We start from the raw sequence: 142,081 nt of genomic DNA, 5'->3' as shown, positions 1-142,081 counted from the left end.
AAGAAACTGAAACTGAAACTCTGCCGCACGGTCCCCTCGTTCCTTGGAAGAGGCGGAGAGGTGGGTGTTTGTCATCTGCTGGTGGACTAACCGGAGAGAATTACAGTGCTTGCCTCGACGGGGAGGGATTGCATTGAATTAAAGCAGCGGGAGCAAACGCTTGCCTCGGGGAGGGAGAAAAAAAGCCACAGCGGAGAATAAACAGAAGGGTAACCATGGTAACTAAGGGCGGGAAGTCTTCTTTGCTGCTTTTGTGGCAGACTACAGCGCCACTTACAGGCCTGGCATATGTACTACAGCGTCTCCAGCGCTTTCGAGCGGCAATGGCCGGCCGTGGCCCAACCCCACATTCCCCTGATAGGTGGAGAGTTGGCCCAATAGCCGTAGCGCCACTGTCCTGACGTCAGGACAGTGTTCAAATCTGGATCAGTTTTTATCAGATCCGTTGCAGCCCCTTTTTTTAGAGATTTGGGTATGGAGGAAAATAGAGGGTTGTGTTTTCTGACACTTGGTGAGTTCCCTGGAACACTGGGGACACATATTCATGTATAAAAGACGTACAAAAGTGCATTTTGCATGATAGGTCCCCTTTAAGTTGCAAAATGGTTAATTCAAAACCATCCTAATGGACACAAAGTCACAACAAGTAATAAAGGCTTAGTACATACTGTCATTATGACTGCATTTCCCACTTAACCCCAATGCAACAGACATACAGTAGAATAACTGGATGTCTGTACATGTGTTGGTTAAACTACTGTATTTATGCAAACACTAAATAAATAAAATGATAAAGGAAAGAATGGAGTTAATGAGAGATGGAGGAGAAAAGAAAAGAGGAGATGAAGGAGGAGAAGGGAAGGAATGATGAGGATAAAAAAGGGGAGATAAAAAAGCAGAGGAGAAAAGAAAAGAGAGTTTGGTATGGAGAGAAAAATAAAAAAATTTAGAAAAGGTGAGGAAGGAGGAACGGAGGGAGAGGAGGATGGCTGTTTGCGAAATCTATTGTTTCTCAAACTGGAAGGGGAAGCTGGTTTTGTTTTGCTCCGGGGCACGAGGAGTGTTGAGAAACAGGAAGCCAGGGGACGGGCCCATCCTCACGGACAGCTGGTGCCCTCCGATAGCTGTTCTCTACTTCCTGTTAGCCACATACAATGGTTCCCACCCTCATCCAGGCCACATGGAGACCAAACTGACTGATATATAGCCCGTAAACAGACTCTATTACACATGATACTATAATGTAAGAGCCACTGATATTCAATTAACTCTACATGTCTCTCCTGACGTCCAAAAATCCCACACATATGATATGCTACATTACATTAAAGACTGTCTTTAGATATACAGATTCAATTTGAGACATATTAGCACTGGCCTGGTGATGACCCTACAAGTTGTATTTCAATATTTCATTTCTTCCCAGTCCCATGCTTTTTTTTGGTAACTGAAGAGCTAATTTGTTTTCAAATTCTGAACTCACTGTGAAGAAAGTTTTGAGCCATTAGTCATGTATTGTTGAAAGTCCAGGACACTTAATAGGACATATTTTATGGTAAATTATGGGCCCTCCTGCCAGCAGCTAAACGTCATAGCTAACTGCTTCGCTGTCATGCCCATAATCCCAATAAGGAAAGGACCTCTCGGATATTATTGCTATAAAAACTGGGTCGGGTTCAAGTCCCCTCTAGATAAATGTAGAACTTGAAAAACTTAACATGCAAAATGACACTCTCTTATTCTCATACTTTTTTGCACACACATGATTTGAAACTCAGGCGCTACTGCTAAAGAAAAAGTCTGTTCTTTTAATGTTTTGTTTGTCATTCCTGTCCTTTGTTGACAGCACTCAATAAACTAAAGTGCGAGTAGTAAAGTAATGGCACACAAGAAAATAACAACGGCAAACAATAATCATTTTCAAGCAGAGTCCTCTGTGTTGTTTTGTCAAAAATGAATTGCAGGTACCTCCTAATGTGCTTTACTTTCATGCCAGCAGGCTTTTTTGTGCATGAGTAGGCGTCAATTATTTCAGATATTGCTGGATATTGTTTTAGAACGAAAAGGCTACGATTGCCGGCCGCCTCAGAAGAACCACATTATGTCTTTAAAAGGACTATCTCTTTCTTCTCTGGTCAAACAGTGCAACGAAGCCACTGCTCACACCCGCTGCTGTATATTTCCATCAGACTCTCAGATAAAACACAGAGTCTACACCCACAGATTCACACATGCTGCGTTAACAGCTCGCCTGGAGAATAACAGAAATCCAAACTTGGATTCAAATCAATTTTGGCTTCTATTATTGACTGACATGACGGCAAAATGTTGATTTGGAGAAGAGAATAATAAGGTCGTAAAGTTTAACTTATGTCTCATGCCTTCTTCAGCTCTTTGATGGTGATTCCTTCTTATTTTAATTGCATCGTTTATTCAGTTTCATCCCTGATTTGAGGCTTAAAGTTACAGCACATCATATATTAAAAAGTATTTTCCACATAGCAGAGTCAGAATGATTTCATAAATGCTGCATGCTTAACCCTCCTGTTGTCTTCGGGTCAAATCTGACCGATTTACTACTTTCATCAATCATAACTTTTTTGTTTTACATTCGATTGCATTAAAGGTGGGGTAGGTAAGTTTGAGAAACCGGCTCGAGATACACTTTTTGTTATATTCCATGGAATGCTCTTAACATCCCGATAGCAATGAATATCTTAAGTGCTTGAACAAAAAATCCCACAAAAAATTCATCTGTGGAAGCCGTAGTACTGTAAAAAGCACGACCAATCATCTGAACCGGCCCGGCTAAAATAACTGGATGGCCTACCTGCCTGTCAGCCTTCCATCTGTGCACAAACTTATCTCGTGCCCTCATTGGTCATAGCGCACTCAAGCTGGTTTCTCCAAAATTACCTACCCCACCATTAAGGCTTTATGATATCCTTCACAGTAGACATTTGAACATATAAAATTGCTGATCACCACTTTCATTGAATTTTGGATGATTTAGTCAACTTTGTAACACCCATGGTGTTCCCGGTCAAAAATGACCGCCATAAAGAAAAGGAATTAGTAACCATCCGGATCAGATAAAACACACACACACACACACACACACACACACACACACACACACACACACACACACACACACACACACACACACACACACACACACACACACACACACACACACACACACACACACACACACACACATATATACTCTAGATGTGTTCCCCCCCAGATGTGCCCAATTCCCCCATGTGAATCACACCTGGCACACACAAACACACACACACACAAACACACACACAGAACAATTTGACACATTTCCCGCTCTTATGTGCCCATCCCCCCACATGGATCACACCTGGCTCACGCAATACATGTTCAGTGTCTATTCTTTGTATATTTACTGCAGTTGTTCATGTATACCAGTAGTCTGATACAATATTTACAGTTTGAAAGGGTGTTAAATGAAATTTGGTGATGATTAATGTTTTTTGTGTTAATGTAATAGCAGTTAAAACAGGACCGGTCAAATTTGACCGCAAACACCAAAGTAAGGGGGGGGAACGAAGACAATAGGAGGGTTTTAAAGGAATGTGATTCATTTTAAATATTCATATTCATAAAATGTTTAATGTACTCGTATTACACAGCAAAATACATTTAATTATTGATAATGAACGCACTTATGGTTGAGATAATACTATACAACTGTGCTTATGTAATTTCATGGTTAAGCCCTCATGATAACTATTTAATAGTTTACAAGCAGTAAATGTTACGAGCAAGAAGGAACAAGATGGGAGAGTAAACCAAAGGGAGGAAATCATGTGTCTCCTTTATTTTGTTTTCCAAATTCATTTATAACAACTTGATAAAGAGTTGTCAGCGACGGCCTCTTGTCATGGGAATCAGGCCATTTCTTCTGATAATTGTTGGTGCCACACTCACAAATTGCCAGGACACAGTAAGAGATCGATTACTTATTTTCAACCCTGGATATCTGGCGTCTGTAATGAAAAAAAACATTATTTTCTCGACTGTTTTCTAGGTTCTGTGAGGTAGCCAACACTATGATGACCTAACTGAACTCTGACTCAGTTTGGTGGCGTCCGATCTGATAGGTTGCACAAACCTCACACAGAGAGGAGAGGAGGCCAGTTGCACAGAGGCAACGATAACGGGCTTATCGCCGGGTGAAAAATAGACAGAAATAGTAAAAGTCTAAACGTTCTGGCACTGACCGAACAATCAACTGGCAAAACTCAATGTCTTATTTGCCAACACACAGACGAGGCAGTCAAACATGTAATAAAATGACAAAAACACAACAAGCAATTTGAACTGATTACCGTAATATGTTTTAGTAACACTTAATACTGTACTTTTTTTTGTTTAATGGCTACATTTCAGGACCAAAGAACTGCAAACAAAACGCAAACTGCTCTTAAAAGTTCAAATTGAGGATACAGGATTTGGATGTATGTGGTCGGTGGAATATGTTTTTACTGTAAGCAAGATACAGGAAATAGTATATATATGATAAATAGGGCGGTGTTGGCGAAGTCCATAGGGACTTGGCTTGGCAACTGGAAGGTCACCAGTTCAAGTCCCGGAAAGACCAAGTGCTACGGAGGTGTCCCCGAGCAAGGCACCGTTCCCAACAATTGGCAACTCATCCCAAAGCACACTGACCTTCAAGTTGAGTCACACCCAACTCAAGACTGAGGTGTTATTTTTAAATGTCTTCAAACCCAACTCAAGACTGAGGTTTTTTGAGACTGTCTTCAGGTTGGGTGTGATTTCCAAATATCACTTGATTCTTGTAAATATAATGGCAGTGGTGGGATTTGAACCCACGCCTCCTGAGAGACTGGAGCCTAAATCCAGCGCCTTAGACCGCTCGGCCACACTACCTGTTTTCAAGCAGAAAATGCACCTAATAAAAAAAAGAAGAAGAATGAGCTTGATAGCAACCAAAATGACATAAATCAAATTAGCCTACACTGCTCCCCGGTCGCCGTACATAATGGCAGCCCACTTCTTCTAACACTAGGATGGGTCAAATGCAGAGTAACTGTTTTGTTACTAGTACATGTACTACGTAATGACAATAAGTTCAATCTTCAATCTTCTTCATATATTAAAGAATGAAGTAAAGTCTTACAGTAAACCCAGAAAAATGTATTTTATGTCTTAAAGTTGGCTTGTTTATTCATTTTTACTTGACTTTCTCTTGCTGGTTAACGTTGTTATAATAATGTTGTATATGTGAACGTCTCAAAATCTATATATGTTAGTTAAGTTAATATAATGTCAACGTGTTCAAATAAGAACTGTATTCTCCATTTGGATTATATTGACTTGTGGTATCTTGTAAATCTATCAAAGCGGGGCATAGTTGTCATCATAACAGAATAATAAAATCATTATTTACATTCATATTTTCAAAAGAGTCAATTGAAAATAGTTTTAGTTTGCCTACTAATGTAGATTCATTTGTACTTGGTTACCGTGAAATGTCTTTAAACATCAATATCATTAAATGAACTTGCAATCTCTGATTTAAATCACATCTGTAAATAGAAACGCTGCTGCTCTGACCTTCCAGCATCTTGTTTGTGTTTGTTGCTTTTGGAAAAACAACATTTAACTATCAGAGACACAGAGACAAGATCCATCATTTTTCAATCCACTTTTATGTCTTAACGTGTCAAACTGAAGCTTTTTGAGTTTGTTTTTTAAGATTTAAAGGCATGTAATCAGGCTTATTTTTAGCCCATGTCTTCTAAATGGAGTTTTTTAATTAGTTGTGAGCTGTAATGGCATTTAATCAGTTTTAGAAAGCATATATTAGGGCTCCATGCATTTTGTTTTTTTGCTGAAGGGTGGTGCAGAAGAAGAAAAGCATTGTTGCAAGCAGGACTGGGATTGTGGATCAGCGGGAGAAGGCAGTAATGGTTAGAAATCCTAAAGGAGCAGACAGACTGTGGTTGGAAAAACATGTGTGGACTTTCAGGTCAAAAAGACGGAGACAGACAAAGACTTTTTTTGTGTTACCACAGAATCAAATGAGAACACAGCCTAATCATCAAATCCTGGGTGCTGCGAGAGTGAGCTTCACAAAGATGTGTTTACAGATCGGCAGACATTCACAAACCCAGGCCACAAAGCACAAAGTGTCATAACACAAGGGTTAGAGACATAAAACTTAGGTCACCCAGCAAAGGAGAAAAGTAATTAACTTATTAAAAAGCAGCTTTGTGGACACCAGGATGAAGAGAAACACATCTTTCCTGGTTTTAAAGAATCAAATAACTCAAGGTTTCTGCTTGAATGGAGTGCAGTGTTATACAACACACATTGAGAAATCAATGACAGCAATCTAACAGAGTGAAACAGTGCTGTTACAGTTTGATGATTCAATGATGAGTTAATTGACCTAAAATACTGATTTAAAAAATGTATTAATCTGGTCAGTTATTTGAAAATATTATTAGGAAAAATGCTAAATTAGCATATTTTAGTTTCTCAAATTTGAGGATGTAGAAATGTCTTGTATTTTAAAATGTAATATATTTGAGTTTTGGGATTGTCGTAAACAACACAAGCAACCTTTGGCTCTGGAAAGTAGTAAAGGGCATTTTACACAGTTGTTTTTTCCATTTTATAAACAAAATAATTAATTGATTCATAAAGAAAATATGAAAACATATCAATTATGAAAATAGGATTTAGGATTAGTTTCATAGATAGCATTTGGCTTGAACTGATCTGAAGGATGAAATTAAATGTTTGTTTCCCAGATATAGCTTGCCAGTTACCTTCTCACATACATTAAATAGATTTCCACATGACTTTCCTTATGACTCATAGTTTGTTTCTCTGTCTTTTATTCTCTCTGCCTTTCTATACTCATATTACCTCCACACATAAAAGCTTAATTAGCACAACTTACAGAAATATCATGAAAACACCACATGCAAAGTTTACAATAGATGGCAGTGTGGAACTATCCAGGAACAGAGTGAAATGTTGTGGCTACATATATATCGGTTTAAATCTATAATGTCTGGTCTCTGTGCAGAGGATCCAGCGCTGAGGTTCCCAGGCTTCGGCTCCGATTGTCAATCAGCAGCAGCAGCCGACATCTCAGCGCTGCAGCTGAGCCGCGGCCGCATCACACCGCCTGCCAATCACCGCTCCACACCTTACATCCATGCTATCCATCTCTCTGTAAAGCAGCCTCCACCACCTCCGCCTCCTCCGCCTTTCTAAACAACCCCCTCCACAGAAGCATCAACGTCCCACACACACACACACACACACACACACACACACACACACACACACACACACACACACACACACACACACACACACACACACACACACACACACACACACACACACACACACACACACACACACACACACACACACACACACACACACACACACACACACACACACACACACACACACACACACACACACCTTCATTTGGGACTCCACCTCTCTTCCTTTTCATTCCCTCCACCCTATTCAATAACACAGCCTCCCTCCAACAAGCCTTTCCCAGCCCTCCGCTGTCAATCTTTTATTCAACAGAAAGCGAGTCAGATCACAGACGTATCCTTCTATCTCCATTCTTTCACACTGCATCGACTCTGTCTGTAAACATCTTTTAGGGCATGTTTAGGGTCGAGGTTGGGTTTAATGCTGGCTGGTAATTTCATTAATTTATGTAGAGGTCTTGACTCACACTGGCCATTAACATTAATATCATAAACACACTGGATCAATATCGTTATGTTGCCTGTAGTAATGGGCTAAAGCTTTGTGGTGTATCTTATTACGAACTGGGGACTTACAAAACGAATTAAAGCAGGGCTGCAACCAACAATTATCATCATTATTGATAAATCTACCAATTGTTTTCTAGAATAATCTAAAAAATAGTCAAAGAAAATAGTGAAAAATGTCCATCCCAGTTTCTCAAAGTACTTTTTGACGTCTTAAATGTTTAGTTCAACAACGGAAACGATATTCAGTTTAATATGAATCTAAATATTTGGCGCTTGTTTTCATAAATGACAACCAATCGTTGTATCTCCAAATTACAGCCACAATAAGAGCCAATATAAAGTCAAATGAATATGCATGTAATGTGAAAAGGGTCATTTATTTTGCACTGATGCAACGACAAACAAATGTCATGCAACCCTGCAGCTTTGGGTGGATTTCTAGCCTCTTTTAGTGCATTTAATTTTCTGTAATGCCACATTTATTTTGTGAATCCTGTTTCACTGCAGAGTATACCGCTGATATGTGAGCACACAATGTGTCTTTTGCTTGAATCTGTAAACAAGTGATGTTTTACTGAAGTTAAAGAAAGAATATTGTCACATACAATCAGACTAAACGACTTCCTAAAACTGATAAAGTATGATGTTGTTTTTATTTCCAAGGCTGTCCTTAGTAAATAAATAAAAAATAATGTGTTTATTGATGAAAAAACGTTGCGGTTTTAATTCAAAGCACAAAGTGAGTCCCTTGTTAAGCTTACTTCACGGCAGAGGCTGTTTTCTTCACCCCTTCGCACGTATTAAAGCTGTTTCCCCGAGTTTTCCTCCTGCTTATTATGTCCTCATGCTTGCTTAAAGATTATTAGCTGTGGTCATTTTATCGCTGCAATTATTGCGTGCTGCAATGCAAGAATAACTAGATGAATTGTAAATGTGTTGTGAATTACTTTCGTAGTTTGCCCTGAATCAGCCCACTAAACATGCAGAGTTTTCCCTCTCTTGTTTGAACGTATGCTTCTAAAATGAGCCTTGCTCTTTGATTGCATCACGGAGTGCAGCTTTCATCAGATGCCTCATAGATTGCAGAGCCAGACAAGGTACTGGGGCGAGTGGTAGGGCCATGGCAATTGGGGGTATAATTAGATCGTTTCTGAATATTCGGTGCAGAAAACAATAATTGGCCTGCACTGATGGAAGAATTATTTCACACCCGTACAGGGGAATACAAAAACACGCACCAAAACACTCTCAGAGCAAAGCTAGGACACGATGCAAACATAAAAAATATTAACTTTGGTCAAAGCAATATACTGCCATAGCAATACAGGGCTTTAATACGTTTTATTTCCAAAGACGCCATAAAATATTATGACATACCAGAGACCAAATCTTTGGAAGAACAAGACGAAGCAAGAAATAATGCAATCCGTCTGGATAAGATGCTTACGTCGACTTCTGACAGGGTTACTGATACATGTAGACTACAATGAGACACAACACACAATATGGTGTAGTTTGCTTTTTAGTAAGCGGTGGGAATTATTCAGACAACAGCCACATGCTCTGTTTCTTTAAGACTCTTCACCAAAATGCTATTGGGAGGTTTTAAGTCTCTAGTTTGCTGGTAGAAAAGCACATTTACTGTTAGATTTAGGGTTAACCTAGCCACAGTATCCAATAATACCTTACGTTTAAGTGAAAGGTAGCAAGTCTAGCAAGTAAGTTCATCTGTTGAATATATATTGATAAATAATAGCCCATGGGGAAGTCAAAAAAATGCTAAGATATACCATGATTTTGAAAAGAGAGAGGAGTGAGAGTAGTGATTCTGTCTTCCTGTTTCAGAAGGCAGAATCAGTAAATAATTGCTGTTTTTGCATAATAGTTGAGTTTAACAATCGTTTTTATAGGAATTTGTTCAATGATTATTTATTGTAATTCTGCAACACAGGGCTGCACAACGAAATGAAGTTCTTCATTTATCCTACTCGAGAAAAACATGACAAAGACAAAATGGAACAAAACAGAAGGCTGGTCCATTACTATAGCACATTTTTTCCAATTTGCATTTGGAGGAATATTAACAGAACTAGATAGACAGATATGAAATATAACAGATATCCTAATACAACCATTTGGACAACAGGGAGACATTGTTTGGCAATTTTGACGGTTGAGCACCAAGCTTCATTGATGTAAACACAAAACTAACTAAGTAAACTATTAGATAGACGTTTCATGGACTCTTTGTTTTAAGCACTACATGAGATGCAGTCTAAAGCCACAGTCAGGTGGATTTATCATGGTTTAAAGCAAGAGTAGGACCTAGAGTTTGTGGGTCAGAAAAACAGGATTGTTCCAATAAGGTTGCTGTTTTAAAGCGGCCCTATTTTAGCTTTTTGGGGGTTTGCCCTTTCCTGTACTGTATTTCATGTCTTTGTGCATGTTAATGGTCTGCAAAGACTACATTCCAAAGTTCAGGCTATGGGGAGTTTCTCTACCTTACACTCCCCCCCTGCCTAAAACCACATGGACTCCATTGTTTACTTATTTAACATAATGACATCACCATGTAACACTCTGCACATTTATCTCACATTTCTATTGGCCAGCGCTCCAACACATTGTATGTGATAGGCTAAGGGGCGGGACATCTCTAAGCGGTTGACCAATCACAACAGAGCTAGCCAATCAGAGCAGACTGGGCTCTGGTTTCAGACAGAGGGTGAAAAGAGGTGCTGCAGCACAGGCAGTATGAGAAAAATAAAGAGCTTTTTGAACATTAAAGCATGGAGACATGTCCCAGTAGAGACACTAAATACAACTGAAAATGAACATATAGGTTCCCAAAAATATTAAAATAAGAAAAGCATTACATGCCCACATCGTGAGAAGAATAATGGACTAATTGTTTGGATTTCTTTCCTTGATAAATGACTCAATGTTGACGATGAGCTTTCTCTCCATCCACTAATTATTCAGCCCTCGTTAAGGTTCAGAACTGATTCCAGCATAAAGAATTGGACGCTCATGGAGGAAACAAATGCATTAGTGTTTGTCCTCAAACAATTAACAAGCAGGCATTTCCAATATGATCTATTTCCTCGGAGAGGCCGCAATGAACACCAGCTGGAGACGAGTTACACCGTAGCACACGTCCATGCACTATAAAATAAAAAAGATTAGGTAAATTGGCTTTTCTTATTTTTCCTCTGTTGAACGTTATGAAATTAGTGCACCTCAGACTGGAGTGAAATGATTGTTTCCTGGTAATTATCATATAAGCTATACTGTATGATTCAGAATATATAATTCAGCGTCAACAAGGATCGGAGTTGTAACACTCCCTTACATCGTACGGAAAGCTTCTCCATGGAAAAAAAGAATACATTATGAATGTTTAGGAGGAATATGAAATAAAGGAATACAGAAATGACCTCAAATAAATGTTTTAGCTACACAATACAACACAGTTATAAATGCTTTCTCTTGTGATTTTCTTAGTATGTTTTTATTTAAAGATGGTCTAATCATTTTCTCTTTAGTTCAGAAATGCTTGATACAGTGGAGCAAAAATAAGCTATATAATATGAAACAGTGATTTTTTTACACAACAGCACTTTAGCCTTGGGAGTCACAACTTGAATCCATGCTGCTGCATACTTTTTCATTTTGTTCTCCTTAGTAAAAACTTTCTAAGGATACTTTGTTCCACTGAAAGATGTAACGACCTTTCGCAACTCTTTTGGATATGTATGGATGACCACTGGTTACCACTCTCCTCCCACACACACACACACACACACACACACACACACACACACACACACACACACGCACGCACACGCACACACACAACACACACACACACACACACACACACACACACACACACACACACACACACACACACACACACACACACACACACACACACACACACACACACACACACACACACACACACACACACACACACACACACACACCACACACACACACACACACACACATCACTGGTTAGTGTGTTCTGACCTGCGTGGCCATAACTACATATGTATACACGCTTTTTCCCAGGGCTGCAAGCAAAGATTATTTCAGCTTAAGGCCACTGGCGGTCACATTTACATTTTATATGTTCGGCAGTTAGCTGATGCTTTTGTACGGAGCGACTAACAATGAGCCGAGTGAGCTTACATTTGTGGACAAAAAACAAAGGGATACAGCGGGAGTCTAAAGCCCCCTGATAACACACAGGGAGGAAATATCCGTGCCACAAGAACGCTTCTGTGTAATAGAAAAAGGTGAGGACGAAACCTGAGAGAGAAAAAGTAGAGTTGTACCTAAAAACTAAAACAAAATCCTGCACCTGTCTCTGATAAAATGCTGAGCCACATATTAGTATATTAGCATTTACATAGATTATTCGTCTGTGTGCACCATGTTCATATTTTAATATTGCAATGTACAAAAATCCTTGCAGCTTATCATGCATAATTTTAATATCGTAGTTATTTACACATTTGCCCAGCTTGCTAAACTAACTGGCAGACTTTGCTGCATAGAATTCAATTTACATGTACTTACACGTTCTATTTTCTTCCTATTATAACTTTGTTTTTTAAATTCACAGATTTAAGCTGTGGTACATTCAGTTAGCTATGAGTAGATAGTGAAGTAAGCATTTTAATCTGTTTGCCTTATGAAGTGAAAAAGTAACACTGCATGCGGTTGTATTGAATATATCAAACACAACGCACACGCAAAAATGAAACATGCAACTCTTTATGCTGATTTGCAGTTACAAAATAGCAAATAGGTTGTCATCAACACTTTCTAACTTGTGCTATTTCCTGGTTTTCCATGAGAATACATTGAATATCTTTGGATGAATATGGCAGCCTGGGTTTTGGGAAATTGTGATGCAATTGTTTCCATTATTCACATTTCATTTTCTTTAAACAAATGCCGAACTCATATATTTTCTATTTTAGAAAACAGTAACATAATTAACGTAGTGTGTTGACATAACTTCAAATACAGTTAGTTAAGTAAACTAAGGTGTTTTTCCAACCATCATTAGACATTAAAACAAATCAAACTAGTTACACGTGTCATAACAATGGTTTTGTGTAATATTCCTAATGATCTCACTTCTAATATGCAGCCAGTGGACTGTGGATGATTTTGTGTCCATGCTTTCATCATTACGCTCAGTTATCCAACAGGCTATTCTCTCTAGAAACTTTAAAGTAACCTTGATAAAGACCCTGAAGTCTTTCTTCCTGTGAATCATTCTATGTTGTTCTGTAGCAGTAGTTTAAAGCAACAGCATTACTGAAAGTCATACAACAATCACTTTCTGTATGACACATTGTTAGGATCTATTTATGTGAAGCATACACAAACAGCATCATCACTTTCAGAGGGCGTCATTATCAGGTTTTCTTTGGAGTCTGTACGCACATATGAGCGTATATCTTTCCTGGATGATTCGTTCGTGTGTAACTTAGCGCACCTGAATGTGAATCGAGGAAGCCTTGCGACTGACGGTGAGTCATCATCGCCATGGTGTTAAGCCTCCCGTTCCCGGGGGAACAGGTTTGCCGTCTCTACACGACTGGGGATTTTTATTTTTACATTTGAAAAGCAAACCGGGGCCCGGCTCACAACAATCCTCCACTCCCTCCCTCTCTCTATCTATCTCTCTCTCTTCCTCCCCCATGACTGAGCTGAATCACACATACACATCAGCCACCACACACACACACACACACACACACACACACACACACACACACACACACACACACACACACACACACACACACACACACACACACACACACACACACACACACACACACACACACACACACACCACACACACACACACACACACACACACACACACACACACACACACACACACACACACACACACACACACACACACACACACACACACACACACACACACACACACACACACACACACACACACACACACACACACACACACACACACACACACACACACACACACACACACATTCTAATTTCAGAGCACCACGTCCTTATCTGTGTCTGTGTGATATTCAATATGTTTCAGATATCAAAAGACAAACCTATGCAGATGAGATGAAGGGGACAATATCCCAAACTCAATAACTACTCTCTACTGTCACTGAACACCATACACTGTGGCTGCATTCTTAATGTTCCTAACTTTAGTTTTTATTTCACAGAATAGAGTGTGAAGGGCATTTTCTGAAACTCAGAGCCCGACACCCTGTTAAAATAAAATAAAAAACACTGAACAGGAGCCTATGAGGAGATCAGATATCTTAGAGTAAGAGTTACACTTAAAGCAATAGTAACTTATTTCCAAGAGTGATTGGAGAAGATCAACGCCACTTATGTCCGTGCGTTAAGTATTGCACTTTTCAACAATACTATTTAACATGTCAATGCAAACAGAAATGTAAAAACAACAATATTCATTTAAGGCGTATGACAGCTAAATGTTTTATCATGTTTCAGAGGTGCAAACCTTAATTTTGAGATTACATATGAGAGACCAGGATCGGTTGTTTGTCACCGAAATGAGTTTTTTTGTGATATTTAAAAATATACAGTCTGGTATTTTGTACTTTAAGTACCACATATACGGTAACGCATCAGCTGTTCTTCTTTCTGATGATTCAACAAGGATAGATCCAAGCCTTGAATTTCTCAAAAAGCCAACTAACTAACACTGTGTATCTAAAAAAAATAACACAGCATCTGGATTCCTGGAAGCCCGACAATACCTATTCAACTTCACAACTCTATTCGATATGAAACATTTACAATACAACTATGGTATCAGTTTGTACCGCTCTCCTCTTCGGAAAAAGGGGCCAAGATAGCAACTACTTTCCCAAAGAATCACCATTATGATCTTGCACAAAAGAGCATGTTTTGTGAAGCGTTTCAATACAGAAATACCCAAGAATTTACCCATTTTCATAACTGTGGTTTACATTTACATCTTTATATACAAAAGCAGGGGGCACAATAGAGGCCTTTGATGAAACTGTCAGAAAGAGGTTACCAGTAGTTACATGTGATGTTGCATCAATGTTCAGCAATCACATTCAGAGAGAAAACTATTGTTAGAAGAGGGAGAGGTGCCAATTTTCTGACTTAGAGAAGAGGACATGTTACACTCAGTGGTACAGATCTTTCCTTTCAGGCTCACACCCATTTTTCTTAGAGGTGTTAAAAGACATTTCAGGACAATTCAGTAAGTCAATAACCTGATGTGGAAGAAGACTAAGGTGCTGTTTACACGGCAACGAAACGGGTTGTATCCGCTACTTTTCTCTTTCGTATAGCCCGTTCGTTCACACGAGGCCGTAACGGAAACGCGGAAACGGACCCCGCAAACGATAACGGGTCCCAAGGTGGATAGATCTGCGGACGGAACTCTCTGGGGGGCCAAACGGCTCCGTGTGTACGCCCTATACGATCATTTCCTGATAACGATGAAGCCATAGCCCCGCCTCTCCCCACCTCTGCTGCTCACTGCTGTAGCATGGTCAGTAGCTACTGTCAGTAGCTACTGACCATGCTACAGATGTTAGTGCAACATCTACAGCTCCTCTACCACAACCATCAGCAACAAGTGGACATGGAGAACTACATGAACTACATGTTGCTAAATCCACGCGGAGAATAAACAGAAGGGCAACCAGGCAACCATGGCAACCATGCTCGGGGGTCTTCTTTGCTACTTTTGGTGTATTTTGTGGCGGAAGTACAGCGCCACTTACAGGCCCGGCATATGTACTACAGCGTCTCCAGCGGGTCGAGCGGTCTCGTGTGAAGGGACACGTTTATTGAGCCGTATCCGTGTGAATGGAAGACTTTTTTGATATCGAATTTGGTTAGTTTGCGTTTGGGTTCCCGTGTAAATGGGGCCAAAACTAAGTGGGGAAAAAAATGTGGTTTGTCCCTCTCTGCCATTAAACTTCTGCTGTGCTGTAGTCTTATCCAAATAACTTGGTACTGACAGATATGGAAGTTACTGGTTGAAAACACTTTCAATAATATGTGATTTTGAGCGTTTGTAACATATAAAGCTATAATACAACAAGCTAGAAGGACACCTGGGGCGCTGTTACACTCTCCCACCAAGTTTCATGAAGATAGTGCCAGTAGTTTTTCAGTAATAGTTCTAACAAAAAGACAAAAAGACAAATAACCCATATTGAAATCATAACCACCTCTGCGGGGGTAAAAGACTGAAAAAATCTTTTCATACCAAACATTTTCGAGGTGGGTGGGAGGCTTGTTCGACTTGAAAAGCGGTTAAAAAAAATGTTGTACAGAACAAACCGTCATAGACACAAACCAGAATAAAGTGATTTTTTTTCACTTTTAGATGAAATACAACAGAGAAAATCGCCAAATAAAACCAGATTTAAACCGAACAAATAGACTTTTCTCTAAAAAATAATAATAATTTCATTAATGGTGGTTTGCTGAAATATTGTAGGAGTCTTACTGTATCTCTTTGGTCCATCCTCGAGGCAGAACGATAGCGTTAGGGTGGCGTCTTCTTCAAAAAACTCTGTAGCGAAGGCGTCCCACCACAAACTGTCACTTTCCTGTTAAAGGACAAAAACAATGCAACGGTTAGACAGAACTTTATCAGGGTTAATGAACACATCGTTTTCTTAAAAAATAGAATATGCGGCATGTAAATGTATGTCACTCCAGGTGTCCCTCTGCCTCTAAAAATAACCATCTGTTGTTTCAGTTTGGGTATTATTTAATAACCCAGTACATTTCCTTTATCCACGTTATGCTCTTGTGCGGCTGCTTTTTTATTTATTTTTGCATAAATTCAATAACGATTCATTCTGATAAGACAAAGATAGTGTGACCGCGCAGGTTTTCCTGTGATACAAGAAAAAACAGAACATTGTTTTTTTGAGAATTGAAGTCAGCGGTGCAGGGCAAGTATTCCCTTTATTGGAGATCGGCTCGTTTGTTGCTTTTTATTAAAATGCATTTCATGAGGTTTTCTTTTTATAAATCCCTGTTTTTACATTTGAGTTACAAAAGGGTTCAAGTATGACTCGTAAAAGAGTCAAATACATTATGCGCGTAATATAAATGACGACAGGGCCATAAAAAGACATCACAATATGACAGAATATGAACAAAAGGCTAACAGCTACAAAAAGCTTATAAAAATGAGTCCATAAATCAGGTTCAAAAGAGTGATCTCAGAGCTGGCTGCTGGCCTGAGCTTCTCTTAGAGCTCGATGTAAAGCCAGAGCCCGCTAACACCCTTTACTTCTCATGAGCCTGGACTTTGGAGGGTCCTGCCTCAGGCTCCTACAAGTCTGAATTACAAGCTGACGTCCAACCGCTTTCACTGCTGCTCGCACTTTCTGCAGCAGGTAGGGATACTTTCAACTTGTACCTTTCAAAAGTGGCAAATGCATATTATTATTAAACATTTATTTGTAGAACTGGTGGTGGATTTGTGTGCTTTTTTAGCAAACTATAACTCACAATTATTTTCCACATCAATACATCTGATGGTTATATATTCCAGTCTCTCAAAGTCCAACGTGATGTCTTTCAATGTCTCATCAGTCCAAAAGCTACTCTTATTCAGTTTAATATGATGTAAAACAGAACACAAATGGTAAATCCTTGAATTTGAGAGGCTGAAAACAGTATTTACTGCGAGTTTTGCACAAAAAATGATTGACAAAAATGTGACTTATTTTCTTTTTTAGATGGAAATATAAATAGTTTATTATAGCAGAACTCGGACGAATAGTAGTAGTAGTAGATCTGGTAGAACAAGCAGTAAAGGTTGTACAACTAGCAGCTATTTGAAGCAGTAACAGTTGTACAAATATCTGTAGTATACTAAAAAAATTATTCGTTATACACCCTCATTTAATCATCTTATATTCCCTCTAAACACATCCTGTAAAATCAACATATATAGATCGTGCTACTGTGTAGGGAAACACATTCATGTAAATCTCTCTGACCTGATATTACTCCTCTAACAGGCGTTTACCCTCCTCCCCCTCCTCACAAACCCCTCAGATAATGTTGGCAGGAAGACCCCCTCTCCTCCCCTGCCCTCACCCCTCCCCGCTGACGTTGCACTGATGCTAATTTCCTCTGACTCGTTATGACAGATCACTGGTTTCATTCTGCACGGGGCTGAGGGATGGCAAGCACTTTCCAGATGTTGACAATTAGCCTTGTCACCATCGAGCAGTGTCAAGCCCAATAAGCAGCGAGCGGGAGCCTCGCAGGTCAACGGGTCGCTAACATGATGAGTCTGATGCCAAGAGGAAGACGTGTGGTCAGGAGGAAGAGCGAAACCTGGACCTTCATCCAGCTGCTCAATCAATATGTGATCATACATTAGTGGAGAGGTCTTTGGATTGCAAATGAATCAGCTGAACTGTGACTGAACTGCAAAGGGATGGAGTTTTAATTATAAGGCAAAACATTAATCCCTTGTAAAAATGTATCTGCATATTGAAGTATAAATGCTTGTTGTTTGGATGTTGTCTTCTCCTGAATGTTGTCCTGAATGCACATTAAAACAGGAGTAGCTCTACTCATCTCATTGTACCTGTATAATGAAAATAAAAGATTATATTAAATTCTATTCTGTTCGAAAGTTCATGTGCAGATATTATTATTTTTATCCAAATCAAAGAAAATTGAGAAAATATTCTATCAAGATAATTCCCATTATTCAAACGAAAATCAGCCCCACATTTGATGCACTAAACTCTATGTCTATACCTCAATCTTCCAAGGCAGGTTGTAACTAATGCTTATGTTCATTATCAATTAAAAATGCCAATCACAACATCCAAGACCCAAATATGAAATGTCATATTGCATCTGTACATTTAGAAAAATGTTAAATCCTAAAATTTGAGAAGCTTGATGCACAAACATTTTTGCCTTTTTTCCCCATTGATAAATAATTAAAAAAAACAATTGTTGAATAAAACTATAACAGAATAATTCAATTTAAGCAGTAATGACCTAATGTTTGAAAAGGTTGACCATCCATTTGACTTCAAAAACGAAAAATCCACATCATGTCCATATCATGCATTGTTGACCAGTAATTATAGCGCCCCAATAGGTCAATCAGTGTAATTGCTTAAATGACAGAACAAATGAATGTGTGGAAACTTGCCAGTGTATCTCTGTTTCTGTGCATGTTTCACTGGCCAGCTGTCCACTGGGAGCAGACTGCATGAGCTGCCGTGTGTGTCTGTGTGTGTTTCACTATCTGTGTGTCATACTGTGAGAATAAGCTAGTGTGTGAACAGCCAGCATGTGTGTGTGGTGTCTCATATGAATACATCCGATTCAGAAGAGACTGTCGGGGAATAGTATCACTGCAGGACAAAACAGACAGAAACACTATGTTCATACGGTACACATACATGTTATTGAAGTGACTGTTATTTTGTATATATTGATTGTTGTGCTTTTATGTATGTATTAATGTGTGCATATGTACAAATGTGTCTGTTGATTGTGTGTATATATATAGATATATATTTGTATTTTCGTATTCGGGATTGTGGGAAACGGTATTTCGACAATAAAGTTGACTTTGACTTGACTTGACACAACAACAATCATCTTAATGTAAATTATCAAACTGAGAAGTTTTATAATCTAATAGCTAATTATGTTTACCCTTTTTGCCTTCTGTGTCAGTGGAATTTAACAATACATATCTTTATATGCCCCTTTCTCAAAATACGTTTTTTCTCATACTCTGAGCCATAAATCTTCACTTTAGTGGCACTAAGATAGCTCCACTAAACCTTTCTCTTTTTCAAATTAAGTACAGTAGTGACAGAAGGGATCCACAAAAAGCAAATGTATATAATAAAACAAACCTATTAGCTCCTGCTTTGAATGCAGGACATGTGCTTGTCATGGAGTTTTTTCTTTTTAAGTATGGTATTATTACTTTGACTGAAGTAAAGCCTGAAGAAGTGAATTCATTACAACCCCATCCAAGGCACAGAACAATTCACTGTATTAGGCATTGGCTACACACATAATTGGGTACATCTATTGTTGGTCTTTTTTTCATGGCATTTGTTGAAGTGATAGAAAATACACAAAAGCTCCACCTTGAAGTTCCCCGTTTACATTTCTTTTCTGGTACCAATCACCAAACAAGTATTCCACCTGAACTTTTCCCTGCTGTTAAAACAGGTTAGAGTACTTCTTGAAAAAGTGTAATCCCCATTTTGACACAAACTGCCAGTATTTAGCGTTAGAGAGTGCTGTCAACCTGAGGGCTCCCATCACTCCGGTTAAAAGACTTTTCATTAAGCTTCCTCCTACTGTTTAAATGGAAAGTGTTTTACGTAATCTCCCACTTCCCTTATTCTACAGAATACTGTCGTCCTTAAAATCCCTCTTTTTCAGTTTTACAGAAGCGGGTTAGTTAACCTCCTCCTCATTCAGTTTTCAGCACAGTCACTTCAGAATGGTTTCTTTATAGCATAAACGTTATAATAATGTTTCTCTCTTTGCCCTTCCCACCATGTTTAAAACATTGTCCTGAAACTGAACCCTTTCTTTTATAATATAATATATTCTGCTCTAATTTAATATGGTTCATTTTGGCAGCCTCCTGATATTCGGCTTTGGCGTACAACCACCAAAAAGAATTGCAGATTTTTACAAGCAGCCTAGTTAGCAGCAGGGTCAAACCATATGATGCAGTTGGGTTTGTGTTTCTGTTGAAAAGCCCCACACCCTGACAACCAAGAAATCTGAAAAAGCATATTTGATCTGACATGAACTCCACTTCATTTTACAACAATAAAACAAATGGCACTTGACCGTTTTATTGCTGTTCTCCCGAAAGAATCACATGTTTTGTCAATTAAATACACATTTCAGCTATTTATTAAAGCTTTGTGTTGCTCAGAACTTTCCCCTTACTGTATATGCAGGGGGGGGATACTTTCTTTTATAATCAGTAACCATTAATCCTCCAAACTGGAGCTTTTGGGCAGCTTTTGGCCAGAGTCTCGCCAAGTTGTAAAACATGGCTGGCTGCGCTGTGGAGCGGCAAGGTTTGGCTCGGATCTAAAGACAGAGGAGAAGCTGGACCAGAGCCACGCGGACGGAGAACAGCTAAAGTCTGGCCGGTGGACTCGGGCCATATGAATCCTCTGGCTGCAGCTGAACAGGCTCATGGTGCCGTGGACGCTGTCTTCAGTTTCAATCCCTCGACTGCTGCAGGAAATGTGAGGAGCTCTTCTTTTATCTGGCGTTCGGAGCAGATTGTTAAATAGCAAAAGAGACATATTTATTGTGATATTAGTCTTCCAGGGCTGGTCAGTTATTCAGCATGATAATATATTGTCTTTCAAAGGAATTGCATCGTGATGAAGTCATAATATCGTGATACACAACATGTTACTTGTTAGACGCTTTAATCCAAAGCGACTGACATACTCAGTACTGTGGACAATCCCCATAGGAGCAATTTGGGGTGAAGTGTCTCAGGGACACAACGACATGCTGACTGCAGTGGGGTTTGAACCTGTGCTCCCCCTGATCTGAACATCAACGCACTAACCCACTGCGCCACAGCCTCCCACACAATTGTGCCATGTATAATTATAACAAGCACCTGTTATTTTGCAGGTAATCGAATGAGCAATATTTTAAAGGAATGTCATTTGAAGATTGCAGTTTGGTTTTGACATGACCTTTTACATTACCAGCCAGTTCAATGCAGTTAGCAAACTGGACTTCAGTGAAATCAAACTAAACTTAACCGGATTACTCTGTATTTGTGTGCATGTCAGTGTCAGTGCATGTCATAGTCAGTGTATAACATGGACATGTTTATCTATTATTGCTCTGTAAATCCACTTGAAACTGTTGCACTAAAGATCTTTATCAAATGAGGAAATGGTCACAATTTAAAATACTCTTAATCGCACATGAGTACATTAAAACTGTCTTTTTCATGTGTGGATTTTGTAAAGACTATTTCTTTTTTTGAATAACCTGCTTTAACCTGATATACATCGTTATTGAGATTTAAAAGCACCAGACGATTCTGGCCATACCACCCAGCCCCATCTCCAGTATCATCTTTATTTTTCCTCCTGTCTCCCTGTATCTCCCCCTCTCTCCCCCCTATCTGTCTCTCTCCCCCCTCTCTGCAGCTGCTCACTGACAGACTGAGTCCTTCCTTCATTTACGCCCGTGGACTTTCTGACGAGCCACGTGGCGTGTCGATGTTTGTTGTCAAAAGCTACAAATCAGGCCCACTGCGAGGGACCCGAGGTGAACCGACACGGGCGCAGCCGTGACGCCCGTCAGCCGATAAGGCTCTATTGATTCAAACGGATCGCACCCCATCTGAGGGGGATTTATCAATGTGTCAATTGCCCACGAGCCAACCACAAATCACCAGTGCTCGCCAGGCCTCGGGATTTACAGGAAATCCAGAGGATTGGAGGGACAGCATAGGGAGGATCCTCAGTAAATAGCAACAGAGCTGAGGGTTAAGTCCTCACATATAGAGATGTTCATACAGGATGGATAGGCAGATGACACAATGTGGCAAAAGACGAACACAAAGAGAAGTGTTACTGTGTGAGAAAACATACTTGGACCCCTTACATCAGCAAAAGTACAAATACTGCAGTTTAAAAATACAAGTACAATTATTGAATTCAATTAAAAGTACAGAAGTAAATCAAATGTAAATGTAAGCTTCACTGTAGGGCTGTGCAATTAATCGTATTTTAATCGCAATTACGATTTTGGCCTGCCACAATTACGAAAACAACATAATCGAAAAAAACGATTATTTTGCTTTGCTAGGTTGTGACAGTGCACTGCAACATATTTGATCTAATTTGTTTGTATTTATCATATTTATATATGTTTAGTAGCTTGTTGAAGTGCGCTCCAAAATATTTGTTGATCTTGTTTATTGGTATTTATTATTTTGATATTATTTATTTAAATGTAGATATAAATGTATCATTTATTTAATTTATTTTTGTATTGGTTTTTCAGTTGAATTATACGCTCAGGGAAATCAACAGTTAAAAAGATACTGTTCAAATTATGATTTGTATTTAAAAGTTCAATAAATGGATGTTTTCAAAGTCAATGAATAATCGTATTTAATAATCGTGTTATCAATTAATGTCCAAAATAATCGTGATTATGATTTTTGCCATAATCGCACAGCCCTACTTCACAGAATAGCTCTTTTCACAGAATAATATTCATATCATAGTATTATATTTGTATCACTTAAAAATACACGTAAAAGCATGCTGTGGTTTGTCAACATTGTGCCAATTTTAGATACAACTGAGTTCATAAGTAATACATCATATCAGCACATCATGTATTTTTACATGTGAAAATATACAGAAACTATGTGTTAAATAAATGTAGTGGAGGACCTTCTTAAGTTTTATCCTTAAATAGTACAAGGTATATTAATAAAAGAACACTTAAGTACCCTTTTCAGTACTGTCTTTATCCATCTAACCCTCCGTACTGTTCATTACATGTCACTTGTTAGATGCTTTTATCCAAAGCGACTTACATACTCAATACTGTGGGCAATCCCCACAGGAGCAATTTGGGGTGAAGTGTCTCAGGGACACAACGACATGCTGACTGCAGGGGGGTTTGAACCTGTGACCCCCTGATCTGAACACCAACGCACAACCCACTGCGCCACACGCATCTATTCACAAATATTCTCAAAGATATTCCCACTTCTACATAAAAGAACACCAGAGTTTTCCTCCCTCACCCTCTCTCTTTTACAGTCTATAAACCACTAATGTCTCCATGTTTTACATTAACCATTTTCCCCAGCAAGCTCTTGTCTGTCTGTTTTTTTTCCTTTCTTCTCGCTGTTGCTTCTTGCCTCTTGCGGCAGAAAAGCTTCCAAGAGTGTAGGCGTGTCTGGGGCCTGACCTTGGAGAAAACCCAATGTCTGAAACCTCAGCTGCTGAATGGCATGGAGCTCGGATAAATGGTGGGCTAGAGGAAGTGTTAATGTTGTCAAAGATTAAAACATCTTCAGGTTATTGGGAAGCATAACATCTTCACAGAAACCAAAGACTCAAGACTTTCAAAAGGATCTTGAGTAAGGGAGCTTTTGTTTGAGTGTTTGGTGAAGGCCATTAAAAGGGTTAACATATTTGAATATAAAATCAAATAGAGCTATATATTTTGGAGAGAAAATCTGACTTCATGTGCATGGTCGTGATTAGCTTTATTTTTATGGAAGCACCTTGACATCTTCAAAGTCCATTTCATATTCACAATGTGAGAGTTAATCCTACACATTAATTAAAAGCTTATACTTATAATAATAAAATGTTAGTAGTTTATTCTGTTGCTTAAGGAATTACTTGGTTCATATAAGTCAATCTATGCTTGACAATCTCCTTGAAAATCTGTCATTAGGTTATTTAGCAAGCAAACAATTTAACTATTTACTAATTTCAGGTTCATATCAGTATGTAGTGTCTCTCCTGTGACATGTCTCCATGCTTTAATGTTCAAAAATCTCTTTATTTTTCTCATACTGCCTGTGCTGCAGCACCTCTTTTCACCCTCTGTCTGAAACCAGAGCCCAGTCTGCTCTGATTGGTTAGATGGCCGGCTCTGTTGTGATTGGTCAACCGCTTAGAGATGTCCCGCCCCTTAGCCTATAACGTACAATGTGTTGGAGCGCTAGCCGATAGAAGCAAGAGTGTTCCAGACGTGAACAAAGGAGTCCAATGGAGGCGTTATAGGCAAGGGGCGGGGGCGTGTCCGTGTACATGCACACAAACCTATATAACACACAGGATAGGGAAAACCCCCCAAAACATAATAGGGCCTCTTTAAAACAATAATAAATGTAAAAATATATTGAAATAGATGTTTTTTTCTCACGAAATCCCCAGGCACGGTGGCCCCTGGAACAAAACTCAACCACACATGCAGGTGTTATTTATATTAAGCGCTCCTTAGGAAGACAAACTATAAGAACAACTACTTTAGACTACATAGACAACACCAATTTAATCATGTCCGACTCCGTGCACACTGATGTTGGATATCAGCGCAGGTTTATCTTCTCGGGTCCTAAGTGTTTTCACATAATGCAAAGTTAACATGTTGCTGTATTTGGCCGCCGTATAGCCACCAGCCAAGCATTATGCAAATGAGGAGACATTAATGCAGCAGAGAGGGGGGCAAATAAGTCATTGCCCTTGAACAGCCACTGCACGTTCACCAGGGATGAACTTTGTGATATAAATGAAGTCAGCGAAGAAGTTCCCACGGGTTTAATTGCATGTACCAATTTATTTAGGCATCGTTCCCATTCTCTCTCTTTGTTAAGTGTCCGCACTTACAAGCAGCCGTCAGAGAGCGCTCTTTGTGTTAAGCTATAGATTTCAGGTGGAGGTCAGTACACAGAAGTTGTTTGTTTGCTGTTTTAATGCATAAGTGCATAAAGAAGAGCTTCTACCCTACTGGCCTTTACCTAGAAGGTTGCAGAATTGATTCTCCGCAACAGCAATAATGTCACTTTTTTCCTGCTGAAGGGCCCATGATCAATACACACACTGACTGACAAGGGCGACAAAGCCTCAGCTAAATTCCTAAAAATCCCTTTCAACACAAAACGGCACAAGCTTGTTTGCTTTTGTCGCTTTAAACAGATATAGAAAACGAACTCACAATCAATTTCTATGAGGTGTAAGATCTTAAAGGGGACCTATCATGCAAAATGCACTTTTGTACGTCTTTTATACATGAATATGTGTCCCCGGTGTTCCAGGGAACTCACCAAGTGTCAGAAAACACAACCCTCTCTATTTTCCTCCATACCCAAATCTCTAAAAAAGGGGCTGCAACGGATCTGATAAAAACTGATCCAGATTTGAACACTGTCCTGACGTCAGGACGGTGGCGCTACGGCTATTGGGCCAACTCCACCAATCAGGAGGAGACAGCCACGGCCATTGCCGTTCGAAAGCGCTGGAGACGCTGTAGTACATATGCCAGGCCTGTACATGGTGCTGTTCTCACAGAATCAGCCCTTGCAAAAACAGAGCTAAAAAATGTCAAATTGAGCAAAATGAGGCATGGCTAAAATGCATGATCTGTTTGGTATTTTGAAAAAAAAAAAGTATAAATATGCCTTATATAGGTATGGTCCTACACTATATTATTCAAATATAGCATGATAGGTCCACTTTAAATCAAGTACAAAGTGACCGTTTACACCTTTTTAGATGTATAAATTGTTTAAATTTGATTATCTTTTTAGTCCTGAAGCACCAATTTCTACTATGTTATGTAGTATAGCTTACAAGAAAGCTAATATACATTTTCTAAAATAAAAACGACATCCTTTTACGAGCAGAGAAATGTTCTGATATTTTTTACAAACTGTTCTTCATGTCAAGATGTATCTTGCGACCTCTTTAAGGGGTCCCGACATTCAGCTTGGTAAACACTGGATTAGAGGATTTACGGCTTTTCTGTATTTTATGGGAATTAATATTCAATATCTTTGCGTTTTGGACTACTAGTCAGACAAAACAGATGCAGATATCCCTTTGGATTTGGACCTTTAACACATTAAAATCTAAAACAAATAATCAAAACAAAACTCTAACTCATCAGTTCCAGATCTACGCATAAAAAATGCAATGTGTACAGATTCAATAAACACCTGCACAGCTTAAAAAGTGTCTCACCTCAATGAAGACAAGCAACACAAAGTCAATATGCACCTGCAGAGACTGGAGATTAGGGCAACATGTTAACAAACATCAATACGGATGAAAATAATAAATCAACAGCAAAATGCATGAATGACAGAGCGCAGAGGTCTAATTATTTACAGCACCCATGAGAAATTAAAATCAAAACAAAGTGAGGATTTGGGGTCGGGGTAGGAAACACTATCAGAGCTATTTAGACAAATAAACAATCAGCACACGGCACACTTCATCCCGCCGCGTAACAAGAAGCTCAGTCAATAATACAGGGTTTCATCACCTCCAGAGTTATTGTCAATTTAGGTGAATGTGCTCGGTTGTAGTAAAACTATATTTTACTCTGACTTTAAACACATCCTCTTCACCTGCTGCTCATAGTCTGATCTTCTGTGTGAGAACACTTTGTGAGGAAGGTACAGTATACAATATATTATTTTCCTTTATTGTTTGCTGTTAGTTTTGCGACTTTATTATTCAAATTGTAACTTTTGGATAACTTTTAAGGGGGTACAATGCAGCGTTATAGGATATGTTGTATAGATATCACCATTACACTGAAATGTTATCAGTGTAACATCAGTGAGACATTATCTAGGGCTTTCTTTTGGGGAATGTATGAGAAATCTACAGACAAAAATAGAAGTAGACCTATAATGTGTATATCTTACAAACTGTACATAGACATTTAATAGGCAAATCAAAACAGTCAATTCCCTATTTATTCCCCAAAAGTTCATCCCACAGGAAAAACCGTAAACTACATCAGAGAGAAACAGCTGATCAGCAAAGTGATGAAACAGTCAGAAAGCAGAGCGGAGGCTGGTGAAACTAACCTGAAGTACAGAGTCGCTCTTCCCCGGCTCCATGATGAAATATTGTAATATTTTTCAGCTACTGTGAGTTTACAGCACGAGTAACTTTGCCTTCAAAACACTTATTGTCATTCACAAGGTCAATCAGTTTGTAAAGACTAAATAAAATCTACTTCAACCAGGTTATTGTGTGAGTATACGGTAAATGGACTGTACTTATATCGCGCTTTATCCAGTCTTTACGACCCCTCAAAGCACTTTTACATATTACATGTCATTCACCCATTCACACCCATTCATACAGAGCAGTGTACCTCACTCTAGGAACTAATATTCATACACATTCACACACCGTTGGCCATGCCATCGGGAGCAACACAGGGTTAAGTATCTTGCCCAAGGATACATCGACATGTTGATTGCACGGGCTGGGATCTAACCAACAACCTTCTGGTTGAGAGACGACCGCACTCCCTCGCAGCCACAGTCGCCCAAATATAGTATATGAATGAAATCCTTCCAATATCAAGTTTGAAAGAGTAGTAGAGAGAAGTATGGGATCATGGACAATTGGAACAGTCAATACAAAACATGAAATGGATATAAATTCAACTAAAGATTATTATATTTTGTGACAAAAATGTTCAAAGAATTGCAGTATTTTGTCACTTAAAAACCGACATTGCAAAAATATTAAGAAGATACATCCCAGTAAAGACAGATAATGGCTAACATTACTTTGAAAAGAAAAACGCCTTATCAGGCCAGAAGTGAATAATCCTTCAATCAAATCTTCAAAATGCCATAAAGCACAATGAAATCCTCCAAGATAGGCTGTTCATTTCAGAGACATGACAGCATTAGTCACTCAGGAAATCCCTAAAAAGCACGTACGGTATATTTTAAAGTTCATTCGGATGGATGATGGATGGGTCTATAAAACGTCTGGCTTGAATACAGGAGACTCCAGTTTGTTTCCTATTTCCAATCACAGCCGATGTTTCCTTTAGTAATGACTGCAGTTGTTCCTTAACGTCAATCGAGTAGTTATTATTGTTACCAGGACAAAATAAGTCACATAACCTTAATAACATTTATTTCTTTGTACAACATTTTTTTACCCAAAACAGCATATTTTCTACATCTCACAAAGTGATTTTTAGTGCCAAAACTTTTATAATGAATAACCATCTTTCGTTAGATATTAAAAACAGACTTATTTTTCCAACCAGTCATTTGTAAAGGTTACGTATTGATGCCAAGTGAACCGCAGTCAAATGTAGAACTCCACGGTTTTTGACCACATTTAATTAGTTGTGATTTATATCAGATTAAGTTCAACTTTATTTTCATTGCACAAAGAATACATAAATTATTGCAAACAATTCTCAAGGCTGGTTCAAGCATCCTATTTGAAGAGACTTCAACATGTCGGCTGCAGCAAAGATCCTACAAAAACTATATTTTGACCCAGAGCAGCATCATTTTCTACATCTTACAAAGAATAATTTGTGTCTCACCTAACCATCAACAACCGTGTTTGTCAGATTTGAAAACACTTGTATTTCTCCTAACAGTAATTTAGGTGAGCTACAGTGAGCTACAGTGAGCTACAGTTAAATATACTGTATGACAAACGTGTTTTTTAACTAATTAATTGTGTTTGATTTGTTCCTGATCTCTGTGAAGTGTCACCATCCACATACTGTATGTTCATAATGTTCATCTATAGTCCACACATCAACAATTTCATAACAGTACACAGTTTTTACTCTACTCTACTACACGGTATTTAATTGTACCTTTGGTTTTATCTTATTCTATTTGACATATTTGTCTTATTCCTGCAACCTATTTTATTCCTTTAAATGTTATGTTGATTAAAATGTACATTGTATAGTTGGAGAAGCCTGAGACTCAAGATTTCGATGCCAAAACTGTGCTGTATTTATTGTACATATGATTTAATAAAACCAGTGAATCTGTGCAAACTATCCTCAAGGTCAGCTTTAGCGTTCTGTTAAACACATGAACTTTTGAAAGAACATCCATAACATTCATCTGTTTGCAACTTATATATATCAATATTCCAATTACTTGTATATAGACTATTCTGCACTATTATATTATATTGTATTTGATTTACTTGCACTATTATCTGTTTTATTGTGTTGCTCTGTTGGAGCAGCCTGTGACCAAATATTTTCATTGTCATAACTACACTGTAGCTATGCACACATGACAATAAAAGCCTTGAACCTTAGTCAGAGACACTTCAGTGCACTTCAGTAAAGATCCAGACGCCTGTGACCTCTGTGTTTCAGGACGGCCTCTCTAACCTCCAGAGAACAACAGGACATCTCCTCCGTTATCTGAGCGGCAGCGCAGCCTGGAAGGAACCACGGGAAAGAGCCAGGAAAAAGGTGGGACTATTGTCCGAGCATCCTGCTGCATGTGACTGACGCTCATTGTTTCAGGACTGCTGTGTGTTTTCTTTCAAATCATTTTCTGTGAACATCCTCTCAGAGCATCACATGTGCAGTGTGACATTACACAAAGAGAAATGAGACTATTGCCTGAAATGGGTCCTGGTAAATATACACTTTTGAGGGGAGCTTATCCAAAACTGATTATATGTTTTAAAACCCATAAGGACCCACCGTGACACGGGGTGTCACATGAACTTAAATGTTCTGGAAAGTTCCTTATACAGCTTTTATTTTATCTCATGAAGTGACACACCCTGAACAGTCTGGTGGGTCCTGGGCCAGGTCATGTGATTTTGTGTTCCCATGACAACATGTCCAAGATGTCCATGTGCCAGGCTAACACATGTGACATAACGAGCTATATTTCAAAAGCTTTTTTTGTTGTTGCTAAAAGGTAAAATTCAAGCCATTTAAGAATTAAAATGCTTACATAACATGTCCTTTATTACATTCAACCTGTTGTGGAAAAATGTATTGATCAAATTGATATGAAACAAATGAGATAAATATCGCTGTGACACTGATCGGGACTTTAACCCTAAACGTTGACAGTAAACCCAAAGTGACATATATGCACAATTAGAAATATGATTATGATCTGCTGAGTTAATTTAGCTGATTCAATTATATTGAGTTAATATGTTCTTATTCTTCAATTCAAAGAATGTTCAAACTTAATTTTCCCAAAAGTAGAAATGGGTCCGGGTTCTTATCTCTCAAGTGTAGTGTAGTTTTGTTATCCTTTAATTGTTATCATTACATTATGTGTTGACATTATTTAAGATATTGTCAGAATGGTGACTTTAAGAGAATTTCTTTATCAATACCTTAATATTACAATTCCAATCAAATTCTGAATGATTGATGAGTCCTAATTTTTACATTGTCATCTAATCCAGTAACAAATAAATAGTGATTGAACCCTCTGTGGAGACATTGTTTTCATGTGTGTTGTGTGTTGCTTTTGTTGTTATAATTTCTCTTTTTTATGTCTAACTAGTGTAACTTTTGATTTTCCTCACTGTGCCTGGGGACAATACTATATCCCCTTTGTCAATTTATAAAGTTATGTTAATTTCTATCACTGTGGTGTAAACAAACATGAATTACTGTAACTTTAAATAAGGCTGGATAGTATTGAACTGTGCTGATAAAATATATGTGCAGTATACTCAGTTTTGACTGAATGTACCTCAAAACATGTCGGAAAATGTTCAATTTCTCTCTATTCAATGATTTTACACCAAAAAGCAGCTTAAAATAAATAAATAAATAAATAATAACAAACAGGCAAAAGGCATTCGGCTTGGTCAACAGTAATGACCGCACTTATCTCAGTATACGGTTTATTGTTCCTTCTTTTCAAACTATCAGCCTGTGCGCTCACTGTTAGGCTGCATTATTCTTTAATTTGAGGATGGGGCTGCAGACTAAAGGAAGCAGAAGCTAAAGTGATTCAGTCTTTTTCAGCATTATGAAAATGTTTTTTTTGTTTTAAATGTGAGAGCTCGGAGCTACGGGTCCACGGAAGCAGATGTCTGTTTGTCAATAAGTCTGTGAATCATAATAACAACACATATCAGACTCGGCAGATAGAGAAATAAATAATAATGCTGTTTAGTCATCCCGGGGAAAGGGAATTACCAAGGCTGCCGGTTTATTTATGACTCCATTGTTTTGTCTGTTTGGTTTCGGGAATGGCAGGGGGCATAAATGATGATCTTTAATTTAATGTATTTGATAATTTAATTGTAAAATCAACACTGTCCAATCAATACTTGTAATTATTAATAAGACGTGGAGATTTCCTGTCATGAAAGGTAGAACACAAGAAGACAATCTGCCTTGTGAACCATATCAAACATACTTAACATGTTTTTAATAATTCATTAATTGATTTCATTCAGTAACTCGTCATTTAAGCTTTGACACATGAAGCCTTTTCAGTGATTCCTGCGGTGGCTTGTTTTCCCGATGGTAGATAAATCCTCAGTAATGGTTCAGATAAGGGCAGCGTGATGTTCAGCACCTCTCTGGTAATTACTCTCAGCCAGTTTCACACACGTACACTGTAAGAAATGTCGGTTTTAACAGGAATTTGAACATGTTAGCTGTCCTACAGTGCTTGAAAAATGTGCAAAATATTTTGGTTGAGACTAATTCATATTTCATGAAAATCAAATAAGCCAATGTCGCAATAATCATACGAAGTTGTGATGAGATACACATTAAAGCATGACACATTTCACTATACATATTATTTAGTCAATTTATATTTTTCAGTCCAAGTTTGGATATCACTCTTAAAGGTGGGGTAGGTAATTCACTTCAGAAACACTTGTTGTTATATTCCATGGAATGCTCTTAACGCCCCGATAGCAATGAATATATTAAATGCTTTGACAATAAATACATAACAAAATGTCATCTGTGGAAGCCGTGGCGCTGTAAAAAGCATGACCAATCATCTGAGCCGGCCCGGCTAAAATAACTGGATGGCCTACCTGCCTGTCAGCCTTCCATCTCGTGCACAAACTTATCTCGTGTCCTCATTGGTCATGTGTGCGTTCGTGTGTGTTGGAGGAGGGGCTCTGTAAGGAAGTCTGAAGGAAGGGGCAGATTTTTTTCGGCTGCGTACTTTCAAATTCTAGCACACTCAAGCTGGTTTCTCCATTCTTACCTACCCTACCTTTAATGGAAAACAGACTCAACATCTTAGATTTTATGTATTGAATGGATAGTTGTTTGCATTCAGTGTATCAAAGGGCAAAAGTGAGGTCTTGTGTTTTTTATTTTCTACTCTGACCTTGTTGTTGTTGGTATATGTTTTTCTTTGTGTTGGAAATAATCTTGTATTTATGATTTTTATAATATTTCGGGGAATTCTAACCATGTATTGATATAGTTTAGTGTTGTCATTGACTTGGTTGTTTCATATTAATATAACATTGCTGTTACGATTGTATGTATGTTTTAATTGGACAGATTTTGATGTGTACACCCCGGGCAGGAAGATTAGCAGCTGCCAATAAAAGAGGCTAATGGGGATCCACTAAAATGAACAATAAACATACTTATCTCTTTTGCATCCTCTGATTAAGATTCAAGCTGATTAAATAAATCATTTTAACATCAAATAATGGGTTTGATTGTTTAAACATTGAAAAAGGCTTGAAATTAATTGTGAACATGGCAGTTTTGTAGAGCTCAAACAAACAGACAATTAATGGATTAGCCAATATCAATTAATCAGCAAACATTTTGATAATTCAAAATAACTTCTACTGCTGGTTTTTGCCTTTCACATGTAAAGGTTTAATCTGTTGACCTATAGGATCTGAATCTGCTCATTATTGTATAGGTTTATTGATCGTTTGGTGTATAAAATGTAAAAAATAATGAAAAATCAGAAAACTGTTTTTCAAAATCCAAGTTAAATCCCAACAATATTCAGTTTAAAATTAGATAATCCACAAAAAATTGAAGAATTCTATTTTGAAAGGGACCACATTTTCATTTACATGACATTTTACAATGATGACAAGAGTAAAAGGTTATTTTTCTCAATCAATTAACCGCCCAGTCGTTGCAGGTCTAATGATGCCAAAACTACATATCATTATAAAACAAACCTAATGACATCGGTCATCTTGGTCTCTGAGAAATTGTGATTGTATTAAAATAATCTCCTTATTTTCCGTTCCAACATTTAGAGAAGTAAAAACTTCCTTTGTGTGACATCTCGGTGGCTCATCTTTAATCCCTCACAGCTCAGTGGCAACTTGACCTCCCCATCATAAGCCTATTCATGTCAATCTGACACGTCGTGCTGATGGGAACAGATCCACTTTGCCCCTGACAGGAACAAGAGATTTACCCATAATGAACACTCCACTTCCTCCAGTCCCACAGTCCAGCCAGTGACTTAGGTCTGCAGGCACATTTGAATAATGAGAATGAGACTAACTATGTGCAATAGACACAAGAATCCAATGAACGGCCTGACAATCACTGTTACTGATTGCATGTCTACCCACAGAGGAAGAGTGTGACCATTAGACCCAGTGTCAGCAGCAGAGAGCTTCCTCAGCGCAGCCCCGTGGGTATTATTATGTCGCCTCCATTAAAAATGCTTTTGTTTTCCTTGTGTTTCACCCTCTGTGTTGCAGTTTTACTTACAGTGTTTTTCTGCGTCCCCGCTCCCTCCTGCTGAATATTAATGTCTTCTATGCTAATGGCCTTACACCGGCTGAGGTCGACCAAGCTCCTCCTCTGAATGTTAATCCTGCCGCTTCATTTGCATACGCTTAAGTGTCAAATTCCCCCACAAATCATTGCGGGCTGCCTCCGTACGGCGAGGGCCAGCGCCCCCGGAGCGACAGCACAGAAACAATGTGGTCACATGGCGTCAAATCCACATCAAAGCCTGTTTAGATTGCCAGGTCAGCGCGGGTTCACGTTGTGTAAAATGAAGGTAATGGGATAGCAGTCAGCGTGCTGCAGAAATACAGCCGGGCAGGTAATAAGTATGAATGGAGCAGGTAATAAGGTTGGGATAGAAACAGACCCCGAGTCAGCGCAGGAGCAGCACTGTTTAAGCTGCACAGTTATCAGTTCAGAGGTGAGCGCTGATCCCAGGTGAGCACGCAGGACTGGTTGTATTGTTTTTTTTCACTCTTTCTGATTTCCATGTGAGCTTCTCTCTCTTGAGTGCATGGCAGGTGAAGGGTTGTTTTTTATAAGGAACAGAAAACAGTTCGTAGTTGCTTTTTGGAGGGAAGAGTTTCACCTAAAAATAGATTTGTTTACAGCCTGAAGCAGACAGCATGAGATCAAATTAAACGTGTGGAATTTAATAAGCATTCAATCATATGAATCATCATCAATGTTAGTAAGACAGACACACTGGGAAGAACAGTTTTCCATATCTTCGGAGTATTTGAAGAAAGTAACCAACAGATGAATGGATAATGAAAAAAATCATTAATTGCAGAATATCTATACTTAACTGCAGCATCCTCCACCTACACACGCCTAAAGGCTCAAAGCAAACACCCTGTGTGTTTCTTTCTGTGGGTTGAATGAAACATAATTTATAGATTACATAATGTAAGCATATAGAAGTGAACTATAAAACACCTTAAAACACCTCCAGAAGTCCTTTGTTTACTTCCTGAACATAGTGACATCACTGTATACTGTATGTAACACTTCTATTGGCTAGCGCTCCAACACTTTGTAGGTGATAGGCAAAGAGGCGGGACACCTCTAAGCGGTTGACCAATCACAACAGAGCTGGCCAGCTAACCTATCAGAGCAGACTGGGCTCTGGTTTCAGACAGAGGGTGAAAATAGGTGCTGCAGCACAGGCAGTATGAGAAAAGTAAAGAGCTTTTTGAACATTAAAGTATGGAGACATGTCACAGTAGTGGCACAAAATGCATGAACCTGAACATTAACATTATAGGGACCCTTTAAAACACTAAATATCTCTTTAAAACAAACCTTAAAGAGACATCAATCATCTTACATTTGAAGAAGTAAAAACGTCCTTTGTGTGATCTCAGTGGCAACAGCATCCACTAGAAGTTCTAGTCCATGCAACAATACAGAATACAAGATGTTAAATCCAAAGAATAACATGCCTCTGTCTAATTCTAACAACTTTTTTTCCCACTCCCGGAGGATTCACTGCATAAAGCCTCTGCTACAGATGTCACTTAAACTCGTACAGACTGTAGTTTCCTCTCGGGGGTAAGAAAGTCTCCGAGTGTCAGGTCCTTGAGTCCTGCGCCTGCCAGTGCGAGCAGCAGTTGCACCACCAGCCAAGCAAATTCAAAAAGCACACTCATGAATAAGACAAATGGGAGAATTTCTACCAGAAGTGTGACTTCAGTCGACTCCTTCAGCACTTTTTCAGAAAGGTGCTCTCTTACTGAGGCTTAGTCCGTTTCCCCTGTTCAAACTACAGTGAGTCATTTTCATCGGCACCGTGTTAAGTACGCTCCGAGGCATTTTCATTCTTAACAATGGAAGAGCTTTCACGATGTTAAGCATCTTTTCTCGGCTGATAATTCTGCTATACGCGAAGCTTGAAATCATTTTGACTGGATCAACAAAATACAACCCACTCAAAGAACGGCTTTCATGTGTCTCTTCAAATTGAAATCCAACAAATGAATTCACAATGATATGTTCTTTTGATTTGTTTTATACACTTTCTGATTTCTGCTGTATGCTTAAAGCACAACAATTAAAGCCCCTGCTTATTACAAGTATTTCTGTAAGAGCAAGGCATACATATTATATCTATATCATGACATGAGATGAGATATCATCCTCTATTTTGAATATCGTCATTTTCAATATTTTCTGTATTTTAAAGGCTGCATGAAAGTCATTTGGACTATTATAGCTACATGTTTAACCATTTGCCTTTACCAACTTAGTCATTACATCTACATTATTGATGATTATTTATTTATAATGTCACTTTGAAACTATTTTGTGAAAGCACCATGGTCAACCCTATATATTGTTGCCATATTGAAACAAAACGTAATGTTGTTTTGTCATCTTCATACCCAATTTTTTTACGACCATTGCCTATGACCATGATTTTGAAAAGTTGCCAAAATGGATGCTTCATTTCTGGGTGGTCATTAAAACATAGTTGTTTCAGTGTTGGTGCTGCAGCCCTTTACAGTATATGCAGCCCTATCCTCATTGAATAGGTTTACTTTACTTACAGGAGTTTTATTTCACTTTCTCCATCAGTGAGTCTAACTGACAGTAACAACCCTTTGCAGAATTACAAACTGTACATTTTTCTGTTTGTGAATTAAGTTTCTGGCAAAAAAACTATAATTAATGTGCATATTTTGTGTAACATTTAAACATCATAAATGTCCTTATTTGTTGTAATAGAGATACTTTATGGTTATTTCTGTACATCTATCATATTTATTCTAAATAATGGGTCTGCATTTTTTGATAGGAAAGAAGATTTTTCAAATGTTGTTGTTATTCTTTTCGTATACAGTAGTGACGAACGAGGGAGTAAAGCCAACGTGAACAAAACAGAAGGATTAAGATGGTCATATATCTTTTAAGACTGAGATAATCAAACTGATGTTTCCATAAAACCAGCATTCACTGCCAGCATTTTATATCTGACACAGAAGGATATACATCTTCAAAAGCTGCTAGTCGCTAAACCTTGATGAAATATTCAAGAAACTATCCAGGACAATTCAGCCTTTTTCTTCTAATGGAATACAGATCTTGTTTTTTTTCTGCAAGAAACATAACTTCCTGTTTTTCTGACCATGTATGTACACTGACATGGTCTTATTTCAAGAGTGAGCTAGATGCATCTGAAAGTATATGGATAAAAAGGTGGGGGAAAAAAAACTGAATTAGCCCTTAAGGGAAAAGCTAACCTGCTTTACAGGAAGTGAACTGCTTCTGTCGGTCTGTTTCTTTAAGCACACACAATATTTCTACACAATCTACAGCTCTGTTTTAATTACAGATAAAGACACAATCCCAAATTATACATGAAGCTCTCTCCAAAGGCAGATTTCTATCACAATCCTCAAATTCGTTTTTCCCATGCAAGGTTTGTGCAAATACTATAATTCCGATAAAAGCCTGAATGTATGGCACATCTTGATGCATACTAATTACAAAAAATGTATGCATTTATTTCTCGTTATAAGACACCTTTTCCTCATTATTCTCACTGGCTGCATTTTAATTAAACAATAACCATAGCTAAAGGGAATATATAACTCTTGTTGCTGAGGAAAGAAAGGATAAAGAAAGGAGATGCTATGAACACCAACGGAACAAAAAACGAATTATATTATTATGCAATTATATCATTAAGTCTGAGGAGATTGAAGGTAATGGTTTGAACTGATGTTTGTGTGCTCATTTCATGGAAGTAATGCATGTGTTGTTTGTGCTGTATGCATCTCAGGTGGTGCGTTAACATGCATGCAACCATCCTGCATGTCTCTGAGTGTGTGTGTGTGAACATGTGTGTGAGTTTGTGCATGTGTGTGTGTGTGAGCATGGTGGTGATTGCACTTGGTGTCTCGGTGTGTGTGGTACGGGAGTTGAGGTCCGCTGAGGCTTGGACCACTCCGCATGAATAATGCATCAGACTGGGCCGATGCATCTCAGCAGCGTTGCCTTGGTCTGCTTAAAGTTGCAAGTTCCTCTAAAGGAAAGTCAGCATCATTCTGCGAGCTGCTGCAGCAACACAGCTGGAGCCTGGCTCTAAAACCAGATTTCTGAAAATGAATGTAACTCCTATACATCCAATCCTTTCATTATGATATATTTATCTGAAATGCCTCAGTTTTGAATGTCTCAGTGGGAGACAAATAGCAAATGAAAGCCTTAAGCAGCAACCAGAATGCAAATTTAAAAGAAAACATGGTGTTAATTGGCTATTTAAATACATGTCAAAGTGATTTTCTAAAGTTAAATTATAAAAAATCACTGGTTAAAGCTTCTCAATTGTGAAAATGTACTGGTTGTGAATATCTTTTAGTTTTGGACAAAGCAAGACATTTTTAAGAGGTCACCAAAGACACATTTGAGTGGTTGCTGACATTCTATAGGTCAACAGATAAATGAATCAATGTAAAAACAATTGGCAGGTTAATGCAACATTAAAATCACCCTTAATTGCAGCCCTAACATTTATAGTTCACAAAGTGAAGAGTTAGGCAGCTAAAAGGTGCTTTTATAGCGTTTCGCTGTTTTATATTCTCATAAATATGCCTCTGGAGCACTACTTGACATGTTGGATGAACTTTTTATCTGCACACTTACACATTTGAGATCACAGAACAGATGCTGAAGACAGATGCTTGCTGTATAATTCACAGAGGGATCAGCAAAGGTTTAGTCTGAATGATACAGTATATGCCACACTCGCAGAGAGACAAACTGGTTGAAGCATCAGGAAAATTGACGTGAAAATAATTGACACTAAAGCAATTATATCATGATCATCTTACTCTGCAATCAGGGTCATTTTAATTGAGGAAACTTCATCCACAGACACCGGGATTAATCATGAATCATTCTGCAGTTACACCACAAGCACTTCATAGTGAGCAAACTCTCTTCATTCTTGTCAGACTTGTTTGACTGCTTTTGCACAATATGCAAATATGTCATCTCAAAAAAAGAAATGTATAATAATGCATGTATGCATGTAGCAGCCTGTTTAAAACAGTCTGTCAAGCTAAATAATATGATAACTGTAGATATCACTGATTTGCAGAACAGTTGTACCTGATTTTGAAATGTGACCCTACTTCAGGTGAATCACTAAACTCAATCAGACTAGGTGAAGCTTAAAACACAACTTAATAAGCCACGTGAAAGCATCTCTTCCTCATATCGTGTTATTTCCACTAAACCGTATGACTTCAGACGAGGACATTTCTCGCAGTCTGTTTACTTTCACCTCAGGAATGTTTGGCACTTTTTGGCATCACATCCACACCTCCTGATTGACACACATGTAAACCGACCGGAGCCCCTCTCTTCCAGCGCCAACATCCCTTCCCTTCCTCCCGGCTCCGGACCTCCACATCCCCGCTACCCTCCACACCGGCGCCTCAGCCTGAGCGTGGCCGGACAGCAGGCACTCTCCCCAGGGCTGCTTGCTCACCTCTGTGCGCGCCTGCAGCCGCTTGTTCATCTCGTAGATCCGATACTCGGGCTGGACCATGTAGGGCGCGTGTCTCCTGTAGAAGGGTCCGAAAGGAGACGAGTAGAAGGGGTCTTGCGTTGAGTTGGACATGGTGGCTCCGGGCGAGGTTTCAACATCCAGCGGGCACAGCGGCGCACATTGGAGCGCAATGCTCTCCGAAAAGACCCCCAGTACAGGAAGCAGCCGCTGCCGAGGCTGAGCTGCACTCTGCAAGTTGGCCTGCCTAGTTCTCTGCTATAGCGTGGAGCTGGAGGAGGAGGGAGGAGGGAGGAAGAGGGGAGGAGGGGGGGGGGGGGGGCAGATTGAAGGGGGGAGGAGGGAAGTCGTTTCCTGTTCCCTCAAGACCTACACTCAGTTTTGCACTCTTTCAAAGTTCAAGTCAGATCGCTGTGTGTGTGTATTTGTGTGTTTGCAATTCTTAAGTGATGCATTGTTTACATGTATTCATAGAAAAATCAAGTATTTTGCCTTGATATACAATGTTCACATTTAGTTTTTAGTGAAGAACAAGAATCTAGAGATGTGTTTGTTTAATTTGAATCAACAGCATAGTGTATCAGTCACATTGGGGGTTTTATGAAACATAAACTAATTGAACCTAAAGTATTCAGATGGGTATAGATGTAATAAACAATATACGGATTCGTTAGAACGCATTATCTTAAATGATGGGCTCAAAATATGTTTCAATATTGCCACCAAATATTGCTTTAGGTCATATTTTGTCCGTTTATGTGATTTAAAACAGAGTTCAGATCAAACATCTTCAGCGTTATCAGCATTGAGATAAATTACGGCTATGCTCTTCTAATTAAAATACTGTAAGAGAACGCGTTCACTTTAGCAATTGGATAAAGATGTACCTCAATTGATTTTTCGTGATTTTGAAAACATGATTCCAGTTCCATAAAGTCTGCATGTTTTATGTCTGAAAAAATAAATAAAATGTAAACTGGCTGGAGCTTAAAGGTGGGGTATATAATTTTGGAGAAACCAGCTCGAGTGCGCTAGAATTTGAAATTACACAACCGGAAAAAATCTGCCTCTTCCTTCAGACTTCCTTACAGAGCCCTTCCTCCAACACACACGAACGCGCACATGACCAATGAGGGCACGAGATAAGTTTGTGCACGAGATGGAAGGCTGACAGGCAAGTAGGCCATCCAGTTATTTTAGCCGGGCCGGCTCAGATGATTGGTTGTGCTTTTTACAGCACTACGGCTTACACAGATGATATTTTGTTATGTATTTATTGTCAAAGCATTTAATATATTCATTGCTATCGGGATGTTAAGAGCATTCCATGGAATATAACAAAAAGTGTTTCTGAAATAAATTACCTACCCCACCTTTAATATAATGGGGACTTGACTTGGGAAGCAGAGGGTCGACGGTTCAAGTCAGGACTGAGTGAGGACTTGTACCTGGAGAGGTGCAAATTCACCTTCTGGGTACTGTGTAAAAAAATAATTGCTGCCCTTATTCCACCGCTCTTGCAAGATGTTTTATAGACAGTCTACGTTTTGCTGTGTTTGCATTCTGTGTAAATGTATCACGATAAAAAGAGAATTCAAAATCCTCACAGTAAGTCTTACACCATGCTGAGAAACACAGCTGCACTTGTAAACAGTCCATTTCATGTGTAGCATGATTTCATAATAATGTATTGATCCTCTTGCCAGTGGTCAATACTGCTAATGACAGAATCTTAGTACCTGGCTTGTTACGCACCAAGTGACATAATTTGTGCTTAAAGGAAGGTAGTGGGGGAACTCGCTGCTTTGTGCTGCAGCGCAGAGTCCACCATACACACTGTCACTCTGAATGTTAACAAGCCAAAACCTGTTTTTAAAACACGATGGAATTTCAAAAGCATGTGTCAGTGGTGGTTTGATAATTGATGGTTGTTACTGTGAGGCCGTTGTGTGTTAGATGTGAAAATGTTGTATTTCTCTTACAATGGTTCAGCAGTAATAATAAAGAACCTCAACCGCATGTGCTATGAGTAATAGACCTTTTGCATGTGAATAAATATGCATTTTTTAAATAATTGTTGATCTTCACCAAGCCCTGATTTACATGTTTAGGGGTCCTGTCCAAATAACCCACCATCTGCCACCATGGGTGCATTTTGTATATATTCTTTGTCACATTTAAATTCACATTTTATCTAGAAAACTCAGTATTCATATATACAACAATACTTAATCTTTTTTGGTTTGTGGTTAGGAATATGCACCATGTGAGCACAATATAAACTAAAACAACACATGTTTTCAAATCTGCTTTCGATATAGGGTACACAGTTTCAGCTTATGATGCAAGACCAGCCTACTGTAAGTGTAAGTTGTACTACAAAGGTACACTTTTAAACGCAGATTATTAACACTAAATCAAATTGTGAAAAGGACATGCAGTGAATCAGTTGGTAATCCAGTGTTTCGTACCATCCACTTTTCAGAAAATAAAGTATTCTTTGCACAAAACGTGAACGGTTTTATATTTCCATCAGCAGTTTCAGATTTCTTGCATTGTTAGATCATTAGGAACCACTACGTCTGTTCCTGCAAATGAAAAAAAAGCAACACCTACAGAAACCCAGAACATGTGTCAAAGTAGTTGCACGTGATTCATTAACATGTGATCTCTGGGAATTGCAGGAATATCAAACGCATGCGCTTTCAATGAGAAATCAAAGCTCACATATCATTTGTTTGAATTAAATACACCTTTCATAGTTTTCGCTGTTACACACTTCCCACTATCAGAAGATAATCCATCCCTATGGTTGATCAAATCCTTAAACTACTTCAGTTTGTAACTTCCATCATTTCCCAGAATGACCTGGTGGTGTTTCAGAACGGAATCCTGAAATCCACTTGTAATGTGGGTGATTACATTTCATACAGTTATGATCAGATTTTGCATCATCAAATCTAAAAAATTACCCATAATGACATTATTTTCTTGCTAGTAAGCTTGTTATTGAATACACATTTGTAATCTATTCATACATTTAAAATGAGAAAATATCTGTATCTGAGCACACAAGCTTTCATACTAATTGCCTGCAGTCTGCATCATTTGACACATGCAAACAGACTGGTTACAATATTTTTTTACAATTCTGCACTACGGCATACAGCACATGTCAATAACATCATTTAGTGTGAAAGTATGTGTCACTAACATGTTGAATTTTCCCAGCAGTGCATTGAAAATCTTTTTTTGGCACAGCGATTATGATTTCCTCCATGTTCTCCTCCGTGACAGATTTGGCCTGGACTGCAAAGTAGCCACAAGAATCTAAAAATAAACAGACAGACACTCAGAACGTCCGTAACGTTGCAACCAAATCTCACATTAACTGCCCGCTCTGGGAATTAATGAACAGCATTTATGAAGTCTGACTTTTAATCCAAAATGGCTGAATGAGGGGAGGCAGTCTGAATCGAGTGAGATAAAAGTTGTAATCCAAATGCCTCAGGCATCCGGTCGGGTAATTAAAAAAAAGTTAGAAAAATCTATTAATAAACCTTTAATTAAAAACTACATTTTTAATATCTCAAGACCTTTTCAATTGACATTTCTAACAGGATTTGGTTGCTCGCCTAAAGCGCTTACCACTCGAGTGTGGCTGCAATGCATTACATTGAAGTGAACAGCTCATTTAACAGATTTTAATATGAACTTGGTTGTATTGTGAACGTAAACAGGACCTACATGTGGGGTTAGGCAGCAGAAAGTCTCTGATTTCCTTTTGTTCAGCTCGCAATGGCGGTCCTTCCAGATGATCTACATTGAAACACACAGAAACACAGATAAGATTTATTCAAAATCACACATATATTATGCTTTACCACACATTTCAGTGGTAAAACGTATGCAACCACAGTGGGATTTTAAAGTTAAACTCACTGATCACTTGTCATATTGTATGGAAATACATTATATATTTTCTGATTTGATTTAATAACAAAAACAAAATGAGCCCTACACTGCCTGCAGAATCAAAAATCCTGATGCAGGTTATAGGTAAAGGTAAAAAGAGTAGACTTGCATTTTAATTAGCAAGCACACATTAATACAATAAGAAAATATAAGTACACCATAGTAAAGATTTTTAAAGTGAATATATGGGGCGAAGCCTGCGAGCTAGTTCAGGCAGTCAACTCGAGCACTTATGCTGCATTCATACATAACGCCCCTTGCCACTCTACAACCAACCAAACAGAGTCTCCTTAATAAGCCGCTCTATTTAACCTGCCAGATCTCTCTCCATGCATTGCTTGCTGCTGCTATTGCTGCAGCTACCTCTACGTCGCTGCTGCTTGCCTGCCCCACCACCACCCCAGCTTCCACCTGTAGGCTCGGGGGGTTAGTTATTTAATCATCACTCATCGTGCTATGTATATCTGTGGAGTGATGAGGCCCGAGCCTAGACACCAAACTAAACTATATGCTGCTTCTAATAAACATGTTAAAGAAACACGTGAGTTGTCTGACTGAAATACAATTATTGAAGTTACCAGTAACGTGAACTATTGTAAAATAAATACATGACTTAATGTGTAGCCAAAGCCTTATACATTACATGTAATTTGTTAGACGCTTTTATCCAAAGCGACTTATTCAGTACTGTGGACAATCCCCACAGGAGCAACTTGGGGTGAAGTGTCTTGCCCAGGGACACAACAACATGCTGACTGCAGTGGGACTTGAACTTGCTATCCCCTGATTCAAAGTCCAGCACACTTTCCACTGAGCCACAGCCTACCTTATACATTTCATAATCATAATCAGAAACAGGTTTATTGCCAAGTAGGTTAACACATCCGAGGAATTTGCCTTGGTGGAAATGGTGCATATATAAACACAGTTTTATTCCTTTGTGCCATTAATCTCCAATGTTGTCTGTTAGAAACACATCAATGAGCCCCACCATGAACTAAACACACAAACTGTAGTTGATTTGACTCACACCGTCCTGCTGCCCCAAATACTCAGCAGAGCACCAAATGTGGATTAATCCACCGCTGTAAATAGTCCCTAACAAATGCACTATTTACACTCATTTGAATAACATCCTAAAAACTATAGAGCCCAGCTATTTGGGAAACAACTGACTGAACCTTTAAAAAGCTGTTCTTAACATAATATGTTGTTCTGTTCATAGGATTTATTTACAGTATAATACAAACAGGTATATACGATTTTTTTCCTTGGTTGGTGATTGGCTAATGGTTAAACAAGCCACACATTTGTTATGACATCACAAAGTGGTCAAAATCTGATCAGCTCATTTTCAGACAGGTTTTTATATAAATGGATCAGGACAAAAAGTGAGCTAATCTTTTTTCCTGAAACTTTCAGAGTCTCTTTAAACAGAGGGGACACATGTTGATGTAGAAAATACATGAACATGTGGATTTTGCATAATAGGTGACCTTTAAAGAGACCCTATTCTGCTCATTTTCAGGTTCATATTTGTATTTAGTGTCTCTACTGGGACATGTCTCCGTGCTTTAATGTTCAAAAAGCTCTTTATTTCTCTCATACTGCCTGTGCTGCAGCACCTCTTTTCACCCTCTGTCTAAAACCAGAGAGCAAAGTGCATCATGTAAACCTCCACTTTCTATACTGCTCAGCCAGTTGTTGCTGCTTTAAATGTTAAATACTCATAATGTTTTATTGAACTGAACAGAATGATCCTCTTTACTCACTAAGTCTCTGTTCTGACCTTTGTTTTCGGCCACTGAATGGAGAAATGAGTGTGAGGAACTTTTATTTTGCAGCTTTAATGATCCTATCTCCAGTGGTCTCTTTGTGGATGAGTGCTTATTTCAGGGCAGTTCACTACATGACATGTTTCCCTATTTATGACTTCAGTACGCTTCACTTTTCACACAAACCACTTTTGTGTATTTATGTTTTGTTCCTGTTCATACTGGACATTTTTCTTTTTTATCAGAACCCTCAGAGACAAAAAGTTGAATTGAATTGAAGTGAATAAACTACCTTGAGAGTTTGCATTGTTATACCCTGCGCATGTTTTCTGAATGTCTCCAGCCTCGACCATTCATTTAAACGAACCAAATGCATCAAGGATGAAGGAGAAGTGCTTTTAGTTGTGAAACATCGCAAGGTGAGGGAGACAAAACACTTGTGGATGAGAATGGAAATGGGTCAGGACACATATAGACAGACTCTCTGCTTCTGCTGGGTTTCCTCTCGCTGTTACTATGGTAACGCACCCTATCTGCCTGCCTACCTGCCTTTAGCGCACAAACTACACACCGAAGCAGCCGTGCTACAGGTTTGCACTTGAACGCACCGTTGAGGCTCCTGTTAGTGAAAAAGAACCCAAAACACGAGTCCTTATCGTGTTTTACAGCAGAGCGTGAAATACCAAGTTGTCTTTGATGTAGCTGCTAAACAACCACACTCATTCGTATTTTTTTAATGAGAAGTATTAAGAATTAACCCTTGAGATGAAGCATTTAGTAAAGTATACAGTAAATACAACACAAGCACAATTAGATAATCACAGGGAATAAAACCTGTTTTCATCTAAATGTTGGCTACTACAAAGTGAGGGTGTGATTTGCTTAGAAAAATATCGGTAACAATTTCCAGACTAAACGCCTAAGTAGATTTCAAGCAGACTTTACTTAAAATTCTATACTTTACTGTAAATGTTCTGTCTTTGTGAGTCACTTTGGCTTTCTATTGCAAGCTTTGAAACTTATTACAAAATCCCTATGAAAATGTTTGACCTTTTCACTTTTCGTTACTTGCTATTCTTCACTTTATTTGCCAAAATATTTAAGGAATATCTACCATATCTTTCAAAAGTCATGGACTTCTTTGTATTTAAAAACAGTTTTCCACTAAGACAATGGCAGTTAAAGATTTCAGGTCAAACGCCACCTGGCAGATTTCCTTATAATAAGAATTGTTATTTATAAAAAGCCATTCTTACCTAAATATAGTCATGGATTAGGGTTTTGTGATATATTTCATATATCTACTATGTGGTTAAGTTAATTTAATGTTAATCACACTAAAGTGTTCTACAAGGATTTCAGAAGTGTTCAGATTCATATCTGTATTTACTGCCTCTACAGTGACATGTCGCCATGCTTTAATGTTCAGAAAGATCTATATTGTTCTCATACTGCCTGTGTTGCAGCTGCTCTTTTCACCCTCTGTCTGAAACCAGAGTCCAGTCTGCTCTGATTGGTTAGCTGGCCGGCTCTGTTCTGATTGGTCAACTGCTTAGAGATGCCCCCGCCCCCTTAGGCTATCACCAGAGAAATTCCCTCTGGAGGGAACACAGGGGGTGTTTCTCAATGTCGAGTACGCTTGCTTGGTAGCACATGTCTTCCGAGTCACTTGCTTCAGAAGCGAGGCAAGAATACTTCCTGGCATTCGGAAAACGAAGAGTGGAACAGGCGAGCAAGTGTGCAGGTGTGCGTCATACGAGAGGCCCCGCCTTACATTTTCCGCCACAGATTTGGGGAAATTGGTCCGTGCGCAAAGCATTGTGGGGATTTTAAGACCGCGGAGTCTACACATGTGCAGCCTCGAACTGTCTCGCTACGAAGTACGCCGGGCTCGGTAGAGTTCCAAGTATGCTGGACATTGGAACAGTCCTTCGGCAGCACTCGATGACGTAGTATGCTTGAAATAGTGGCTGTGGAGCAGCCTTACTCGAGATTGAGAAACACCCACTGATGTTAGCCTTTGCAGACCATTTACATGCACTAAAACCTATAACGCACTACAGGAAAGGAAACATCCTAAAAAAGGATAATCAAGAGAAAAAACTAAAAGATAAATGGTTAATACAAATGTGACAAAAAAAGAATAGCAATATCAGAAGTTCATAGCAGAGCATGAAAATATATCATGCATTTGAAGTTAGTAAAGTAATGATGTCAACGATAGCATAAAGAAAGATATACAATAGAGGTGCAACTGAACCCATAGTAAGAAGACAGGTTAAGAGATGATATGGATCGAATATCTTAAGTGAAAAAACGGTATGTTTGTGAAATTCTGAAGGCAGGAGGACGAGTTTGATTGTGATATTATTAAAAGAAGGTGATTGACAAGCAGTCAGGAGACAGATGAGATGCTAAAAATAGAGCAGGACGGTGGAAAGAGTGCAAATAAAACAGTGGTGAAGTAAAGCCTCTGACCAGATTCCAGCTTGTTATGAGCAAACTAAAACTTGACTGTGAACACTGGGAAGTGTGTCTCCTATTCTGAGCACACAATTGTTTTCCAAATATGGATGAAATATACCCCGGATGCGGGAGCAGCAACTTCTATGGTGGAATCTCATTAGCATCGTAATAGCTTCCAGGCTCATTTGCATTTTGCCGTGAGTGATTTTTTTTCTCCCGCTCTCTCTCTTTCCTCTTCACTGCTGGATGGAATAATAAAAAAAAGGAGTAAAACTTTGAAGCAGCTTATTTTATTTCATTATTTAAGTTAAACAAATTGTAATTGAAAAGCACTTTTCAATTATGCTATTTCCTCATACCGGTGACAAATGAGTCTTACAGTCGTGTCAAGTAATTATGGGAAGACACACAGACTTCAAACTAATATTTGTACACAGGGATGACGAATTAGTGTAAATAGATTAATACTGGAAGTGGAGGCTTTTAGTTCTGTTTCTGAAAGAGCCAGTGTGTGCAAAGGTGGAGTTTAAAAACCATATTTTCACCAATATCCTGAACTCTGGACCTGAAGCCACAAAGGAGCCACCACACACAGACAAAGATGCTGCAGGAAATGTTGAAGCTGGTAAAATGACACCTTTCTAAGTTCAGTAAAAGGCAACTAAATATTAAAAGTGCACGAGCCGGGCTTTTGTGAAACCTTCCGCCCTGTTTACCGACGTGGCGACACGTCCTTGTGTTGAAACACGCAAACACACAGCTTGTTAGACATCCACACTCTGCTTTTTCTTATGCTGAATTGTTGCTGCTCGGCTAGGAAAGAGTTAATATTTTCAACCAGCTCTGCCTCTGACACACACACACACACATGGACGCAAGCACACACACATGCACACACACACACACACACACACACACACACACACACACACACACACACACACACACACACACATACACACACACACACACACACACACACACACACACACACACACACACACACACACACACACACACACACACACACACACACACACACACACACACGCTCATATCCCCACAACCCATCACCCCTGATCACACTCAGACTCGCGCACACTCCCACGCACACACACATGCACACACAAACCCATAATTCCCAACACCACCTCCCCCCTCTCCCTCCTCACCCACCGCCTCCTCCTGCCTCCCTGGGCTCACCCTCCCCCCCCTCCTCCTCCTCCATTCTCCATCTCTGCCCCCCCTCCCTCCCTCCCTCCCTCCATCCATCCTCCCCTCCCCTCCCTCCTCCTTCTCCACCACCGCCGCCCCCCCCCTCAGGTCAGTTAATAAGCGAGCCTGAGCCTGTGCCTCAGCTCGGCTGTCTGGAGGACATGCAGAGCAGTGTCTCCTGGGAATTGGCTCATGCAGAATGCTGCTCCGCAGAGAGAATGGAATTTTACCCTCGCTAAGGCTCCCAGCCGCACCGCGCAGCAGGAAGCCTCACACACACACACACACACACACACACACACACACACGAACAAACGAGCATGTACACCAACACGTGCTGCAAATCAGCTCACACATAAAAACACAGCATTCCCCAGAGTGTGTTTTCCTGAGACATCTCCCCCGTCCCTTTACGTAAAGTGACCACTACCTTAGAAAAACACTTATTTTCCCCCTGAATCATCAAGAAGACATCATTAACTTAATGGCCACACAGTCTCTTTGGGGACACGCGGTGATTGTCTTTGTTGCTCAAAAGCTTCCATTACAACCCCGGCAAATGTAAACACACGCGGTTTAAGGACGCTGGGACATCAGTGGCTACAGTGCTGCTAATGAGTTGCCCCGTAGATTTGGAAACTGTGGCTTTTCCACACTTCTGTCTCAACTTCAAGTCTCGAGAAAGTCACCCTCTCCTCCTCCTCCTCCTGTTTCTTTCCTCCTCAAACCCACAGCTCCATCTATCGGCGTCCCTCTGCTACACGTGGAAGCCTGCAGGCGATGGAGGGTAAACACTGAGGAGAGGATTCAGTCACATGCTGTAGAGCAGGGAACTATTTCATGCAAATTAAACTGTGGCTGCAAACAAGTTTTACTGTGAATGAGGAAGGGGTGAAGCATTAGAAGCAAACAGAAGGCATAATAGCACAGGAGAGAAACTAATTAAATGTCTTCTTGCAGTGACCTTTAACCCTTAATTTGTTTTTGTAAATTACATATTACAAAATGTCTCTAAATGTGACCTATTTGTTTTAGAGACTGTGGAGAGAATGACAGAGGTCTGATGAATCATGTTGCCCAGCAATGCTGAGTATGATTCATGCCTCCAACAGGGTTTATATTTACTCAGAAAATAACAATACTGCACAACATGCAGGCAGAGCAGGGAAACATGTTTTTGCTGATGTTTTTTCTTCAATTTCTACATATACAATCAGAAATATGGAAGGTGCAGTGTGAGCTCAGCGTTTGGGGATTATGACGTTCTTTCTCTTGTTGATGAGATTTAGCTGAGCAAAGGGAGGGATAAAACCCGATCCCATTTTCTGTGGTCGCTGCATGTGCGCCGAGTCTGGCCAGGATCTACAGTCGCAGAGATCCCAACACCTTCATGTGTAGATTATCTCCACTGTTCCAATGGGATTAGCAACACACAGATTGTAAACCGGTGTTGCTGCAGGATTGAATTGTTCACAGACAAGACTGTAAGACACAATGTGGGAGAGCCTGGCTAGTGAGATTGTAAAATAAAAAGCAATTAACGGGTAAATTCAGCATGGTTTGGGCCTAATCATAAACCATTTTCTTCCTTTCCTCTTCTCCTGCTTGCCTCCACAAGGTAATATAATACAGAAGAATAAGATTCATAAAGGAGGTGATGTGAGGTGTAATGTGCAAACACACACCCTAATTGTAAATGAGATTTTTTTCAAACTAAATGTTATTCTCCACCCCCAAACACACCATGACAGCAGTGGAAAAAATTGTGGAAATGGTGAAGCGAAAAAAAAAAGACAGACAGATTTACACACACACTTGCACTAGCACTAACACACACACAACCTTCAATGAGCGCCTCTCCATGAAATGCTAAAGCCAAGGCAGCATTTACACCATGAAAACATTTCAAATAATAACACTGACACTTAACATATAAAATGTTCCTGCACTTTTTGCATTGTAAATATTTTTCCATCTGCAACGTTTGTCAGGTGTAACGCGCAGAGGTTATCAATATAATTATTTTTCCTCCTCCCTGGTGGAGCAGCTCCAGAGAAAGAGCTCTGGCTGTTTGTAGTGCAGCGAGCCCAGGCAGCAGCGCTCTCTTTGGGATTCAGCCTTTCAAAAGTCCTCGTCAGATTTGCAGCGCAGACGTACTTCTGCTGCCTGCCGCCCCCACATCCCTACCCCCCACCCCCCTTTCCTCACCACCACCACCTCCATCTCCCCATCCCTCTAACCACCACCACCCCCCACCCCCCCCTCCTCCTCCCCCATCAACCTCCTTCCCCTCTCCTCTCTGCGCTCACTCTGCTGCAGATGTTTTGGATATGTTTTCTTAGTGAGGAAGCTGCACCAACTGCCAAGCGCCGACTAAGAGAAATGCCCCTCGGTCGTCTCCTGGTGCCGGCCAAACGCTGGTTGTTGGTGAGCGAAGGTGTTAGCGTGAAGCCAACATTCCTCAGACAGAGAGAGGTTGTGCAGAGGTGAGCCCCAATGGCTGCCAATGCACAGAAAGCAGGATCCTGTGTTTTACGTTATCTTACATTACACTTAGCTTTTGTTCAAAACAACTCGGGCAATCAACCGTGAAGATACACACTCAAAAAGCAAGTTCATTAGCTTTCAATAAGCCAAACAAGTACGTGATTGTAAAATAAGTTATGAATGCTCTCTAATGGTTGTATTTTCTCATACACATCAGTAGTTTGTGTAAGAGTAAAACTCTAGTTATTCAATATGTAGTAAAATGGATTTTCAAGAAATAACAGACTTAAAGGTGGGGTAGGTAAGTTTGAGAAACCTGCTCAAGATACACTTTTTGTTATATTCCATGGAATGCTCTTAACATCCCGATAGCAATGAATATCTTAAGTGCTTTGACAACAAATCCATAAAAAAATGTCATCTGTGGAAGCCGTAGTACTGTAAAAAGTACGACCAATCATTTTAGCCGGCCCGGCTAAAATAACTGGATGGCCTACCTGCCTGTCAGCCTTCCATCTGTGCACAAACTTATCTCGTGCCCTCATTGGTCATGTGCGCGTTCGTGTGTGTTGGAGGAGGGGCTCTGTAAGGAAGTGGCAGATTTTTTCCGGTTGTGTATTTTCAAATTCTAGCGCACTCGAGCCGGTTTCTCCAAAATTACCTACCCCACCTTTAACTTTCAAAAAAGGTTTCCGTTACTGCTCAAATACTGCTTCTAGTACTGATGCTACTACAAATACTAATCGTTGGACTCATCAACAACGTTACTGCCATTGCTGCTACTATTACTGCAATATTAGAGATTTTTGTACAATACTGCAAAAGCACAACTAATCCTAGTATTAGTTAATATTTGTAATACTATTAAGACCGATAAAATATGCACTTGTATTGTTATAATTACTTTTACTGGAATTGTACCTATACTTACTTGTGTTTCTAGCAAACATGATATTCTGGAGTAGGCTACCTTTAGAAATGGTAAAATATGTATTTAGCTGTGCGTACAAATCTCTCTTCTGTGGACAGTTTGTATTTTCTTTACTGAGTTTGTGCTTTGAATTCTTCCTACAGTTCAGAAACATGCAGGTCAGGTAAATATCCAAAATGTAAAAGCTTTATTGACTAGTGAATCCTGCAGCTACATTAGCTTTCAATAAGACGAACCATTCACCAAGTCCTTCTGCCTGCATTGGCTTCACTTTGCTGTAAGTGCTACTTACAGACGTTTTTATTTTAGATATTTTTTAAAGGTGTAGTGAAAACACTTTTTTGGGGGGGGAGGGAGTTGTGAGCCAGTTGGTCGATGCAGAGCAAAGAGCAAGTTCTGGAATGTATGGTTTAAGTATTAAGCATTACAGTCAGGAGAAGCAATCAAGTTCAATCAATTGCATTTGTTTTGTATAGCCCAATATAAGGAGGCTTTCCAGTGTGCACTGCATTGACACGCTCTGTTCCTAGGCTCTTTCAGCACAGGTACAAACTCCAAAAAGAAACTCCAAAATCTAAAAAGTGGAAGAAACTTAATGGAGAGCAACAGAAGGGTGGACAAGAAGTGCCTTCACCTTCATATGTTTATACAGTAGCATGCATCTGTTTACAGCTCACGTTTTTATTTATTTTTTACATCAAGTAGTATTTAATCCACTGCACAGTATTTTCATTTCACATTCTGTTTTTTACTTTACATGTTTTTTCTATTTCTGTTTCTCTTTGCACAATTGTATGTTTTTTATGTCTTATATTTATTTATGTAAAGTTACTGAAGGAGCCTGGGACTTAAGGTTTTTTATTGCCAAAACTCCTGTAGCTAGTATGCATTTTACATTAAAGCCTTGAATCTTGAATCCCTCTCTTAGGACGGAAACAAGTACAATAGCTTTCCTGTATGCGGAATAAACAATGAAGAATCATTTTATAAATAAAGTGATTTGAAAGAGCAGCAAAATAAGAATACATGGGTTCATCTCTGTGTGGATCTGCTGTGTTTGGACTCAGAGCTGCAGTGAGTTTTACAGCACAGTGTGGAAAACATTTTCTGAAGAGATTTCAGGTTCATTTTGGGTTTCGGCTGGACCAGCAGCTCATTATCTCGCCCGCTCGGTGGCAGCGCATCATGCCACATGACACTTCTTCAGGTGAAGAACTTCTCCCAGACAGAGAAAGAATGAGAAATCCAAAAATAGGAGGGAACACACCTCCTAGAGTTTCTGTTTCCACACAGAACATCTGCCAGTTTCCACAAGTGTTGATTGTTCAGTGAAAATTATTCTGAGTGTTGATGAGCGGATGTAACTTGGAGGCTGTTCAAAACTATCGGAACGTTTTTAATTAACTCTGAGAGGGATTGATTACAAATACTAGCATCGAAATGGTTGTAAACACAGACAATGTTGCTGTTTTTATTTAGAAAGTGTCAGCAGCTGACTACACAAAGTGTTTTTGTACTTTCTTTCTGTTATAGCCTTCATAGTAGTGTTCAAGTATTATGTAGTTACGAGAACCAATCACCATGTGGTGTCCATCTTACTAACTTTAAAAAAACAAAGAAAATATTTTTCAACATCAAACCAAAAGGGTTGAATTCGCCCGTTTCCACAAGCAGGATGTTTGAGAAAGCTCCTGTGTATCATTTCAACACACATGAGTGCAGAAGGGGAGAAAGGTGTAAAAGGTGAAACAGGCAATTAGTGTCAATCATCTAAAGCCCACAAAAACGTGAATATCCGATATTTTACGAAGACAACAAGATACGTTCTGCTTTTTTAAGAATGAACCATCTGTGTCTTTAATGTGTGTGCTAATCAAAATATTTGTCTATTTAAATCTGAATCGTTTTTTAAGTCGAGAAACATCTGCACCCTTCATTACCGCTCTCACATCTTTTAAACTCAAGGCCGAAGATATTTATTTTGCCAATTAAACCAAATCTAACACTGAACTGTAACTTTGATTCTTGTATTTTGGCTTGTTTTTAATTTAGATTAGACTATTGACCTTTTTTGTCATTGCACACAAGAACTGAGTCAACAAAATGAGGTTAGCATCAACCAGACAGTGCAAAGGAAGCAGGAAAATGCCATGCAATTAAATATATAATATAAGCAAATACATATGACATATAAAAAGTAGTAGTAGTAATTAGTAACAGGAACATCGGTATAACACTATAAAAAGCAGTATATAGTGTACATGGAATACACTATATATGCAAAGTTACGTTTTTAAATGTGACTTTATAATGTGTTTCTTCTGCACTATGCCTACATATATAGATTATTTTATCCTCCATGTTATATTCCCATGGATCGATACACATCTGTACCACACTGTTTAGTCAATAATCACGTGTCGGACATGCTGGTTTATTTTATTTTCGCGGCACATCTTTAACCAAGAAGCATTTTCTGTGGAGGACGAGGCTGATGGGAGACCAAACTTGATGCTCAGCGGAGAAAGAAAGAAAAATAGCTGCTGTGCTGCTACCATCCCCCATCTCGTAGGCATGGCAGCAGCCTCACCGCACGCACGCACACACACACACACACACACACACACACACACACACACACACACACACACACACACACACACACACACACACACACACACACACACACACACACACACACACACACACACACACAGAAGCACACACACTCAGACACAAAAACAGCACAAACACAGGCTAGCTCATGGACACACCTAAACAGAAATACACATGCACACAACGCAGGCACACACACACACACACACACACACACACACACACACACACACACACACACACACACACACACACACACACACACACACACACACACACACACACACAGCCCATCTCTCTCTGCTACCTGATGTGAGGCAGAGAGAATATTCGAGACACCAAACACAATGAATGCTCCTCTGCTTTTTTCCCCTCCACACTAAACAGCAACATCACACTGCAATAGTTCTAATTCAAATTAAATCCACGCATGTATTTAAAGCTGCTGCTGCTGCTATTAAGTCTCAAGGATCAATTTTATCCCCGCTGGTGAAAGAAGAAATATAAAGAGTCATGAAGGAAGGGGGGGGGGGAAGTTTATGGAAAAGCCTCGGAGCTGAATAAATACAGTGTTTTAAGAGCTGCTGGCCTCTCTGCAGCATGCTCACACAGACACTCATCTGATGCACAAGGTATTTTTCTTGTCTTAGAAATGTAATGAGATGTTTCATTTCAAAGGTGTTTTAAGCATTTGAAGTCATTCAGATAGTTATTTTCAGTGGTGCAGCTATAATGAAGCAGATTTAATATAAAGATATGTCTTTGCTTTGTTTCTCCAGTGTGTTCAGGTGTGGCTGGACTGCCTTTGAATGGATTACATGCGGTTTTCTCTCTGCAATTAGCTTTCATTTGAATTTCATCATATTTTACTACTGTATATGTTTTACTTTTACATTATTTTTGACCTTGGTCTGCTTTCTTGACTGGTTTCCCTCTGAAAAATACTAAATGAATTGCAGTTGAAGGTACATTACACCTCTATTTTAAGATAAGTAAAACTAAGTGTTGTGAGTGTAAATCAGCTTCTATGTGTTACTACTGCAACTTTATTTTGCATCATATAATAAGAACCATATTACCCCTCCTGTACCCGGGTCCGCTGGTGACACGATGGAATTAAAAGAGCTCAGACCCTCACTTATATAGAGGTCGGAACATGTCATAAGTATAAATAGATACAAGCATAAATAAATGTAGGAACATGAATAAATACAGGAATAAATACGATGGAGTGTTTTCGGGGAGATTCAGTGTATGGTCTGTGGCTCAGCTGGAAAGCAATTGACTCACAACCGCAGGGTCCCTGGTTCAACGACTGAACAATACCTATTTTTTGTTGTTTATAAAAGCTACAGCTAAATGAGATAATGTAGTTAATAAATGTATTCTTTGATATGGTTTAGCCTTTCTCAGGCTACAACATGGTACTGCAACTTTATTTTGCATCTTTTGTCTCCATGTGTATTGGTTTCATTATAAAGTAGTTCCTTTTCTAAATGTGTTATGTATTTATTATCTTTATTTATTGTTTTTATAGTTTATAGTATTATTTAACTTTCAGTTTCTCTATTAATGGTTAATATGTCTGTCTTTGTGCAACCTGATTTCCCTCTTGTCTTCAATTTAGTTATTATTGCATGTTTATGAGTTCCTCTAGTAGTAAAACTCTTACTGTAAAAATGTTTTAGAATGTATTTCAAGTGCTCTCAAGAAATGAAATAAAAGACTTAACTTATTACTAACTGCTGCAACTAATCCTTCTAATACTTTATCTACTACAAATATAAAAAGTATTGGATTGTTCTAGTCCTACTGCAATATTAGCTACACAATTAGGAAAATATTGCAAGAGCATCAAGATACTGTGGTACTATTTCATACTACTAGGACAGCTGTATCTATTGATTGAAGTGTACGTTCTATTGCTATTAATACAATTTTCAGTAGTATTATTATGATAACTATATCGTTACTTGTATTTGAGCAACTTGCAACACTGGGAGCTACGAACATGTTATTGACTTTCTCAATGATTCAATATTTCCTCTGCTAAGTTCTGTGTACAAATACAGTATCTTCTCTTTGTACAGTTTGTATTTTCTTTACTGAGATCCTCCCATAGTCCTAAAACATGCTGGTCAGATGAACTCCTGTATTTAAAAGCTTGTGAATTGACTACAGACTTGTGTGTATTGACACAGTATATATGCATAATAATAAAGAAGAAACTATTCATTTCTAAGCTAAGCTTGAGTATGCTACTTTATGCTTTTATGCTAATCCATAGTTTCTAAAAGGCATTATTGTGCTTTACATACTATAGCTACTTTGCAGATTATGACTTTTCATTTAATGCATACCCAGCTAGACATTTTTGGTTCTAAAAACATTCTGAGAATGTTACCATTCATTGTTCTCGGAATGTTTTCAGTGGGAAGTTTTATTTTGGTTCCCAGAATGTTCTTTTGAAAGGTAGGATAACGTTCTCTAAAAACATTCTTAAAATGTTTGGTGATAACTTTCTTAAGATGTTTTTGATAACCTTCTTAAGATGTTTTTGATAACATTGTTAGAACATTATGCCCTACTATTCATAAAACGTATTCAGCTGGACGTTTTATTTTGGTTCCCAGAATGTTCTTCTGAAAGGTAGGATAACGTTCTCTAAAAACATTCTTAACATTTTTGGTGATAACTTTCTTAAGATGTATGAGCGCATTGAGACAATGAATAGGACGTATAAAAACGAATTTGCATGCCAATATTCACTCACATGCACTTATAATCACACTAAGGTATGTAGGCCCACAGTATTCATAATATCAATGTGTAAAATATCAGAAAATAATTACTCTTTTTTTCTGACTATAAAGGTTGTGTCTCGTATGTAGGTTCTAACTGTTAGATAAGCTATCTGGCCGTGTGTGGTTTGTGAGGGCTGCGTATAAACTGTCCGCTGTTTATCCATATTGGATAAAAATTGTTATTGCACCCTTTAGATTTGAGACCGACAGACATATAGAAGAACGGACCGACTGTCACTGCCCGTCCCTGAAACCCCTGTTAGTGTTTGTATGTGTTTGTTTCAACTGTGTGTCTCAAAAGGTAGGCTAACGTTCTCTAAAAACATTCTTAAAATGTTTGGTGATAACCTTCTTAAGATGTTTTTGATAACATTGTTAGAACATTATGCCCTACTGTTCTTAAAACGTTTTCAGCGGGACGTTTTATTTTGGTTCCTAGAATGTTCTTCTGAAAGGTAGGATAATGTTCTCTAAAAACATTCTTAAAATGCTTGGTAATAACCTTTATTAAATGTTTTTGATAAAATTGTTAGAACATTATGCCCTACTATTCTTATAACGTTTTCAGCTGCAAGTTAGATTTTTTTATGTTGCCAGAATGTTATTATTTTAGAGTAGGATAACGTGCTTTATCGTTCTGATTTATCAGAAGTCTTTTTTTTTTTTTAAATGCGACCAGCAGCTAGTACAAGTCACTGTCGGTGTCACATGTACTGGAGGGGACCCAGAATCAGACTCAGAATCAGACTCAGAATCAGCTGGTGAAAGTAACATTTGTTTATTAGAAAAGGGGAGCTGGGAGAGGAGGTTGGTTATGGCGGCAGTGGGAAACAGTTGTTCCAGGGTGGGTAGAGAGGCCTGGCTGGTCTTGGGAGTGTGGAAGGCCTTGGATTCCTCCTAGGAGAGACATACAAATGAGTGTGAGGCAAAAGCAGGCAAAGTTGTCAAAGAATATGCTGGCAAAAAGCTAGAGCGGCACGCAACAAACCGTTCACGGCAACAATCCGGCAGGGAATGAGTGCAGGCTGCAGGCTTTCATAGTGTGGCTGATGAGCAGGTTGCAGGTGTGGTTGATTGGAGATTGCTCCCAGCCGTGTAGAGCAGACCAGCAGGCAGGGGTGGTGAGAGAGACACACAGTTGAAACAAACACATACAAACACTAACAGGGGTTTCAGGGACGGGCAGTGACAGTCGGTCCGTTCTTCTATATGTCTGTCGGTCTCAAATCTAAAGGGTGCAATAACAATTTTTATCCAATATGGATAAACAGCGGACAGTTTATACGCAGCCCTCACAAACCACACACGGCCAGATAGCTTATCTAACAGTTAGAACCTACATACGAGACACAACCTTTATAGTCAGAAAAAAAGAGTAATTATTTTCTGATATTTTACACATTAATATTATGAATACTGTGGGCCTACATACCTTAGTGTGATTATAAGTGCATGTGAGTGAATATTGGCATGCAAATTCGTTTTTATACGTCCTATTCATTGTCTCAATGTGCTCATACATCTTAAGAAAGTTATCACCAAAAATGTTAAGAATGTTTTTAGAGAACGTTATCCTACCTTTCAGAAGAACATTCTGGGAACCAAAATAAAACGTCCTGCTGAAAACGTTTTAAGAACAGTAGGGCATAATGTTCTAACAATGTTATCAAACACATCTTAAGAAGGTTATCAAAAACATCTTAAGAAGGTTATCAAAAACATCTTAAGAAAGTTATCACCAAACATTTCAAGAAAGTTTTTAAAGAACGCTTTCAGAAGAACATTCTGGGAACCAAAATAAAACGTCCCGCTGAAAACATTCCTAGAACAATGAATGGTAACATTCTCAGAATGTTTTTAGAACCAACAATGTCTAGCTGGGAACTCACACATGCCACCGCAAACATGCAAGATCTGCTTACAGCTTATCATGAATTACGTGCTTGTTTGTTTTTTTCAAAAGGAAAATATGGTGACATCAGATTTTTGAAAACATCCTTTTCAAACAAATGCAACAAGTTTTTTTTTTTTAAAGCGCTCTAGAAATAAATCTGACGTTGACCATGACCGTGTTAATATTTGCCATCACAGGAACGTTTTATAAACAAATAATAACCTCCTGAAAACATTATCCGAATGTTGCTTGGAGAATGTTCTTCATGTGTTAACATATCACATTAAAGGAACGTTTTATAAAACAACTTTCTGTCATCTCAGGCCTTAATAACATCCTTAAAACATCCTGTGAATGTTGCAGTTAAAACGTTATGTCTTAGTTAACCTTAAACCTTATAGGAACATTATTTGAAATGATAAACATCCTAAAAAGGTTAATTGAACATCAGATTAAAACGTTTCTTTAAAACATTATTAGAACCTGTAAGTAACGTTAGCCAAAGTTGTGAGAACGTTCCCCGCTAGCTGGGATATGCTCAGGTTATAAAATATGATTCATTTGTTAGCTGCCCATCAAAACTGGATTCACATTTACCAGATAACATTAAAATGCTGCTCACAAGTTCATGCATTCCAACAAGATCCAACAATCTAATTTATTTAATAATTGAATGTTGTAAAAAAGCACAAATTCTGCAGAACACATCCTTTTACTTTTGAAACTGCTTGACATTTTGCAGAAAATACCTATGTAACTTTTAAATGCAAAATATTACTTGCAATGTAATATTTTTTTACAGTTTTGCTACTTTTCTTAAGCTTTAGATCTGGTTACTATCGTGTGCACGGAGCATTAATGTTATGCCTTCATATGATGTTATTAGGTGTATATAATAAACTATAGCAGCCTTATTTACATGTTAGAATAAACCTGATTCTAGTGATAACTTGTTGTTCACCTTCAGACTTCAGTCTACAGCCAGCTAGACACACACACAACAGTTTATGGCTTCATTTGTCCCTGGCGTTTACCTTGCCAGGTGTCCTTGCATCATTATTTTTTTTGGCTTTGTGTTATCGGCACCATCTCAAAGACGATCAATAATGCTTCAAAATGACAGCGCTGCACTGGTTGCTATCTCCTGGCTGCTGATTATTGGACTTTGCATAGTGTGGAGTCTGTTTGCTGGTCTCCGGTCTCAGCAAAAGCCAGGTGCATCATGGGAATGGATCTGTGTTTGAAAAGAAACCAAAAGCTTCTGGCAACTTCAATACGAATCAATGCTCAGCCCGGGCTGCAGATGCATTGTTTCCCCTCAAAAGAGGAGCTGTCTTATTTTCCTGACTTCGATCACCTCACATAGTTTCCCCCTGAAACAAAAGATCTGCCAAAAGAAGATGTGGAGAAGTCAGAGTTCTGTCTTTTTTCTTTAAATGGTGGGGGGTAGGAAAGGGGAAGGAGCGAGGAGAATGCAATTGCTTGAAAACAGATGTGCAAATGTATTTTAATCAAAAATAGTCAAAAAAATATATACTATGATTGATGAAAAGTATACTAAAAGTTACACGTATTTGTAACTCATTTTAAAAGACGTGTGCAGTAGGAAGAATAGCTTTGGAGCTGAGCACATATGCATTGTTGGTTTAAAGGCCCTGACACACCAGGCCGAAATCGGCCGTTTTCGTTAGTCGGACGACGAAGCGTGCCCTGTCGCCCAAACTCAATTTGGTGTGTCCCGCACCGTCGGCCGTGACACGCCTCATTTGGCCTTTCATGCAGTCGGACAAAGAAATCACTCTGATTGGCTGTTCAGCTAGCGAATCAGTGCATGAGAAGCGAAACGGTTGCTTGAGAATGTCTTCCACAAGCAACACTCCAATGGCTGATAGCTCCAGTACCGCACGAAACATGTTTTCGATGGGCGAGAGTGAAAATGGAACGCACACGCTATTTGTTGTTTGTTTAGATCACGCAGTCTGTTCTTCTTCTCTGTCTTCCGGTTGTTGCCTCTTTTAAATGACAAATACACACTACCGCCGCCTGCTGGTAAGGAGAGTTATTGCCACTCACGCATGCACAGTTCGTACGTGCTCGGCTGAAGTCTTTGCGGTGTGTTCCAGTACGACACATGGCTAAGACGCAGGAGAACACGGCGACGCAGGAGAACACGGCGACGCAACAGTCGGCGTCGGCGAGTTCTCTGGTGAGTGCTTGGTGTGTCAGGGCTCTTAGTCTTTTATGGGTTTTCTTTTAACAACAAGAGGCGTATTCTGAAGAATAATATCTCCTTAACTATTTCAAATAACATTTCTAATAATCTCAGAATAAAAAAATAATATTTGGACTATCAAAACCATAAATATGTTTGAATCAAGTCTAGATGTAACAGATTCAAAGATAATCAATTCATCACAATAAAAGAAAGAGAAAACAGGAGATATCTTAAAACCAACATATTTCCCCCTACAAAAAAATCTGCCAAAAAAAGGTGGAAAAGTCAGAGTTTTGTCTTTTTGTCTTGAAAATGGTGGGAGGTAAGAGGGGGGAAGGAGTGAGAAGCGTGAGGTGGGGGGGGGGTTGAGGGGGTGTTCTTTAATGAGCTTTATAGAGCGGGGACAGCCATGTTAAAATGAGAGGGAACAGACCTCCCACCAAATATGAATACCAGAAAGATGCAAATGTACTCAACGGTGAATTTGTAATTCTGAATATGCTCAGAAACAAAAGGCTCTGGAAAAACAGAGGGAGTGAAAGTGAACTGCTCCCCTCTGCTCCTTAAAAAACTAAACAAAACAAAAAACAGGGAGATGGAGAAAATGAGGGAGAGAAAACGATGGAGAGGGTGGGGTTTTAAAAAAAAGAGGCAGAGAGGAGAGAGGAAAAATCCTGGGCCCTGTTTCTTCTTCTTCAATTTTTTTTTTTTTTTTTAAAGCAATGGCATCCTGTGTTCTTGGATGTGTCGTTGCCATGGCAACTGTAACTTGGTGACCTCGTTATTTCTGCCTAATCCCGCGCTGAAATTATGGCTGCTCCACCCTTTTGCCTGGCTGCCCTGATAACACAATCATTGCAAATGAGGCAGGGGGAATGGAGAAGAAGAAGAAGAAGGAAAAAATATATATTTGGCACAATTTGTTATTTACCAGATTGCTACAGGCTGTAATATATCATGTTCATTTACTGCTGCTACTATCTGCTTTTTAAAGGATTTTTGTAACAGCTGATGATGGGGTGGAGTGATTAAAATAAGCACTTAGCAATAATCGGCCGTGAGTGTTTGATAAAGCGTATTGATTTCACATCAGTCACGAGTTTAGTACAGCAGCATCGGTGCCAAGTCAACAAAAAAGCTCACAAAGTTTCCTGTAAACGAATAGCAGACAAAACTAAACCCAGTGTACTACAAACACACACACACACACACACACATACACACGCATGCACACGGCCGCACATAAACACCTGAATTATTGATTTCAGTGTTTGATTAGATTTACCTATTGGACGGGGCACAAGAAGCACTCTGAAAAATTCATGCATTTTTGGAGATAAACATGCAAACTAATAAGAAATCCTCAGTCACGCCTATTAAATAATTTACCAGATTTACATATTATTATTGGCATATCTCATTACTGCTGTCCGAGGCACACTTATGTATTCCAAAATTGTATTAGTTAGGCTTTCTGTTGCATACATTTACATGAATAATGAAGGACGGGGGTGCCGTTAAATTGGGATTCAAAGAAATTCCTCATTTAGGAAAATAAGAGAGAAAGGTCTTTGTGGTCAAAAAGGCCACAGAAAGAGAGTCCTTAACAACTGACGGTTTAAAATGAGTTACTGTGTCAATGAATCAAATATTAAAGACATCAAATACAATGTTATTATTATCCAAACACTGCATTGTTTTAATGTTTATGGTCCCAGTACTGAATGGTATTCATTATGAAGAGAAGATTTGTGTTTGTTATCAATCCACCTGAAGTGTTTTTCTTTTAATTTCAGAATAAACCGAAATTATTTGTATTTTTGTCATAAATTGAAAAATTCAATGATAAGACTAAAATAAAAAATTCATCCGACTAAGACCCAAAGTCTGATATAGTTTATTTATCTTTTTCCAAAACTATTAAAAACACATCAATGAGACATATTGTTGCATTCACTGACATTTGACCTAATATATACTACCTTAAGCACCAATTGTGGATTCATTTGCAGCTGAAAATAGCCCGAATAAGTCCACTCTTACTCCTATGTGGGTAATATTTGCTGAAGACTAGAATGCCCAACTGGCCTCCAAAATTACTTACCTTTTATTTTTAAATAACAATGGAAAACAATTTATTTCTGACAATTTCTAAAAAGATTTTTGCATTAAGAAACCATCGTTTTGGAATTAAATGTCACATGCTTTGTTGGCTTAAGTCTTTTTATGGGATTTATTGCCAAAAAGAAGCATAATGCTGTAGAAGACCCCAGTCTTATCTCCAAAGTCAAAGATCATCGAGGGTTTAAAATTAAGATATCTATATTTAAAGTGGACCTATCATGCTATATTTGAAAAATATATTGTAGGGCCATACCTATATAAAACATGTCTGTGAAGTTTTTTTTTCAAAATACCAAACAGATCCCCCATTGTAGCCATGCCTCATACTGCTCAAACCCCTCTTTTGCAGCCCTGTTAGAGAAACGCAGATTTTGGGTCCTTAGCTTGAAAAAAGAAAAGAAGAGGAGGCGGAGCTAATGCCTGATCAGAATTCTATCGGAGATAAAGTTAAATTCTGCTGTGATAAAACGCCATCCTGTTCTAAACCACATCAAGGATTATTTCTGAAATAGTATGGAGCTCAAATGCTTTTTCTCTTTCAGGTTTATCGCAAGGTGAGTTCTTTTTTTATTTCCTGGTTTTCAAACACATGTGCTCTCCAGTACAGGTTAGCTCTGAGTGTTAGCGAGGCTTGCTAATGTAAACAAAGACGAGATTATGTCCAAAACACGTCAGGCATTGTTTCTGATAACAACTTTCTGTGGGTCCGCCGCCGCTATGACGTCACAGCGGATGGACACGTCACAGCGGATGGAAATCTGTATCCGCTCGTTGTACACCTGTTTTTAAAAGATTTGGGTACGGAGGAAAAGAGAGAGGGTTTTATTTTCTGACGCTGCGTGAGTTCCGACACACCGGGGGACACATATTTATGTATAAAAGACATCACAAAGTGCATTTTGCATGATAGGTCCCCTTTAAATAAAGCCTTCAAGATAGCTCAAGTTCGGACATACTTAATTTATCACAATACAGATGGAACACATTATATATTTAAAACTAAGTATTTCTATTTGCGATTGAAAACACTGCATGTTGAGCTGAGGTTATGGGTGATTAAACTAAAGTAGAGATATCTTTTAAGTCACGTTTACGACATCAATAAAAAAAAGTTACAAGCATCTTAAAAGAGGATTTCATTCGACAGATGTTATGTTGGGGATACTACCATGTGTCTAGTTAAATTCTGACTTATCAAAGTGCGTTTTAAAATGTAAAAAACATGCTCCAGATATTCACATTACACAGAGACCCACTGCTGTTTCCACTTTATCCACAGCTCCCTGACTTGGTGGTCCGTGTTGCAACAAAGGCAGTAAAACTCATGTCAGTTCAACCTGATCCTGCAAACCTCACGCTCTGCATCAGAAGATAAAACATGTGCAACTCACAGTGTGTCTAAAATAATCACCATTCACAAGAAAATTCATGATTATGATGATTTTTCTTTAAATTCGTCAAAAACAACAAAAATACCCTTTTAGCAGCAGACAATTGGTTGACACAGTAGTAGTAGTAGTAGTGTAGTAGTAGTAGTTAGTAGTAGTAGTAAGTGTAATGGTAGTGGTAGTGGTAGTGGTTAGTGTTAGTGGTAGATGGTAGTGGTAGTGGAAGTAGTAGTAGTAGTAGTATTAGTATTAGTATTAGTATTAGTATTGGTAGTGGTAGTGGTTAGTTGGTAGTAGTAGTATTTGTATTGGTTAAGTTGGTCGTGGTAAATGGTAGTAGTAGTAGTAGTACTTTATTAGTAAGTAGCGGTTTAGTGGTAGTAGTAGTTTTTTTTGTTGTTAGTATAGTAGTAGTAGTAGTAGTAGTAGTAGTATGGTAGTGGTAGTGGTCGTGGTTAGTAGTGGTAGTGAGTGGTAGTAGTAGTATTAGGTATTATAGTAGTATAGTAGTAGCTAGGTAGGTAGTAGTAGTAGTAGCAGTAGCAGTTAGTAGTAGTAGCAGTAGAGTAGTAGTAGTAGTAGTAGTAGTAGTAGTAGTAGTAGTAGTATTAGTAGCAGTAGTTAGTAAGTAGTAGTCGGAGTAGTAGTAGCTAGAGCTAGTAGTAGTAGTAGTAGTAGTCGTAGTTAGTAGTTTAGTAGTCAGTAGTATTAGTAGTATGTAGTAGTTTAGTAGTAGTAGTAGTAGTAGTAGTAGTAGTAGTAGCAGTAGTATGGATGGTCCTGGTGTTATGCATGCAGGCTTACAGGAACTGAGATATCATTAGTGGTGTACAAATACTTTGCACACTGGTCCAATGTTTATTTTTTCCATATGATTTTATCTTAGTATGTATCTATCTATGTATGCATTTACGCATTTATGCCTGTATTATTGTATCTAACAATGTATGTATCTATGTTCATATGTATCTACGTATCTTTTATGTATCTTTTATGTATCTATCTATGTAAATAGTGTTTGTATTTATGTATCCATCTATGTATACATGTATGTATATATGTATCTATCTTTGTGCATCTATCCATGTACATATGTATCTATGTAGCTATTTATGTATATATGTATGTATATATGTATCTAAGAATACATCTTAGTGTATATACATCTATCTACCCATTTATACATGTGTTAATGTATCCATCTATGTACATATGTATCTACATCCATATCTAATTATCTATTTATCTATGTATCTATATACTGTATGTATCTATCTGTGTATCCATCTTTGAGACTATCTACGTATCTATCTATTCATGTATCTTTATATGTATTTATGAAAGCTATCAATGTATTTATCCATGTATCTATCTAAATAACCTAACTCATCTAACTACTTCTCGTTGTTTTGTATTTAGGGAAAATGTGTCGGCTCGACAACCTACAAAATGAATGTGAAGACAAAGTGTCAACTAAGTCATCGAATAAACTAAATTATTTCAAGCTTACAATTACTGCCAGCAAAATTGACGCTCACAATCTTGTGTCTATCTCTGTCTGAAATCAAGGAGTTATTAAGAAAATCAAAGTGTACTGCTCAATAACGATTACGAGCAATACATCTACCACAGTTATCCAGTGATTTAATTTAAGTAAGAAGATTTACTGAAGTGCAAATACAATTCTGAGGTATTTGAGCTTTACATGAGTATTTTTATTGTATATTTCAACCACAATACAGATTAAGATTTTTGATGCAAATTATAAATCAAAGTATCTTTTATGATAAATGTGTCATTCATCCACCGCTAACATTATCAAAGTGAACTGGAGATAAAAACCTGTTAAAAGGATAAAAACAGTAGCTTTTAGTGAATGGTAAATTGCATTACGACAAGTTAACTCGTATTTTTTATTATCTGAAAGATCATTTTAATATATTTAATTGAAATTATGACAAACAATCGGAAATAAAGTGGATAGATTCCTTTCTTTTTCCACACTGATAATGATTATATATTATAAATACTTGAAAATATCAAGGTTACCAGACTGCAGATGTGTAATTATTTGTCAACGACGGGTCTCACATTAGCTTTCACCTTTTAAAAGCCACACTCATTTGCTGTAAATCTACGCTTTTTCAAGAAGAGTGGGCGTCCATGTTTTAAATGTTGGTTCTCACATATTGGAAACTAAGTCTTTATTTAAAGGGAGGAGAAACATGTGGAGGACTAAATATGTTTCAGATCCCCCCCTTCGCTTTCCAACACCCACCCACCCTCCCCCCGTCTCATACTGAACTTAGACCCAGCATGTAAATGAGAAGCAGATGTGTAGGAGGATGGGGGGGCACTGAGGAGACTGCATTTCCACAAAGACCTTAAAGGCTCAGAACAACCAGAAAATCCCCAAAGTTCTTCTTCTCTGCATGAGGCGCCATCCTGGGAAATAAACAGAGAAACTAACCGACAGACGGACATGCAGACCAATGTGTGTGTGTACAGTAGATAAAGAGAGAATTGTGTCTGTGTGTGTGTGTGTGTGTGTGTGTGTGTGTGTGTGTGTGTGTGTGTGTGTGTGTGTGTGTGTACTTAATCTGCCCTGAGAGAGATGACCGCACGACTCCCAAGAGGCTTATCTTGGTCAGATCCTGTTGCTTGCATGGAAACTCTCTCAATTCGGTCACATCGTTCGTCCAGTGTATAATACAAGCCCCCCCCCTGCAACACACGTACACAGACACACACATACCCACACACACATACCCCCACCCCCACACCACCACTGACCTGGATTTGACTGACTGCTGCCGGCGGTATCCGCCCACTTCGACTTCAACGGGCCTCCTGGCTCTTGGATGTTTTGCCTATAAAAAGGGAAAATAACATTTATTTTTTACTCATATACATTTATAAATAACCTTTTTGGATGATGAACCACTGCGTTGTACTGTAAGTAATAAAGTGCAGCAGGGATTACGCATTTTTGTAAGCCGACGTGGGAGTTAGCATCGCCGTGGTTCCCTAAACAAAAACCAAATTGGACATCGTCAACAACCTCTGTCGTCTCACTTTTCACCACCACGTTTCTTTTAAAGACTTAAAAGCTTACAGATTTACAAGCGAAATCACTGACATGTATTATGTCGTACAACAAAATACAAAACGTTTTTAGGACGTCTTTATAATCGATTGATTTGGGTTCCAAGCCTTGGACATTTACTTTACTACTCCTGTTTTGGTACAGTTGGTTTTCACACCTGATGCAAAACGTACTCAATACTTTTTTGAGTACGAGTAGTGAACCGGGGTGTGAATCATATGGGTTGGACCCGGAAATTAACAGCAGTTAAAGGTGGGGTAGGTAAGTTTGAGAAACCGGCTCGAGATACACTTTTTGTTATATTCCATGGAATGCTCTTAACATCCCGATAGCAATGAATATCTTAAGTGCTTTGACAAAAAATCCATAAAAAAATTCATCTGTGGAAGCCGTAATACTGTAAAAAGCACGACCAATCATTTTAGCCGGTCCGGCTAAAATAACTGGATGGCCTACCTGCCTGTCAGCCTTCCATCTGTGCACAAACTTATCTCGTGCCCTCATTGGTCATGTGCGCGTTCGTGTGTGTTGGAGGAGGGGCTCTGTAAGGAAGTGGCCGATTTTTTCCGGCTGTGTATTTTCAAATGTTAGCGCACTCAAGCTGGTTTCTCCAAAATTACCTACCCCACCTTTAATTGAGTCAACCATTGCGTTACGGCTATAGCATACTATATTTTTTATATTTTGGAAACAATTTCAAGAACCACCCTATGCCAGCCTCTCTACTTTATCACCCAGGGCCGTGCAGTTTATGTCTTATAACCCCAAACTCACAAAATCAACACTTACCCAGAATTCAATGTGTGATGGTAGACTGGCAAACTGCAGGAGTAGTGGAACAGTGCTCTGTAGGCAAAAGTGAAAACATCTCAATGTAAAATATACTACAGACAACAAAGTAACATTGTACAAGTATTATCACCTTAATTAAGTACAAATATTAAAAGCCAAAAACCTAGAACCGCCCATTTTTATTTGTAGTTTCGTCTATCTGCTTTCCAAATAACTATAATGGAATTTTCCTTTAGTGATCTATCTATCTAGTATGTAAATACACCTGATAAATGCAGATTAACTTTACGAACCATATTGAATATATGCATAATTTCTGGCACTAACTCAGGGGAGATGCTGCAGACATCAGGAAGCTGATTCCCCTCTTCTACATACATTGAGGAAGTCATTAAGCATTACTGACATGCATCATGTAGCAGCACATTATCTGCTGTAGTTCTGTCTCTCCGGCTTCAAACGATTTGCTTTCGTCACCACAGACCTGTGTCGATCTCTAATTTGAAAACAAATGATTTATCACGAGGTAAGAAAAACCAGGAACCAGGACCTGTTGGATATTCCTGGTCCCAGAAGTGACAGATGTGATTAGATGGGTCACATGATGCCGGCCCCTCCTCACCCCCCCTGCAGGCCTAATAACGAGGCTATTAGCTTTAATGGCAGCCTGCCTTCAACCCCCTCTGATGTTGTCATTGCTAAGTCCAGTTTGGCCCGAGGCATATACAATAATTTCACATTTGGTGCGTTTAACTAAGAGCAACAGTACAAACTATATTTCAAATTAAGCAAAGTTACAAGCAACAAACTACATGACGTGCAGCATCAAATACACCAGAGCTGTGACAAAGACATGCTTGTTGATCAATAAGAGCTGAAACAGAAAGAAGTGGAGTCAGTGTTTTGTCTCCTATAGCCCAAGGCCCCTGATCTGTCCCGCCTCCACTGCTGTTACATTGGGTTGAGAGTGGGGAAGAGAGAGAAGTATACATGGTTTTCCAAATATCTGACCAGTCATTTATCTATTTTTGGATTTGTGGATGGCAATTGGGCGGCTGCTATCTTTGTTTTTGGATTGTCACAATAAGTTGGACAGTACAAGCAATAACTGAGCAAGACATTTTTAGACAACAAAACAGTTACAACTTACTTTAAGGAAGTTGAAACAAAGGGTTTTACATGTACATGGACAACAATGTATGGTAACGACTATTTATTGTCTTTCTTTCTCTAAATGGTACCAGCACTTAACGGGAAGCAACTCAGCTAAATGACGATATGAACCATTTTTAGCTAAACGAAACACAAGGGTAATAGCAAGCCTCTGAATTAGCCCTGAGCGAAAAAATGCTAACGCACTTAGCACAGAACTCAGTTTTATTTTTGGACGGACACTATCATTTACATTATTTTACTATGTTCAATCTGAATTTACTTTAAAATAAAAAAATTCTGTATTGATTCAGACTTTTCTACATCCAACACAGGTTTATCATTGCTTTGAGAAAAAAGATTATGAATTTACCCCTTTTAGAAGTGAAGATATAGTCATTTGTTCTGGGAATGTCATTTTTGAGCCTGAGACCTGGAAAACAGGCTTGGGGCTAAACAGAATAGTTTGTTTTGACCCACAAACAGTCCAAAGATGTTCAGTTTTTAATTATATAAAGCAAGGAAAAGCAACAAATCCCCATCTTTTAGGAGGTGAATTTGGCCTAATTAATCTAAATCTGTTGCCTCAATTCATTTTTTTCTGTCAATACTTTAATTGAATAATCACTTAGCATTTCAGCACTAACATATTTGCATCCTATTGAACATGCCTAAGGTATGACTAGCGTGTTTCTTTCAGATGAAATACTGTCTCTGTTGTGTGGCGGCTGATGCTCACGAGGCAGAGCTGGTTGTTCATTAATTGCCGGGTTGATGGTTTGATCGCTGGTGTCTCTTGTCCACCTGTCAAAGAGTCCTCAAGCAAAACACTGAGCCCCAAATTACTCCTGATAACCGGGCCAGCTTGTGTGTGTGTGTGTGTGTGTGTGTGTGTGTGTGTGTGTGTGTGTGTGTGTGTGTGTGTGTGTGTGTGTGTGTGTGTGTGTGTGTGTATGGCAGAATTAAAGGAAAACTGTAAATTGCTCTGAGAAATTACCATATATATACATACATACTGTCCATTTACTTGTGATTTAGAAGTATAGCTTTTAAGACTGTTTTTAGGATGTATATGCATATTTCAAATAAAACTGCTAAGCATTGAGATGTGTTGAACGAAAGGAAAAATTGTGTTAGGATGCTATACGTTTAAAGTGCAAGCTTTAGTGCTCAAATTGGAATAAATGTACAGATCCAATTATTTGTGTTTGACTGCTGACATTTTGTTTTTTTAAGGGGCGTACTATGCTAATTTTCACGTTCATATTTGTATGTTGTGCCGTTACTGTTAACGTGCTTTAATGTTCAGAAAGCTCTTTATTTTTCTCATACTGCCTGTATAGCATCTCTTTCCACCCTCTGTCTGAAACCAGAGGCCAGTCTGCTCTGATTGGTTAACTGGTCCAGTGTATAGTGATGTCACTATGTAGCGGATGTAAACAAAGGATTTCCATGATTTTTCATCAGATATGCACACAATATTCAGATTTTGCCTACAGTAGAGTAAAAGTAGCCTCAGAACGCTTCATGACAGTAACATGTCCAAACTGTGAAACTTCCACAACCTGTCCACATGCACAGATTTAAAATAGTTTCCAACCTGTGCACAGCAGCAGTTTTTGGTTCTGTTGATACAATTTATCCCAAATGCTAAAACTCTGCACTGAGTGAGCTTCACATGCTCTTGGAGACTGTCTCTGCCTCCCCATGTCCCTCTGAGTGGACAGCACATTATGTCAAAATCTGCCGATGTGACTCTGTGCTGATTTTTCTGTGTACCGCTCAGACAGGAAACAGTAATATATGTAGTGGAGGTTTGACAGATGCGTGCATTGCTGCTGCATGTTGCTGTCAGCCTGTCCTTACTGTCACAGTGACGCTGACAGGAAAACATGTTCCCACATAACTTCAGTGTAATCACAAATCAAAACACTGCAGAGGCATCACAGCCTCTGTTGTTCCTGTCTGTGTGAGAGAGATTACAATTTGTGTTTTAGCAACAGGATTTGACAAACTCTTCACAATTATTTTTTTTGCAGTTTTTTCCTTTCAGTTGAGTCATTTTCAGATATTTGACTATGGTGTGCATTGAAAGAATATCTGGAGCAGGCCTTCATCAGCCCATCATTTATTCAGTGACATGGATTTTCGAACAGTGGCTCACCTCTCGCTCGCTGAGCAGATGTTGAGCACCATCTCGAGCAGCGTTCATCTGAAGAGACACTGGACCTGGTGTTGTCTATTTGAAAGAAATAAAAAAAAATCTTTATCCACGTCGACCCTGCACTCTGAATTACTGGCACGTGGGCAGTTAATTAAATCAAAAGCCTATTACTACAATTTTTAATTATGCTCCCATCCACCTCAGGTTCACTTATGACTTAGTGCCATCTAGAGACCAAGCTGGGTACAGCTGAACACACATATTTAAAAGAAGAAAGTAACATGATATGCATGTGTATGTGCAAAACAGCTTATTATGACTGTTTGGATACCCTGGGTGACCTTACATTTCTACCAGTAAGTGATTGATTGTGTTAGCTACATTAAGGCAGCTATTTTTATGTCTTCCTTCACTCAAAGTTATGTTTTTGGCTTATCTTTCTACTGTATATGTTTATATTTTCACTGTGCAGAGTAATGTATGTGATTCTACACTCATAGCCTGAAGACTGACAGTTGAAATAAAAAAATATGCATATTCACAGATTTTGGTGTCAACGAAGTAGATGACATTTTAAGATTGATATCAGATACAGATTATTTTGTAAGTACTTTTCTATTTCTTAAAACATGTCTGAAGGTGATTTAAAACTATTCAATGACAAGTAAAAGCCCTGCATTCAAAATCTTTTGAAAGCAGGGCTTACCTTTGTGAATGCTTTTAACTTCTAACTATGTTAGCTTAATGTGTGAATGTGTTTGTTAATATATAATATATTATACCCCCGTGACTCTGATGCTATTAGTATAGTATGATATAGTATTACGGATTACTGCTACTGATGCATTAGGATTAGCATTTTGAGCTAATACTGTTGTTGTTGTTATTGTTGTTGTCGTTGAATCATGTCATGATTCCTTGGATCGTAAAATGTTTGTAAAATTGGATCAGCATAGTGCACGAGTATTGTCAAATACACTTCAAATAGTAAAAGTACCTGTAGGCTACTTGTTGCACAATGTGAAATGTAAATAGAGTACACAGGCATTACTCTTGTACTTCAGGACAGTACTTGAGTAACTGTACTTCAGTTACTTTCATACACTGTATACACTTCTTATGTTAAGGTAGAATTGTCTGCTGTTGGAATGCTTGTTGAGTTTTACTATTTAATCATGACAGCTGTATAAAGTGCTAAAACAGCATGAACACATGAATGAGACTGTGAATGACACCTTCATCAGACCTCAGGATCCTCCATGATCCTGTCTCTGAACTCCTCCCGTCTGATGTCTTTTTTTACTTTGTTGTTTTAGATCCTCGCTTAAAAGAAACAGCCCCGGCTATGAGAACAGGCATTCAGGAATCCGAGAGGCGGTTCCAGGGTTTTGGGTGACTTACTCTCACGCAACACATGTGGCGGCCGGTCCTCAGGAGGCAGAGGGTCCTCCCTGCAGGTCAGGTTACCCGGAGCAGCCAGGGGCTAACCACTACCATCTGCCTTACCTTCCACATCCACTGCAGCTACAGCTTCAATGGCTTCCACATGGAGCCCCGCCATGTCGGACATAAACTCTGCAACACACAGAAACACACACGTTCATAAAACTGATGCACACACCAGGTACATGCAGATAAACCAACACAAGCTCAGGCACACACAACGCATGATTAACACACACGTGCACACATATTTCTGCACATTTTAAGAGAGTAGTTTATTTATATTGCACTTAAAATGATAGTTACAACAAGAGAAACTGAGGAAGTAAGTTAAATGTGTTTAATTTAGCACCCTTCATAATAGCGTTTGAATTGCACTAAAACTGGATTTAAACCTGGCTGTACAGAAAAATAGATGACAATTAGGAAAGCAAAGTTTATTTACAATAGCACCGTTTAAAAAACAAGATGAAAGTGCTACATTTATATATAAATAAGACCATATAGAGAAAACAATGAATAAAACATCAGCAAAAGGATGAATTTACAGTTTATGAAAATATGTAAAAATGGCAGTATCTAGAGTTGTTGGATCTAGAAAAAAATCCTCCCACAAAAACTTTTTAAATATTTGTTTTGTTTTTCAAGTTTGTACTCATTTGGCTTTATAAATACATAAAGGACATTTAAACATACATATGAGTTCCACACAAGCAAGTACAAGAACAAATTGAGGGAATATATTTGCACACAAACACATAAAAGCGGCATGCACACACACAAAGACACATGCATGCTGCTTTGTGCACGCACACACATATGTTCACACAACTGCCGGGGCTTCAGGCAGGCGGTAGTGTGTGTGTGTGTGTGTGTGTTTGTGTGTGTGTGTGTGTGTGTGTGGGGAGGGGGGAGGGGGGGGTATAGGGGCTTTAATCAGGAAATTCACCTCCAGGGGTTTCATGTAAGCAGGACTGGACGCTGCTCGTCTCTCTGCTTCACAATGAATCACACAGACAGCCGGTGCTTGAAAGCCTCGGCCCACTGTCAATAAAGCTAATGCTATCACAGGTTCTCTGTGCACTGCAATCTATTATATGGTTTTATATTCAGCATGTGGGGAGAAAAACAACAAACCTGCTTATTATACAGAGCATAAATAGTGGTTTGGTGTTTTTAGAGGCACAAACATTGTATTAGTAACTATTATGAAGCCGCTTCTATTGAATCTAGATGAAAATGAAAAGGGAGTACAGCCATTGTTTAGAGAGGCAAACTCCTCCTACTAAACACCTGTTTTCACACAGAATGCTCTTTATTTTATTCATTTATTTTTGAAATTATAATGGGTTTGACAGTGGAATAAAACCATTACAGACACCTGTGACAGGCTTAATTAAAATTGGGTAAAATGGTCAGACTAGGAGCAAATTCACATTAAAATACAAGCCCTAAAGAAAATATTTGGACCAAACTACACCTGTTTTGAGTCGAAATACAATACCTCATCGCAATTAATCACATATTTTATTTCTTTCAATTATCTGACCTTTGTCTAACCAAGAAGGTAAAACTGATGGATTACTTTTCAAGAGGGTTTCGGACATAAATGAATCATAAATCATGAGGTCCACACAGGAGAACAGTTGATCACCTTTGCTCAGGGAAAAGATGATTTTCTGATTGAGGCCTTTACCCAAAATGTAAGGTATTTTCGACATAAAACACAGTCGATAGGCCAAAATAAAAGTGTTGTTGTGTATGTAAATGCCTCCAAACTCAAACATGGGGGCGGACATTTTTAATTAGTTTCCTACCTGATTATAGAATTATCATGTATTTATTCTAGAAAACTCTTATATGGCTGAAAACATGCAAAAGCGTTTGTTAATCAGCTAAAAGTAAAATGACTGTTGTGATTTGGTGAGTATGTAAGGAAGCACGGTAACACTTTATATTAAGGTACACAAATTAACCATCAACTAGTTGTTAATTAATATGCATATTAGCAGTATATTGGCTAATTATAAAACACTTATTAATGCCTTATTCTGCATGACCATATTCTACACGTAATAAGCCATTAGTTTTTTTCCTCAATAACCCTCTAATTAGTGCTTATTTATTGCAAGTAAGGAAGTTGTTGTACATGAGTTTATGTGATGACATGTGGAGATGTTTAAACACAATGAGAAAATGCGTTAGCTAGCATTCACACTAGCATTTGCATTAGCATTCGCGCTAGCGTTAGCATACATGCTAGCGTTAGCCATACTAGCCTGTATACATGCTTATTGTACAGCTAGCATTAGCTATATTTACCTTGTTTACAATTAGCGGTCCTATGTGTTAATCTGTGTATGTTACACTTGCATGTATGAGATCATTAAGTGCCTTTTTTTATAGTTTCACTCCGTTTGAATGTCAGTGGACTGCAAATAAGTCAATAAGGAGCATGGCTGCTCATTCCCTGGCTCTCAAAAGAGTTTGGCTGGCTGTTTAATCTATGTTCACACTGAGACAGTACAACACAGAGAGAGAACAGTACACCTAGTCTGTAAGTACATACAAGCAGGTCACACAGTATGATCACAAATACATAAACTCTGTTAAAAATCTGTTTTTATTAAAAAGTACAGGGTGCATGTGTTCTCAGCCTTCGAGAAACTTGACATGTTTTGGTATGTGTCTGAACCTCTCTATAGTGGTTCATTAATAAAACAGATATTTCAACATGTGCCTACTTTGTTCATGTAGGCTACTGTTGAGGTTAATTTCAGTAGTTGTGTGCTATAATGTATTTACAAAGTGTGAAGAGGACGCAACTTTAGAATAGGGAACCTGTTCAGGTCAATTAGAGTCAAACTACTAGCTTATTGGTTATGAACAAGACTTCACTTTAAAATAGGGAACATATTCTTAGATATAAATACCTAATTAGAGTCAAACTATTAGCTTATTGGTTATGAACAAGACTTCACTTTATAATAGGGAACATGTTCTTAGATATAAATACCTCATTTTGAGTTATTTAGACTTAATTAACACTTATAGTTTCATGTCTTGTTACATAAGAATAGATCATATTTGTTAAGTGCTATTATGGGAGAATTACTATTCTTGTGGTACTACTGCCTTATTAGGCCCATATTGAGCAGCGCATATTAAGACCAAAACTCATGTACAACAACTTCCTTACTTGCAATAAATAAGCACTAATTAGAGGGTTATTGAGGAAAAACTCCCAACTAATGGCTTATTACTTGTAGAATATGGTCATGTAGAATAAGGCATTAATAAGTGTTTTATAATGACTACTAAAGAGCCAATATACTGCTAATATGCATGTTAATCAACAACTAGTAGATGTACTGTAGTGTAGATTTGTGTACCTTAATATAAAGTGTTACCGGAAACACTTTAAAAATAAAAGCCTACTCATAAGAAAACATCACAACATATTACTTTAACGCTTTGAATATGTGTGGAGTGACAGCTATATTATACCATGAGATAAAATACATTGTACACCTATCTACTGCAGCCAGCTGTGCCTTTAATATCTTGTATTGTGACATTGTTGGAAAAAATGCAAATCCTTGAGCAGGATTGCTTTATGGTAATATTGGATTTACAGGATTGTTGCATCGTTGTGGTCAAGTATCTTTTTTTTTATTAGAAAACCTTTGCTCTTTGAAAAGCTGGATTTTTCAAAGTATGTCTGGGTATTTTATGGCTGTGTAACAGTGTTTTTAGTGGAGAAATAACATGAAATAAGGGGAAAGAAAGATGGTATGCAACAAAGGTCACCTGGAGGATAAATCAAGGACGTCCGGGTTTATGTTATTCCTTAAGACATAACATCTGCAGCTGAAGACTCACCTATATAAACTGGCCCGAGTCTGACCCTGTGCTCTCAGGTGTATTTACGGCCTGTTTTTGCTTCTGTTTTATTGCTTGTATCTTTTTACATTTGTTATGGTCTTATTTTCTTAAAAGTGAATCTGGAGAAGCACTTTGTGACCCTGCTCTGTGAAAGGTGCTTTAAATAAACCTTAATGACTTACTTGCTCTCAATCAGCACCACTTGTTAGCCCATCTGATTATTATGATATTTACTCAATGGAGTGAACAGGGTATTTACCATATAGTTAAGTGAATTGTGATGAAATATTGACATCCATATCCTCCTGAGACGTGGAAACAAATGTTTTAAAGAGACCCCATTGTACTTGTTTGGTATTTTCCCTTTCCTGTTGTGTTATATAGGTTTTTGTGCATGTAAACGGTCTGCAAAGGCTAAAATCCCTGTATTTCCTCTAGAGGGATTTCTCTCACAAAACTGTTTGCAAAATCTTTCCTGCCTCACTCAATGATTTTGTTTCCTGACATAAAGAATGAGAAGCATGTCCCACTGTGGCCAACAAAGAACATGGGTTAACATGTCTATTTTAAAATGTGAATATACGATTGCCCTTAAAATACATGACCTCTTTATGGAGAACATAAACAATATGTATGAAGCCATCATACTCAATGCCATAACATATGTTTTGCTGAATTCCCACGGTTTGAAAAGACAGAAGCGGTGCTCTGTTGGTCCGACCCCCATGTGTGTTGCATCACTAGAAATCCCAGGATGTGTTTTCCACATTACATCAGGACTCAAACAAACTGCACGCATGGTGTTTGAAATAAAGGCCTCAGTGTCACATCCCCCAGAGAGGACAGAAATAAACTGCATGGTCTCAGGAGGAAATTTGCACTGTCCCATTTCCCAATACAATCCTGCTGTCCTTACATGACTCTCCTCGTGTTTACCAGTGTGCACGATACAAACAGACACCCTTAAATCCCATCAGTCACCCTGAATTTACATACTCACCATCAGCCTCCAAAGATGAGATGTGAACAACGCACTGCTGGCAGCTAGAAAGGAGTTACCTCGGATAAATTCTCTTTAGCACACCGCTGCACCTGTGACATACAAATCATTTGCTCCTCATAGATTTACATTGCACGAAACAATAGCATCTGTGGCGCTGGGTGACAGCTTATCTGCCCCCGCTGAAACAGCAACAACATGCTCTGTCTCAGAGGTAATCTTTGATCAGCTGAAACGCTTTCTGTGATAAACATTGACTCGATCCCCATGGGCAATCACTCTATAGTGCTGGCATCATGGGAGGTAATGTATGCATAGACGTGTTGAATTCGCCTCGGGCCCTCACACACACATACACACAGGGCTGCACACACACAGTGAGATGAATTGCCACGCCGCCTAGAATAAATACATATCAGCTACAGTGAGCTTGGGTGCTCTTGCTCTTTCCTATTAATCCTCAGCATGGTGATTTATTGCAGTGCGCTTGTCAACGGCCATATAGTCCCTAAGAAGTGTGGCCGGCCTAAAGAAATAGCGGAGTTTAAGACTAAAGCCCTGCTGCAGTCCATCTGTGTGTATTCTGAAGGTGAATATATGGCTCAGCAACATGTTTGTGCAGATAGGAATGAGACTGTAAAACAATCTATTTGTCATAATCCAACTTTTAAATTGATTCAGTGGGTTTGCATCCGCCAAGGTGAAAGGCCTGGATGTATTGAGTGGATGCATTAAAGGGCACGTTATTTGTAAACAGTGTTTACATGGCGGTGCACGCTCAGCTGCAAGTGTAAACTCATCCATTTCATTAATAAGACTTCTACTGAAAAACCAACTGGCAGAGCAGCAGTGAGAGTCTTATTAAACACCACCATCTAGTGGAGGATTTATTCTGAGGTCTTAACACCTGTTTTTAGTAACATTTGCTACTACAAAAACTACAACTCCCAGCTTTCCAGAATGATACTTTGCTCTTTCCAAAAATAAAAGTACATACTCAATAACCATTTTTCTAGATGTACCTTTTTCAATCGGCAAAATAAATATGAGAGCTACATACACTAATTGAAGTACCAAGATGGACTTACACTTTGTAGGATTTCATTTGTTGACACTAATAACACATAGATCACAAGCCTTGTTTACCTAGGAAACTTTTTAATTTCTCCAGAAAAGGACTTTTGTGAGACCATTTAATTGACAAAACAATCCCAACTAAAAGGTCCATTTAGCAGCCATTTCTACTGATCATATTTCCATTGTTGAGGTCTACTAAAATAGATTTATATTGTGCAATTTTCCAAACTCACATTGGTTTTTCATACAGCATCTCTGTAAAGTATGTGTATTCACTCTCTGTCCTAAATGGCTTGTTGGAGCTCCGGCCCCCCCCCCCTCCCTGTGAGCCCAGTGTGCTCTGATTGGTCGGGATGTTGCGAGGCTCGCTGCTCAGTGAGCTGGCTTACTGGTGTGGTTTCCGGGTCGGCGATACAGCGAGACAGCGCAAAACTCATCCTGAGCACACACAAACACTCACAGCCGAATTAAAAACAATAAGTGTGGCTTGATATTGAGTAAGAAAAAGGTTTATAACGCTGTGAGAATGGGTCTGCGGAGAGCATTTCTCTGCGATCCCAACTCGTCTATTACCAGCGTTCAGGGAGCTCTATGCAAGTCAATGGGACTCCCTGTTAGTTGAAAATGTACGCTAAAGGTCTCCCCACTGTGTTTGATAGTGACGCCAAGGGATCCTGGTGTGTGAGGAGCTCCGCGGATTGGTCCATTTTGGACCGCATGCCGTCATGCGGTTCCCGGAAGAAACAAATGGAAAAAGAGAAATCTCCAACGAGGCGTTCTGGGGCAGCATAGACAGGTCTTTTCTGTGTTAGAGTTTTACTCGCTACAGGGTGTACTTTGAGGGTTTTTGACTCTGCAGACCGTTTACATGCATAAAAACCTTCATAACACACAAGGGGACGGGTAATAACCGGAAAAGCATGACATGGGAGCTTTAAATTACCTTCGAAGCGAGTTAAATTATTTGCTGTTTACAAGGCCAAGATTGAGCTTTGAACTAAACTTTTTAAACAAACATGGAAGAAAAGTATTATACGTTCTCAGAAAACTCAAATTAAATGGCAGACTGTGGACTTAATGCAGCAGATTATTTTGTTGACTGCCGTTTCCAAAATCGAGAATGAACTTTGAACCTCAAACTTTTTATTGTATTCTGACTCTTTATTGAGAATTTGACACAGTTACCATACACAAGTTAGAAAAACAGGAACAGAGCACCTTATTTTCACACCGTGGACACCAAGGACACTTTGACTTGTTGCTACAAACAGGAAACAAGGCCACTCCACTTTAAACCGAATTGTCCGTATGAGAGAAGAAGACAGCGGCTTTCTTTGAGGTTTCTGCAGAAGACGTTCAGGGAGGAAAAACAGACGACAAACAGATCTCACACTGACCCCGTCATGTGTTGGGTTTCACAGATGGAAGGAAATAACTGCAGCTAGTGAAGGTATGAATGAATGCTGATTTACATTTTGGAGACAGCTTATTCATTTTTGTATTTTTCTTAGAGATGCACAGATTGCAGTTTTATTGGCAAACTCAAATGATTTAAAATTCATATTTTCTTTCTATTATTGAAAGCATAACAACACTTTTCTTTGGCAAAAGATACAAAATAAATGTTTTAAACACAAAAAATGCTATTAAAAAGCTTACTATTTCTTCAAAATGTAATCAAAGTGACAGGACCTTGTTGATGTAAATACTGTACCTTGTTTTTAAGGTCTTTCCTCTATTTTAGACTTTCAGGTGGTACAAATGGCAAGAGTAATGTTTTTTGCACTCACACTGAAACACTTCCACATCAACGACATAATGTGTGTGTGAAGTGACGCTGTGTACGCAACGTAAAGCCATATTGGCCTTTCTTGTCTTCCATTATCCTTATTGTAATAACCAGGGCTCGAGCTTAAGGACGTCCCGTCGTCCCGGGGCCGAAAAAAATAGGGTCGGGGAGGATAAAAAATAATCTTGGGACGAATTTGGGACGAGAGTTAAAATAAAAATACCCTGATAACTCTACTACAGTACGAACGGCGATGAAAATGAAACTGACTGCACGTTTTGTGTAGCACACAGTTATTAAACCTCCTTGTCAACATAAACACACACGCACAAAACATTTAGCAAAACCGCGAAACACACACACACACACACACACACACACACACACACACACCACACACACACACACACACACACACACACACACACACACACACACACACACACACACACCACACACACACACACACACACACACACACACACACACACACCACACACACACACACACCACACACACACACACACACACACACACACACACCACACACACACACACACACACACACACACACACACACACCACACACACACACACACACACACACACACACACACACACACACCACACACACACACACACACACACACACACACACACACACACACACACACAACACACACACACACACACACACACACACACACACACACACACACACACACACACACACACACACACACACACACACACACACACACACACACACACACACACACACACACACACACACACACACACACACACACACACACACACACACACACACACACAACACACACACACACACACACACACACACACACACACACACACACACACACACACACACACACACACACACACAGCTGTGCCCGCAAACTCCTGGCCCGCAAATTATTGGGTCTAGCTATGTACTGAGTGTGTGTATTTCGCGTTGAGTGATGTACAATGACAATGGCATCCCGTGGAGGAATTCTGCAATTGTTTACGTTACATCACGAAAACGCACAGCAGAACCTAACCCTGGAGCGCCGGCCTCTTTATTTACTAACTCCTCTTCATCCCCTATGGGTAATAAGGCTGAGATGAGAACTCTCCATCGTATTTAGTCCTTAGCAATATGCTGCGTCTCTCCCCATGTAGGGATGGGTACCGAGCCCCGGTATTAAACGGGCCCCGGGCCGGAATTATTAAAGACAGTGGTAGCGTTAAGCTCCGACGTTATCTGACTTTTTATCGGTAGTGGAGACATTTCAAACATATATGTCATGTATTATTGCTACATGAACATTATATCGCAGTTTTAGTTTCGCCAACTCCGTTTCTAATATGCAATAAGTCTACAAAATGCGTCTATGATGTATTTTCGATCTTTCCAATCCAGACGAGAGAGCTCTCTCCCCCGTCTGTGTGCGAGGGGGCGGGGCAGTTTGTAAAGGTCTCCTGACTGTGTTACAGACTGTCATCCTGGTTAGTGGTTACTCTGGGTTCTGTCTTCAGGACAGAGTGTTGGATGTTTTTGATAATTGGATAGAACTTGATTGGATTCAATATTAGAGTAACTTTCTCGCTTGTGTGTTTTTTTTAAATATATTTGGCCTTTGTTTATGTGTTTGACTGATTTACTCAATTAAAAAGGTTGATGAATTATCATCTAATGATTTGTATGATGTTTTATTTATGTTAAAGGTCACTTTGAATGATTTTAACTAATGATAATGTAGAAAAACTAATATTTTAAATTCGGGACGGTCCACATTAATTTCGGGACGGCTTAGATTGTATTTCGGGACGGTTCCGGGAGGATGGTGAAAGAAGTTAGCCGAGAGCCCTGGTAATAACACTGCAATGACAGAATTATAAGGGTGCTTAACCAATAAACCTAGTCTAAATCGGCGAATGCTGCCACACAGTCTTGACCAAAAAAGAGCCAGACACACATTTGAAATGAAATATCTTTCATTTAACACACTTCCCTGATCTGTGAAAGAATCCTTTGGATAATTTCCCATATTTGTTGTGAAAGAGTGGAGAGAGAGAGAGCGTCCATACCATTACTGGAAATATAACACTGGAGTTCATCATCAGGGTTTACAGCTAGATGGCGCTCTGATGCTGCTTTTGCAATAAAAAGGCCTCCTCCTCCTCACCCCTCCCAAACAAACCCATCTAGCCGTCTCTTCTCCACCTCCTTATTTTACCCAGTTTCTCTCTGTCACCATCTCTCTTTTTCACCTCCACACCCCCTTCCTCATCTCCTCCTCCCTCTACACATCTCTCATCTCTCTCTCTCTCTCCTCTCCCTTTCTCCTCACCTCTCCTCTCTCTCCCCCTACCTCTCCTCCCTCTCTCCCCCATCACGTCCCCTCTCTGTCTTCACTGCGCTGCCACGGCCTGTGTCTCCCCCCCGGAGGTGGTCAGCTGCATCAGGCTGCCTGAAGCCGGACGGTCCACTCCTGTGGCCCAGCTGAAGAAAATTCTGGAGGAAAACCGAGAAGGGAAACATTATTAGTGAACAATAGAGCTGGGTATCATTTAAAAAAGTATATTATCTGTTGGGAAAAGACTGGATGTACTCTTCCAATATCAGAGTAGCACATGATAACAAAGGCCCTACTGTAGCTGTGTACGTAACAGGATGTATGATTACCTAGAAGAGCATCAGGTGACACTGTTTTAGGCATATGATAGCTATGTGATTAACATGATGATTCAGCCTCTATGGAGATAGACATATGACAAGCATGATCGTTTCTTACGTGGGTCTTAGCTAATTTAAACTAAACATTGTATACTGCTTTTATATTCCTCCATCTTGTGACTGTGTAACTCCCTCTCTTGTATATAAGCATGTGAAGGACACTGTTCAGGAAACGAGTTGTCCCAAATGCTCTGTATGTGATGACTCCTTCCATTCTTGCAAGGATAATAAATACATGTATCCTGAATATTGAAGCTCAAGCCGGTGACGAGTGATATTTTCCTAACATTATCACAACTCCTAACCATTATATTACACAAATAAAAAGTATATACAAAATATTGAAATACTTACAGTATGTATGTACTTGTGTTTTACCTTGCTCAACTCTACCAGCCCTCTGATAAAACTGTAACTATAAAGTGCAATTGTTATTCCTAAATTTGATATCATAAATAAGTTGACCCTTTTCTTATTTTTGAATGAGCGATTAGGGAAACATTTTTTGCAATCTTGGCCACGTATTGCTCAAAAGAGATTTAATTTCCAAGGAAAGTAAAATAGAATACAATTCAATAACATACAATAGAGTGTGTTTCCAAAGCAATAGTGTATACTACTGTAGATATAAACATCTTCAGGTTTTATGAATGAAGTTTGGCATTTGCACTGTATTTGTATTTTAGGGGGAAACATTGACAATGAAGCACTATGTCAATTCATTTCCTGTCAGCAGCCGTTTCTATTCCTGTCCTCAGACCCTCATCTGTTTCCTCGGGGATTATCAAACTGGATCAAATCCCGTCTAATCTCCCCGACACGAAGCTTCAACACCAACTTCTGTCTTAAAGCAGCCAGGGTTTATTCAGGGGGTTCAAAAACGTTTTCATAACTTTAATGACCTAAAATGGTATTTAAATTAAGTCCATGTTCTAGTTTGTTGTTTTCAAATGTAACAAAAGTGAAATAAATACATGTATATCAAATCCTCTCTTCCCTGTTTTAGAATAGATGGATAAATACAGAAATATAAATCACCTGTTGCATATTATTTGTAGTTTGCATTCGTTTTGACAGTAATACATCCTAATACTTCACTAACATGACAAACATCTGTATTGTCAGGTAAATGGTTCATGGTGTAGACTAGGAGTGTTTGGGTTGTATAAGTAAGAGAATAAATGTCATAAATAATACAAACAAAGTCAGAAAAATTGATGAGCTACAGTCATGAGCCGGCAGGAAACACAAACAGAAACACACAGACATCAATTATTCTGCACTGCCAGACATCTAGCGGAGAAATGTCACATTTTGATTCTCTCTCCTTCTCTTTTTGTATAATATATTTGACATGAATATGTGAGTAACCATCCAGAACCCAGGAATATTAACACAAAGCATACAAAACACCTACTTTACTACAGGAAGGTTGGATTACTGTAATGGTATATTAAGTGTAATTTAATTTTAAAATGTTAAAACTCCTGTTTAAAATGCACAAAATAAAATGTATTTGTGCCATGTTCAAATTCAATTTTTTATCACAACTGATATTTTACAGAAAACATAGATTCATTCAGAAATTGTTTGGCAGATTATTCGAAAAATAATATCCTCTTCCGTAATAACTTAAAGGGGACCTATCATGCAAAATGCACTTTTGTACGTCTTTTATACATGAATATGTGTCCCCGGTGTTCCAGGGAACTCACCAAGTGTCAGAAAACACAACCCTCTCTATTTTCCTCCATACCCAAATCTCTAAAAAAGGGGCTGCAACGGATCTGATCAAAACTGATCCAGATTTGAACACTGTCCTGACGTCAGGACGGTGGCGCTACGGCTATTGGGCCAACTCCACCAATCAGGAGGAGACAGCCACGGCCATTGCCGTTCGAAAGCGCTGGAGACGCTGTATATGTATATGCCAGGCTTGTAGATGGTGCTGTTCTCACAGAATCTGCCCTTGCAAAAACAGAGCTAACATTTTTCAAATTGAGCGAAATGAGGCATGGCTAAAATGCATGATCTGTTTGGTATTTTGAAAAGAAAAAAAAGTATAAATATGCCTTATATAGGTATGGTCCTACACTATATTATTCAAATATAGCATGATAGGTCCACTTTAACTAGAAATAAATGGTGATTATACATTTTTCAAGCCAAGTGATGTACTGTAAATAACAAAAAAAAACACAAGATTGATAATGTAATATCATTGGAGTGTGGACCTATCTTCAATGCAAGAATCTAAGGAAAGCACTGATATGTGCATTTAATGATGTATTTCCATTATGACTTAAAACCAAATACAGCCATTTAGATTAGAACCACTTTTAAAAACGACCCTATAGCAAAGATACATAACATTATATAGATTTGTATTGATGAAAGCATCTATACAAGCATGTCACAGCTGCTCTCTCCAGCCTGTATATCACACTATGAGTTATTATCCGCTCACTCACTCTGCGATGTACTCCAGCGTCGTCCATGAGCTGAAATCTGCGTCAGGCATGAACTTCCTGTTCATCGGCGTATCCAAGGTAACCCTGTCAAATTAATGCAGATGACAATCAGGGGAGTGACGGCAGCGCGACACACACACACACACACACACACACACACACACACACACACACACACACAACACACACACACACACCACACACACCACACACACACACCACACACACACACACACACACACACACACACACACACACCACACACACACACACACACACACAACACACACACACTACACACACACACACACACACACACACACACACACACACACACACACACACACACACACACACACACACACACACACACACACACACACACACACACACACACACACACACACACACACACACACACACACACACACACACACACACACACACACACACACACACACACACACACACACACACAGTTTCTGTTTTATTATCATATTCATGACTTCAATATCACTTAGCAATTCCACACCGCACGCTTTTCTTTTCACCTTTAGAAGAACTATTCTGATATTAACATGCAGCGTCCCTGTTTAACAGCTTATGATCAACAAAACATCCTGACCTAGGTCTTCTGTAGTATTTCTGAGGGAATTACAATGTGCATATGCTTCGTAGAGCCATTTAAATAATAACAAGAACATAGCTTTAATAAAGCAGAATATTATTGTAGAAAGACTGAGGCTGATTAACCGATTGGTCTCTAAAATGTCAAGAAAGTGACTTTTGAGTCTTCTTTTGTGAGACAAAGGTCCAAAAGTACTCTGATAATATGAGTAAACGGTCTGCAACGGTCTCTGTAATATGATATAAAACAAATACAGGAAGTCTCCTTATTTGAGAGCCTGAAAAAAGCATTTTCTGCCATTTTTGCCCAACTATTATCAATTAACAAGATATATATGCCGTTTTATTCCGTCAATGAGTATTTGGTGCAGCTGTAAATATAATGACTTGTTTTTCCGCTGAACAAATGCCATGCAGTGTTGGTATATGATGGTACAGCAGGAGTGGGGGTGGGGATGCAGGCTGTAGCAGAAATGCAAGTCATGGGGCTAATGCAGAACAGATGTGACAGATGAGGAAGACTCACTGCAGCCTCATGTTGGTGGAAAATACAACCAGAGAGAGCAGGAACAGTGTAGCCCCCCCGAAAAAAAACCATTTCTCACGATGACTCTGCAAAAACTGGTTTTAAATTCAGAGGAGGCGATGATGCAAAAGAGACTGTGAGCGTAACGCATCCAAAACAGATCATGGGCAGCACAACAGATCTGCAGCCTGTTCCATCTGTCAGTCCTTATCTTCACCCAGCACTTATCCATGGCATCAACATAGAAATCTGAGTCGCGGTTTATTCTACGGCACATTATTTTCTTATTCTGTCACTTTTTGCTGGCTGCTTACAGAGAATTTAAAGCTGCACTCTGCAACATATTTATGTTAAATATCATCAATTTTACGCTGAGCACAACATGAGGCTTTAACATATAAGATATGTGTATCAACAGTAACTCAGACCTGTATATGTTTAATACAATTGTGCTGCTGGATATGGACTCAATGGCCAACAAAGACAATGCCAGTAAAATGAACCCCAATAACATCCAACAAGCAGTGACATAGTGCAGTGCTTCATGCAGAGGATTAAGATACAGAAACTAGGGCTGCACGATATATATCGTGTCGTGACGATAATCACGTTATGCGCATGCGCGATATTCACATTGCAGGACGTGCGATTTCTTTTCTTTTTTTTCTTTTTACGACGTGCGGTATTAAGTAGGCAAATGAACTCAAACACATCATGTTACAATTAATTTGCTGCTTGCTACAAAAGGAAAACTTGCGCGGCTCTCATGTCAGGGGTACTTGAGTGAGTGACATGCAGGCTCTGCATGCACAGCAAACCACCACTCACAATCATTCTTGATCAGATCACAGCAGGATAACCGAGCTAGCTCAGCTTGTTGCTCTGATAACTTAAGAAGTCCGCGACTAAAATCCTTCATCCGGTTAAATATTGTTAAAAAAATACCAATTGTATAGCATTAAAGTTAAAGAAAGGATGGTTTGCGGACAAAAAAAAAACAGTCTTTTCTTCAATTCCTGTATTTTTTCATATCGCAATATATATATATCGCAGGGGAAGAAAATATCGCAATGTCAGTTTTTTCCAATATTGTGCAGCCCTAACAGAAACATATGTTTTTGGTCTTTATTTGTCTCTTTCTGCTGTGCTGCAGCTCCTCTTTTCACCATGTCATTATGTTACGGAAGAAAACAAAGGAGTCAATGGAGGCGTTTCAGGCAGTGGGGGAGAGAGAAACTCCCTCTGGAGGGGACTTTGGGATTTTAGCCTTTGCAGACCATTAACATGCACAAATACCCATTTAACACACTACAGGAAAGGGAAACCCCCAAAAGCAGAATAGGGGCCCTTTAAAGTTGCAAAAATCTGTTTACTGTAGACAACTACAACATTGTTACCAGTATCGTGGCTGGTTAAAAAAGTTGAAAAGTCATAATGGACCATCAGCTTTAGTTACGGTTTTGAACTGTTTCTAAGGTAACAGTCATGGGGCAGCCATATCTTATAATACTGTGACTCACGGCTCTTCAGAGAGAAACTTTTTTTATTAAAAGTGAAGGGCATCAGTCATTGAATAGCGCCACGTTCTTCTTCCAAAAATCTAGCATTTTAATTCTAAATTCTCACAAATGCATGATCAAGAAGTGGGTCAATTATGCTCCGAGTATGATTTTAGAAGTGTGTTTAAACAAAAGAATGTTCTCAAAATTCTGTGCCATTTATTAAAACTGTTGCACCTCAAAAACCAAATACAGCCACTCCTGCAAAACATAGCAAGCCACAAACCTTTCTAGAGCCACGGGTGGAGGGTATTTGAGACTCAAGAGACCTGTTGGTGGACTATTACCCCCTTCCTGTGACTGTGATGTTTTAAAATCATCCCCTCAGGACATGTGTATTGAGTGTATCGAGTGTGTACACAACATCTCACTGAAGTACTCACGGTAGTATCGCCACAGCAGCGGCTCCTGAAGGCATCCCACTGTTCTTTGCTGCGAGGCTCTGACACAGCTGGTGGACAGCAGCTTTGGCCATGCCGTAGCCCACCATGCCTGCCGGGTACACAGAGAATATTTATTTTAGAGTCCTGGAAGAAAATTCAGTTTGCAAAGAAACATCAGATGGATCACACACTGTGCCGAGGAGCGGATGACATTGATTTAGTAGCAGGAGGTTAAGTGGATAGAAAATTGGAGAATCCATGAAAGAAACATCTTGAGATTTTTCAAACTGAACCAGGGATGTTTCAGTTTTATAAAAGGCTCGGATATGCAGGATGCAAACAATTCAATGATACATAAAACAGCTTGTTCTCTTCTCTAAAGTTAATCTGTTTTTTAACACCATGTTTCTGCACAGACCTAGGATGAAGTTAAAACAAATGTTTTCTGTTTCAGCATCTGGAAACAATAAGTGCTTTTCCCCCAAAACATCTAACAAGCTTTATGAAGAATGCTAAGCCTCCGCCCACCGACTAAACCAATCTTATGACAGGCTTACACAGATCTGACCAATGGGAACAAGGGGTGGTGACATGGATTTTAATACAAGCTTTACAAAAAGAAGGCATGAGATAGAGTTGTAGGACTTTGAAATCAACACAGCTATGATTTTCGAGGCCCAGCTTTAAGCCTCTTGTATGTGACAGGTCACATGTTGATGAACTAGTGAGCATCCATTGTCAAACTTCAAATGTTATCTTAGTTCTTGTGTAACCTGTGGGAGTAAATATTTAGTTAGAACCAATATCTACCTAGGAAATAGTTTGTGACTTTATTAAAACAAGTGGCGCCACACAATCTACTCAGTAAAAACGTTATTCAACTATATTTCAACTTGTATAGGTTTGAAGATGAAATGGGAAATATAGATCGGAAGGTTGTGAGTTCAAATCCCGCCTGGAACACCACCACTAGTGTGCCCTTGAGTAAGGCACTTAGCCCTTAGTTACTCCAGGGAGAATGTCCCTGTAATTGGTCATTGTAAGTCGCTTTGGATAAAAGCGTCAGCTAAATGAAATGTAAAAAATAAGATCAGATGAAGCTAGAATCTGAGAGGCTTTACAAAGGACTTTATTCAGCCAATGCATTACAAATTATATTTTAGTGTCCTAGATTGACACTACAGTCAATACAGAGGTTTCTTTATATCCAAGGCGATTGACAATCATGTACTACTGACATTTTTTTTAGGCAAATCTTCATTTACTATGTGTAAGAATTAAAACACTATGGTTTCTTCCAAACACTGAAGTCTATCATTTCCAAATGTAGAGGATAATCAGATTGGAGATTAGGGGTAAAAAAAAAGTCACATGGAGATCACGGAAAAGACCCATTGGCGTCTAGGGCTCAACTTGTGTTTTAAATCCTAAATCAAAAGGTTAGGATTATTTTAAAAAGCCCTTCACGAGGTTTGGCAACCATTTCTGGGCATGTTTAGAGTTAAATATAGAAATTAATGATTGATTCAGAATAGAAAACTTGTTTTTGGTCACTACAAAAAACATTAAATCGCCATAAAATCTTGTATTTTATCACTTTTAATACTCTGCTTGTGATTTCTAACATCTGTTGTTAATATTTTCATCATTTACCTGGTGTTAATTAATTGAAAACCCATTTTTAACAACAAACTTTAAAGTAATTTAGTTATCATTTTTAGCTTTTCTCGTTTTTGCTGTACGGATAATCAGGATCTGGTCAATGATCATCAATTTCTTAGTTTTTTTTATCAAAGCAGAGCAAAGAAAGGACGACGAACCTCCTAACAGTGTTTGTTATATTTGTTGACATCTGGCTCTTGATATTGATTGATATTAATTTGGATTTGTGGAAATTAGAAAACGTTCACAATCCCTAAAAAAGTCAGCTATGCACGTTCCTACACACAGTAAAGAATACAGAACAATAGAAATCAGGAACCCCAAAACTGCATCAGTGCAATAAACACACTTGTTAGTCTGTGTGTGTGGAGCTAAAACTGCCGAGTCATTTTCTCCATAAGCCAGCAGTAAATGACTTTATGTGCCTTCTTTGTGCTGTCTGCTGAGCCGGGGCTTTGCTGTGGAGTTGGATCTCGGCCCATCACATGGTTAGCGCGGACACAGGGGGAGACTGGACATCACATGGCACCAAACCAAAGCCGTCTGGATGCCACAGAGGCTGACATGAGGGCGGCTGGTGTCGCATTAACCATGGTTAACTGCCTAAAATCAAATTCCCCAACACACCATCCAAAAAGTGGGAAGATAGGGTTTATGTGGCTGTTAACTTTTATATTTAAACAGATTTGGGTTAATTGTTCATTTGTCTGTTTTAAACCTACCTTTGTGCAATAATTTGGTTAAAAAAAAAGCAGCTCGTTTGATGCTTAAATCTACACATCTTGACCTATAATTAACAAACCAATAACTACATTAACAACATAGATCGTTACTCCCTTCCTCGCCAGACACTTTCATATTTTCCCCAAATCTTTATGGGTAAAAAAAAAAGAAAAAAAAAAAAATCACTGTTGAGAGGTACTTCATCCTTTCTTTGTGATTTAATTAAAAAGTCACAAGTTAATGAGCGATGACCTCATTCTGATGCCCTCTTTTCTCCATTCAAATCATCTTCAAACTTGGGTCTTCATCATGATCTCCCACTACACATCTGTGAAGATGCGTGTCTCGCATGGTTGCAACGTTATGTAATGTGATATACTGTAGCTGTGGACAAATCCGCTTTAAGGCCTTTTTTTTGCTAACCGTCCTAAAAGTCCACATTGAGCTCGGAAAATGGTGTTTAGTTATGCTTCTCAAATATGTTTTAGAACCAGCTGCAAAATGAGCTGAAACTCATGAAGCTGGTCTCTCTTAAGTGCTTTTTAATGACCAAGAATCAGGCAGCTCTGTCTGTATAGATGCTTTGATGTTCTGACAGTAACTATGATATGTTTTCTGTTTGTGTCTTCAATATGTTGTCTCTAACTGTGCTGCTGCCCATCTCAGACATTACTTGCTTGTTTAGCTGTTTTAATAAACCCTAATGAGTTGCATTTTAATTATTCACCTGCTGTTGTAGAGTAGGTCAGGGTTGAGTCAATTGCTCAAGGACACACAGAGCACAGGATGGCTGATGGAGAAACGACAGAGCCCATAAGCTTTTCTACCTTTTACCTCCTGTTTTGTTTCTCGGATCTATTTTATCGACACATTTTCCTCACACCGTTAGCTCTGTGCGAGATCCCCCGTGTCTCTGATCAGTATGTCAATTCCCCGGTCAAAGCCCCGCGGCGCTTTCTTATTACCTCCATTATTTGAATTGGCAGGTTGGACAACAAAGCTATACGCACAATGTAGTCTCCAATACATCAAAGTCTGCCTGCAAACTCTGACGTGACCCGTGGCCAAACCAGGTCATCATGATGAGAAAGGTAAACAACTAATGTGTGTGTGTGTTACCTCCAGTGCCTGACAGAGCAGCTTTAGCTCCGGCCAAAGTCAATAGTCCCTTCGGTTTGAGGTGCAGAGCGGCAAGGTGGCTGGAGATAGTGGAGGTCCACACACTCTGTTTCCACATCAGATCAGTGTTTTTGTATAAATCTATAAGATAGGTGGGGAAAAAAACATTAAAAAGGACAGCCTCATATTAATTAGCTGGCATCTTATAGTTCTTCCAACACACTAGTTCCATATGTATTATCTTATTTAGTTCAACTTTGGGTATACGCTGTGAAATATGAGAGTTACCTAAAAAGATCAATACCACTCTCATTTCTGTCAGTAAAAAATAAGATTTATAATCGGTTAGCTTAGCAAGGACTGGAAACAGGGGAAAATGCTAGCCTGGTTCTGTCCATCAGTAACACAATCTGAATACCAGCACCTAAAAGGCCCAAATGAACATGTTATATCTCATTGGCTGATGTAAATAGTATCCTTTGGTAATATATTTTGTTAGTGGGTTGGTCTATTATAGTGTAGTCTCACGTTTTCTATATATCAAGTATTCTTTCTATGCATTTATTACATTTGTAAAGTTATTTCTTCAATAATATCTAATTGAATGTTATCTAATACAATTCAATAAAATCTAGGATAACTTATAACGGGAGCTATGCCTTCTGCCCTCCCACTTTGCCTAACTTTGTTTATTTGTACCTTGTCTGTATATATTAATATTAAATTAGTGTTTTTCAACACATACATTTTTGAGCAGAGATTAAGAGATGTTTGGAGGTAGAATTTTGTTTTTTTCGGGTAGAGCAATGCTAGCCGTTTCCTACCCGTCCATTCTTTATGCTAAGCTAGAACACTCGGCTGCTTCCTATTTACCGTACAACTTATTTGGGCTGCATGGCTGAAGGAAACAAATGGCTGATGATTAATTTTACAGCAAACAAAAAGGTTAAACTCCGACCTTTGGAGCTACAGCTTCCTCCCGCCCAGCCTCCGGCCACACACAAGATGGCGTCTACTTTCAGTTCCCCTAGCAACTGCGCCACATCTGCCGTCACCTATCGGACAAAACGAGAGATAACCAAGAATTTCTTATTTATGGAGCCAGGGGTGAATGGCATTTAAACGACAACCAGTACCTCTCAGTTCATACACCAGCTGGAAATGTTTAATACACATTGTACACTGCATTCAGAACAACAAACAAAATCAGCATCACATTTGCAGTAGGAGATAAAGAAATGGAATACAATACATTAAAAAAAGGTCTTGTGGCAAAGAAAACTACATGAGATATGCAAACTAATTTACAAAATGCATGTAACCTGGCTAAATTATTCCTGCAATAATGTACAAGGAACTGACGTAGACAGAACTAATCAGTAATTAAGGGAAACTTTAAAGTATAGAGGAAACAATTGTGCTGGTTGTCAATGTGACTGATCCTTCATTTTGACTGAAATAGTGTTCTCTCTGTTGTCATTGTTTTAATTAAGAGAGATATAAATGACAGACATTATTTTAAAACAAAGAAGTAAAATGTGCCACTATATTATTCACTTCATAATGTATCAATACAATGTGTTAATACTTTTATTTTGTATTTTATATTTGTGTTGGCGTGAACAGTATCAGAACAGCATTAACCAGATAAAAAGCATGATGTATGGACTACTCCTGTCAAACCGCTGCAAATATATTAAATAGTTCAAGTTGTATTCAATTACAAATGATATCTTAAAAGGAAATGCTTGGATTAATGCTTCAGTAGCATTACACAGAGCAGCAAAGCTATCGAAGTCGGTGAGAAACACAATAAAATAATATTCACATTTCCTCCTTGTTTTTTCAGTTTGACCTGAACGCAGCATTGACATAAACACAGTGAAACTGAATGCAGAAAAAAGCAATTAAAAACATATTTATAAGCTACACCATTCACAACAACCGTTAGACTTTAGCTGCAGGTTGTAACAGGTCTACTACTACTTGTTAGCCCATCAGTTTAACATTAAACAAAAACAAATATTGGTAATAAATATCATTATAAAACTCACCTGTCCTGCCTGCTCGTTGAAAGATTCACTCGACTTCACGATCACGTTGTCGTTTGCCTCCTCGTTTGCAACCATATCGATGGAAGTAACCCACTATGCATTCATAAAAAACATAGAAACGCACTTAGCTTATCATTTTGCAGTGTGTTAGCAGCTAAGCTAGGATATGCGTGCTATCACTCACCCATCCTTTGGATTTAAAATGCAGCACACACTTGGAGCCCAGCGCTCCTCTTCCTCCATAAACGATCACCCGGTTAGCAGCAGCCATGTTTAGGGTCAGTGTCAGAGTTAATGCTGTGTGTTTGCAGAAAGCTGAGTGAGAGCTGACGCTAAGCTGCAGTTGAAATACAGGCAGAGAGAGGGAGGGAAAGAGAGAGGGAGGGAGAGAGAGAGGGAGGAGGGGGGGCGTTTCTTCTGCAACAGGTTGGTGGAGCTAATGCTGCTTTCACAGGCGCTCGGAAATGCTACGATTGTTGGAGAACCATGCCAACGCATGCACAATTTATAAAACATTTTTTCGAAATAGCAACATGGTCCATGGACAAGTGCAATATCCAAATTGCATTCAGTGCAGTATTTGGGCAACATATGTGAACATATCTGAATAAAGTTTCGTGGTGCTGCAGGGAGGATACAAACAGGATTCTACATACTTCTTCCATACATGGATATCTGACGAACTGGCGAAGACTGGAGGTGATGACCGGGGTTTTATACAGGTGCAGGTGAGTAGTGGGCCTAGTGGCAATTAGTGAAATGAGCAGCAGCTGAAGAGGTGTAGAGGCGGGAATCCAAAAGTAGGTCAGCCACGCTCAGCCGGGGAGACAGACACACACACCCACAGAGAGACAGACAAACAGGGAAAACAGGGAGGCATTAGGCCTACTGTGGATCCTCACACTTCTTCTTCTTTCCTATACAATATGTAATAAGGGTAAGCTTACAATACACTTTCTTAATGTGCATTCATTTTTTAGAAAATTGTTAATAGAAATAAACTACTTCTACGGCGAAATTCTCTACCATGTTCCCCCAGCTAGTCACCAGAGGTGGGACCAAGTCATTGTTTTGCAAGTCCGAGTCAAGTCTCAAGTCTTTGCGCTCAAGTCCGAGTCAAGTCTCAAGTCTTTGCGCTCAAGTCCAAGTCAAGTCTCAAGTCAGGATGGGAAAGTTCAAGTCAAGTCCAAGTCCTAAACTTTGACAAAACGAGTCTTAAACAAGTCATTATGTGCTTTTCACCAAATGTAATGACATCGATCAACAGAATAATACTTAATAATCAAACTGCTCTTTATTAGTCACATTAATCATTTAATAATCCATTTTCTCTCTGCTGGTAAAGTAACGTGTTTTTTTCTATTTTAAGAGGGATCAGTAAGGTAAGGCTACCGTGACGGTTTGATTCAGAAGGAGTTTAATGCATAAGAGCGCTGATGTTGAGGTAACCAGAATGTTTAGATAGATAGATAGATAGATCGTACTTTATTGATCCCAAATTGGGAAATTGTTTTTGTTACAGCAGCATAAAAGGCATTTTACAATAAAACAAAATATACAAGAATAGAAATAAAATAAAATATAAAATATACATGCAGATATTATATATATATATACAAATATATATATATTCAAAATATATGGAATTATGGAGTATTAAATATGAAACAGATTATGTATGAGTAAAATGTACAACGTGGTTTAATTTCTAGAGAAACTATGGAGCAGAGAGTTCTCTTCCAGCCAGAGGTGATTTATTGTACAGAGTTATGGCAGTGGGCAGGAATGTTTTCCAGTATCTGTCCTTGTGACAGGGGAGCTGCAGCAGTCTGTTGGAGAAGGAGCTCCGTTGACTGTCCAGCTGCAGGTGGAGAGGATGGGTGGGGTTATCCATGATGGTTTATATCCACTGTGTACAACATGTTATAAGGGACCCACAATCTATCTTTATGCAAGGGATAATGTGCAGCGAGGCGGTCTCTATGGGGAAAAGAACACCTGAATCTAGATCCCTCTGCAGGTGGTACTTTAACTATATTTTTATGATAATACTTTTCTACTTTTACTTGTAACATTTTGAATGCAGGACTTTTTATTGTAACCGAGTATTCCTACACTCTGGTACTTTTACTCAAGTACAAGATCTGAACTTCTCCCACCTCTGGCATTAAATCCTGAGTGGTTACCAAAACAAAACCCTGCTCTGAAGGCTATTTTCATTTGACAAATCCTGCACTCAGCTTTGCTTTCTCCAATATCATTGAAATGCAGCCAGATGCTGCTTCTTTTTTCGGTTTTCGCTCATTTCTTGACTTTTTCCGACGCGCTTGCATTTAAATCCGTCTCCCCGTCTCCCCGTCGCTCTGTGTAGCTGGCCTGTACCACTACACTTGCTGTCTTTGGAGCGTCTGCCCCCCACCCTTCTTTCACATAATGGTATGATCCTAGTGTGTCCTCGCATATGATTGGCCGCATGGTGGCTCAGCAAAATAAAGTCCCGCCCCTGCCTGCATGGATTCTCAGCAAGAGTTGCAGCGGCTGAAGATTCTGCTTTCCCCGACGGGAGTCTGCTCTTCTAGCGGAATCTCGCGACCTCTGAATTAAATTATCAAGTCACCTCAAGTCAGAAGGCTCAAGTCCAAGTCAAGTCCCGAGTCATTAGTGTTCAAGTCCAAGTCGAGTCGCAAGTGTTTTGTGATTTTGTCAAGTCGAGTCCAAAGTCATCAAATTGGTGAATCGAGTCTGACTCGAGTCCAAGTCATGTGACTCGAGTCCACACCTCTGCTAGTCACTAACTTTTTTAAATGTTTAACGGCTGTCTTCAGCACCTGGAACAAGGGCGGGAGCTTAATTTCAGTCTGAAAAGAGCTGAAAGACAATAACAGTCTGGCAATAGTTCTCTATAGATTAATTAATACACAGACCCGTTCAACATTGATCAGTACAGTTTTAAAGGTCCCCTATTGTACTGTTTTTCATCAATATATTATAGGTCTCAGATGTATACAAACATGTCTCTGAAGTGTTTGGCTTGAAATACCAAACAGATCATTGCAGCATCCCATAATCCCCTCTGTTTCAGCCCTGTTCCAAAAGTGCTGATTCTGTGTCTGTTACTTTAGATGAAAATAAGGAGCCACTCCCCACGCCCCTCTGAGAGATATTTGGTTAAAAAGAACACAATGGTGCTCTAGGAAGAGATTCAGGTGATAACCTTGGTTGGTTTTTGGCTAATAATGGATAATTAAGAAAATCTGCTCTGCTGGAGATGGAAAACCTTCTCAGATAAAATGGAAACAACCAACACTGGTGGGATTTTGGTGACAGTGTGAATATCGTGGACAAAGTTATAGTGGGGGTTCCAAATCGGGCAGCACCAACACCTGGTCTGCCACATGTGGAAGACAAGATCTTTAGTTTTTCACCTGCTGAGCCCAGAGTAAAATGCTTTTGTGTGCACAAACTACAGGTGAACAGCAAACACCAGTGTGATTTCGGTGACAGTACGACTATCTTGGGCAAAGTTATAGTGGGGGTGTCAAATCCGGCAGCACCAACACCTGGTCTGCCACATGTGGAAGCCCCTCTTTAGTTTTTCACCTGCTGATCCCAGAGTAAAATGCTTTTGTGTGCACAAACTGAGGGGACAGCAAACACCAGTGTGATTTTGGTGGGAGTATGACCACCCTGGACAAAGTTATAGTGGGGGTGCCAAACCAGGCAGCTCCACCACCTGTTCTGTTGAACATGGGCTGTAGAGAAACCGTGCAGATCTTCCCTATTGACACCAGGATTAACCTTGTCGAATAAAAAAAGAACATTAACAGTGCGAGAGAGGCACAGATACAATAACAATAATACATTTTATTTGAGGGCACCTTTCAAAACATTCAATGTCACCTTACAGTACACAAATAAATAAAATACGAGTGGCATTGCAATACAAAAACGTGTTGCATACTGTAGAAAACCACAGGAAAATTACATTCTAAGGAGCAATTCAAGTGAGTAAAGACAGTTTTGAACAAAGTATTCGTTAGGCTTGATATGAAATAACACGGTGTCTGACTATATCATATATGTGATATCATTACTTGTCATTTGTTACGTATTTTGTATTTGTGGTTAACAAGTATCAGACACTTAAACAACAGAGAATGTTTTATAAAATAGTACTATACTGACAAAACACATCTAATCCTTTCACCATGTATTCTGTAGGAATAAAACATAAAAACACTGAAGTTTATTCCAATATGAAAAATGTTACAGAGTAAATCATTTATTTCATTCTTCTGGTTACATTTCTTTGACGAAACTCCCAATTATTGAAATGACGTCAGCCTTGCGCGTCCCCACGAACAGGGCTTCAATCCACGGCAAACCTTCAATCTACGGCACAACTCCTGTTTATCGAGTATACTACTATACTCATATTCTATTTCTATGGTCAGCCCGCTACAACTGTCGCTATGGCAACGGTACACATAAAATGGCCGCTGCTCTGACCATCCTGAAGGTTTCTCATTTATCTAATTCCCCTCCTCGACTCCCCTCCTCGACTCCCCTCCTCGACTCCTATCCTCGTGTCTTAGTCCCGCCCACAGGAGATGCGAGCTGAGGAGTCGAGGAGGGGAACCGAGGAGAGAGGAGGGGAAGCAGCGGGCGTTTAGAGAAATGAGAAATCCTCTCCTCTGAGCGGTCATTTTAAAGAGACGTCCTTTCATGATGACAGGAGGCACAGCAGCCCTCGAGGTCTGATTGACAGAACATTGTTCATGACGACTTATATATTTACTTTTAATTAATTGACAGTGCGGTATAATGAGACAATAACAGGCTACAGATGCGGACATATATACGTCACACACACACATATATATATATATATTTATATAAATATATACAATTTCAGATTCAAACAAGTATGAGAGCACTCTCATAATAACGTAACACTATCAGAGACTGGATATCCCCCCCCCCACCCACAACACCCACACACACGCACCTACACACTGTACAACACACACCTACAGCTCCTAAAGCATGTAATCAGGATACAGCCGTTGTGTATTTTATTATGTGAAGCAAAAACACTTTTCAAAAACAAATGCTTTATTACTATTATTATTATATCACTGTTATAGTTAGAATTGTGTCTTATTATTATTATTGATTATAAGTACTATTTTAATATTATTATTGTTATTATTATTATGACTACTATTATTATTATTATTATTATTATTATTATTATTATTATTATTATTATTATTATTATTATTATTATTATTATTTTGATTTTATTATATTATTTAATTGTATTCCCTGCTGTATTCATATTAACCTAAACATTTTTATTCAAATAATACACTTTGCTTACTAAAAGTGTGTCTGAGTTTCTTCCATATTCAGTTTTCTTGCAGTGACAGCAGGTGCTGCTGTAACACTGTGATGCTGATGACACAGCTCCGAGCTGCAGCTCCACATTATTGTGCTGCTGTTCTGTCTGAGCTCTCATGAATAATACAAGCAAGATGGCCTTGCCTCCCCTGTCACTGTAGAGCAGCCCCCGATCTGTCACACTCACCTGGATTTGACACACACTCCTGCTACGGGGGAATAAATGCTTGGTTTGTGTATTTTGACATCCACACATTCACACATATTCAGTGTGAGGGAGACAAATACACACTTGCACTTTTTGCAGTGTTGTAAACAAAAGTAATATGGCATCCCTTCCTGCCTGTCTACCTATCTCCTGGATAAAAGGCATGAAACACACACACACACACACACACACACACACACACACACACACACACACACACACACACACACACACACACACACACACACACACACACACACACACAGCTCGGTCAGTGAGGCTGACCGAGCTCGCTTCTCCTAGAGAGCCAGATGACGTGCCAAGGAACACACAATAATGATGTCCTGCTGTCTGGATCATATCTGGGAGACACATGCTGCAGGTTGCTGACATCAACACACTCGAAATGATAGGAAACACGGCAGTATCTGTCTGCAGCTCGACATCTTACGTGAGGGTATTGTTGTAGAAAGTCCATTAGAATCATCTTCTGGTAAGAAATTATCCATAGTAAGTTGCCATTTTTTAATGTATTAAGGTTCCAGTCTCTCAGGAAACAGGGGTCGAAATCCCACCACTGCCATTGATTAAAAAAAAATCAAGTGATATTTGGAAACAACACCCAACCTGACTAGTCCCCCCTCATCTCCTAAAACCTCAGTCTTGATTTGGGTGTGACTCAACTTGAAGGTCAGTGTGCTTTGGGATGATTTGCCAATTGTTGGAGAATTTGGACTCTTTACTTCTTGTCACTGGCCGAAGGGCTAATTTCATTTATGTCATTTTGGTTGCTATCAAGCTCATTCTTCTGTGATTTTTTTCTTAGGTGCATTTTCTCAATGAAGACAGGTAGTGTGGCCGAGCGGTCTAAGGTGCTGTATTAAGGCTCCAGTCTCTCAGGAGGCGTGGGTTCAAGTCCCACCACTGCCATTATACAAGAATCAAGTGACATTTGGAAACCACACCCAACCTGAAGACAGTCTCAAAAAACCTCAGTCTTGATTTGGGTTTGAAGACATTTAAAAATAACACCTCAGTCTTGAGTTGGGTGTGACTCAACTTGAAGGTCAGTGTGCTTTGGGATGATTTGCCAATTGTTGGAGAATTTGGACTCTTGACTTCTTGTCACTGGCTGAAGGGCTAATTTCATTCATGTCATTTTGGTTGCTATCAAGCTCATTCTTCTTTTTTTTTATTAGGTGCATTTTCTCATTGAAAACAGGTAGTGTGGCCGAGCGGTCTAATGGCGCATTTCCACTACAGCGCGGAGCACGGTTTAAGAGGGCTGTGACGTCAGAGGCCCGTCTTTGGTTGCGTTTCCACTTGGCCTAGTACCGGCCGGCGGGTCCTAATTCACAGTTTTTCTGGCCTCATAAAATCGTGGGGCCAGGGCCAGAGACAACGAGGCTGAGTTGGGCTGAGTATGCTAAACTAGAGAGAGCATCGCTGGCAAGGGGGCTACAAATACAACAAGATGGACATATTTGACCGTGATTTAATTGTAATACACGTTTCAAAATGATGCCGAAGTAACAACATACTGATACCGGTTAGTAAAAACCATGAATTAATGCTTTGTCAAGTCTGCAGACAGACGGCAGGCGAAAAACCTTTTAAAATGCGTGTTTTCTAAATGGAGATTGGCTAAGCTAACGCAGTATATGCTCCGACCGTCCACACTCACAACAACGGCCTATACAGACATAAATAAAGCAGCGACTGTATTCGCCATGACACAGGCAGTCTGTGGTTTGTACTTGTTTAACTTTTGTCTAGTTTCTGAACATATATGAGGAGCTGTGAGCTCTGAGTGCTAACAGCTAACGGCTGTGTTGTTTTTCTGGGGTTCTCATTGAAGATGACGTCACGGCTCCGCCTACACTGCGTTACTATAGATACTACCCCAGTTCCTAAACTGTAATGGAAATGCGCCATAAAGTGAGCCAGTCCTAACGAGGCCTAGCCATACCGAGCGAGGCCGAGCGAGGCCGTGTAGTGGAAACGCACAATTAGGCGCTGGATTAAGACTCCAGTCTCTCAGGAGGCGTGGGTTCAAATCCCACCACTGCCATTATATATACAAGAACCAAGTGATATTTGGAAACCACACCCAACCTGAAGACAGTGTCATAAAACCTCAGTCTTGAGTTGGGTGTGACTCAACTTGAAGGTCAGTGTGCTTTGGGATGAGTTGCCTATTGTTGGAGAATTTGGACTCTTGACTTCTTGTCACTGGCTGAAGGGCTAATTTGATTTATGTCATTTTGGTTGCTCTCAAGCTCATTCTTCTTTTTTTCTATTAGGTGCATTTTCTCATTGAAAACAGGTAGTGTGGCCGAGCGGTCTAAGGCGCTGGATTAAGGCTCCAGCCTCTCAGGAGGCGTGGGTTCAAATCCCACCACTGCCATTATATTTGGAAACCACACCCAACCTGAAGACAGTGTCATAAAACCTCAGTCTTGAGTTGAGTGTGACTCAACTTGAAGGTCAGTGTGCTTTGGGATGAGTTGCCAATTGTTGGAGAATTTGGACTCTTGACTTCTTGTCACTGGCTGAAGGGCTAATTTCATTTATGTCATTTTGGTTGCTATCAAGCTCATTCTTCTGTAATTGTTTTATTAGGTGCTTTTTCTTATTGAAAACAAGTAGTGTGGCTGAGCGGTCTAAGGTGCTGGATTAAGGGTCCAGTCTCTCAGGAGGTGTGGGTTCAAATCCCACCACTGCCATTATATATACAAGAACCAAGTGATATTTGGAAACCACACCCAACCTGAAGACAGTGTCATAAAACCTCAGTCTTGATTTGGGTGTGACTCAACTTGAAGGTCAGTGTGCTTTGGGATGGGTTGCCAATTGTTGGAGAATTTGGACTCGTGACTTCTTGTCACTGGCTGAAGGGCTAATTTCATTTATGTCATTTTGGTTGCTATCAAGCTCATTCTTCTGTAATTGTTTTATTAGGTGCATTTTCTCATTGAAAACAGGTACTGTGGCCGAGTGGTCTAAGGCGCTGGATTAAGGCTCTAGTCTCTCAGGAGGCGTGGGTTCAAATCCCACCACTGCCATTATATATACAAGAATCAAGTGATATTTGGAAATCACACCCAACCTGAAGACAGTCTAAAAAAACCTCATTCTTGAGTTGTCTGTGAAGACATTTAAAAACAACCTCAGTCTTGAGTTGGGTTTGACTCAACTTGAAGGTCAGTGTGCTTTCGGATGAGTTGCCAATTGTTGGAGAATTTGGACTCTTGACTTCTTGTCACTGGCTGAAGGGCTAATTTCATTCATGTCATTTTGGTTGCTATCAAGCTCATTCTTCTGTAATTGTTTTATTAGGTGCTTTTTCTCATTGAAAACAGGTAGAGTGGCCGAGCGGTCTAAGGCGCTGGATTAAGGCTCCAGTCTCTCAGGAGGCGTGGGTTCAAATCCCACCACTGCCATTATATATACAAGAACCAAGTGATATTTGGAAACCACACCCAACCTGAAGACAGTGTCATGAAACCTCAGTCTTGAGTTGGGTTTGACTCAACTTGAAGGTCAGTGTGCTTTGGGATGAGTTGCCAATTGTTGGAGAATTTGGACTCTTGACTTCTTGTCACTGGCTGAAGGGCTAATTTGATTTATGTCATTTTGGTTGCCATCAAGCTCATTCTTATTTTTTTCTATTAGGTGCATTTTCTCATTGAGAAAAGGTAGTGTGGCCGAGCAGTCTAATGGCGCGTTTCCACTACAGCCCGCAGCCCGGTTTAAGAGGGCTGTGACGTCAGCGGCCCGTTTGTGGTTGCGTTTCCACTTGGCCTAGTACCGGCCGGCGGGTCCTAATTCACAGTTTTTCTGGCCTCATAAAATCGTGGGGCCAGGGCCAGAGACAACCGGGCTGAGTTTGTGACGTCAACGCTCTCGGCTGCTGATTGGTCGGAGAGAATCGTTACAATCTGCGCGCTAGATAATCCATTTTTACAAACAGCATTTTTGTTAACAGAGGAGCTACAACAATGGCAAAGAAAAGCACACCATGGTCGGTCGAGGAAGTGACGACGTCCATTATATTGCAGATGATAAGGTCCAGCGGGTGCTCGACGGGACAACTCGCAATATCAAAGTCTTTCAGGAGGTCTCTACACAGACACTGGCGTTACTGGAGTCTGCATGGTACGTTTTTGCTAACGCTCTGTTATTTGCTTGAAAGCTTTGTGTCCCTGCTTTGTGTCCCTATCTGTTCTAAAGCTCACTTCTAACAAATAAGTCTATTTTATCCTTACATTTATGTTCGACAACCCATGATTTTATGGAGCCCCGAAGGCTAGCTAGGCAGATAGCATTAGCGAGAGCTATTGTTTGCTAACACCATATGTGCCATTGTTTACGTTCAGTTTGTCTTTTCTATAGTTGTTGTTGCTATTTATAGTATTGTGCTGCAGTAGTTTGTGGAATTTACAAGTCATGTTTCTGTTCTAGATGATTACATTGGGACTAGCGAGGAGGAACAGTTCCGAACAACGTCCTCTGCATCAACAGCACAAACCGAGGAGGAGACGATCTGGCCCTGCAGGAACGGCAACTGGCCCAGCAGAATCAATGCCATGTCTTATCTTATTGCTTGTTGATAAATAATTGCACCCACCAGCGATCACACAGAAAGATGGCATCATCTAGGCGTCCCTCTGCAGTCAGAAATATCATAAACACCATCGTCCACAAAGCACTGTACAGGGGTTTATGGATTTAAGAGAATATTTATCACAGTGAAACCTTTATCATCTGTTGCAATTAAAGCAAATAAGAGAATAAATACTTGGTTAAATAATACATTTTAACTCTTTAGCAGGACAACTCTGCATACTGTTTGAAATTGAGTTTGCTAGCTTGAGGTCCTCCTCTAAAACATAACATTACATAATGGTATTAAGAATACATGATAAATACATGTAGTAAAAATTACTCAATTGTAATACCCTCGTTGTGCTAGACTCAAACACATTGCTTATATATTTCAAAGAGAAGAGAACAAAATAAAACACCTATACAAAGAGAGCGGTGCACAGCGCTTAATATTTACTTGCACTATATTTCTGTTGATCTGGGTTATTGTGTTGCACTGTTGGAGGAGCCTGTGACCTAAGATGTTCATTGTCATAACTACACTAGCTATGTTCGTATGACAAAATAAAAAACCTTGAACCTTGAGGCTGTGTCTTTCAGACAAACCATCATAATCATATTATTTTATGCTGTGGATACTTTAGCCTCCATCCATGTTAACAATTTTTTAAACTTGCATTTATGAATATAGTTCTGTTGTGTTTTACACTTTTGTATTTATGTTTATAGTTTGCTTTGATATTTGCTTAATTTATTAGATTATTATTATTATGGGGGCAGTACTGGTGCTTGAAATTCAAATATTTACTAAATAGTCAATTCTGATAACATTTTTTTGGTTTAAATAATTTGACAAACACATGTATGTGAAAAAGAAAAGATGTATTTATGTTCAATACAATGAATATTTAGGTATTACATTATACATTCTAGGTATTCAGGTAGCGCATCAGACCCAAGTAACATGTAATGTAATGTTGACTAACTTATAACGAGCAAAACATTCCGGTTTTTAACATATATTATACAATTCCGCCTTTTCATTTTATACACAAATGTCGCTTCCTCACAATGTCCTCAGTATTTATTGCTTTTATCAATGAATAAAAATGTATTACATTTTGCAAACATGAAAAAACACATCAGTTTTACACATTTTTAAACACCTTAATTCCTGAATGACAACTTCGCTGTTTTCTGTTCATAATGCCCTCTTTTGAATTCATGTAATGAACGTAGGTTTTCCTCAGGCATCCTGAAGTTCTCCACCCACTGAGTGTGTGAAAGATGGAACAATCACATTCCACCACTCGGTAGCTCGGTCGGTAACTTCTGAAATACACAAACAAAAGCATACATATTTTAATACGTAAAAGTGGTAGCTACAATTAATTAAATACTTGAAATACTTTGGTCGTATAGGGAGCGTGAGCCTAAACACATTGCTAGTTAGCGAACGTTAGCTTACCAAGTAGCATTGTAGTTAGTAGTGATTCGAGTCGTCCTGTAGTCTCTGCGGCGTAGGAGGACTGCCCGAACTCTCGCGTCAGCTTCTTCTACACGTCGCCTCTTTCGAAACAACTCTTGTCTATTTCTTGTGATAATAAACCACACAGCAAAAAACAAGCAAACGATCGCTTTCACATCTTCACATCTTCACATCCTCCATTGTTGTGTCGCATTGAAGATGACGTCACGGCAGTTTTAAGCAGCGTCGCTCCGCCTATACTGCGTTACTATAGATACTACCCCAGTTCCTAAACTGTAATGGAAACGCGCCATAAAGTGAGCTGGTCCTAACGAGGCCAATCGCGGCCCAGCCATACCGAGCGGGGCCGAGCGAGGCCGTATAGTGGAAACGCGGCATAAGGCGTTGGATTAAGGCTCCAGTCTCTGAGGAGGCGTGGGTTCAAATCCCACCACTGCCATTATATATACAAGAACCAAGTGATATTTGGAAACCACACCCAACCTGAAGACAGTGTCATAAAACCTCAGTCTTGAGTTGGGTTTGACTCAACTTGAAGGTCAGTGTGCTTTGGGATGAGTTGCCAATTGTTGGAGAATTTGGACTCTTGACTTCTTGTCACTGGCTGAAGGGCTAATTTCATTTATGTCATTTTGGTTGCTATCAAGCTCATTCTTCTGTAATTGTTTTATTAGGTGCATTTTCTCATTGAAAACAGGTACTGTGGCCGAGCGGTCTAAGGCGCTGGATTAAGGCTCCAGTCTCTCAGGAGGCGTGGGTTCAAATCCCACCACTGCCATTATATATACAAGAATCAAGTGATATTTGGAAATCACACCTAACCTGAAGACAGTCTAAAAAAACCTCATTCTTGAGTTGGCTGTGAAGACATTTAAAAACAACCTCAGTCTTGACTTGGGTTTGACTCAACTTGAAGGTCAGTGTGCTTTGGGATCAGTTGGAGAATTTGGACTCTTGACTTCTTGTCACTGGCTGAAGGGCTAATTTGACTTATGTAATTTTGGTTGCTATCAAGCTCATTCCTCTGTAATTGTTTTATTAGGTGCATTTTCTCATTGAAAACAGGTAGTGTGGCCGAGCGGTCTAAGGCGCTGGATTTAGGCTCCAGTCTCTCAGGAGGCGTGGGTTCAAATCCCACCACTGCCATTATATTTGGAAACCACACCCAACCAGAAGACAGTGTCATAAAACCTCAGTCTTGAGTTGAGTGTGACTCAACTTGAAGGTCAGTGTGCTTTGGGATGAGTTGCCAATTGTTGGAGAATTTGGACTCTTGACTTCTTGTCACTGGCTGAAGGGCTAATTTCATTTATGTCATTTTGGTTGCTATCAAGCTCATTCTTCTTCTTTTTCTTTATTAAGTGCATTTTCTGCTTGAAAACAGGTAGTGTGGCCGAGCGGTCTAAGGCGCTGGATTAAGGCTCCAGTCTCTCAGGAGGCGAGTGTTCAAATCCCACCACTGCCATTATATATACAAGAATCAAGTGATATTTGGAAACCACATCCAACCTGAAGACAGTCTAGTAAAACCTCCGTCTTGATTTGGGTGTGACTCAACTTGAAGGTCAGTGTGCTTTGGGATGAGTTGCCAATTTTTGGAGAATTTGGACTATTGACTTCTTGTCACTGGCCGAAGGGCTAATTTCATTTATGTCATTTTGGTTGCTATCAAGCTCATTCTTCTGTAATTCTTTAATTAGGTGCATTTTCTGCTTGAAAACAGGTAGTGTGGCCGAGCGGTCTAAGGCGCTGGATTAAGGCTCCAGTCTCTCAGGAGGCGTGGGTTCAAATCCCACCACTGCCATTATATATACATTAATCAAGTGATATTTGGAAACCACACCCAACCTGAAGACAGTGTCATGAAACCTCAGTCTTGAGTTGGGTTTGACTCAACTTGATGGTCAGTGTGCTTTGGGATGAGTTGGAGAATTTGGACTCTTGACTTCTTGTCACTGGCCGAAGGGCTAATTTCGTTTATGTCATTTTGGTTGTTATCAAGCTCATTCTTCTGTAATTCTTTAATTAGGTGCATTTTCTGCTTGACAACAGGTAGTGTGGCCGAGCGGTCTAAGGCGCTGGATTAAGGCTCCAGTCTCTCAGGAGGCGTGGGTTTCAAATCCCACCACTGCCATTATATATACAAGAATCAAGTGATATTTGGAAACCACATCCAACCTGAAGACAGTCTAGTAAAACCTCCGTCTTGATTTGGGTGTGACTCAACTTGAAGGTCAGTGTGCTTTGGGATGAGTTGCCAATTTTTGGAGAATTTGGACTATTGACTTCTTGTCACTGGCCGAAGGGCTAATTTCATTTATGTCATTTTGGTTGCTATCAAGCTCATTCTTCTGTAATTCTTTAATTAGGTGCATTTTCTGCTTGAAAACAGGTAGTGTGGCCGAGCGGTCTAAGGCGCTGGATTAAGGCTCCAGTCTCTCAGGAGGCGTGGGTTCAAATCCCACCACTGCCATTATATATACATTAATCAAGTGATATTTGGAAACCACACCCAACCTGAAGACAGTGTCATCAAACCTCAGTCTTGAGTTGGGTGTGACTCAACTTGAAGGTCAGTGTGCTTTGGGATGAGTTGCCAATTGTTGGAGAATTTGGACTCTTGACTTCTTGTCACTGGCTGAAGGGCTAATTTGATTTATGTCATTTTGGTTGCCATCAAGCTCATTCTTATTTGTTTCTATTAGGTGCATTTTCTCATTGAGAAAAGGTAGTGTGGCCGAGCAGTCTAAGGCGCTGGATTTAGGCTCCAGTCTCTCAGGAGGCGTGGGTTCAAATCCCACCACTGCCATTATATTTGGAAACCACACCCAACCTGAAGACAGTGTCATGAAACCTCAGTCTTGAGTTGGGTTTGACTCAACTTGAAGGTCAGTGTGCTTTGGGATGAGTTGGCAATTGTTGGAGAATTTGGACTCTTGACTTCTTGTCACTGGCCGAACGGCTAATTTCGTTTATGTCATTTTGGTTGTTATCAAGCTCATTCTTCTGTAATTCTTTAATTAGGTGCATTTTCTGCTTGAAAACAGGTAGTGTGGCCGAGCGGTCTAAGGCGCTGGATTAAGGCTCCAGTCTCTCAGGAGGCGTGGGTTCAAATCCCACCACTGCCATTATATATACAAGAATCAAGTGATATTTGGAAACCACATCCAACCTGAAGACAGTCTAGTAAAACCTCCGTCTTGATTTGGGTGTGACTCAACTTGAAGATCAGTGTGCTTTGGGATGAGTTGCCAATTTTTGGAGAATTTGGACTCTTGACTTCTTGTCACTGGCTGAAGGGCTAATTTGACTTATGTAATTTTGGTTGCTATCAAGCTCATTCTTCTGTAATTGTTTTATTAGGTGCATTTTCTCATTGAAAACAGGTAGTGTGGCCGAGCGGTCTAAGGCGCTGGATTAAGGCTCCAGTCTCTCAGGAGGCGTGGGTTCAAATCCCACCACTGCCATTATATTTGGAAACCACACCCAACCTGAAGACAGTGTCATAAAACCTCAGTCTTGAGTTGAGTGTGACTCAACTTGAAGGTCAGTGTGCTTTGCGATGAGTTGCCAATTGTTGGAGAATTTGGACTCTTGACTTCTTGTCACTGGCTGAAGGGCTAATTTCATTCATGTCATTTTGGTTGCTATCAAGCTCATTCTTCTGTAATTCTTTAATTAGGTGCATTTTCTCATTGAAAACAGGTAGTGTGGCCGAGCGGTCTAAGGCGCTGGATTAAGGCTCCAGTCTCTCAGGAGGCGTGAGTTCAAATCCCACCACTGCCATTATATATACATTAATCAAGTGATATTTGGAAACCACACCCAACCTGAAGACAGTGTCATCAAACCTCAGTCTTGAGTTGGGTTTGACTAAACTTGAAGGTCAGTGTGCTTTGGGATGAGTTGCCAATTGTTGGAGAATTTGGACTCTTGACTTCTTGTCACTGGCCGAAGGGCTAATTTCATTTATGTCATTTTGGTTGCTATCAAGCTCATTCTTCTTTTTTTCTATTAGGTGCATTTTCTCATTGAAAACAGGTAGTGTGGCCGAGCGGTCTAAGGCGCTGGATTAGGCTCCAGTCTCTCAGGAGGCGTGGGTTCAAATCCCACCACTGCCATTATATATACAAGAATCAAGTGATATTTGGAAACCACATCCAACCTGAAGACAGTCTAGGAAAACCTCCGTCTTGATTTGGGTGTGACTCAACTTGAAGGTCAGTGTGCTTTGGGATGAGTTGCCAATTGTTGGAGAATTTGGACTCTTGACTTCTTGTCACTGGCCGAAGGGCTAATTTCAGTTTATGTCATTTTGGTTGCTATCAAAGCTCATTCTTCTGTAATTCTTTAATTAGGTGCATTTTTGCTTGAAAAACAGGTAGTGTGGCCGAGCGGTCTAAGGCGCTGGATTAAGGCTCCAGTCTCTCAGGAGGCGTGGGTTCAAATCCCACCACTGCCATTATATATACATTAATCAAGTGATATTTGGAAACCACACCCAACCCTGAAGACAGGTCATAAAAACCTCAGTCTTGAGTTGGGTTTGACTCAACTTGAAGGTCAGTGTGCTTTGGGATGAGTTGCCAATTGTTGGAGAATTTGGACTCTTGACTTCTTGTCACTGGCCGAAGGGGCTAATTTCATTTATGTCATTTTGGTTGCTATCAAGCTCATTCTTCTTTATTTCTTCTATTAGGTGCATTTTCTCATTGAAAACAGGTAGTGTGGCCGAGCGGTCTAAGGCGCTGGATTAAGGCTCCAGTCTCTCAGGAGGCGTGGGTTCAAATCCCACCACTGCCATTATATATACAAGAATCAAGTGATATTTGGAAACCACATCCAACCTGAAGACAGTCTAGGAAAACCTCCGTCTTGATTTGGGTGTGACTCAACTTGAAGGTCAGTGTGCTTTGGGATGAGTTGCCAATTGTTGGAGAATTTGGACTCTTGACTTCTTGTCACTGGCCGAAGGGCTAATTTCGTTTATGTCATTTTGGTTGCTATCAAACTCATTCTTCTGTAATTCTTTAATTAGGTGCATTTTTTGCTTGAAAACAGGTAGTGTGGCCGAGCGGTCTAAGGCGCTGGATTAAGGCTCCAGTCTCTCAGGAGGCGTGGGTTCAAATCCCACCACTGCCATTATATATACATTAATCAAGTGATATTTGGAAACCACACCCAACCCGAAGACAGTCTAAAAAACCCTCAGTCTTGAGTTGGGTGTGAAGACATTTAAAAAAAACCTCAGTCTTGATTTGGGTGTGTCACTGGCTGAAAGGGCTAATTTCATTTATGTCATTTTGGTTGCTATCAAGCTCATTCTTCTGTAATTCTTTAATTAGGTGCATTTTCTGCTTGAAAACAGGTAGTGTGGCCGAGCGGTCTAAGGCGCTGGATTAAGGCTCCAGTCTCTCAGGAGGCGTGGGTTCAAATCCCACCACTGCCATTATATATACAAGAATCAAGTGATATTTGGAAACCACATCCAACCTGAAGACAGTCTAGGAAAACCTCCGTCTTGATTTGGGTGTGACTCAACTTGAAGGTCAGTGTGCTTTGGGATGAGTTGCCAATTGTTGGAGAATTTGGACTCTTGACTTCTTGTCACTGGCTGAAGGGTTAATTTGATTTATGTCATTTTGGTTGCCATCAAGCTCATTCTTATTTTTTTCTATTAGGTGCATTTTCTCATTGAGAAAAGGTAGTGTGGCCGAGCAGTCTAATGGCGCGTTTCCACTACAGCCCGCAGCCCGGTTTAAGAGGGCTGTGACGTCAGCGGCCCGTTTGTGGTTGCGTTTCCACTTGGCCTAGTACCGGCCGGCGGGTCCTAATTCACAGTTTTTCTGGCCTCATAAAATCGTGGGGCCAGGGCCAGAGACAACCGGGCTGAGTTTGTGACGTCAACGCTCTCGGCTGCTGATTGGTCGGAGAGAATCGTCACAATCTGCGCGCTAGATAATCCATTTTTACAAACAGCATTTTTGTTAACAGAGGAGCTACAACAATGGCAAAGAAAAGCACACCATGGTCAGTCGAGGAAGTGACGACGTCCATTATATTGCAGATGATAAGGTCCAGCGGGTGCTCGACGGGACAACTCGCAATATCAAAGTCTTTCAGGAGGTCTCTACACAGACACTGGACTCTCCAACGGCGTTACTGGAGTCTGCATGGTACGTTTTTGCTAACGCTCTGTTATTTGCTTGAAAGCTTTGTGTCCCTGCTTTGTGTCCCTGCTTGTGTCCCTATCTGTTCTAAAGCTCACTTCTAACAAATAAGTCTATTTTATCCTTACATTTATGTTCGACAACCCATGATTTATGGAGCCCCGAAGGCTAGCTAGGCAGATAGCATTAGCGAGAGCTATTGTTTGCTAACACCATATGTGCCATTGTTTACGTTCAGTTTGTCTTTTCTATAGTTGTTGTTGCTATTTATAGTATTGTGCTGCAGTAGTTTGTGGAATTTACAAGTCATGTTTCTGTTCTAGATGATTACATTGGGACTAGCGAGGAGGAACAGTTCCGAACAACGTCCTCTGCATCAACAGCACAAACCGAGGAGGAGACGATCTGGCCCTGCAGGAACGGCAACTGGCCCAGCAGAATCAATGCCATGTCTTATCTTATTGCTTGTTGATAAATAATTGCACCCACCAGCGATCACACAGAAAGATGGCATCATCTAGGCGTCCCTCTGCAGTCAGAAATATCATAAACACCATCGTCCACAAAGCACTGGACAGGGGTTTATGGATTTAAGAGAATATTATCACAGTGAAACCTTTATCATCTGTTGCAATTAAAGCAAATAAGAGAATAAATACTTGGTTAAATAATACATTTTAACTCTTTAGCAGGACAACTCTGCATACTGTTTGAAATTGAGTTTGCTAGCTTGAGGTCCTCCTCTAAAACATAACATTACATATTTAATGGTATTAAGAATACATGATAAATACATGTAGTAAAAATTACTCAATTGTAATACCCTCGTTGTGCTAGACTCAAACACATTGCTTATATATTTCAAAGAGAAGAGAACAAAAGAAAACACCTATACAAAGAGAGCGGTGCACAGCGCTTAATATTTACTTGCACTATATTTCTGTTGATCTGGGTTATTGTGTTGCACTGTTGGAGGAGCCTGTGACCTAAGATGTTCATTGTCATAACTACACTAGCTATGTTCGTATGACAAAATAAAAAACCTTGAACCTTGAGGCTGTGTCTTTCAGACAAACCATCATAATCATATTATTTTATGCTGTGGATACTTTAGCCTCCATCCATGTTAACAATTTTTTACACTTGCATTTATGAATATAGTTCTGTTGTGTTTTACACTTTTGTATTTATGTTTATAGTTTGCTTTGATATTTGCTTAATTTATTAGATTATTATTATGGGGGCAGTACTGGTGCTTGAAATTCAAATATTTACTAAATAGTCAATTCTGATAACATTTTTTTGGTTTAAATAATTTGACAAACACATGTATGTGAAAAAGAAAAGATGTATTTATGTTCAATACAATACAATGAATATTTAGGTATTACACGTAGGTTTTCCTCAGGCATCCTGAAGTTCTCCACCCACTGAGTGTGTGAAAGATGGAACAATCACATTCCACCACTCGGTAGCTCGGTCGGTAACTTCTGAAATACACAAACAAAAGCATACATATTTTAATACGTAAAAGTGGTAGCTACAATTAATTAAATACTTGAAATACTTTGGTCGTATAGGGAGCGTGAGCCTAAACACATTGCTAGTTAGCGAACGTTAGCTTACCAAGTAGCATTGTAGTTAGTAGTGATTCGAGTCGTCCTGTAGTCTCTGCGGCGTAGGAGGACTGCCCGAACTCTCGCGTCAGCTTCTTCTATACCTCGTCTTGCTATACGTCGCCTCTTTCGAAACAACTCTTGTCTATTTCTTGTGATAATAAACCACACAGCAAAAAACAAGCAAACGATCGCTTTCACATCTCCATTGTTGTGTCGCATTGAAGATGACGTCACGGCAGTTTTAAGCAGCGTCGCTCCGCCTACACTGTGTTACTATAGATACTGACCCGGTTCCTAAACTGTAATGGAAACGCGCCACAAAGTGAGCTGGTCCTAACGAGGCCGGGCGCGGCCAAAGGAGGCCGAGCGGGGCCGAGCGAGGCTGTGTAGTGGAAATGCGGCATAAGGCGCTGGATTAAGGCTCCAGTCTCTCAGGAGGCGTTGGTTCAAATCCCACCACTGCCATTGTATATACATTAATCAAGTGATATTTGGAAACCACACCCAACCTGAAGACAGTCTAAAAAACCCTCAGTCTTGAGTTGGGTGTGAAGACATTTAAAAAAAACCTCAGTCTTGATTTGGGTGTGTCACTGGCTGAAATGGCTAATTTGATTTATTTCATTTTGGTTGCTATCAAGCTCATTCTTCTGTAATTCTTTAATTAGGTGCATTTTCTCTATGAAAACAGGTAGTGTGGCCGAGCGGTCTAAGGCGCTGGATTAAGGCTCCAGTCTCTCAGGAGGCGTGGGTTCAAATCCCACCACTGCCATTATAAATACAAGAATCAAGTGATATTTGGAAACCACACCCAACCTGAAGACAGTGTCATAAAACCTCAGTCTTGAGTTGGGTTTGACTCAACTTGAAGGTCAGTGTGCTTTGGGATGAGTTGGAAAATTTGGACTCTTGACTTCTTGTCACTGGCTGAAGGGCTAATTTGATTTATGTCATTTTGGTTGCTATCAAGCTCATTCTTATTTTTTTCTATTAGGTGCATTTTCTCATTGAGAAAAGGTAGTGTGGCCGAGCGGTCTAAGGCGCTGGATTTAGGCTCCAGTCTCTCAGGAGGCGTGGGTTCAAATCCCACCACTGCCATTATATATACAAGACTCAAGTGATATTTGGAAACCACATCCAACCTGAAGACAGTCTCATAAAACCTCAGTCTTGATTTGGGTGTGACTCAACTTGAAGATCAGTGTGCTTTGGGATGAGTTGCCAATTTTTGGAGAATTTGGACTCTTGACTTCTTGTCACTGGCCGAAGGGCTAATTTCATTTATGTCATTTTGGTTGCTATCAAGCTCATTCTTCTGTAATTCTTTAATTAGTTGCATTTTCTGCTTGAAAACAGGTAGTGTGGCCGAGCGGTCTAAGGCGCTGGATTAAGGCTCCAGTCTCTCAGGAGGCGTGGGTTCAAATCCCACCACTGCCATTATATATACTTTAATCAAGTGATATTTGGAAACCACATCCAACCTGAAGACAGTCTCATAAAATCTCAGTCTTGATTTGGGTGTGACTCAACTTGAAGGTCAGTGTGCTTTGGGATGAGTTGAGAATTTGGACTCTTGACTTCTTGTCACTGGCCGAAGGGCTAATTTGATTTATTTCATTTTGGTTGCTATCAAGCTCATTGTTCTTTTTTTCTATTAGGTGCATTTTCTCATTGAGAAAAGGTAGTGTGGCCGAGTGGTCTAAGGCGCTGAATTTAAGCTCCAGTCTCTCAGGAGGCGTGGGTTCAAATCCCACCACTGCCATTATATATACAAGAATCAAGTGATATTTGGAAACCACATCCAACCTGAAGACAGTGTCATCAAACCTCAGTCTTGAGTTGGGTGTGACTCAACTTGAAGATCAGGTAGGTTACTCTGAGTGACAAGCTTACAGTTAGTGAAGTAACACTTTTTTTTTGTGAGTCACGACCTCGCTGTTTCATTCTAACATAACGCTCCAAATATGACTGTTTCCACTCGGACTTCAATACAGCAACACCATTGTTTGGTTTCCATGGTAGCGTGTCTCTTTAGTAGCGTGCACTCCTTTCCTGTAAATTACAGGTCCAGCCAGGCAAAACAGTAATATGAAATATGAACGTTAGTTTTTAACTGAAATGATCAAATAAAGTCAAAATGTCACAGTGTTTACAAACATTGACCATACCGTTCACCAGCCCCCACCCCACTCTTTGTTTAAAACGAATTGGCCATCGGAACGTGTGTGTCCCAACCCCCCCCTGTGATATCTCTTCACAGGGGGGAGAGAGTTAGACGCTCGTGAATTGTCAACAGGGGGGGGGGCTCTCTGCACGGAGGAGCCGCGGAGAAGTGAATCACAGTGATCTGCTATTTTAAAGTAAATTCAACACATATCGACCCTAAATATAGCATATATTAAGAACGAGAAAGTGTTAACATCGTTTTTTGTAAACATATGACCAATGTGCGAGGGTGATGACATCAGAGCATCGTCCTATGGGCTTAGCCCCGGACAGGTACAACAGGTATTCACTCAGAGGGGGGTAGTTACCCATTTACATGTCAAAAAGCAACATACAGTAGGCGGGTGGGGGATGGTGAACGTTTACATTTCTCTACAGCAGTGGTTCCCAAACTTTTTGTGCCCAAGGCACACCAAAGGACAAGTAAAAATCTCAAGGCACACCTATTGTGCGAAATAGCCCTTATAACACGTGTTATCACTCATATCATGTAAAATATCTGTAAATGTGCATAATTATTTACTAATGCCAAATAAAATGTATAGATAGAACAATCAGTGGTTCAAGTTAGTATATTCCTCAGTGTAACATATCCACTAGTTGCAAAGCTTAAACATTTTTATATATTTTTTTATTTTAAGGGAAAGGATGTTTTCACTACTCAGTTTGTCAACTATGTTACGGACAAACTTGATGTCATTACAATCATTTGATTAAGTCCTGCACTTCAAGTAAAATCAAATTTGAAAGGCTCTTGAGTCTATTCTACCATATATCCAAAGATTTTTTAAAGTTTAAAAAATAATTGTATTAAAGTTTTGTTTTTTCATGTGATATGTTCAGCACTGTCATTAAGTTTAGGGATATTTTGTATTATAAAACTACCATACAGGTCATTTTGATAGTTTTAAGAGATGTCATGTAAAACTCCAACCTGTGTAGATATACATTATACTATAAAGGATATCAGAAGCACTATTTTAGATATTTTAAATTTGAAAAAATGAGGTGCAACATAGTTGACAATGAAAGTCAAACATTTGACGCAAATAACATAGTTGACTGGACACATTATTAACCATCAGCACTATGTTAATTTCAAGGCAGAAGTGCAAAATTCCATTGATAATGATGTGTAATGACGTCTACATGTCGTACAAATTGTCAACTAGGTTACCTGTCAACTAAGTTACTACAGTTATTACAGTACTGGGTAACTCAGTTGACAGGTAACCTAGTTGACAATTTCCCTATTTTGACCCATCATTTCAATGGTAGGCCTTGCCTGGATGACCACATGTCATTTTCTTGAACAGGTTAACATCACATTTGCACATATAATTGAATTAAAATCATTAAACAATTGTAAACCATAACAATGTACGTAACATTGTTGATTGTCAATGAGTATATTAATTGACCATGTGCTATTATACATAAAATATTGTAAAAATGTAGAGGACAATCACCACAGTGTGTTCAAAATGTCTGCCAAAGAGGAACATGGCATCATGTGATGCTGGTGACATGGTATTGGGACAAACAATTTTTGAGTTAAAGGGGGAAGTTCTGTTAGTAACATAGTTGACAGAACTTTTGCGGACATTCATATATTAAGATATTTAAATTATTTAAAGGGGGAAATCAATTAAAAATATGTTATTATTCTTTAGTATTTAGACTTTTGAAATAAATGAATCATTTTTTAAATTTACTTTAATGGTTTTTATTCATTATTTTGAATCCAAGACACCCTCAACTGAAAAACGGACATAGCAAAAACTGACAATTTAAGAACATCATGACACATTTCAAGCTAAATAAAGCATAGGATGCACATAATGTTTGTGTGATATTATAACATGCTTTCCAATAATAGGCAAAATATGATATTTTTGAAGAAAATAGTTAGAATAATTATAATTATCATCAATGGACATCAATGGACATGGAATGTACCCTAAATTGTAGAATCACTCAGCAGTTACATACACCAAACCTTCCAGTTATATTCCTATAAATATTATGAAGGCTTTTACAGAAGGGTTTGGTCATATATAATTCATAGCCTGAATTATATAACATTTTATACCTAAAAACATGGTGAAAATTGATATTTTAGGGCTGTTGACAGTATTTTCTGATTTATGGAGTGATACAAAGAGATATCCAAAATCCCTTCTGTAAAAGCCTTAGATACTAATATGACTACAAAATGAAACAATAATTTTGATCCTGGCTTTATCCAAAGTTCAGATTTCGGTTCCTGAAATGTGTTAAAATATGCGCATATTTCATGAGATAATGGTTCATTTGGATATGTAAACATGCTATTTCAGAAAACTTGTAATACAAAAAACAATTGCCTTATTGTAAGTAATTAACTGGAGAAATATTTAGCTGATATCTTTAAGTTAAAAATACCCTATTCACCTGGGGTGTCTCGCCTTAATTAGATGTTTGATAAGTGCAGATCACATAGTAAAACACGTACACAGATACATTATTTTGTATTTTTATTAAATTCGACAATGTCAATTTCACTTTCCACTATGTCCACCGTTGTTTTTCACAACCAATGGCAGAACTTTATTGAGGCCTGTAATTAGTCAACTACAGGTCTCTTGAGTCAGTCTTTTTCTTCCAAAAAGCTTGTGACAAGATGTTATTGCTCTTGGGGCATTAAAAACAAGATTTTAACTTTAGTTTTTTATATAATATCTGCATTTTCTATCGTGAAAAACTAAGTCTTAGTTATTTAATATATAGCGCCATCTCCTGGTTAAACCCTGAAATTGGAGAATAGTGGGAGGGCCTAACATTCCTGAATACTGGTCTTTGGCAGGCAACTGGCTGGCAACTGGCTGGCAGTCGGCAGGAAGCTGTATGCTGGGGTCCAAAATAAGAGGCTCCATCTGTATGTCATTTTGGTTGCTATCAAGCTCATTCTTCTGTAATTCTTTAATTAGGTGCATTTTCTGCTTGAAAACAGGTAGTGTGGCCGAGCGGTCTAAGGCGCAGGATTAAGGCTCCAGTCTCTCAGGAGGCGTGGGTTCAAATCCCACAACTGCCATTATATATACAAGAATCAAGTGATATTTGGAAACCACACCCAACCTGAAGACAGTCTAAAAAACCCTCAGTCTTGAGTTGGGTGTGAAGACATTTAAAAAAAAACTCAGTCTTGATTTGGGTGTGTCACTGGCTGAAATGGCTAATTTGATTTATTTCATTTTGGTTGCTATCAAGCTCATTCTTCTGTAATTCTTTAATTAGGTGCATTTTCTGCTTGAAAACAGGTAGTGTGGCCGAGCGGTCTAAGGCGCTGGATTAAGGCTCCAGTCTCTCAGGAGGCGTGGGTTCAAATCCCACCACTGCCATTATATATATATACAATAATCAAGTGATATTTGGAAACCACACCCAACCTGAAGACAGTCTAAAAAACCCTCAGTCTTGATTTGGGTGTGACTCAACTTGAAGGTCAGTGTGCTTTGGGATGAGTTGCCAATTTTTGGAGAATTTGGACTCTTGACTTCTTGTCACTGGCTGAAGGGCTAATTTCATTTATGTCATTTTGGTTGCTATCAAGCTCATTCTTCTGTAATTCTTTAATGAGGTGCATTTTCTGCTTGAAAACAGGTAGTGTGGCCGAGCGGTCTAAGGCGCTGGATTAAGGCTCCAGTCTCTCAGGAGGCGTGGGTTCAAATCCCACCACTGCCATTATATATACATTAATCAAGTGATATTTGGAAACCACACCCAACCTGAAGACAATCTAAAAAACCCTCAGTCTTGAGTTGGGTGTGAAGACATTTAAAAAAAAACTCAGTCTTGATTTGGGTGTGTCACTGGCTGAAAGGGCTAATTTGATTTATTTCATTTTGGTTGCTATCAAGCTAATTCTTCTACATTTTTTTTAATAGTTGCATTTTCTCAATGAAAACAGGTAGTGTGGCCGAGCGGTCTAAGGCGCTGGATTTAGGCTCCAGTCTCTCATGAGGCGTGGGTTCAAATCCCACCACTGCCCTTATATATAGAAGAATCAAGTGATATTTGGAAACCACATCCAACCTGAAGACAGTCTAGTAAAACCTCCGTCTTGATTTGGGTGTGACTCAACTTGAAGGTCAGTGTGCTTTGGGATGAGTTGCCAATTGTTGGAGAATTTGGACTCTTGACTTCTTGTCACTGGCCGAAGGGCTAATTTCGTTTATGTCATTTTGGTTGCTATCAAGCTCATTCTTCTGTAATTCTTTAATTAGGTGCATTTTCTGCTTGAAAACAGGTAGTGTGGCCGAGCGGTCTAAGACGCTGGATTAAGGCTCCAGTCTCTCAGGAGGCGTGGATTCAAATCCCACCACTGCCCTTATATATACAAGAATCAAGTGATATTTGGAAACCACACCCAACCTGAAGACAGTGTCATGAAACCTCAGTCTTGAGTTGGGTTTGACTCAACTTGAAGGTCAGTGTGCTTTGGGATGAGTTGCCAATTGTTGGAGAATTTGGACTCTTGACTTCTTGTCACTGGCTGAAGGCCTAATTTGATTTATGTCATTTTGGTTGCTATCAAGCTCATTCTTCTTTTTTTCTATTAGGTGCATTTTCTCATTGAAAAGAGGTAGTGTGGCCGAGCGGTCTAAGGAGCTGGATTAAGGCTCCAGTCTCTCAGGAGGCGTGGGTTCAAATCCCACCACTGCCATTATATATACAATAATCAAGTGATATTTGGAAACCACATCCAACCTGAAGACAGTCTCATAAAAACTCAGTCTTGATTTGGGTGTGAAGATATTTAAAAATAACACCTCAGTCTTGAGTTGGGTGTGTCTCAACTTGAAGGTCAGTGTGCTTTGGGATGAGTTGCCAATTGTTGGAGAATTTGGACTCTTGACTTCTTGTCACTAGCTGAAGGGCTAATTTGATTTATGTCATTTTGGTTGCTATCAAGCTCATTCTTCTGTAATTCTTTAATTAGTTGCATTTTCTGCTTGAAAACTGGTAGTGTGGCCGAGCGGTCTAAGGCGCTGGATTAAGGCTCCAGTCTCTCAGGAGGCGTGGGTTCAAATCCCACCACTGCCATTATATATACAAGAATCAAGTGATATTTGGAAACCACATCCAACCTGAAGACAGTCTCATAAAACCTCAGTCTTGAATTGGGTGTGACTCAACTTGAAGATCAGTGTGCTTTGGGATGAGTTGCCAATTTTTGGAGAATTTGGACTCTTGACTTCTTGTCACTGGCCGAAGGGCTAATTTCATTTATGTCATTTTGGTTGCTATCAAGCTCATTCTTCTGTAATTCTTTAATTAGTTGCATTTTCTGCTTGAAAACAGGTAGTGTGGCCGAGCGGTCTAAGGCGCTGGATTAAGGCTCCAGTCTCTCAGGAGGCGTGGGTTCAAATCCCACCACTGCCATTATATATACTTTAATCAAGTGATATTTGGAAACCACATCCAACCTGAAGACAGTCTCATAAAATCTCAGTCTTGATTTGGGTGTGACTCAACTTGAAGGTCAGTGTGCTTTGGGATGAGTTGAGAATTTGGACTCTTGACTTCTTGTCACTGGCCGAAGGGCTAATTTGATTTATTTCATTTTGGTTGCTATCAAGCTCATTGTTCTTTTTTTCTATTAGGTGCATTTTCTCATTGAGAAAAGGTAGTGTGGCCGAGCGGTCTAAGGCGCTGGATTTAAGCTCCAGTCTCTCAGGAGGCGTGGGTTCAAATCCCACCACTGCCATTATATATACAAGAATCAATTGATATTTGGAAACCACATCCAACCTGAAGACAGTCTAGTAAAACCTCAGTCTTGATTTGGGTGTGACTCAACTTGAAGGTCAGTGTGCTTTGGGATGAGTTGCCAATTTTTGGAGAATTTGGACTCTTGACTTCTTGTCACTGGCCGAAGGGCTAATTTCATTTATGTCATTTTGGTTGCTATCAAGCTCATTCTTCTGTAATTCTTTAATTATGTGCATTTTCTCATTGAAAAGAGGTAGTGTGGCCGAGCGGTCTAAGGCGCTGGATTAAGGCTCCAGTCTCTCAGGAGGCGTGGGTTCAAATCCCACCACTGCCATTATATATATATACAATAATCAAGTGATATTTGGAAACCACACCCAACCTGAAGACAGTCTAAAAAACCCTCAGTCTTGATTTGGGTGTGACTCAACTTGAAGGTCAGTGTGCTTTGGGATGAGTTGCCAATTTTTGGAGAATTTGGACTCTTGACTTCTTGTCACTGGCTGAAGGGCTAATTTCATTTATGTCATTTTGGTTGCTATCAAGCTCATTCTTCTGTAATTCTTTAATTATGTGCATTTTCTCATTGAAAACAGGTAGTGTGGCCAAGCGGTCTAAGGCGCTGGATTAAGGCTCCAGTCTCTCAGGAGGCGTGGGTTCAAATCCCACCACTGCCATTATATATACAAGAATCAAGTGATATTTGGAAACCACATCCAACCTGAAGACAGTCTCGTAAAACCTCAGTCTTGATTTGGGTGACTCAACTTGAAGGTCAGTGTGCTTTGGGATGAGTTGCCAATTGTTGGAGAATTTGGACTCTTGACTTCTTGTCACTGGCTGAAGGGCTAATTTGATTCATGTCATTTTGGTTGCTATCAAGCTCATTCTTCTGTAATTCTTTAATTAGGTGCATTTTCTGCTTGAAAACAGGTGGTGTGGCCGAGCGGTCTAAGGCGCTGGATTAAGGCGCTGGATTAAGGCTCCAGTCTCTCAGGAGGCGTGGGTTCAAATCCCACCACTGCCATTATATATACATTAATCAAGTGATATTTGGAAACCACACCCAACCTGAAGACAGTCTAAAAAACCCTCAGTCTTGATTTGGGTGTGACTCAACTTGAAGGTCAGTGTGCTTTGGGATGAGTTGCCAATTGTTGGAGAATTTGGACTCTTGACTTCTTGTCACTGGCCGAAGGGCTAATTTTGTTTATGTCATTTTGGTTGCTATCAAGCTCATTCTTCTGTAATTCTTTAATTAGGTGCATTTTCTGCTTGAAAACTGGTAGTGTGGCCGAGCAGTCTAAGGCGCTGGATTAAGGCTCCAGTCTCTCAGGAGGCGTGGGTTCAAATCCCACCACTGCCATTATATATACATTAATCAAGTGATATTTGGAAACCACACCCAACCTGAAGACAGTGTCATCAAACATCAGTCTTGAGTTGGGTTTGACTCAACTTGAAGGTCAGTGTGCTTTAGGATGAGTTGCCAATTGTTGGAGAATTTGGACTCTTGACTTCTTGTCACTGGCTGAAGGGCTAATTTCATTTATGTCATTTTGGTTGCTATCAAGCTCATTCTTCTTTTTTTCTATTAGGTGCATTTTCTCTATGAAAACAGGTAGTGTGGCCGAGCGGTCTAAGGCGCTGGATTAAGGCTCCAGTCTCTCAGGAGGCGTGGGTTCAAATCCCACCACTGCCATTATATATACAAGAATCAAGTGATATTTGGAAACCACATCCAACCTGAAGACAGTCTAGTAAAACCTCCGTCTTGATTTGGGTGTGACTCAACTTGAAGGTCAGTGTGCTTTGGGATGAGTTGCCAATTTTTGGAGAATTTGGACTCTTGACTTCTTGTCACTGGCCGAAGGGCTAATGTCATTTATGTCATTTTGGTTTCTATCAAGCTCATTCTTCTGTAATTCTTTAATTAGGTGCATTTTCTGCTTTAAAACAGGTGGTGTGGCCGAGCGGTCTAAGGCGCTGGATTAAGGCTCCAGTCTCTCAGGAGGCGTGGGTTCAAATCCCACCACTGCCATTATATATATATACATTAATCAAGTGATATTTGGAAACCACACCCAACCTGAAGACAGTGTCATCAAACCTCAGTCTTGAGTTGGGTTTGACTCAACTTGAAGGTCAGTGTGCTTTGGGATGAGTTGCCAATTGTTGGAGAATTTGGACTCTTGACTTCTTGTCACTGGCCGAAGGGCTAATTTCGTTTATGTCATTTTGGTTGCTATCAAGCTCATTCTTCTGTAATTCTTTAATTAGGTGCATTTTCTGCTTGAAAACAGGTAGTGTGGCCGAGCAGTCTAAGACGCTGGATTAAGTCTCCAGTCTCTCAGGAGGCGTGGGTTCAAATCCCACCACTGCCATTATATATACATTAATCAAGTGATATTTGGAAACCACACCCAACCTGAAGACAATCTAAAAAACCCTCAGTCTTGAGTTGGGTGTGAAGACATTTAAAAAAAAACTCAGTCTTGATTTGGGTGTGTCACTGGCTGAAAGGGCTAATTTGATTTATTTCATTTTGGTTGCTATCAAGCTAATTCTTCTACATTTTTTTTAATAGTTGCATTTTCTCAATGAAAACAGGTAGTGTGGCCGAGCGGTCTAAGGCGCTGGATTTAGGCTCCAGTCTCTCATGAGGCGTGGGTTCAAATCCCACCACTGCCATTATATATACAAGAATCAAGTGATATTTGGAAACCACATCCAACCTGAAGACAGTCTAGTAAAACCTCCGTCTTGATTTGGGTGTGACTCAACTTGAAGGTCAGTGTGCTTTGGGATGAGTTGCCAATTGTTGGAGAATTTGGACTCTTGACTTCTTGTCACTGGCCGAAGGGCTAATTTCATTTATGTCATTTTGGTTGCTATCAAGCTCATTCTTCTGTAATTCTTTAATTAGGTGCATTTTCTGCTTGAAAACAGGTAGTGTGGCCGAGCGGTCTAAGGCGCTGGATTAAGGCTCCAGTCTCTCAGGAGGCGTGGGTTCAAATCCCACCACTGCCATTATATATACATTAATCAAGTGATATTTGGAAACCACACCCAACCTGAAGACAGTGTCATCAAACCTCAGTCTTGAGTTGGGTTTGACTCAACTTGAAGGTCAGTGTGCTTTGGGATGAGTTGCCAATTGTTGGAGAATTTGGACTCTTGACTTCTTGTCACTGGCTGAAGGCCTAATTTGATTTATGTCATTTTGGTTGCTATCAAGCTCATTCTTCTTTTTTTCTATTAGGTGCATTTTCTCATTGAAAAGAGGTAGTGTGGCCGCGCGGTCTAAGGCGCTGGATTAAGGCTCCAGTCTCTCAGGAGGCGTGGGTTCAAATCCCACCACTGCCATTATATATATATATACAATAATCAAGTGATATTTGGAAACCACACCCAACCTGAAGACAGTCTCAAAAAAACTCAGTCTTGATTTGGGTGTGAAGATATTTAAAAATAACACCTCAGTCTTGAGTTGGGTGTGTCTCAACTTGAAGGTCAGTGTGCTTTGGGATGAGTTGCCAATTGTTGGAGAATTTGGACTCTTGACTTCTTGTCACTGGCCGAAGGGCTAATTTCATTTATGTCATTTTGGTTGCTATCAAGCTCATTCTTCTGTAATTCTTTAATTAGTTGCATTTTCTGCTTGAAAACAGGTAGTGTGGCCGAGCGGTCTAAGGCGCTGGATTAAGGCTCCAGTCTCTCAGGAGGCGTGGGTTCAAATCCCACCACTGCCATTATATATACAATAATCAAGTGATATTTGGAAACCACATCCAACCTGAAGACAGTCTCATAAAAACTCAGTCTTGATTTGGGTGTGAAGATATTTAAAAATAACACCTCAGTCTTGAGTTGGGTGTGTCTCAACTTGAAGGTCAGTGTGCTTTGGGATGAGTTGCCAATTGTTGGAGAATTTGGACTCTTGACTTCTTGTCACTAGCTGAAGGGCTAATTTGATTTATGTCATTTTGGTTGCTATCAAGCTCATTCTTCTGTAATTCTTTAATTAGTTGCATTTTCTGCTTGAAAACTGGTAGTGTGGCCGAGCGGTCTAAGGCGCTGGATTAAGGCTCCAGTCTCTCAGGAGGCGTGGGTTCAAATCCCACCACTGCCATTATATATACAAGAATCAAGTGATATTTGGAAACCACATCCAACCTGAAGACAGTCTCATAAAACCTCAGTCTTGAATTGGGTGTGACTCAACTTGAAGATCAGTGTGCTTTGGGATGAGTTGCCAATTTTTGGAGAATTTGGACTCTTGACTTCTTGTCACTGGCCGAAGGGCTAATTTCATTTATGTCATTTTGGTTGCTATCAAGCTCATTCTTCTGTAATTCTTTAATTAGTTGCATTTTCTGCTTGAAAACAGGTAGTGTGGCCGAGCGGTCTAAGGCGCTGGATTAAGGCTCCAGTCTCTCAGGAGGCGTGGGTTCAAATCCCACCACTGCCATTATATATACTTTAATCAAGTGATATTTGGAAACCACATCCAACCTGAAGACAGTCTCATAAAATCTCAGTCTTGATTTGGGTGTGACTCAACTTGAAGGTCAGTGTGCTTTGGGATGAGTTGAGAATTTGGACTCTTGACTTCTTGTCACTGGCCGAAGGGCTAATTTGATTTATTTCATTTTGGTTGCTATCAAGCTCATTGTTCTTTTTTTCTATTAGGTGCATTTTCTCATTGAGAAAAGGTAGTGTGGCCGAGCGGTCTAAGGCGCTGGATTTAAGCTCCAGTCTCTCAGGAGGCGTGGGTTCAAATCCCACCACTGCCATTATATATACAAGAATCAATTGATATTTGGAAACCACATCCAACCTGAAGACAGTCTAGTAAAACCTCAGTCTTGATTTGGGTGTGACTCAACTTGAAGGTCAGTGTGCTTTGGGATGAGTTGCCAATTTTTGGAGAATTTGGACTCTTGACTTCTTGTCACTGGCCGAAGGGCTAATTTCATTTATGTCATTTTGGTTGCTATCAAGCTCATTCTTCTGTAATTCTTTAATTATGTGCATTTTCTCATTGAAAAGAGGTAGTGTGGCCGAGCGGTCTAAGGCGCTGGATTAAGGCTCCAGTCTCTCAGGAGGCGTGGGTTCAAATCCCACCACTGCCATTATATATACAAGAATCAAGTGATATTTGGAAACCACATCCAACCTGAAGACAGTCTCGTAAAACCTCAGTCTTGATTTGGGTGTGACTCAACTTGAAGGTCAGTGTGCTTTGGGATGAGTTGCCAATTGTTGGAGAATTTGGACTCTTGACTTCTTGTCACTGGCCGAAGGGCTAATTTTGTTTATGTCATTTTGGTTGCTATCAAGCTCATTCTTCTGTAATTCTTTAATTAGGTGCATTTTCTGCTTGAAAACAGGTGGTGTGGCCGAGCGGTCTAAGGCGCTGGATTAAGGCGCTGGATTAAGGCTCCAGTCTCTCAGGAGGCGTGGGTTCAAATCCCACCACTGCCATTATATATACATTAATCAAGTGATATTTGGAAACCACACCCAACCTGAAGACAGTCTAAAAAACCCTCAGTCTTGATTTGGGTGTGACTCAACTTGAAGGTCAGTGTGCTTTGGGATGAGTTGCCAATTGTTGGAGAATTTGGACTCTTGACTTCTTGTCACTGGCCGAAGGGCTAATTTTGTTTATGTCATTTTGGTTGCTATCAAGCTCATTCTTCTGTAATTCTTTAATTAGGTGCATTTTCTGCTTGAAAACTGGTAGTGTGGCCGAGCAGTCTAAGGCGCTGGATTAAGGCTCCAGTCTCTCAGGAGGCGTGGGTTCAAATCCCACCACTGCCATTATATATACATTAATCAAGTGATATTTGGAAACCACACCCAACCTGAAGACAGTGTCATCAAACATCAGTCTTGAGTTGGGTTTGACTCAACTTGAAGGTCAGTGTGCTTTAGGATGAGTTGCCAATTGTTGGAGAATTTGGACTCTTGACTTCTTGTCACAGGCTGAAGGGCTAATTTCATTTATGTCATTTTGGTTGCTATCAAGCTCATTCTTCTTTTTTTCTATTAGGTGCATTTTCTCTATGAAAACAGGTAGTGTGGCCGAGCGGTCTAAGGCGCTGGATTAAGGCTCCAGTCTCTCAGGAGGCGTGGGTTCAAATCCCACCACTGCCATTATATATACAAGAATCAAGTGATATTTGGAAACCACATCCAACCTGAAGACAGTCTAGTAAAACCTCCGTCTTGATTTGGGTGTGACTCAACTTGAAGGTCAGTGTGCTTTGGGATGAGTTGCCAATTTTTGGAGAATTTGGACTCTTGACTTCTTGTCACTGGCCGAAGGGCTAATGTCATTTATGTCATTTTGGTTTCTATCAAGCTCATTCTTCTGTAATTCTTTAATTAGGTGCATTTTCTGCTTTAAAACAGGTGGTGTGGCCGAGCGGTCTAAGGCGCTGGATTAAGGCTCCAGTCTCTCAGGAGGCGTGGGTTCAAATCCCACCACTGCCATTATATATATATACATTAATCAAGTGATATTTGGAAACCACACCCAACCTGAAGACAGTGTCATCAAACCTCAGTCTTGAGTTGGGTTTGACTCAACTTGAAGGTCAGTGTGCTTTGGGATGAGTTGCCAATTGTTGGAGAATTTGGACTCTTGACTTCTTGTCACTGGCCGAAGGGCTAATTTCGTTTATGTCATTTTGGTTGCTATCAAGCTCATTCTTCTGTAATTCTTTAATTAGGTGCATTTTCTGCTTGAAAACAGGTAGTGTGGCCGAGCAGTCTAAGACGCTGGATTAAGTCTCCAGTCTCTCAGGAGGCGTGGGTTCAAATCCCACCACTGCTATTATAAATACAATAATCAAGTGATATTTGGAAACCACACCCAACCTGAAGACAGTGTCATGAAACCTCAGTCTTGAGTTGGGTTTGACTCAACTTGAAGGTCAGTGTGCTTTGGGATGAGTTGCCAATTTTTGGAGAATTTGGACTCTTGACTTCTTGTCACTGGCTGAAGGGCTAATTTCATTTATGTCATTTTGGTTGCTATCAAGCTCATTCTTCTGTAATTCTTTAATTATGTGCATTTTCTGCTTGAAAACAGGTAGTGTGGCCGAGCGGTCTAAGGCGCTGGATTAAGGCTCCAGTCTCTCAGGAGGCGTGGGTTCAAATCCCACCACTGCCATTATATATACAAGAATCAAGTGATATTTGGAAACCACATCCAACCTGAAGACAGTCTAGTAAAACCTCCGTCTTGATTTGGGTGTGACTCAACTTGAAGATCAGTGTGCTTTGGGATGAGTTGCCAATTTTTGGAGAATTTGGACTCTTGACTTCTTGTCACTGGCTGAAGGGCTACTTTCATTTATGTCATTTTGGTTGCTATCAAACTCATTCTTATTTTTTTCTATTAGGTGCATTTTCTCATTGAGAATAGGTAGTGTGGCCGAGCGGTCTAAGGCGCTGGATTAAGGCTCCAGTCTCTCAGGAGGCGTGGGTTCAAATCCCACCACTGCCATTATATATACATTAATCAAGTGATATTTGGAAACCACACCCAACCTGAAGACAGTGTCATCAAACATCAGTCTTGAGTTGGGTGTGAAGACATTTAAAAAAAAACTCAGTCTTGATTTGGGTGTGTCACTGGCTGAAAGGGCTAATTTGATTTATTTCATTTTGGTTGCTATCAAGCTAATTCTTCTACATTTTTTTTATTAGGTGCATTTTCTCAATGAAAACATGTAGTGTGGCCGAGCGGTCTAAGGCGCTGGATTTAGGCTCCAGTCTCTCAGGAGGCGTGGGTTCAAATCCCACCACTGCCATTATATATATATACAATAATCAAGTGATATTTGGAAACCACACCCAACCTGAAGACAGTCTAAAAAACCCTCAGTCTTGATTTGGGTGTGACTCAACTTGAAGGTCAGTGTGCTTTGGGATGAGTTGCCAATTGTTGGAGAATTTGGACTCTTGACTTCTTGTCACTGGCTGAAGGGCTAATTTCATTTATGTCATTTTGGTTGCTATCAAGCTCATTCTTCTGTAATTCTTTAATTAGGTGCATTTTCTGCTTGAAAACAGGTAGTGTGGCCGAGCGGTCTAAGGCGCTGGATTAAGGCTCCAGTCTCTCAGGAGGCGTGGGTTCAAATCCCACCACTGCCATTATATATACAAGAATCAAGTGATATTTGGAAACCACACCCAACCTGAAGACAGTCTAAAAAACCCTCAGTCTTGAGTTGGGTGTGAAGACATTTAAAAAAAACCTCAGTCTTGATTTGGGTGTGTCACTGGCTGAAAGGGCTAATTTGATTTATTTCATTTTGGTTGCTATCAAGCTCATTCTTCTACTTTTTTTTTATTAGGTGCATTTTCTCAATGAAAACAGGTAGTGTGGCCAAGCGGTCTAATGGCGCATTTCCACTACACGGTCGGCCTCGGCCACACTCGGTACGGCTCGGTACGGCTTGGCCACGTTGGGCCTTAACAGGGCCGACTCACTTCATGCTGCGCTTCCATTACAGTTTAGGAACTGGGGTAGTTACTATAGTAACGCAGTGTAGGCGGAGCGACGCTGCATACAACTGCCGTGACGTCATCTTCAATGCGACACAACTGACGAAACACGCAACAATGGAGGATGTGGATACCATCGTTAAGTTGTTTCTGTGTCTGTGGTGTTTTATCACAGCAAGAAGGAAGACTTTGTTTCGAAAAAGGCGGCTTATAGCAAGACGTAATAGAGAAGCAGCTCATGGGAGACTTATGGCAATCGTAGAAAGCGGCAGAGACTACTACGGCACGACTCAACGATACTCGGTAAGCTAACGTTCGCTAACTAGCAATGTGTTTCACGCTCACTATACGACCAAAGTGTTTCAAGTATTTAATTAATTGTAGCTACCACTTTTACGTATTAAAATATGTATGCTTTTGTTTGTGTATTTCAGACGTTAGGTCGCCGCCGCAGACCATGTGTTTGGATGCTCGACCGAGCTACCGAGTGGTGGGGTGTGATTGTTCCGTCTTTCACACACTCAGTGGGTGGAAAACTTTAGGATGTCTGAGGACACATACACCTACCTGTGCAACAAACTGCGGCCAGCGATGGAGAGACAGGACACATCATTCCGCAAGTGTATACCTCTAAAGAAGAGGGTGGCCATCGCACTGTGGAAGCTTGCGACCGGCTCAGAGTACCGAAGCATTGGACATCTTTTCGGGGTGAGCAACACAACTGTGTGCCGGTGTGTGCACGACTTCTGTGCTGCTGCAGAGACTTTGTTAGTGCCGGAACTAATTCGTTCACCAGACCGGGCGAAGTTTGCAGAAATGGCCGACTACACTGAGACGAGGTGGGGGCTCCCACAGTGTGTAGGTGCTATTGATGGATCACACATACCCATCTTGGCACCACAGGAATACCACTGTGACTATTTTAACCGTAAAGGCTGGCACTCCATCATCCTTCAAGGAGTTGTTGATGGTAGGGGACATTTCTGGAATGTGTTTGCAGGAATGCCTGGGAGCATGCATGATGCTCGGGTTTTGAGGCTGTCCTCATTGTGGGAGTTGGCCAGTCGTGGCAACTACTTTCCAGCTTGCACCAGGAACATTGGTGGGGTTAATGCTGGCTACTACATCCTGGGAGACAATGCCTATCCCTTACAAAACTGGCTCATGAAAACGTTCCCTGACAATAGACAGCTGACAGCAGAACATGTGATCTACAACAAGGGCATTTGCAGAGCACGGGTAGTGGTCGAAAACGCATTTGGTAGACTGAAGGGAAGGTGGCGTTGCCTCATGAAAAGGAATGACTGTGATGTGAACCTTGTGAAATCTATGGTGCTGACATGCTGTGCTCTGCATAACCTCTGCGAGAGTCATGGAGAGGCCTACGATGATGAATGGGATGCACCAGCAGCAGCAGCAGAGCCTGGGGTGGCAGTGGCACAAGGTGCAGAGGAGGGGGGCACTGACATAAGAGAGGGTTTGATGCGCTACCTGAATAGCAATTGAAAGATTGTGGGACATTTAAGGGTAGTGACATTTTGTTTTGTGTTTATTATTACTACATTGTGTTCTCTTTCACATACATGTGTTTGTCAAATGATTTAAACCAAAAAATGTTATCAGAATTGACTATTTAGTAAATATTAGAATGTCAAGTACCAGTAAGTACTGCCCCATAATAAGAACATTTGAGCAAATATCAGATCCTGAAAAGAAAATCTCTAAATTAAGCAAATATCCAAGTAAACTAAACAAATACAAATGATCTCTTATCATCCTCTTTCCGTTTTTTTTCCGAAATACCCCCTTCCAGTTTATTTATAAAAGGTAGTCTTCGACTTTAATGTGTCAGTTACCAAAGAATGTTTTAGAGGAGGACCTGAAGCTAGCAAACTATTTCTTGCTTTAAATCTATTCTTCGAATTCCCTTTTTATCTTATGCCCTTTTTCCTAACTGGTGTTTCTTATTGCTTTATAAATTCATGTACAATGTTAGATCCCCAAATGTTATTAGTAGCCTATTTTTATTATTATTTAGAACAAATATAGGCCTATAACTTCAGCCTCAAAATTATGTGCATATGTGCATTTTTTTTTAAACGTTGGACTAAGACACAATTCTCAGTGATTTTGTTCTGCTGATTTAAAGGCCTTTAATGAAACGTGTACATTTCATTTCTGTTTATGATTGGATGACAAAATTGTGTGCGAGTGGCAACCCAGTGACTTTGTTTACATGGTCCCGAAAATCAGTTGGTTAATCAGATTATGGCAGGAAATCAGACGATGCATTTATCAACAAGAGATAAGATGAGAAGTACTTTATTGAATTATAAAAAAGCCATGGCATTGTACAAAATAAAAAAATGTGTTGCAGCATAAAAAGGCAAGATATTGTACAAAATTTAAAAATGTTGCTGCAGCATAAAAAGGCATGGCATTAAAAAAAAAAAAGTAAAAACATGTACAAGACACTACTGTGGCAATTGAGGTTGGTCATCTTTATGAAGAGACGGGCCACGTCTGCTGTCCACAACCTGGCCAAGAGTGCGCAGGAAGGCTAAGTTAAATGCCTGCGTTTGAGCGTTCTCCTCCCTTCTGAAGGCCATTTCCTCCTGCCTTGCCCGGGCAGTATCCTCCATGGTCAGCTGCCAGTGCCGATCCACCTGGGCCAGGTGCCTTACATGGTGCCGTTCCTCCTGTGCCAGGTGCTCGTCTCCTCCTCGTTTCCTCTTGCCTGTATGATGATAAGATAATTATAGCAATAAGAATTAGCAATAACAATGAAAAACACAGGACAGGTACAGGTCACACAATGATTGTGAAAGTGAATTACATTATGTCCAGCCTGTTGATAATGAATATAAATATATGTATATAATAGGATGTCACACAAAATTGTACTAGCTGCTTACTAGCTAGTTACTTGTAACAGAGCACTTCCACACACTGGTATAGCTTATTTTACTTACTGACGATGGATGGATGATCTAAAGTTTAAAAAAAATCACAATTGCAGTCGTTTTGCCATGCCTATTTCTTACCTAGAACACGCTGCGGTGTCGCGATGGCACTCGGCGTTGGTGGTTGAGTTGTCGGGTGTTCGGTTGGGCCTGGTGTCTGGGGTCGAGATGGGGTCCCTTCTGGATTTGACGAGGACGAGGACGGATCACCCATTACTCGGGACTGTTCCTCCTCACTCGAGACAATGGCATCATCTAGAACAGCAACATGACTTGTTAATTCCACAAACTACTGCAGCACAATACTAAATAGCAACAACAACAACTGTAGAAAGAAAAACTGAACGTAAACAATGGCACATGTGGTGGTAGCAAACAATAGCTCTAGCTAATGCTATCTGCCCTAGCTATGTAGCTCTTCGGGGATCCATACAAGCATGGGTTGTAGAACTTAAATGTAAGGATAAAATAGACTTGTTTGTTAGAAGTGAGCTTTATAATAGATAGGGACACAACGTTTTCAAGCAAATAACAGAGCGTTAGCAAAGACTTACCATGCAGAGACTCCAGCAACGCGGTTGCAGAGTCCAAGCCTCCCTCCCTCCCAACGCTGGACGGTCTATGGCCATAAATATCGTCCATGAGGTCGAACCACTTCCAGCTTCTCCTATCCGAACCACTCCGGCCGTTGTGGTCCTTGACGGCTCGATATTCACTCTTCAGCTTTTTCAATTTGTCCCTACACTGCTGGAAAGTCCTTGAGTATCCGCGTACGGACAACAGTGCAGAGACCTCCTGGAAAACCTTTAGGTTCCGGGTTGTGCCGTCGAGCTCACGCTGTATTTTATCATCTGCTATAAGATGGAGGAACGTCGTGACCTCGTCAACGGACCACGGTGTGCTTTTTTTTGCCATTTCTAGCTTCTGTTTTCAAAAATGCTGCAAGCGTCACATTATATGCGACACTAGGGATGATCAACTCGCGCGAGAATTGTGACGATTCTCTCTGACCAATCAGCAGTCCGCCCAGTTGTTGGCCCGCTAGTGTGGCCTCGATAGAACCACAATTTTCTAGGGCCAGAAAAGAGGTGAAAAAGTGGCCCCGCGCCGTACCGCGCCGGAACGAGGCCTAGTGGAAGCACAACCAAAAAAGGGGACGGCACGACACGGCACGCTTAAAGCGAGCTCCGCGCTGCAGTGGAACTGCGCCATTAGGCGCTGGATTTAGGCTCCAGTCTCTCAGGAGGCGTGGGTTCAAATCCCACCACTGCCCTTATATATACATTAATCAAGTGATATTTGGAAACCACACCCAACCTGAAGACAGTATAAAAAACCCTCAGTCTTGATTTGGGTGTGACTCAACTTGAAGGTCAGTGTGCTTTGGGATGAGTTGCCAATTGTTGGAGAATTTGGACTCTTGACTTCTTGTCACTGGCCGAAGGGCTAATTTCATTTATGTCATTTTGGTTGCTATCAAGCTCATTCTTCTGTAATTCTTTAATTAGGTGCATTTTCTCATTGAAAAGAGGTAGTGTGGCCGAGCGGTCTAAGGCGCTGGATTAAGGCTCCAGTCTCTCAGGAGGCGTGGGTTCAAATCCCACCACTGCCATTATATATACAAGAATCAAGTGATATTTGGAAACCACATCCAACCTGAAGACAGTCTAGTAAAACCTCAGTCTTGATTTGGGTGTGACTCAACTTGAAGGTCAGTGTGCTTTGGGATGAGTTGCCAATTGTTGGAGAATTTGGACTCTTGACTTCTTGTCACTGGCTGAAGGGCTAATTTCATTTATGTCATTTTGGTTGCTATCAAGCTCATTCTTCTGTAATTCTTTAATTAGGTGCATTTTCTCATTGAAAACAGGTAGTGTGGCCGAGGGGTCTAAGGCGCTGGATTAAGGCTCCAGTCTCTCAGGAGGCGTGGGTTCAAATCCCACCACTGCCATTATATTTACAATAATCAAGTGATATTTGGAAACCACACCCAACCTGAAGTCAGTCTCAAAAAAAACTCTGTCTTGAGTTGGGTGTGAAGATATTTAAAAATAACACCTCAGTCTTGAGTTGGGTGTGACTCAACTTGAAGGTCAGTGTGCTTTGGGATGAGTTGCCAATTGTTGTAGTATTTGGACTCTTGACTTCTTGTCACTGGCTGAAGGGCTAATTTGACTTATGTAATTGTGGTTGCTATCAAGCTCATTCTTCTGTAATTCTTTAATTAGGTGCATTTTCTGCTTGAAAACAGGTAGTGTGGCCGAGGGGTCTAAGGCGCTGGATTAAGGCTCCAGTCTCTCAGGAGGCGTGGGTTCAAATCCCACCACTGCCATTATATTTACAATAATCAAGTGATATTTGGAAACCACACCCAACCTGAAGTCAGTCTCAAAAAAACTCTGTCTTGAGTTGGGTGTGAAGATATTTAAAAATAACACCTCAGTCTTGAGTTGGGTGTGACTCAACTTGAAGGTCAGTGTGCTTTGGGATGAGTTGCCAATTGTTGTAGTATTTGGACTCTTGACTTCTTGTCACTGGCTGAAGGGCTAATTTGACTTATGTAATTGTGGTTGCTATCAAGCTCATTCTTCTGTAATTGTTTTATTAGATGCATTTTCTCTTTGAAAAAAGGTAGTGTGGCCGAGCGGTCTAAGGCGCTGGATTTAGGCTCCAGTCTCTCAGGAGGCGTGGGTTCAAATCCCACCACTGCCATTATATATACAAGAATCAAGTGATATTTGGAAACCACACCCAACCTGAAGACAGTGTCATCAAACATCAGTCTTGAGTTGGGTGTGACTCAACTTGAAGGTCAGTGTGCTTTGGGATGAGTTGCCAATTGTTGGAGAATTTGGACTCTTGACTTCTTGTCACTGGCTGAAGGGCTAATTTCATTTATGTCATTTTGGTTGCTATCAAGCTCATTCTTCTGTAATTCTTTAATTGGGTGCATTTTCTTCTTGAAAACAGGTAGTGTGGCCGAGCGGTCTAAGGCGCTGGATTTAGGCTCCAGTCTCTCAGGAGGCGTGGGTTCAAATCCCACCACTGCCATTATATATACAAGAATCAAGTGATATTTGGAAACCACACCCAACCTGAAGACAGTCTAAAAAACCCTCAGTCTTGATTTGGGTGTGACTCAACTTGAAGGTCAGTGTTCCTTTCGATGAGTTGCCAATTTTTGGAGAATTTGGACTCTTGACTGCTTGTCACTGGCCGAAGGGCTAATTTCGTTTATGTCATTTTGGTTGCTATCAAGCTCATTCTTCTGTAATTCTTTAATTAGGTGCATTTTCTGCTTGAAAACAGGTAGTGTGGCCGAGCAGTCTAAGGCGCTGGATTAAGGCTCCAGTCTCTCAGGAGGCGTGCGTTCAAATCCCACCACCGCCATTATAAATACATTAATCAAGTGATATTTGGAAACCACATCCAACCTGAAGACAGTCTAGTAAAACCTCCGTCTTGATTTGGGTGTGACTCAACTTGAAGGTCAGTGTGCTTTGGGATGAGTTGCCAATTGTTGGAGAATTTGGACTCTTGACTTCTTGTCACTGGCCGAAGGGCTAATTTGATTTATTTCATTTTGGTTGCTATCAAGCTCATTGTTCTTTTTTTCTATTAGGTGCATTTTCTCATTGAGAAAAGGTAGTGTGGCCGAGTGGTCTAAGGCGCTGGATTTAGGCTCCAGTCTCTCAGGAGGCGTGGGTTCAAATCCCACCACTGCCCTTATATATACAAGAATCAAGTGATATTTGGAAACCACACCCAACCTGAAGACAGTCTCAAAAAACCTCAGTCTTGAGTTGGGTGTGAAGATATTTAAAAATAACACCTCAGTCTTGAGTTGGGTGTGACTCAACTTGAAGGTCAGTGTGCTTTGGGATGAGTTGCCAATTTTTGGAGAATTTGGACTCTTGACTTCTTGTCACTGGCCGAAGGGCTAATTTCATTTATGTCATTTTGGTTGCTATCAAGCTCATCTTCTGTAATTCTTTAATTAGGTGCATTTTCTGCTTGAAAACAGGTAGTGTGTGGCCGAGCGGTCTAAGGCGCTGGATTAAGGCTCCAGTCTCTCAGGAGGCGTGGGTTTCAAATCCCACCACTGCCATTATATATATATACAATAATCAAGTGATATTTGGAAACCACACCCAACCTGAAGACAGTCTAAAAAAACCCTCAGTCTTGATTTGGGTGTGACTCAACTTGAAGGTCTGTGTGCTTTGGGATGAGTTGCCAATTTTTGGAGAATTTGGACTCTTGACTTCTTGTCACTGGCTGAAGGGCTAATTTCATTTATGTCATTTTGGTTGCTATCAAGCTCATTCTTCTGTAATTCTTTAATTATGTGCATTTTCTGCTTGAAAACAGGTAGTGTGGCCGAGCGGTCTAAGGCGCTGGATTAAGGCTCCAGTCTCTCAGGAGGCGTGGGTTCAAATCCCACCACTGCCATTATATATACAAGAATCAAGTGATATTTGGAAACCACATCCAACCTGAAGACAGTCTCGTAAAACCTCAGTCTTGATTTGGGTGTGACTCAACTTGAAGGTCAGTGTGCTTTGGGATGAGTTGCCAATTGTTGGAGAATTTGGACTCTTGACTTCTTGTCACTGGCCGAAGGGCTAATTTTGTTTATGTCATTTTGGTTGCTATCAAGCTCATTCTTCTGTAATTCTTTAATTAGGTGCATTTTCTGCTTGAAAACTGGTAGTGTGGCCGAGCAGTCTAAGGCGCTGGATTAAGGCTCCAGTCTCTCAGGAGGCGTGGGTTCAAATCCCACCACTGCCATTATATATACATTAATCAAGTGATATTTGGAAACCACATCCAACCTGAAGACAGTCTAGTAAAACCTCCGTCTTGATTTGGGTGTGACTCAACTTGAAGATCAGTGTGCTTTGGGATGAGTTGCCAATTGTTGGAGAATTTGGACTCTTGACTTCTTGTCACTGGCTGAAGGGCTAATTTGATTTATGTCATTTTGGTTGCTATCAAGCTCATTCTTCTGTAATTCTTTAATTAGGTGAATTTTCTGCTTGAAAACAGGTAGTGTGGCCGAGCGGTCTAAGGCGCTGGATTAAGGCTCCAGTCTCTCAGGAGGCGTGGGTTCAAATCCTACCACTGCCATTATATATACAAGAATCAAGTGATATTTGGAAACCACATCCAACCTGAAGACAGTCTAAAAAACCCTCAGTCTTGATTTGGGTGTGACTCACTTGAAGGTCAGTGTGCTTTGGGATGAGTTGCCAATTGTTGGAGAATTTGGACTCTTGACTTCTTGTCACTGGCCGAAGGGCTAATTTTGTTTATGTCATTTTGGTTGCTATCAAGCTCATTCTTCTGTAATTCTTTAATTAGGTGCATTTTCTGCTTGAAAACAGGTGGTGTGGCCGAGCGGTCTAAGGCGCTGGATTAAGGCGCTGGATTAAGGCTCCAGTCTCTCAGGAGGCGTGGGTTCAAATCCCACCACTGCCATTATATATACATTAATCAAGTGATATTTGGAAACCACACCCAACCTGAAGACAGTGTCATCAAACATCAGTCTTGAGTTGGGTTTGACTCAACTTGAAGGTCAGTGTGCTTTGGGATGAGTTGCCAATTGTTGGAGAATTTGGACTCTTGACTTCTTGTCACTGGCTGAAGGGCTAATTTCATTTATGTCATTTTGGTTGCTATCAAGCTCATTCTTCTGTAATTCTTTAATGAGGTGCATTTTCTGCTTGAAAACAGGTAGTGTGGCCGAGCGGTCTAAGGCGCTGGATTAAGGCTCCAGTCTCTCAGGAGGCGTGGGTTCAAATCCCACCACTGCCATTGTATATACATTAATCAAGTGATATTTGGAAACCACACCAAACCTGAAGACAGTCTAAAAAACCCTCAGTCTTGAGTTGGGTGTGTCACTGGCTGAAATGGCTAATTTGATTTATTTCATTTTGGTTGCTATCAAGCTCATTCTTCTGTAATTCTTTAATTAGGTGCATTATTCTCTATGAAAACAGGTAGTGTGGCCGAGCGGTCTAAGGCGCTGGATTAAGGCTCCAGTCTCTCAGGAGGTGTGGGTTCAAATCCCACCACTGCCATTATATATACAAGAATCAAGTGATATTTGGAAACCACATCCAACCTGAAGACAGTCTAGTAAAAAACCTCAGTCTTGATTTGGGTGTGACTCAACTTGAAGGTCAGTGTGCTTTGGGATGAGTTGCCAATTTTTGGAGAATTTGGACTCTTGACTTCTTGTCACTGGCTGAAGGGCTAATTTGATTTATTTCATTTTGGTTGCTATCAAGCTCATTCTTCTGTAATTCTTTAATTAGGTGCATTTTCTGCTTGAAAACAGGTATTGTGGCCCGAGCGGTCTAAGGCGCTGGATTAAGGCTCCAGTCTCTCAGGAGGCGTGGGTTCAAATCCCACCACTGCCATTATATATATATATATATACAATAATCAAGTGATATTTGGAAACCACACCCAACCTGAAGACAGTCTCATAAAACCTCAGTCTTGATTTGGGTGTGACTCAACTTGAAGGTCAGTGTGCTTTGGGATGAGTTGAGAATTTGGACTCTTGACTTCTTGTCACTGGCCGAAGGGCTAATTTGATTTATTTCATTTTGGTTGCTATCAAGCTCATTGTTCTTTTTTTCTATTAGGTGCATTTTCTCATTGAGAAAAGGTAGTGTGGCCGAGCGGTCTAAGGCGCTGGATTTAGGCTCCAGTCTCTCAGGAGGCGTGTGTTCAAATCCCACCACTGACATTATATATACAAGAATCAAGTGATATTTGGAAACCACATCCAACCTGAAGACAGTCTCATAAAACCTCAGTCTTGATTTGGGTTTGACTCAACTTGAAGGTCAGTGTGCTTTAGGATGAGTTGCCAATTGTTGGAGAATTTGGACTCTTGACTTCTTGTCACTGGCTGAAGGGCTAATTTGATTTATTTCATTTTGGTTGCTATCAAGCTCATTCTTCTGTAATTCTTTAATTAGGTGCATTTCTGCTTGAAAACAGGTATTGTGGCCGAGCGGTCTAAGGCGCTGGATTAAGGCTCCAGTCTCTCAGGAGGCGTGGGTTTCAAATCCCACCACTGCCATTATATATACAAGAATCAAGTGATATTTGGAAACCACATCCAACCTGAAGACAGTCCATAAAACCTCAGTCTGAGTTGGGTGTGACTCAACTTGAAGATCAGTGTGCTTTGGGATGAGTTGCCAATTTTTGGAGAATTTGGACTCT

At 39.8% G+C, this 142,081-nt stretch overlaps 2 protein-coding genes and 65 non-coding genes across 71 annotated transcripts in view; 64 read left to right on the top strand and 3 right to left on the bottom strand.

Moving 5' to 3' along the window:
- ldb2a (LIM domain binding 2a) overlaps window positions 1–39,919 on the bottom strand; it is a 106,206-nt gene extending 66,287 nt beyond the window's left edge. For all 5 annotated transcript variants that reach the window (XM_034133754.1, XM_034133756.1, XM_034133757.1 and 2 more), the window contains exons 1-2: window positions 39,685–39,919; window positions 16,375–16,477 (exon numbers count right to left, since the gene is read on the bottom strand). In XM_034133754.1, coding sequence (XP_033989645.1) covers window positions 16,375–16,477; window positions 39,685–39,816 — 235 coding nt within the window. In that variant the 5' untranslated portion in view covers window positions 39,817–39,919. The remainder of the gene's footprint in view (window positions 1–16,374; window positions 16,478–39,684) is intronic.
- On the bottom strand, window positions 4,851–4,932 carry trnal-uag. Its single transcript has one exon. It is a non-coding gene; the product is annotated as a tRNA-Leu (tRNA).
- A 44,064-nt stretch (window positions 39,920–83,983) lies between the features above and the next one.
- Window positions 83,984–96,295, bottom strand: qdpra (quinoid dihydropteridine reductase a). Its single transcript, XM_034133808.1, has 7 exons — window positions 96,052–96,295; window positions 95,868–95,960; window positions 94,772–94,868; window positions 93,814–93,954; window positions 90,310–90,418; window positions 87,215–87,298; window positions 83,984–84,521 (listed from the first exon to the last, which is right to left on the bottom strand). The coding sequence occupies exons 1-7, from the start codon at window positions 96,136–96,138 to the stop codon at window positions 84,419–84,421; spliced, it is 714 nt and encodes a 237-aa protein (XP_033989699.1). The 5' UTR covers window positions 96,139–96,295; the 3' UTR covers window positions 83,984–84,418.
- A 6,031-nt stretch (window positions 96,296–102,326) lies between these two features.
- On the top strand, window positions 102,327–102,408 carry trnal-aag. The gene has a single exon. It is a non-coding gene; the product is annotated as a tRNA-Leu (tRNA).
- Window positions 102,409–103,803: 1,395 nt separating this feature from the next.
- On the top strand, window positions 103,804–103,885 carry trnal-aag. Its single transcript has one exon. It is a non-coding gene; the product is annotated as a tRNA-Leu (tRNA).
- A 576-nt stretch (window positions 103,886–104,461) lies between these two features.
- On the top strand, window positions 104,462–104,543 carry trnal-aag. Its single transcript has one exon. It is a non-coding gene; the product is annotated as a tRNA-Leu (tRNA).
- Window positions 104,544–104,839: 296 nt separating this feature from the next.
- Window positions 104,840–104,921, top strand: trnal-aag. Its single transcript has one exon. It is a non-coding gene; the product is annotated as a tRNA-Leu (tRNA).
- Window positions 104,922–108,271: 3,350 nt separating this feature from the next.
- trnal-aag lies at window positions 108,272–108,353 on the top strand. Its single transcript has one exon. It is a non-coding gene; the product is annotated as a tRNA-Leu (tRNA).
- A 286-nt stretch (window positions 108,354–108,639) lies between these two features.
- On the top strand, window positions 108,640–108,721 carry trnal-uag. Its single transcript has one exon. It is a non-coding gene; the product is annotated as a tRNA-Leu (tRNA).
- A 237-nt stretch (window positions 108,722–108,958) lies between these two features.
- On the top strand, window positions 108,959–109,040 carry trnal-aag. The gene has a single exon. It is a non-coding gene; the product is annotated as a tRNA-Leu (tRNA).
- A 257-nt stretch (window positions 109,041–109,297) lies between these two features.
- trnal-aag lies at window positions 109,298–109,379 on the top strand. The gene has a single exon. It is a non-coding gene; the product is annotated as a tRNA-Leu (tRNA).
- Window positions 109,380–109,626: 247 nt separating this feature from the next.
- On the top strand, window positions 109,627–109,709 carry trnal-aag. The gene has a single exon. It is a non-coding gene; the product is annotated as a tRNA-Leu (tRNA).
- Window positions 109,710–109,966: 257 nt separating this feature from the next.
- trnal-aag lies at window positions 109,967–110,048 on the top strand. Its single transcript has one exon. It is a non-coding gene; the product is annotated as a tRNA-Leu (tRNA).
- A 254-nt stretch (window positions 110,049–110,302) lies between these two features.
- Window positions 110,303–110,384, top strand: trnal-uag. Its single transcript has one exon. It is a non-coding gene; the product is annotated as a tRNA-Leu (tRNA).
- A 237-nt stretch (window positions 110,385–110,621) lies between these two features.
- On the top strand, window positions 110,622–110,703 carry trnal-aag. Its single transcript has one exon. It is a non-coding gene; the product is annotated as a tRNA-Leu (tRNA).
- Window positions 110,704–110,960: 257 nt separating this feature from the next.
- Window positions 110,961–111,042, top strand: trnal-aag. The gene has a single exon. It is a non-coding gene; the product is annotated as a tRNA-Leu (tRNA).
- Window positions 111,043–111,279: 237 nt separating this feature from the next.
- trnal-aag lies at window positions 111,280–111,361 on the top strand. The gene has a single exon. It is a non-coding gene; the product is annotated as a tRNA-Leu (tRNA).
- Window positions 111,362–111,955: 594 nt separating this feature from the next.
- Window positions 111,956–112,037, top strand: trnal-aag. The gene has a single exon. It is a non-coding gene; the product is annotated as a tRNA-Leu (tRNA).
- A 259-nt stretch (window positions 112,038–112,296) lies between these two features.
- Window positions 112,297–112,378, top strand: trnal-aag. Its single transcript has one exon. It is a non-coding gene; the product is annotated as a tRNA-Leu (tRNA).
- A 257-nt stretch (window positions 112,379–112,635) lies between these two features.
- Window positions 112,636–112,717, top strand: trnal-aag. The gene has a single exon. It is a non-coding gene; the product is annotated as a tRNA-Leu (tRNA).
- Window positions 112,718–112,942: 225 nt separating this feature from the next.
- On the top strand, window positions 112,943–113,024 carry trnal-aag. The gene has a single exon. It is a non-coding gene; the product is annotated as a tRNA-Leu (tRNA).
- A 3,030-nt stretch (window positions 113,025–116,054) lies between these two features.
- trnal-aag lies at window positions 116,055–116,136 on the top strand. Its single transcript has one exon. It is a non-coding gene; the product is annotated as a tRNA-Leu (tRNA).
- A 244-nt stretch (window positions 116,137–116,380) lies between these two features.
- On the top strand, window positions 116,381–116,462 carry trnal-uag. The gene has a single exon. It is a non-coding gene; the product is annotated as a tRNA-Leu (tRNA).
- Window positions 116,463–116,719: 257 nt separating this feature from the next.
- On the top strand, window positions 116,720–116,801 carry trnal-aag. Its single transcript has one exon. It is a non-coding gene; the product is annotated as a tRNA-Leu (tRNA).
- Window positions 116,802–117,044: 243 nt separating this feature from the next.
- On the top strand, window positions 117,045–117,126 carry trnal-uaa. Its single transcript has one exon. It is a non-coding gene; the product is annotated as a tRNA-Leu (tRNA).
- A 3,762-nt stretch (window positions 117,127–120,888) lies between these two features.
- trnal-aag lies at window positions 120,889–120,970 on the top strand. Its single transcript has one exon. It is a non-coding gene; the product is annotated as a tRNA-Leu (tRNA).
- A 261-nt stretch (window positions 120,971–121,231) lies between these two features.
- Window positions 121,232–121,313, top strand: trnal-aag. Its single transcript has one exon. It is a non-coding gene; the product is annotated as a tRNA-Leu (tRNA).
- Window positions 121,314–121,538: 225 nt separating this feature from the next.
- Window positions 121,539–121,620, top strand: trnal-uag. The gene has a single exon. It is a non-coding gene; the product is annotated as a tRNA-Leu (tRNA).
- A 593-nt stretch (window positions 121,621–122,213) lies between these two features.
- trnal-aag lies at window positions 122,214–122,295 on the top strand. The gene has a single exon. It is a non-coding gene; the product is annotated as a tRNA-Leu (tRNA).
- Window positions 122,296–122,593: 298 nt separating this feature from the next.
- trnal-aag lies at window positions 122,594–122,675 on the top strand. The gene has a single exon. It is a non-coding gene; the product is annotated as a tRNA-Leu (tRNA).
- Window positions 122,676–122,932: 257 nt separating this feature from the next.
- Window positions 122,933–123,014, top strand: trnal-aag. The gene has a single exon. It is a non-coding gene; the product is annotated as a tRNA-Leu (tRNA).
- A 243-nt stretch (window positions 123,015–123,257) lies between these two features.
- trnal-uaa lies at window positions 123,258–123,339 on the top strand. The gene has a single exon. It is a non-coding gene; the product is annotated as a tRNA-Leu (tRNA).
- A 257-nt stretch (window positions 123,340–123,596) lies between these two features.
- Window positions 123,597–123,678, top strand: trnal-aag. Its single transcript has one exon. It is a non-coding gene; the product is annotated as a tRNA-Leu (tRNA).
- A 261-nt stretch (window positions 123,679–123,939) lies between these two features.
- trnal-aag lies at window positions 123,940–124,021 on the top strand. Its single transcript has one exon. It is a non-coding gene; the product is annotated as a tRNA-Leu (tRNA).
- Window positions 124,022–124,276: 255 nt separating this feature from the next.
- trnal-aag lies at window positions 124,277–124,371 on the top strand. The gene is given in 2 exon segments: window positions 124,277–124,314; window positions 124,328–124,371. It is a non-coding gene; the product is annotated as a tRNA-Leu (tRNA).
- Window positions 124,372–124,628: 257 nt separating this feature from the next.
- trnal-aag lies at window positions 124,629–124,710 on the top strand. The gene has a single exon. It is a non-coding gene; the product is annotated as a tRNA-Leu (tRNA).
- A 254-nt stretch (window positions 124,711–124,964) lies between these two features.
- trnal-aag lies at window positions 124,965–125,046 on the top strand. Its single transcript has one exon. It is a non-coding gene; the product is annotated as a tRNA-Leu (tRNA).
- Window positions 125,047–125,303: 257 nt separating this feature from the next.
- trnal-aag lies at window positions 125,304–125,385 on the top strand. Its single transcript has one exon. It is a non-coding gene; the product is annotated as a tRNA-Leu (tRNA).
- A 568-nt stretch (window positions 125,386–125,953) lies between these two features.
- On the top strand, window positions 125,954–126,035 carry trnal-uag. The gene has a single exon. It is a non-coding gene; the product is annotated as a tRNA-Leu (tRNA).
- A 257-nt stretch (window positions 126,036–126,292) lies between these two features.
- Window positions 126,293–126,374, top strand: trnal-aag. The gene has a single exon. It is a non-coding gene; the product is annotated as a tRNA-Leu (tRNA).
- Window positions 126,375–126,628: 254 nt separating this feature from the next.
- Window positions 126,629–126,710, top strand: trnal-aag. The gene has a single exon. It is a non-coding gene; the product is annotated as a tRNA-Leu (tRNA).
- A 304-nt stretch (window positions 126,711–127,014) lies between these two features.
- On the top strand, window positions 127,015–127,096 carry trnal-aag. Its single transcript has one exon. It is a non-coding gene; the product is annotated as a tRNA-Leu (tRNA).
- Window positions 127,097–127,394: 298 nt separating this feature from the next.
- trnal-aag lies at window positions 127,395–127,476 on the top strand. The gene has a single exon. It is a non-coding gene; the product is annotated as a tRNA-Leu (tRNA).
- A 257-nt stretch (window positions 127,477–127,733) lies between these two features.
- trnal-aag lies at window positions 127,734–127,815 on the top strand. The gene has a single exon. It is a non-coding gene; the product is annotated as a tRNA-Leu (tRNA).
- Window positions 127,816–128,058: 243 nt separating this feature from the next.
- On the top strand, window positions 128,059–128,140 carry trnal-uaa. Its single transcript has one exon. It is a non-coding gene; the product is annotated as a tRNA-Leu (tRNA).
- A 257-nt stretch (window positions 128,141–128,397) lies between these two features.
- Window positions 128,398–128,479, top strand: trnal-aag. Its single transcript has one exon. It is a non-coding gene; the product is annotated as a tRNA-Leu (tRNA).
- A 257-nt stretch (window positions 128,480–128,736) lies between these two features.
- trnal-aag lies at window positions 128,737–128,831 on the top strand. Its single transcript is given in 2 exon segments — window positions 128,737–128,774; window positions 128,788–128,831. It is a non-coding gene; the product is annotated as a tRNA-Leu (tRNA).
- Window positions 128,832–129,088: 257 nt separating this feature from the next.
- On the top strand, window positions 129,089–129,170 carry trnal-aag. The gene has a single exon. It is a non-coding gene; the product is annotated as a tRNA-Leu (tRNA).
- Window positions 129,171–129,424: 254 nt separating this feature from the next.
- trnal-aag lies at window positions 129,425–129,506 on the top strand. Its single transcript has one exon. It is a non-coding gene; the product is annotated as a tRNA-Leu (tRNA).
- Window positions 129,507–129,763: 257 nt separating this feature from the next.
- Window positions 129,764–129,845, top strand: trnal-aag. The gene has a single exon. It is a non-coding gene; the product is annotated as a tRNA-Leu (tRNA).
- Window positions 129,846–130,445: 600 nt separating this feature from the next.
- trnal-aag lies at window positions 130,446–130,527 on the top strand. Its single transcript has one exon. It is a non-coding gene; the product is annotated as a tRNA-Leu (tRNA).
- A 254-nt stretch (window positions 130,528–130,781) lies between these two features.
- On the top strand, window positions 130,782–130,863 carry trnal-aag. The gene has a single exon. It is a non-coding gene; the product is annotated as a tRNA-Leu (tRNA).
- Window positions 130,864–131,088: 225 nt separating this feature from the next.
- Window positions 131,089–131,170, top strand: trnal-uag. The gene has a single exon. It is a non-coding gene; the product is annotated as a tRNA-Leu (tRNA).
- Window positions 131,171–131,431: 261 nt separating this feature from the next.
- Window positions 131,432–131,513, top strand: trnal-aag. Its single transcript has one exon. It is a non-coding gene; the product is annotated as a tRNA-Leu (tRNA).
- A 4,847-nt stretch (window positions 131,514–136,360) lies between these two features.
- On the top strand, window positions 136,361–136,442 carry trnal-aag. Its single transcript has one exon. It is a non-coding gene; the product is annotated as a tRNA-Leu (tRNA).
- A 257-nt stretch (window positions 136,443–136,699) lies between these two features.
- Window positions 136,700–136,781, top strand: trnal-aag. Its single transcript has one exon. It is a non-coding gene; the product is annotated as a tRNA-Leu (tRNA).
- A 299-nt stretch (window positions 136,782–137,080) lies between these two features.
- On the top strand, window positions 137,081–137,162 carry trnal-aag. Its single transcript has one exon. It is a non-coding gene; the product is annotated as a tRNA-Leu (tRNA).
- Window positions 137,163–137,460: 298 nt separating this feature from the next.
- Window positions 137,461–137,542, top strand: trnal-uag. The gene has a single exon. It is a non-coding gene; the product is annotated as a tRNA-Leu (tRNA).
- Window positions 137,543–137,799: 257 nt separating this feature from the next.
- On the top strand, window positions 137,800–137,881 carry trnal-uag. The gene has a single exon. It is a non-coding gene; the product is annotated as a tRNA-Leu (tRNA).
- A 593-nt stretch (window positions 137,882–138,474) lies between these two features.
- Window positions 138,475–138,556, top strand: trnal-uag. Its single transcript has one exon. It is a non-coding gene; the product is annotated as a tRNA-Leu (tRNA).
- Window positions 138,557–139,200: 644 nt separating this feature from the next.
- trnal-aag lies at window positions 139,201–139,282 on the top strand. Its single transcript has one exon. It is a non-coding gene; the product is annotated as a tRNA-Leu (tRNA).
- Window positions 139,283–139,539: 257 nt separating this feature from the next.
- On the top strand, window positions 139,540–139,621 carry trnal-aag. Its single transcript has one exon. It is a non-coding gene; the product is annotated as a tRNA-Leu (tRNA).
- A 257-nt stretch (window positions 139,622–139,878) lies between these two features.
- Window positions 139,879–139,960, top strand: trnal-aag. Its single transcript has one exon. It is a non-coding gene; the product is annotated as a tRNA-Leu (tRNA).
- Window positions 139,961–140,216: 256 nt separating this feature from the next.
- Window positions 140,217–140,311, top strand: trnal-aag. The gene is given in 2 exon segments: window positions 140,217–140,254; window positions 140,268–140,311. It is a non-coding gene; the product is annotated as a tRNA-Leu (tRNA).
- Window positions 140,312–140,568: 257 nt separating this feature from the next.
- On the top strand, window positions 140,569–140,650 carry trnal-aag. Its single transcript has one exon. It is a non-coding gene; the product is annotated as a tRNA-Leu (tRNA).
- A 187-nt stretch (window positions 140,651–140,837) lies between these two features.
- On the top strand, window positions 140,838–140,919 carry trnal-aag. Its single transcript has one exon. It is a non-coding gene; the product is annotated as a tRNA-Leu (tRNA).
- Window positions 140,920–141,514: 595 nt separating this feature from the next.
- Window positions 141,515–141,596, top strand: trnal-uag. Its single transcript has one exon. It is a non-coding gene; the product is annotated as a tRNA-Leu (tRNA).
- The last annotated feature ends 485 nt before the right edge of the window (window positions 141,597–142,081 follow it).

The sequence above is a fragment of the Trematomus bernacchii genome, unplaced genomic scaffold, assembly GCF_902827165.1.
Source record: "Trematomus bernacchii unplaced genomic scaffold, fTreBer1.1, whole genome shotgun sequence".
Classification (NCBI taxonomy): Eukaryota; Metazoa; Chordata; class Actinopteri; order Perciformes; family Nototheniidae; genus Trematomus; species Trematomus bernacchii.
This window is presented reverse-complemented; position numbering and strand designations above follow the sequence as displayed.

Excerpts from the sequence above, each read along its gene's own strand:
- qdpra (XM_034133808.1), bottom strand. The coding sequence starts at position 96,138 with ATGGCTGCTGCTAACCGGGTGATCGTTTATGGAGGAAGAGGAGCGCTG. Across the intron at positions 93,955-94,771 it reads AGGAAGCTGTAGCTCCAAAG|ATTTATACAAAAACACTGAT; the intron begins GTCGGAGTTTAA and ends CCTATCTTATAG. Across the intron at positions 87,299-90,309 it reads GCTGCTGTGGCGATACTACC|GGTTACCTTGGATACGCCGA; the intron begins GTGAGTACTTCA and ends TTAATTTGACAG.